General features: G+C 37.2%; 1 protein-coding gene across 4 annotated transcripts; it reads left to right on the forward strand.

Moving 5' to 3' along the window:
* The first annotated feature begins 18,120 nt into the window (after positions 1–18,120).
* Positions 18,121–99,461, forward strand: LOC131071071 (uncharacterized). 4 transcript variants are annotated; one of them, XM_058006771.2, is made up of 4 exons: positions 18,121–19,506; positions 25,118–25,645; positions 25,736–25,861; positions 98,562–99,461. In XM_058006771.2, exons 1-3 carry the CDS (start codon positions 18,562–18,564, stop codon positions 25,838–25,840), a joined length of 1,578 nt encoding a protein of 525 aa, XP_057862754.1. In that variant the 5' UTR covers positions 18,121–18,561; the 3' UTR covers positions 25,841–25,861; positions 98,562–99,461. The 4 variants fall into 4 exon arrangements, with proteins under 4 accessions (XP_057862754.1, XP_057862750.1, XP_057862752.1 ...); XM_058006767.2 differs by having other exon boundaries at positions 98,595–99,461; XM_058006769.2 differs by lacking the exon at positions 98,562–99,461 and adding an exon at positions 36,775–37,129.
* Positions 99,462–144,179: the final 44,718 nt, after the last annotated feature.

Here is a 144,179-nt window from a genome sequence, read left to right on the forward strand (position 1 = left end):
TTTACCCTTCTTTCTATGTGTAGTTTGCAGTACATTTTGACGCATCTAAACTTGAATGATAGGCAGTGACATTTGATGGAGTTTTTTGTGTGAGTATGATTTTGAGGTGAGATACATTCAGGGCAAGGAGAATGTGGTAGTGGATGCTTTGAGTCATAGGAGCCATGAGCTATCAGTGATGATTTTTAGTGTAGATTTGAGGAGCAGGATTCTTAGCGCCCTTCCTTCAAATGTTTAGTATCAGGAGGTCAGAGCAAAGATTGCTTTGGGAAGAGCTTTGGATGGCAGATACATAGGTTACTCTTTGGAGTCCGATGATATTCTTTTACATTTGGGACGTATTTTTATGGATTTTATCATTTGATTTCCTATGTCATCCTGTCGTCATGATGTGATCATGGTCATTGTTGATAGGTTGACCAAGGTGGCACATTTATCTTCGATCAGATATTCATACACAACAACGACAATGGCTTATATTTTCATGGAGGAGATAGTGAGATTGCATGGCATTCCTCGAAGAATTATATCGGATCATGATCTAGTGTTCACTTCAACGTTGTGGACTTCACTTCAACATGATTTAAGAGCATAGCGAAACTTCAGTTCAACATATCATCTCAAGACAGATGGTCAAACTAAGAGGGTTAATTAGGTGTCGGAGGATATGTTGTGGATGTATGTCATGGATCAGTAGTCTAGATGGGAGGATTACATTCATTTGGTGGAGTTTGCCTATAATAATGGCTATCATAGTTTGATTGGCATGTCCTCTTTTCAAGCATTCTATGGTCGACCATGTCGAACACCCTTGAGTTGGGATCATTTGGAGGACAGAGTGCTTCTTGGTTCAGAGATGTTGCAAGAAATGGAGAAACAAGTGGCACACATTAGAGAGCATTTGGTAGCAGCACGGGACAGGTAGAAGAAGTATGCAGATGCTCATCATGTGGATAGGTAGTTTTTAGTAGGAGACAAGGTGTTTTTGAGAGTGTGTCCACGAAAGAGTCATATCTGTTATGGAAAAGGCTCTAAGTTGGCAACTCGACTTGTTGGACCATTTAAAATTTTGGAATGGATTGGTCATGTAGTGTATCACCTTGCCTTGCCACCTAGCTTGTCCCATATCCATGATGTGTTTCATGTGTCTTTTTTGAGATCCTATCACATTGATGTATCACATGTTTTGGATTGGAATACATTGTAGGTAGAGGATGGGCAACATTCTTTGGAGCCCATGCACATTCTTTAGCGTCGAGGGTTGACCACGGGGGCTTCACTGGCTAGGCAATATTATATCATGTGCATTTATATTAGGGAGTTTAATATCCCAAAAATGAGGGTGCAATATACTACTTATTGATGAAAATAGGGGGTTTAATTCCAGCTATGAAAAAATACAATATTTGGTGAAAATAGGGGGGCTTTTAATTCAGGATGTGTATTGGGAGGGAGTGACAAAAAAGGAGTTTAGGGAAATATTTTTTGAAAATAAGGGGATTCTTTAGTATGCCATGAACTCACATGCTATAACCTAGGTTCACTATGTGATGCCCCTATGGGGTTGACCCTCAGGGGTCGGGACATAGAGCAGGTAAGGGTCCAAATGGACCCGAGTGATGATTCTTTGATGACTTGGGAGGATTCTACGCAGATGAGAGAGCTTTACCCCTATTTGTTCTCAAGCTTCCAGGAGTAAGCCTAAGCAAAGGGGGGGAGGATGTAGTGTCCCTCCTAGACTTGCATTTTGATTTATACATCGATGGAATTATTTAGACATGTGGTTGATGTTTTGATGATTACTTATGAATCTATTTCTATCTTAGATGATATTGATGATGCTAGAAACTTTATATGGACATATGCTATTTGATGACTTATGTGGACGATTGATACATCTTGGACTATAATGATGATGGACCTATATTTGATAATTTATATGTGCTCATTATTCATGATGGATTATATTGCTTATGGGATTTTGATGATAGCTTGGTTAATCTAACCCTACTCTATGTTTATGATGACCGAGTTGATGCTATGATTATTGTGATTTTTTTTAGTGTCTTTGTGATAGGGACGATGTCATACCACTCATTGCAAGCACAATATGACGTTGCAATTTTCTATCACTTTCCTGATCATTTGTGATGTATATGTGTTATATATATATATATATATATATATATATATATATATATATATATATATATATATATATAATTATGTTAGTAGTGGATGCAAGATTGCAGGTATGATGTAGAGTGGGCAACTAGAAGGTAAGAAGACCCAAAACCATCCCTCTATGCCTTGTCTAAGGCCTATCACAACCCCACAACTAGGGTTCTACATACACAAACACAACCAGTCACCTACTGCACTTCCTAAGGAACGTTTGGACTGTTCAAAAACTAAGCTCACTCACCCTAGCCTTCCAAACAAGTTTAGAAGTCTCCTTTTTGCACCCGAGTCAAGAAACGACTATCTAGGCCTAATCCTAGTAGCCCTGCCAAACCGGTATTTCCCAAATCATTCAAAATTCTCCCAAAATACTCCAGGAAAAAAAAAATTTGAATAACCTTTTGCGATTTACATCCAATCCCAAGAGATTGAGGTTTGAATCTATTCCACCACCCCTAAGCACCTACTGAGTTTGCAGACCTCATAGGCCTAATTAGGCCTGTTTTCCAGAGCAACTACTTGAAGATGGGGTTGAAGAACCAAAATCACTACTTGGACACATTCCCTAGGCCTCTAACAAACCAAATCCACCATTAGACCGGTCACGAAACACTCCCTAGGTGATTGTTTGTTCATTCCTCCTTGTAGGCGAGACTAAACACATTGTCTTGTTTAGCCTAGGTTTTGGTGGTAACCACACCAACCATCACTCCTAGATTCCACCCTTTCAAAATATCAGTGTACACACCCCTAAATTTCATTTTCCAAGAGTATGTTTAGTTCCACAAAGGAATTTGCAAGTTAGGGCCACATCTTTGGTGAAACCCTATGAACCGGGGTTTTGAATGACAGTTTTTTGGTAAACTAACCATAACTCACTCCAAAATTTGCCAAATGGAGTCAAACCACTTGCATTAAAACCTACACTCATACCACAATCCAACCAATTCAAAATTCCATGCAAGCAAATCCTTTGTTAGATCGTACAGTACGGAAAACAATGGAAATTGGGTAAAATCTGAGTTTTCTTGTTATTCAAACCACCAAATCTTACATGCTTCATCCAACACCAACATGGATGATCTCAGAGGAAAAAATAGACCTTCCCCCAATGGATACAACTATTTTCCAATTGGTTATGGCCGTTGGAACCACTTTTCCCAATCGGTGGAAAATGTTGCTTAGCAACTTTTGCAACTTTTGAGAATTTTGCATTTTTGACACTTTTGACATGCCAATGTCCCTAAAGGAATTTTTTAGACCTATCCTAGGCCTAAAACAACTCAAGAAAAATTATCAACATGTCTCCTACACTACATGAACCCCATGGCCCAATTTGGTCTCTAGGTTTATAGATGACCTTAGAGCCAATTGGCCTTACAAATGGGTTCTTTATTACATCCAAAGGATCCAAACTAATCCAGTACATCATCCTAGGGTCTAAGACCACTTATCCAACACTCAAACAATAAATGAAAACCAAAAACCAAGAGGGTGCCCTGCACCATACTCACGGGGCTAGAAAAAACTCAAGTCTCTTGAGTTGGCGAATCCAGAACCTTGCATCTTCTAAGGGCTTGTCATTCCATTGGACCAAGTACTCATAGTAGGTATGCCTCCTTATTTTCTTACTCACCCTCTTGTCAAGTACATGTTCAACTTCAAGCTTAGGATGCTTAGGTAGGTCTTGTAACATCTCTTCCCTACTGGAATCATCTTGACCTGCATAACACACATCAGTAACAAGACCTTTATACACATATATATCTGAAACATTGAAAGTGTTAGAGAGACCAATATCTGGTGGGAGATTAATCTTGTAGGCATTTCTGCCACACTTTTGAATGATTTTGAAAGGACCTATATTCTTCTTCATCAACTTGGTGTATTTCTCCTTAGGGAGTCTCTCTTTCTTGAGATGAATCATCACCATATCTCCAGCCTTAAACTACAAATCTCTCCTTTTCCTATATGTTGCATGCTTGTACTTGTCTGAGGTTTGTTCTAACCTATCCTTTACTTGTTGGTGTATATCTCTCATCACTTCTGCAAAGTCCCCTGCTTGTGCACTTCTTCTGTGCAAATCCTTCACATCTCTCAACTCCAATACACCTCTAGGGTGTGACCCATACACTATTTCAAAGGGACTGTGACCAGTTCTCTTATTCACTGAGTCATTATAAGCAAATTTTGCTTGAGGAAGTATTGAATCCCATGTGGCTCCTTGATCCTTAGTTAAACACCTTAATAGGTTTCCAAGTGACCTATTGATGACCTTGGTCTCTCCGTCAGATTGGGGATGATAAGCTAAGGTAAATGACAAATTGGTACCCAATGTCCTCCAAAGAGTTCACCAAAAATGGCCAATAAACTTAGAATCTCTATCTGAGATGATTGACAGTGGCAAACCATGTAACCTTACAACCTCCTTATAGAATATACCTACAATGTGAGATGCATCATGTGTGGTTTTACAAGGTAGAAAGTGAGCCTTTTTTAAAAACCTGTCACCAACTACATAGATGTTATCATAACCCTATTTAGTCTTGGGGAGTCATAATACAAAGTCCATGTTGACCGAATCCCATGGCTTGTTTGGTATGGGAAAAGGAGTATACAAACCTGCATTTGAATTTCTACCCTTGGCCTTTTGACAAATCATAGAACCTTCCACATAGTTATTGATCTCAGTCTGCAACTTAGGCCAGAAGTAGAATCTTCTAACCAACTCAAGGGTCTTGTCAATCCTAAAATGATTTGCCAGTCCCCCATAATGCTTCTCTTTCACAATGTTTTCTCTCATGAAGCCTTTAGGGATGCAAAGTTAGCTTCCCTTGAAAAGTGGACCTTCTTGCAAAATAAAGTTTGAGAAATCATTATGGTACTTGTCACCCATTTCCTTACATACTTGGTATGCTTCTTTGAAATCCTCATCTCCTTGGTACATATCCTTCATGGAAGTGATTCCTAGGCTCTCCAACTGAATCTCCTTCATTGTCAAGTTCCTCTTGCTAAGGGCATCAACTACCTTATTTGCTACTCCTTTCTTGTGATTGATGGTGAAAGTGAATGCTTGAAGGTATTCCATCCACTTCATATGCTGGTGATTCAACTTGTCCTGTCTATTCAAGAAACTCAGAGCATGGTTATCAGTATAGCTACAAATTCCTTGGGCAACAAATAATGCCTCCATTTCCTCAAAGATTGAACCATTGCATACATTTCTAAGTCATAGGTTGAGTACTTTTATCTTTCTTCATTCAATTTTTCACTAAAGAAGGTTATTGGTCCACCTTCTTAACTCAAGACTCCTCCCACTACCTTGTTACTTGCATCACATTCTATGGTGAAAACCTTATGGAAATCAGGTAGAACTAATATAGGTTGCTCTGCTACCCTTCTTTTCAAATACTCAAAGAACTTATCTGCTTCACTAGTCCATACAAACTGGAATTTTCTACCTCCCTTTATAGTGTCAATCATAGGTGTGCATAGACCACTAAAATTCTTAATAAAATTCCTATAGAAGCTTGCAAGACCATGAAAACTCTTTACCTCACTTGCATTTCTAGGTGTAGGCCAATTGAGGATTAATTCCACCTTGGATGGATCCATCTTGAGGCTGCTCTTGGAGATTACAAAACCAAGAAATACTAACTCCTCCTGCAAGAAGACACATTTTTCCAAATCGATCTTCAACTGCTCTTCATTCAACCTTTCCAACACCAAATCCAAATGTATTAGATGCTCATCCCTATTCTTGCTAAAAATCAAGATATCATCTAAGTACACAAAAACAAAATGATTGATAAAGGGTTTCAAGACTTCATTCATGAGTCTCATGAATGTACTAGGAGCATTTGAGAAGCAGAATGGCATAACCAACCATTCATAAAGTCCTTCATTTATTTTGAAGGTTGTCTTCCACTCATCTCCCTCTCTTATCCTGGTTTGATGGTATCCGCTCTTTAAATCCACCTTAGAATAGTACTTGGCTCCTGCTAGACAGTCCATCAAGTCTTTTATCTGAGGCATAGGGAACCTATACCTGATTGTGATCTTTTTGATGGCTCTTGAATCCATACATAATCTCCATGTACCTTCCTTCTTTGGATCCAATATTGCAGGGACATCACAAGGGATAATACTCTTCCTTATGAATCCTTTCTCTAACAACTCATCTAATTGCCTTGCAAGTTCTTCATTTTGATCAGGGGTTAATTTATATGCTTCTTTGTTGGGCAATGTAGAGCCTAGTATGAGGTCAATATAGTGACTTACATCTCTGAAAGGTGACAGGGTCTCAGGTTTGATTTATGCAAATATACCCTCATATCTTTCCAACAACTCTTTCACCTCTCTAGGACTTGCAGTCCTCTCTTGCACCTTGTCTTCTTCTTTCTTCCTTACTTCTTCTCTTGGCTTCACCACTATGGCAAAGCATGGGGTATCCTTCTCTTTGATTGTCTGCATAAACCCCTCCCTACCTAATAACATGACACTAGTCACAACATGACTGTCTTTACCATCATCCGGTAGTGGGGTCATAGTGTATTGCACACCATATTTGGTCAACTTGTAGACATTTTTCTTCCCATCATGCCTTGAGTCTACATCATATTGCTATGGTCTCCCTAGGAGTAAATGACAAGCATCCATCTCTACAACATCACACAAAACCTTGTCTCTATATTCACCTATTTGAAAGTCAACCCAAACTTGTTCACTTACCAAAGCTTGTTGCTCTTTCCTCCACCAGGACACTTTGTAGGGTAGGGGTGAGGAAGTTTCTCCAATCCAAGCTTGCTAACCATCTCTGTTGAAGCAAGATTATCAGTTGACCCTGAGTCCACAATGACTCTACATACCTTTCCACTTACCTTGCAAGTAGTTCTAAATAATGACTTCCTCTGTGGTGGCTCCTTGACGGTTGGTACCTTCAAGAGGGTACTTTTGAACATCAGACACTCCCCTTGCTCTGGATCTGCATGTCTTGAAGGTGAGTTCACACTTTGGGGGTCCTCCTCTTGTGCCAAATAAACACTTCTTTCTCCACCTTGACTGTAGTGAACTAATCCACACTGCTTAAAAAGGCACTCCAAGATCTAGTAGAGAAGAATGTAGAACAAGATCCAAAGACTCACATGTCTCCTCGAAAGATAAAGAGACCTCCTCCAATTGTTGTACTTAAGAATCCACAATCATGTCAACCTCGAAAGAATGATCATGTAGAGAGCACAGAAGAGGGTCAGAGTGTTCCCTCACAACAATCAAAGAAGGATCATCTTCATCAAAGAGAAGATGAATATCATCAATTATGTCTCCCAAATCTGCAATGTAGGGCTCCACAAACAAACCTGTAATGTCTATCAAGCATTCATCCCAATGAACTGAAGCTGAAAGACAAGATATATCCTGATGCACTGAATCACAAGAAAGCAAAACTATCACATCATCTACATCATCAAGTGTAATAGGTGATGTGATATCAAAAGAAGAAGATGAAATGCAAGGCTCAGGAACAAGGTCACATGTGAGAATCCCCAAGTTCAAGTGCCCAAAGTTCTTCTCAAAACCTGAATCATCACAAGAAGTGTGATCATCATATGTAAAATCATCATGTGAAGAATCATCATATGTAAAATCATCCTCATCAATAGGAACAAAATCTGAAAAGGAATGTAACCGAGATGCATGATCCACCACCCCAATCGCAATGATAGCTCTACTCTCCAAGTCTCTAATGATAACTGACTCGGGTGTGAACTCAACAATTTTCTTTGTTGCCCCATGTGTGATTTGATAGATGGAAAGAAGATTGTTTGTCAAATGGGGTACACACAACACATCATTGAAGAAGTTATCCCCAATGGCAATAGTTCCTTTCCCAATCACATCCATGTATGTATTATTTCCCATGAAAATCTTTGGCATGGTGCAAGGCTTAAATGTAGAAAACATAGACTACGAAGATGCCATATAATGAGAAGCCCTTGAATATAGAAGCCATCTCCCTGAATCATGACTTGTAGTAGCACAAAGAGATTGTCCTTTCCTTGTCCCAAAAGAGTGAGTCTTCCCACTTATTGAAGCCATGAATTCTTGCCCTTTCTTCTTTGATTGTGAGGAAGTGGAAGGTGGTGAATCCTCATTTTTGTAGGCATTAGGTAAATTAATGTTGTTCTTTTTGAGGATATGCATGATAACCAAAAGCATTGAGAAACGAAGCATTGACATATGATAAAGCATTTGGATGTTTACAAGTTAAATGTTGTTTACTGTTAAGTTGATGTAACAGTCAACCAGTATTATTATGAGTATTGATCTTCACAGTGGTATTTCATTGATAAGTTTACTTTGTATGTTTGAGTTTGAGTTTGGGAAGTTTGTATCAGTTTTTCTATTTGTTGATTCACTCCCCCCCCCCCCCCCCCCCGCTCTCAATAATCTACCAGATACTTATTCTTTCATCATACCATTAATTGGTATCAAAGCATCTCAGGTCCTCTAAGGTCTAAGCCTAACAACTTGAGGAAAATATCTGCTAGATCATGATGAAGAAGGAAGGTTCGAAGTTCAACAGAGAAAACTACATGATATGGAGCGACAGAATGAATATTTATATCAAGATTTTGGGAAGTCAGTATTGGGATCATATAGATACTAAGTATATTGCACCTACTGGAATTATGACTGATGATCAGAAGAAAGAACAACAAGAAAACCATCAAGCATTGGAGGCTATTATCAGTTCCCTGTCTGATGTTGAATATGTAGATGTTCATGGTCTTAAAACTGCATGTGAAGTATGGAAAAACTTGAAGAGATTTATAGCAGTGATGAACATGTTAAGATTGCTAAAGAAGAGAGTCTAAGAGGAAAGTTTGATGACATGAGGATGTCTGAAGGTGATAATATCCACCAGTATGGTCAAAGGATAAAAGAGATAGTCGGTGAAATTAAGAGTGCAGGAGGGAAAGTGGAAGATGCCACAGTAATCAGTAAGGTACTGAGAACCCTGCTACTGGTCTATTCTATTCAAGTTGCAGCTATTCAGGAATTGAAGTCCATTGACAAAACTAAGGTAACTCTTGACTCCATCATTGGCAAGCTTACTGCTTTTGAATTAAATGGTTATGATGGTAGTATATAAAAAACTAAGTCTGCATTTAGAGCTTCTGTTTCTAACCCATCTGTGAGAAAAAGTAGAGATACTAGTCATGGTTATGAATCTAGATCCAATAGAGATGCTGATGATGAAGACAATTTAGTGGAGCTTGAAGCATTATTGGCAAAGCGGTTGCCTAGAGGCACTGGTAAATACAGAGGTAAACTACCTTTAAAATGTTTTGCATGCAACAAGATTGGTCACATAGCGGCTAATTGTCCTAATGGTGAAAATGAACACAAGAGATATAAATTCAAGAATTATAAGGGTAAAGGAAAAAGAGATTGTCTTATTGCTATTGATAGTGGTATATCACTGATGAAGAATCTGATGGTGATGCTAGTGAAGATATTGTGTTTGTAGCTATGAAGGAACAAATATCAGACCAGAAGGCATTAGTATCCAGGATGGATAACTCTAATGATTAGATCATTGATAGTGGTTGTTCACATCATATGACCAGTGATCAGAGTAAATTTCTTTCCTTGAAAGAATTTGATGGCGGTGTTGTTAGTGTCCTAATGGTGAAAATAAACACAAGAGATATAAATTCAAGAAGTATAAGGGTAAAGGCAAAAGAGATTGTCTTATTGCTATTGATAGTGGTATATCACTGATGAAGAATCTGATGGTGATGCTAGTGAAGATATTGTGTTTGTAGCTATGAAGAAACAAATATCAGACCAGAAGGCATTAGTATCCAGGATGGATAACTCTGATGATTAGATCATTGATAGTGGTTGTTCACATCATATGACCAGTGATCGGAGTAAATTTCTTTCCTTGAAAGAATTTGATGGCGGTGTTGTTAGATTTGGCAATGACTCACCCTGCATGGTTAAAGGTAAAGGAGTTATTTCTCTTAATGGGAAGAGAAATGCAGATGATGTCTACTAGGTTGAAGGACTAAAGCACGATCTTTTGAGTGTGGCACAACTCAATGACAAAGGATACCCACTGGAGTTTAAAGATGGTATGTGCAAAATATTTGATAACAAAGGTGAATTGATTGCAACTAGGAAACAAACTAAAGGTAACCTGTTTCATCTTAATTCTAAAGTTAGCAACTATTTTATTGCTAAAATAGATGATAGCTGGCTTTGGCATAGGAGATTTTGTCATATAAACTTTGATAACATTGTTAAAGTGAGTAAGTCCAAGACGGTGAGAGGTTTGCCTCAGTTAGACAAACCAGTTAATGCTCTTTGAAAAGAATGTCAGTTAGGAAAGATGACTTCTTCAACTTTCAAAAGCAAATCCTTTTCAGCGGAGCACTTGTTAGATTTGGTTCATACAGATCTTTGTGGACCAATAAGAACAAAAAACATTCAAGGTGATAGATATTTTATGATTCTCACTAATGATTGCTCAAGGATGATGTGGGTCACATTCTTGAAGGATAAGACTGAAGCTTTTGGTAAGTTCAAGGCATTTAGGGTCTTATATGAGAAAGAGAGAGGTAAGAAGACAAAATGTCTGAGGACAGATCAAGGCGGTAAATTTACTTTTGAGGAATTCACTAGGTATTGTGAAGAGAATGACATCAAACAACAACTTTCTGCACCAAGAACACCACAACAGAATGGTATCGCAAAAAGGAACAACCGGTCAGTTGTTGAAGCTGCTAGGACAATGTTGATACAAGGAGCTGTAGCGAAAACTTTTTGGAGAGAAGCTATCAGCACAACTGTCTATACAATGAACCAGGTTCTGGTAAAGAGAGGTAAGGAAAAGACTCCTTGTGAATATTGGTATGGAAGATCACCTGATGTTAGCTATTTTAAGATATTTGGAAGCAAATGTTTTATTAAGAGAGGTGATTACATTAGAAAATTTGAGGCTAAGAGTGATGAAGGCATATTTCTTGGCTATTCCACCAAGAGTAAGGCCTACAAATGTTTTAACAACTAGACATAGAGAATTGTTGAGAGTGTTGATGTTCGAGTGGATGAATTTCTTGAAGTCTCAGAAGGAACCAGTTCAGAGAAAAATGATGAAGATCCTTGCATTTTATTTTTGGAACCAGAAACTGTGAAATCTAAAACTGGCAAAGCAAATTTTGATGCACCAGTCCAAACAAAACAGATAAATTCAGAAGAAGTTGAACCTGAAGATAATGATCATGTTATTCCTAGATATGTGAGACTGAATCACAATCCTGAGCAGATTATTGGAGATAAGGATACTGGAGTGCTAACCAAAAGAATCAGAGAGAATTCTTGCATGATCTCCACCATTGAACCAAGAACTGCTAAGGAGGCATTTGGTGATGATCATTGGGTTAAAGCTATGGAGGAGGAATTGGATCAAATTGAGAAGAACAACACTTGGACCCTAGTACCCCAACCGGTAAATAAGAATTATATAGGTACTAAATGGGTAGACATGAACAAATTGAATGAAGATAGTGTTGTAGTTCGCAACAAGGCAAGTTTAGTTTGCAAGGGTTATGCGCAAGAAGAAGGAGAAGATTATGGAGAAACTTTTGCACCAGTAGCAAGACTAGAAGGTGTAAGAACTTTACTTGCATTTGCAGCCCATAAATTTTTTAAGGTAAATCAAATGGACGTTAAGTCTGCATTTTTGAATGGGATATTGGAAGAAGAGGTATACATAGAACAAGCAGATGGTTATGCTTTGACTGATGAGAAAGACATGGTATGCAGATTGCATAAGGCTTTATATGGATTAAAGCAGGCACCCAGAGCATGGTATGAAAGGCTTTATATACATCTAATGAAGATAGGCTTTCTGAGAACCAATGATGATAGTAACATATATCTCAAGTCTAAAGGAGATGAAATACTGGTCAGTGAAGTATTCATTGATGATATTATATTTGGAGGTAATGATGTCATGAGCAACAGTTTTGCAGATGAAATGAAAAATGAGTTTGAAATGTCTTTAGTAGGGGAAATAATTTTTTTTATAGGCTTGCAGATACAACAAATGAAGAATGGTATTTTCATTACACAGTCTAAGTATGTGAAAGAGGTTTTGAAGACATTTGGCATGAGTGACTATAAACCAGTTGGGACACCAATGGTTATAGGTTGTAAGTTGTCCAAGGAAGATGAATCTAAGTCTATTGATGAGAAGGAATACAGGTCAATGATTGGCAAATTGTACTATGTTGTTCACAATAGACCGGACATAGCCCATGCAGTTGTCATAGTTGCTAGATTACAGAAGAATCCTAAGGAGACACACCTGATAGAAACCAAGTGAATCTTTAGATACTTGAAAGGTACTATTGACTATGGATTATGGTATCCATATGGAGGAAACTTGATTTGAAGGCATACACAGATGTTGATTGGGCAGGAAATGTTGATGACCGGAAAAGCGCAACCGGTGGAGCATTTTTTCTTGAAGGAAGGCTTGTTTCATGGAGTAGTAAAAGCAGAGTTGTACTTCATAATATATTGTTGAAGCTGAGTATGTTGCACCTTATATGAATTGCACACAGGCTATTTGGATGAGGCACATTTTGGAAGGTTTTAAGATGAAGATTTCAGAACCTATAAAGATTTTATGTGCTAACACAAGTGCCATAAATATTTCCAAGAATCATGTTTTGTACGTATGAACCAATCACATTGAATTGAAGTATCATTTCTTAAGGGAAAAAGTTCAGAGCAAAGATGTTATCTTAGAGCATGTTTCTACCAAGGAGCAGCTTGTAGGTACTTTTACTAAACCTCTGCCTAAGACTACTTTTGAGTATCTTAGAAGTCACTTAGGGGTTGTCCCTCTTCATGAAGTTAGTTGAACATGATGTTGGCTGCATCAGTCCCTCAATCACTTGCAGAATTTTACAAGGGTTGATGTAGAAGTGGATGTATTCCACAAGGGGAGCATCAAGTTGCAGTATGTTGTTGATACATAGTGAATTTAACATTAGATGTTTTACTTTCAATTTGGCATTGCTGTCAAAGGGGGAGAAGAATTATGTGATTATGAGAAGGAAAACTAGTGACAGACTGAAGACAGAGAGAGCATGTGAATACTTGGTAATGTAAACTAGGATTCCTATTCACAATCACAGCAGCAAAGCAATGGTGTTGATATTTGTATTGCCATCAATGCCAAAGGGGGAGATTGTTGGCATTTGCATAAAGATTGCATTAATGATATGTTATGTTGTCATTGATGTCAATTGAAGCGGTAATGATATTGCTGATATTGTTGTTATTGTTGATATTGTCTAATAACTGGTAGGAAGAACTTTGTGAAGGTTATTGTAAATCGGAATGTAAGTTTGTGAGTTGAACCAGTAATCGGAGTAAAAGGTCACACCCTTTCTATGTTATCTAACCGGTAAACCCTACCAGTTGTTTTTGTTAAACCCTAACTGATTAAGGCAAGTTGAATTGGTTATGTTGGTTTATGATCTGATGTTGAGCGGTAATGATGGTGACACGTAAGGTCATTGTATGAAGACAAGTTTAAGATGTTTTGGTGTGATCGTTTGTCTAGGGAATGAGAAAATTGTATTGCATCTAATGCAAAGCGCATGATGAGTTACTGAGCTCGATGAAGTGGTAATCAAGGAGCGGTTGAGGTTTTCTTGATTGATGTGTAGAGATTGCTATGAAATCCAACTGTCATGCTTGTACCGACTTGTTTGTAATCTTGATGATAGGATTAGATTTTTGTTGTGTTACCGACCTAATTGATTTGTATTTAAGGTCGATGACATTTTTTTTTTTAGTATTGGCAAGAATTGACAGAAATCAGTTGAGTGTGTGGTTGTCAAACTGGAGAATGAGTCTGCAGTTTGAATAAAGGTAGATAGAAGCTTAAATGGATTTGATCAAGCAAATGTAGTGCTATTCAGACAGTTCAAGAAACTCCTGTTGTTTTCTAACAATTATAGCAGAATTGAAATCCCCTAACCGGGTAAGCTCTAACAAGCTTGGTTACTTATTAAATCCTTTAACAAGGTGGTCCATTAGATTGGATTTTCAAATCCTCTATTGAGGTTACTCCTTATATGGTATTTTATTCTAACAAGGCATTTGTAGTCAATCCCTTAACTAGGTGATTCCTAACAGGATCAGTTCTTAACAAGACTTTTGCAAAAGCTTTAATAGGCTTGGCTCCTAACAGGGTGAACTTCAGAAGAGTTCAGATATTATCTTGTGAGTCTCATCTCACCATGGTTTTTACCTATTTGGGTTTTCCATGTATAAATACTTGTGTCATGTGGTGAATGTTTTTGTGTTTATGATCTTATTGTTGATTTGATTAACTATTCTGATAAGGCATGATAATCGAAAGCATTGAGAAATGAAGCATTGACATATGATAAAGCATTTGGACGTTTACAAGTTAAATGTTATTTACTGTTAAGTTGTTGTAACAGTCAACCGATATTCTTATGAGTATTGATCTTGACAATGGTATTTCATTGATAAGTTTACTTTGTATGTTTGAGTTTGAGTTTGGGAAGTTTGTATCAGTATTTCTATTTATTGATTCACCCCCCTCTTAGTAATCTATCAGATACTTATTCTTTCATCATACCATCATCGATAGGATGGTTTGTGCCTTACCATTGATGATTGTGCATATGTGTTGCTTAGCTCCAACAAGAGGGAGAATGCCTTGCTGTTGAGGGATGTTTTATGTGAACTCTAGTGAGAGGACTGTGCCTCATTTTTGAGGATGTATTTGGATATGTTGAGTAAGAATAATGCATGCCTTACTCTTTTAAATTGTTATGCTTTGATTGGTGAAGGCTCTTGCTTGTATGATGGCTTTGTGGTACATATATGCTTTAGTATTGTATTGGTTATGTTGTGATTTTGGATTCATCTCTTGTTGAGCCTTCATGCCGTTATTATGATGTTACCGTGATTTATGTTCTATCCTAAGGTCTTGGTCCATTGATAGGGAGAGTAGGATCTTGCATGTGTAGGACCAGGGTCGTGAGCAATAGGCTTTTAAGAGGTTCCTAGAGAGGATGCTTAGGGTCTAGACCTGTCATGGGACCACATGAAGAGTTTATGTTAATTGCAAGTGATAACCAAAATAATTTGATTAGTGGGAATGGGTAATTAGGATTCACTTAATCAAGATATAGTTGTTGTGCCCCACTCATAGCCCTTCAGGAGAGACTCGAGATGGGATTGGGAGGACCGTTGTGATGGTAAGCCAAACTCCCTTGATTGCTTATAGGTTGAGATGGCTCCACATGTCTATCAAGGTGTGGCATGACCGCTTCTTTGTGAGGATAGCATGTGATGACACACTTTCCCTACATGTGTCTATGCCTCTAGGAGTTTATTGATTTGTGATTAGCCTCGTGATGTGATTTGAATCTTTGTTATTGAATGTTATCTAGTGGATGTCATGTTGAGTCCCTTGGGTGTTAGGTGTCATCCTAGGTCTTGCGTGTAAGTTGGAACCCCATGTCATCTCCTAGCATAGGGGGTGGTTCCTATTTTGTTCCACATGGTTGGGTAGTTTGATGCCTTCTTCCATAGGGATGTTCTTCATTGGATGGTAGCGTGCATGGATATGGATTCTATGATTCTTCATTATGTAGATAGTTGTGGAGTTGATTTTCTATGTATTTGAGATAGTATATTGTATCATGATGATATTGTAAATGCAAGAGATTATGTACTCTTATACCTTGTATTCCTATGTAATAGGACATGATGATGCAGAGACTATGATCTTGTAATGGAATAGGATGTTGTAATCATTGTATGGTTCATATTATAAGAATGTTCATTATGTAGAAAAGAGATTGAGATCTATATGGGAATAAGATTTGAAATGGATAGCTATGTGTATCCTTATTGTAGAAAATGGTGTTATGAGATAATCTTGTTATAAGTAATCTTATTTGGAAGATACATTATTAATTGTTGTATAGACTTTACATATGGTTATGTATATGTTTATCTTGATGGAATGTATGATGATTTTGAAAGAAGGAAATGAATTAGACTTGTTATATGGTAGATAGTGCTTTTTAGAATCATATTGTATTAGATGAGTAGTAATGGGGTTAGGAATGCTTGGATTTGGTGTTTTAAAATGAACCTAGGGAGTTAATGGGAATATAATAGGATATGCGTTGAAAATTCATGATTCTCATGATATGAAAGATAGTAATTAATTGGGAAAGAATGTAATTGATGTAATAGATGTTAATGGTTTCATGATATGGATGTGTTATGCGTTAATGATAGTGAGTAATGACGTTGAGATACCCTAGGGGAAGAATGAATGAATGAACATATGTCTCTATTGAGATGATGATTGTTATGACGTTATTTTCACTTGTGTTATATGTTGATATGATGATGGTTATGTTCATGATGTTTTTAATAATTAATGTAGATGTTAATCTATGATCTTGAGTAATGTTTGTTTATTATGTTGCTTTAGTAGATGTTTAAAAAATAAAATCTCCATTTGTTGGTTAGTTTAGTTATTTTCTCCAGGGTATTTTGGTGGGCTTTACATTTATATATAGAATTCTAATTTTTAAATCCATACAAAAAATTAAATATCAATAAATCATTATCAATGAGACAAAAAAGATTAGTAAGTGTCCTTGCTAATAATTTTTTAACATAAAAAGATATATAAAGTTTTGATTAGATAAACACAAAAAAGGGAGTAGACCCATTACATGATATCCATCAAGGCAAAGGAAATGAATCTCACAAGTTGTGAGATTCGGAAAGAAAAAAAGGGGATAGACACTAACAACGTTCTAAGAAGACATGGAACACATAAGATACATGTTCATTGATGAGATGAGCTTCGTAGAGCCAAAGCTACTAATAAAAATAGACACTACACTACATGAAGCATTTCCCCACCAACAACATGTATACTTTGGTGGAGTATTTATAATTTTAATTGGTGACCTCACACAAATACCACCTGTCATGGACAAATCTATCTACACATCGCATTTAAATGCCAAAACGCTATTGGACCAATTTACCATAGTTGACACCCTACAAACACTGTTTCATGAGCAAGACAAAACTCTAACATAAACACACTTTCGTTAAGTGAGGGAGTTTGGAAGATGCACACAAAATGTTTGATGATATGGTAGAAGGAGATGTCTCCTCATGGAACAACATAATTGTAGCTTACAAAAAACAAGGCTATCCTTAAGAGACACTGATAGTGTTCCACCAAATGCAACACACAAGCATCAAACGTGATTAGTTTACCTTTACTATTATTGCTAGTCTATGCTAAAACAAGTACTTTAGAACTTGATATGAACATTAATCTAAGCATAATTGAAGGGGAATTTTTAAGTTAATGACCATACCTTTATCCAAAGGAATGCAAATTAGTTGTGGTTTTGTTTTTTAAAAATTAATTACCATATATTGATTCACTAATAAATTTAATTCTCACATTCTTTGATTTGTACTCTCAAATATATTATTTAACGAACTATGAACATAACTATTGTACCTCTTTTTTGATTCAAATGCTAGTAAATAAATATATTCAAAAAAATTCAATAAAAAATTCTAAATAATTTTTTTTCCTTCCGATTAAAAAAATCTAAAATTATTGATACATCACTCAGTACCTAACTACACAACAAATTAGCAAAACTTATCTACCCTAAAATTATGTAAAAATATCTTTTATTCTCCCTCACAGAAATAAAGCCAAATACTACATTTATTTAAGAGAGATTTCCACTAAAATGATTCCACTAACAACCTGGTTCTTTTATTTATTGAATGCCCACTTCTTTGGACTGATATGTTTATGTTGTATTAAATTTCGTATTTAACTTTTATGTTTTTCGGCGTATTCGCAATGCACACTGTCAAATCATGCAAGACATTCTTAGACCACGTGGAGAGCAAGGAATTCAAGTCACCACGGTCAGCCTATAACTGGCCATTTAGTATCTAAATTACCAAATCTTGCACTTCTGTGAAAGATTGTTTGACCTTAACCAGTGAATCTACTGATGTGCAGAAGTTAGTTAAGGTACAGTTGCAATCTGAACTTTGTGCAATTTGCAATCTCTGAGAAATTTATACCTCTCCTCGGCAGCAAATGGTACATGCAGTACTGGATCCATAGAAACCAGACTACCGGAACACAACTATAAATTTTTGTCTAGTGGATGTGTACAATTTCTGCGTTGAGTATAACCAACTACGGTTTTTTGAATTGAAGAATACCCAAATGGGATTGGAATGCGTTTGATGGCAAAATTGCGGCTGAAGCATAAGCAGAAGATGAGGAGCAACATAACTAATGAGAACTGTTCCACCCCTAGACAGTCCCTGGTTTGGAAGGTGAATTACTGGAAAAGCTTCAAATTTGTGCTTGGATTTTTTTGTACTTGTTGGACTCTCTATATACTGTACTTGATGCTTACAACACATCCTTGTTTGCAATCCTCAAAATGTTTGGCTGCCCTCATGATGGGCAGTGACACTTCTAGTTTCTCTTCTAGTGTTAATACTTCGTTACATCTGCCGACCCAAACAACCCAACCTCAGGCGACCTGCTCTGAGACAAAACCTACCAGCAATTATACCAGCCTTCACAACATTGTTTTTGGGCTAGCATCCTCTGCTAAAAAATGGAATCAGAGAAAGCAGTATGTTGAATTGTGGTGGAAACCGGATGTTACGAGGGGTTTTGTTTGGTTAGATCACGAGTTAGATGGACCCCAGATAACATCAACTTCTTTGCCCTCCTTGAAGGTCTCAGAGGATACTGCTAGGTTTAGGTACACTTTTAAGAAGGGTTTAAGATCTGCAATTAGGATTTCAAGGATTGTTTCTGAGACATTCAGGCTCAATCTCTCAGATGTCCATTGGTTTGTCATGGGTGATGACGACACTGTTTTCTTCCCAGAAAATCTACTGCAGGTTCTGTCGAAATATGACCATAATCAGTATTACTATATTGGGAGCAATTCAGAGAGTGTTGAGCAGAATCTCTTGCATTCATATGGGATGGCTTTTGGTGGCGGAGGCTTTGCAATTAGCTATCCACTAGCAAAGGCTCTGGAAAAAATGCAGGACAACTGCTTGGATCGGTATTCTTATCTCTATGGCAGTGATGCAAGAATACATGCTTGCTTAGCAGATCTTGGAGTCCCTTTAACCAAGGAGCCAGGATTTCATCAGGTATATTTTATTTTCCTGCCTCAAAAAATGCTATTATAACTGGAAGCATAGCCTACATTTTTTTTTATCCCCTTAAAGACCGAATTTCTTTTGTGTTTGAAGTTAAATTTCGCCTATTAAGGACATTACAAATTTTCAAAGCCCAAGAAACCAACTCTTTTTGCCAGTACTATTAAGGAAAACTTTCTTTAGAACATCTAGTTGGAACTAAACCAAATAGTCTTACCTCTGCATACCCAGCAAAAGAGTTTGCTCTATACTGTAGGAAATCAGCTTAAAGTAACTCCAAGCACAGGATGGACGCTGCAGTTTTTAACTTGGTCTTTCTGTTTAACTTCGTGAATGCTTTGGAAGAAATACCATGTCTTCATCTATTTGTTGCATGTTAATGATGCAGACTAGATCAATGAAAAATACTGTCCCATTTTTAGTAGTCCAAATTTGCAATAGAGGTAGGTAAGGAGTTTCATTGCAATATCTCAAAGTGATGGCTAAGTGGGGAATGAGTATGCATCCTAGTCGTCCTGCAAAGGTACTCAATTGACAATATCCAATGACTCCTAGATTGCAGCATGTCGTTCGCACTCACATTGAGCTTTTTCAAGCACTTCCAAGTGTGTTCTGAAATTAGCATCTTAGTTCTTTTTATTTACCCATGAAATTTAATTATCACTTAATTAGTAACTCTTTGCTCGTTCTATCCTAGGATCCCTTTCTCTTTCAACAAATTTCAAGAGGCACTCCTTTCCTAAACCCCATATCTCAAATCCTAAGTTCATCCTGCTAAAATGCCAATTAGCCATGGCATGGATTTCAATGCACAAAATCGGGATAAAAATTCAAACTGTCTCAAAAGACTAGATAAAAAATCACTAATCAAACTTATTTTCCCACATTGAAATTCATTTGAATTCATCCACAATTTGTTTTTTCCAAAATATTTTCCAAAGGAAAACCATAACTTTCCAAAAACCCCATTGTTGAATGCTTGAATTTTCAAAACAGAACTTTCAAAAAAAAAATATACCCTTTTGATCTCCCTTCTGATCCTATTGTGATTAACATCATGCTTTTGAGGTCAGTTTCACATTTCAGAGGTTTTGGAGAAAAATTCCATAGTGAGGACACGAATTGGACATTTTCAAAAGTTCTGACTAACGATTTTAATTCAATTAAAAAATACATGAATTCATTTCAAAGCATGGAGAAATGAGGAAAATTACCTCAAGTACAAACTCACTGAAATCAACAATTTTCCTCCAAATTTGAGGCGCAATCCAAATGCCAATCACTTATATATTTGATCTTGTTCATTGCAATCCAATTTCCAGGTCCAAGTAATCCTAAAGCAAGCAAATCCATCATTTTCCATTTTGAGGGAAAGAGGGTTTTGGGAGAGCAAAATTGCTCCAAATGAAAATAATCCAAATTAAAGAGTAAGTCATTTCTTTTTTCTATTTTCCTTTTCCTTTTATCTTTATTTCTTCATTCCTTGCTCACCAAAAAAATATAATTTGCCAACTTAAAAAAATGCTTAAATCTTTTCTTTTTCAAAGGCAAATAAAATAATACCATTGAATCCTTTTCCGAGCAATTGCAATAACACAATTTAATTGCCTTCTCAAAATTTAAATAACTCAATTTAACTTTCGCACATAAGGAAGTATTTTTCAATCACAATTGATCTAATTGCAATAATTAAATAACATTCTTATTGCATATTAAATAACATTTTTCCCCCTTTTCTTTTCTTTCCCAATTCCCTGAAAAGCATTAGGCATCATTAACATGCAAGATTTACTTTCAAAATACAATTGCATGCATATGGGAAAATAAAATCCCACAATATAAATCATGCATTTGTTGTTTTACCACAACACAGTGTCCAAAATCGCCATTGATTCAGATTTGAAATCATAAGGTAAAATAACACTTATCTTGCACTCAAACGGGGAGTGCAATAGTGGCTACCATACACATTAGTCCACAGTGATATCTCTGATTGGCCACTTTTGGAGAATAACTAAGGCTTACAGAATAATGTGGAGAAATAACCTTGTACTTGCATACTCAAGGCATACTTACCCAATTAATATAATAGCTGAAGCAACATAAAGTCACCCCCCAGCATGGCACAATATTGCAAGCATCATTTAATCATGGAAATACATATTGACCGTCACCTAGAATTCTAACACAATGATAATAACAACCATCTATATAAACATGTGCATATCTATAGAGATGAATTATAGGATGTTGAAATCATTAGAATAATTACTATAAATCCAAACATCCTTATAAAGATGGCAATGGAATAAGACACCATACATGCATCTCAAGGTAGGCATTACCAACAATTGACGTGTAGAGGAACACCTCCTCTAAACATGTGGGTGGTCTAAACACACCATCAATACATAAAAACATCTCACAAGGAAAGCATAACACTCAAGCACAAACAATAATGACAAGAAGGACTATTTCGTGAAGTTCAATCATCAATGAGCACTCAATGCAACAAGCTCAAGCACAACCTATGCATCCCTTGATACATAGTCAAAAAACAATGCTGATCAAGGACATCACAAGGCAAAGAATGGGTGGGCATCACATCCTCCCCCTGTAATATTATGTTTACTCTTGGAAACCTACACAAGCCAAGGATAAGGTACTCTTGGTACTCAATCCTTCAAACATAGTAAATGTCACAAGGTCAACCCTCCATACTCTCACAAAGGCTAGGCCTTAAAAACTCAATACAAATATCTCTAAAGGTGCACAAGCTAGGTGAACATCAGCCACTAGTTGTGCAACCACCTTAGAGATCACAACACTCCATCCTTGGGTTGCCACTATAACTGGAGGCAATATCTAACCACATGGTCCAACTGACCACAAGAAAACAAGGTCCCAAACGAGGACTATTGGTGCTGCTAGGAAACTCCATCTAGGTATTCACTTAGCCAAGGAAAGACACATATAACCTACAACCCCTATTCTCCATGAGAGTTACAAACACAAGGTTGCATTTCCTATGGTCACTCCTAAGACCAAGGCCTTAATCCTCAAAGCTACAAGTCAAAAGTTGGGGTAAACATCTCTCAAGGCCAGAGGCAACACTACTTCACGTCCATGCTCAACAAAAGCATGCCTGACTTGCAGCCATGGGCTCCATGAGGTCATCCCTTATGTTCCACTTTGCAAAAGTGAGGTTTTTATTAACATGCTAGCCTCTAACACAAAACTAGGAATGACTTAGGGGAAGAATCTAGGCAACAACCTCTTAAAAGCATAAGCACCCTAAACAAGTGAAGCTTAGCAACCCCAAAACTCACATCCAAGGAGGCAACTAACACAAAAGATAGGAGAAGAAATTGAATCTACACCACATTGATGCTCAACTATGACCAACCTAAGGGTTAGACAACCCAACACAATCATGAAACCACAACCAACAAGGCAACAAATAACCTCTACAAGGCTTCAACACCAAGTATTCTTAAAATAAAATACATACGATAGCCAATTCTTCATACAAGAACTGCATCCCTTTCAGCACTAAGCTAGGAAAACCTCCAAACTGCCAAGGAGAAACTCTTACCAGGTAACCTCAACTGGCAACACTTCAAGAAATAGATAGAGTGGCATAAATAACTCTTTAGATATTGATAGCCCATATGAGGCATAGTTGTCTTTTTAAGTTTGATACTTTTGAGTTTATGCTTTCAACTTTAAAATTCAATGAAATTGAAATCAGAAATTTTGTTGCTGTTATTAGTTACACAATATACTGCTGTCCATTAACTTATAGAAATTTGAGTCTGTCTGTCTGTCTGTCTCTATATATATTTATATTTATTGTTGGAGTATTGACTCCACTCTAGGACCACAAACAGCTATAAACCTTCACAATAGAGATAATAATATGCACCGGAAAGATAACTGATATTGAGATGGAAAACAATGTACATAAGCTCTGCTTATAAAGGCAAGAGTGGGGATGAGAGCACCAATGAGGTGCGAGGGTAGGTAGAGAGTAGGTAAAGTTCAACTACCTGGCATGAATATTAATGTAACCAAAGAAATAATGATACCTAAGTTAACTCAAGCATAGAGTAAATATTAATTTAGTTTACTCCACACACACATATTGCTGCCCCCCTGCCATCACCCCAAAATGGCCCTCGGACTGCCATCTGAGAAACGCATCCCTACCATTGTGGCATCCCCAGCCCCAAAATGTCATGGAACACAGCAATTTTCTCTTCTACGTATATGTCCTATTGATGGTTTGGTCTTCAACAATTTATAATCTTCTTTCCCTCGTAGGATGATAGAATGACTACCTGCAGCAGCTGCAGGATCAACCAAAAGGGGACAACAGGTGCTGGACAGCAAAACAATCTCCTTTAGTTGCTGCAGTATCAACAAGCAATCTACAAGAGCTGTGCAAGTGAAAGAACCTTATGTAACAGCAAAATAATCTCCTGCTGTAGCAGTTGGAAGTTGTGTTGCTCTCCAGCAGCTGCTGTAGGAAGTTGTTTGCTGTTTTGCAAAGGAAATTGCAAATGCTGTGAGGAAAATGGGAGAGTTGAATGGGCTTTTAAGGGCCAAATTTCAATGTTTTTTTGCATGCCTGGTAAGTTTGACTCAAGTCTATGAGTCACACTAGTGCAAAACTGGTGGTGAATAAATGGTTGATTAACTCGTTTTGCATTCTGATGCGAGTACTTTTAGTTTTTGAACTATGTTTACAACCATGGTCATTGGGAAAGTTGGGCTCAATGATGAGACCCTATTTTCATGTGTACCTATATCTCCTGGTGATTCTATATAATTGTGATTCATGTCTTTGTGTACTGTATTTTGAAGTCTGGTCCCATCCCTGCCCATATACAGACCCCAAGTCTTCAGGTGATTATGATATTTATTTACCCTTACCAGTACAAAAAGTTGTAGGTTAGCCACATTAGAACATGGCTAATAAATAAATTTTAAACATATTCATGTTCTTGTTAAAAAAATGGGAAGCAGAACTTGTTTTAATTGTATCTAGTTTACTCATGTTTAGATTGGCTGAGTGATGATTGTGAATTCAAAGTCTCTTAAAATCAAGTGACTTATTTCCTGCAATGAAGAGACGCTGTGTTAGAAATCTCTTCAATGCAAGTTTTTTGATACTTAAAGCAGGTCCATAGAAATAGACTATACTCAAAATCAGTTCAAACATCCCGTATACTAGACAATTCTAAAAATGTAATTGACAACAGCAAGTAAACCATTTAAAATGTTACTGAATTTGACTTATTAAGTTATTTCTGATAACAATAAGGCTACGAGACTGCAAACATTAAGATGAAATAGACAAAGTTTTATCCAGAAGAAAACATACTTATAGACATATTGAACTGCAGAATTCTCATGTCTTTAGAGTTTAGATAAACTGGCTAGGACTTTGGAAAGTAGACCGAGTGGTAACTCCTATTAATACAGTAGGATTGTGAAAACTGTAAAATTTATCATTTTCTATGTTATTCTAAATTCAGAATTGAATGGACTGAGAAATCTTTTTGGACTTCTATAACACATTTATTTTTGCAATACATAGGTTGATTTTCGTGGAAACTTGTTGGGATGGTTTTCTGCTCATCCTCTGACACCTCTGGTATCACTTCATCACTTAGATGCAATGGCACCTATATTTCCTAAACTAAACCAGACACAGGCCTTTCAACTTCTCTTCAAGGCTGTGAGGGCTGATCCTAGCAGGATCCTTCAACAGACTATGTGTTATGATAATTCAAGGCATGGATCATTTTCTGTTGCTTGGGGCTACACGGTACATGTTTTTGACAGCATTCAACTTCCCCGTGAGCTGGAACATCCACAGCGTACTTTCATGCATTGGAGGAAAAGTATGACAGATCAATTTATGTTTAATACTCGTAATGTTTCCAGGAACCCTTGTCAAAGGCCTGCTGTCTTCTTTTTGGATAGTGTAAGCATAGGTTCTAAAGAAATCAAGACTAGCTATACAAGACAAACTGGAAACAGTTGCGAGTTGGGCAAAAGTGCATTGCAAGCTCTGAAACAGATTACAGTCCAATCAACAGAATCACAGTCTATGTGGAAACAGGTTTGTAAATTTTCTTTTCTGACTTGAATGGTAATTAATATTAGGAATTCCCCGCAGAGCTTGTCTAATTAAGAAAAGGTGTCTGTACAGGCTCCAAGAAGACAGTGCTGTGATATTCTACCATCTTCATCCAACAACAGCTTGGAGGTTCAGATTAGAAGCTGTTTAGATGGGGAGGTCATTTATCCAGGGTGATGCTGCATGGGAAGACAAAAGGTACTTGTTTTTAGGGAATGAAGCTCACTTCTTTTTACTGTAACCTACTAATATGTCATATTTTTAATGTATTGTTGGGAGAAATGGTTTTCTCTACAGAACAAAGAAAATTTGTTGATAAGAATAGCCGACACATAGGATTGCATGTTTAGGGTTCTCTGTAAATGTTATTTATGGAAATCATTCACCCATATATTTTCCCTTTTTACCTTTATTCCGCGTTTGCAATAAAATGCTTTTAATAATTTTAAAATTTAAAATATTTTTTCTCCTGTGAAAGTTTGAGTTCTATTAAAAGTCATTCAAAATACTATGAAATTACACATCTTAACAAACCAGAGAAGCATCTGTCCGTTAAAAAGAAAATACAGTCAACATTGAGTTACCTAATTGAGTGAACATGATAAAGCTTAACAGATTTGTTCTTACACCTGAAAGGCTACAAGAATAGGACTAACCAACACTTAAAAACAGATTTATTCTTTTACCTGGAATATTACAGGAAAGGACTGACCAACACTTCTACTCATTTGTAACAATATTAACCTCTGAACTTTGGAATGTGTCAACCAACTAGAAAGTAAAACCCAATAAATGATATATTTGTAATGCATTCATTCAGTTTTTGGTAGGTATATATATTTATGATTTTTGCATATATTTTGTACAGATAAACCCAAAATGAACCCAACCCACCAAAATTCTTTTGCTGCATCCACTAACCAAATCTGTGAGCCCAAACCAAGATCCAAATTAGAATTGGCAACTTGAATATATATATATATATAAATAAGCAGGAATTAAGAGTAGAATACCACATAGTATTATGTAATCAACAAAACCACCACGAACTATATAGAGAGGAAAACAGGGTTGCGGATGCCCTGGCCAATCTGGGGACTACATGCCAGACCTTAAGATGCTGGAGGAATTACACATACCTTCTAGTGAATGTAAAGATCTCCTTTCTAAGGAGTTGCAGAGCTCCCCACTTTGATGAAAGCTGTAGATTCCTTCCCTAGGTGGGTTCCTATGATCCTTGTGTTCTCTCTAATCCCCCTTCTTATTCTTGACCCTAGTCTCTTGTGGCCAAGTGTGATAAAGATTTTGGATTTGCAAGGTGTTAGAGTGATTGTTATTTGGATTTGGTTTGCTTAGTCCATGTGGAGATTAGCTTCGATGTGGAATTTGAATGTGCAATGTGCCTACATGGCCGTGACTTGAAAGTGGTTTGAAAAGACAGTGTGGAATTTATTCTTGATGTGGACTTTCTATCTGTGGGGTGTCGACGTGGTTGTGAACTGGACTTGGCTTGTTAAGCCAATGTGGGGGTTAACTTGTAATGATGAAGATAGTACTTGGCATATCCCCGAGGGGGTACTTCTTAATAATGACAAATCCCATATTACTACCTAGTTTTTAAGTGATAAATTATTGATGGTGACTAATGGCATGAGGAACTCTGATTTCTTGTGCATGAAAAGTACTCTTTGCATATTGAAAGCAAGATCTGCTACTAATTTTGATGGTGCCGGTTGATATTTCTTATTACCTTTGCATGCATCTTAAATTTAATTGATAATGTTTTGAAGTCCCCACCAAATGATGTTTCATTTGAACACGTTTCTAGCATTTTCCCGTGGTTTTGTTTGAGGCTTACTGTGCTATGTTTGGGTACTAGAAAAAAAACACACAAATTGTTTTCTTTGTTTTTCTCTGTGGCTAGAAAGATGAGGAGAGATAGAGTGAGAATTGAACCAAGGTCATGTGAGGAATTCCATAGCAATGCAACTATTTGGCACATTTGTAGTGAGGGCGGGGTCTCTTTGTTCTTGGGATGCCTCAATGGGCATGACAAGAATCTTTCTTTACAATTTGCAAGTGACTGGGACAATTGCCGGGTGCACGGCGGTGGGATTTCTTTTAAGGTTGCTGAATAAGTGATCTCTCAAGCTATTGGTATGCCCACTAAAGGTCACAAATTGAAGAAACACAATAAAGTTATGGATAATGATAACCTTGCTCTTTTCTTCAAAGATGGTGAAATGTTGGTCAAGCTTTGTGGGGTTTTTATAGGAATGAGCTCCCCAAACCCTGGAATAAGGTATGTCTAGTGCTAATGAAATATTTTACTCTTGAAGGAAGGTTCAAATGCTGCTATTTTTATCATTTTCCCCTACTTAACCACTTCCGTCATAATGCCACTATAAGCTTCCCCTTTTACTCGCTTTCTTCATTTGAAGTTTGCATCAAAGAATCCCTAGGTTCTTTGTCCAAAAACTCATAAAATCCCTTATCCATCTTCACCAAGGGCTCATCCTTCATCTGTATCACTTTCACTTGGCCCTTTTCCCTCCAAAATTGATTAAATCAATGCTCATTGAGAGTACTTGTAGACCAACTCTCCCCTTGCTCCTCCCATGGGAGTTCCTAGCGGTAAAATAAAAAATTTGTATGCTAAGGGTAAAATAAGAAGCTTTCTCTGCCATAGGTTATTCCCTAGATGTCCCATTTGGCCACCAAAGGCAAGCTCAAAATCACCACTCCGCAAACCACCCCTAGCCCCACCCTTTGTGCCTTTGGTAATCGTAGCTCTCATGGCCATGTGCTTTCCAATTCCCTTAAAACTCCCCACTCTAAAAAAATGATAGCTTAGAGTCTTTGCGAACTTAAGCATAGCCCTTTTACTTTGAGTCTTGGTAAAAGAAGCCACACTAGGAAGTCAAAAAATCCCAAATCCCAAAAATACAAAAAATGCCCTGGTCCAATTCTTTGTGGAGGAAGCCCTTTCTGAGGATGATATGGTTTCGGCTAAGAATCTGGAGAATAGGGAGGATGATGTTGTCAATATGGGGAGTACCTGTCCGAGGAGATCTAATGGACTAGCTGGCCATCCCAAGACTGATAGGAATGAAGAGGAGATGATGGATGTGTGAGGCTAAGGAGGATATTGGAAACAAGGAGCTGAAAGACACCGAGGAAATAGAGGACTTTGACGATATAGGTGGTAGACTTTTCCTTGAAATGAATATGCCGGACTGTATTAGCATGGACTCTAGCCCTATTGACCATTCTGCTCATCCGACATATCACAACTATTCTATATGCGGAAAGACGATGAAGGAGATCATTGACCTCAAAGCCAAAGTTTATGACCTAGAAGCTAAGACGGTCAGTCTCTCCAAGTTCAGCTCTAGGGTTATGCATATGTCCACGACAACACTTTGTCTACTATAGGAGAAGGAATTAAAAAAACATGGATATGAAAAAGGCAACCACAGGAGCTGTTTAAATTCTTCACTGAGGACTAGGGCTAGCTATTTGGATAGTTTTCTGCATTTCTGTTTAGCTATTTTTTGATAAAATTAATACTATATACAATGATACTAATATGTTGTTATAAACAAAGTTACTGATGCACTATTAAAGTGCTGTCGATGGCTTGTTGGCCATTTTGTCAGCCTTGCGAGCTTTTTGTTTTATAGGGCTAGCACCCTTGTTATTACTGCTTAATATTATCAAAACAAAACCACCATGAACTTGAATATCATTTAAATTTTAAACAAAAATATTTGTTGTTTGAATTTCAAGTTTAATATCAAAATAATAATATCAAGCTCAACAATCAATTTTCAATGTCATCATTCAAATGAATTTCCTAAATTATCAACATCATGAACACTAACTGATTTAGGAACATTTGAAGGACCACAAGTAGTGCCATTGCCTTTCATAGTAAAAGTGTGCTCACTTTTTGACTTCTCAAGTGCAATACATTGGGAAGAAGGAGCATCCAAGTCATTATGCTTTGGCTTCATATCCCATATATTTGACTTCCCTTCCTTGTAGCCATGTTGTTTGTGTGAAAGGAGGTGCAAGTTGGAATGCACATACACTAAGATTTTTGCCTTATTTTAGTGCAATGAGTTGTGCTTCACCAAGTGGATGAAAGAGTACATGCTTCAATTTCTTTTAGATGTAGATGACAAGCAACTTATGAAGACAAAGTAGAGAGATGGAGTAATAAATTAAAAATATTAAAAATTTAAAGAAATTATAAATGAAACTTTAAAGTCCAAAGATAAGTAAAAAATTGTTAAAATTACTTGCAATAAAACTTCGATTGTGAGACGGTATAGGTGTCGAAATTGTTGGCCATGGAAGTATCATCAATTGTGTCATGTCCCCTCCTTGATTGATATATATGAAGCAATTATTATTTATTAATTACTATAATATAATATAATATAATATAATATTTATCAATGTGATTATTTAAAATTATTAAATATTTATTTATCAATAATAATATTCTTGAAGTATTTAAATCAATATTATATTACATAAATTATAAACAAATTATTAAATTATATACAGCATATTGAAGACTCAGAATACATATACAACAAACTATACATAAAATATACGTATATGTTAATACATATACACCAAACCATTTATACATATACAGAAAACATATATCTATGAAAGAACAGCGAATGTTAGAAATGAGTGTTTAAGACATTAATTGATTCTTAAACGGCAAATTAACAAATTATTAAATTGCTGCAACTCATATGGAAAGACACGAACTATCACAAAGAAATACGATTTACATTTGAAAAGGCAGGATCTATTATGTACATTTAATAGACAATGACTAATGAAACGAAAGGGGTGCGATGGTCTTTGTTTTATTACAAAGATTTGTATTTGTGATGTTTAATAATTGTTTTCTATAAAGTAATACGTTTCACCAAAAAGTGTGATGAACGGTTGCTGTGTGAATAGTGATGACTATTAAATGGAAGGAGATGACCCTTAAAACTAAGAGATAAATATAGAGTCTAAATGAATGATAGAGGGGGAAATATATGTACATCTCTGAGGTTATAATTCAGAATAAGGAAGATAAAAAAAGAATAAGAGCAGATAAGAAAAGAGGAAATAAGGAATACATCAGCAATCACATTGACTGGGGAGAAATACTACCTGTAATAATATGAGGCTGGTAATATTATTAATGCAATTTAATATTACTAATGCAATTTAATATTATTAATACAATTTAATATATTAATACAATTTAATATTATTAAATACAATAGATGGCTATTAATATAATATAGTATTGTTAATAAATAAGCTGCTGTTAATATAATAAAATATTGTTAATACAATATGATGCTGATAATGTAATATAATATTGTTTATTCAATACAAGTGATATGACATAAGAAGAGGAATACAAAAGGAAGCCACGGCAGATCAGAAAGGGAAAAGGGAATAATATAATGGTGATAAATATAGATATTGATATAATAATAGCTATTAATATAATAATTATAATTATTATAATATCTTTTAGAAACTGCTCTGCAGTAATACATAATAATTCATATAACTACTAATTAATATATATGAAAATGAATTATAAATGAATCAGAATAAGATTAATTATCTAGTATGGTAAATTAACAAGTACTTGATAGACTAGAGAAAGATAGAATATCACAGATTTGATTCATGTTAAGATAGACTTGTCTCTTAATCAAGTTAGTTTAAGTTATAAGTACATAGAAATAGGTTAATTATGGTTAAAATGGGTCTAAACCTAGTAGGGGTCATTACAAATTCCAAGCATCTTTTTTGAACTTATCACCAAGATCCTCAATACTTTGAGCATTGGAGTGTACAAAAGCAGTGAACTCATTTTTAACTACATCCTGTAAGTTAGGATTAGGGAAGAGTCTATGAAATGCAACCATTTAGAAATTTTATAATCTCTATATGGGGCAATTCTTGTTGGCACAAAAAAAATCTCAGTACTATAATATTTTGGACTCAATGCATGGTGTTTCTTTTCAGTTTTCAGTTTAGTGCTTACATTTCAATATTCAGTATAAAAGAAAATTTTCAGAGGTTTTAATTGAAAAAGATATAAAGATTTATTTACTACTGATTCACCCCTCCCCCCCTCTCAACAGTAAACCTGTGTTCTACAATCCTGGAGCTGATCCCTCATCATTTGTTGCTTTGAAGTGTTGAGCCCTTGGTATCCCTGCAAGCTGCATCCTCTTTCACTTCAAGCCTTGATCATCATGCTTCCCTTCCTTGTAGCAGACCTGCAAAACAAACAAATATTTAATCAAACACCTATGGGATAAACTTTGTTTCAGCCTTGGTGGGAAATCGATCCTCATATGGACCTTTTGCTCCCAACTTTTGTCCCAGCCTACGATAGGTCATTCGAACAATTATTTCCAGATTTAACTTAGGTTCTGATTTTGAATAATTTTTATACTTGTAAGCTCATTAAAATCAGAAATTCAACATTGCATAACATAAATTCTGAAAATAATGGAGATCTTTGATCAAAAGATGGACATTTCACCCTTAAAAACCTGAATCTCAGACTTAGAATGGGTCTCATATTGATATATAAGTTTGAATACACCCTTCAAAACCTGAGTGTTATTGCAATCAAGTGTTGTTCCAGGTCTGATTTCTGATTTTGATGTCTGAAAGTAGGTCTGAAAATTGTGTTCTATTGGCTGGGATGGTCCTCTTTATAGTGCAACCCCTGTAGTTGATATGATTTGTGTCTGCTGAAGCTGGGAATGATACATTCCAATCTGAGATAATGGCTGGAAGTGACGTCCTCAGCCTGTAATGATGGCCTGAAAACACTGTGATTTTCCTTGATGCAATGGCATTTTTAATCAGCAATGGTGTCGCCCCTGAATGTCCTGTGAAATGCCCCCAAGGATGGTGTTTGATGTCTTCAATGGTGGCACAATCTGATCTCTAATGGTGGCGCAATGCCTTCAACCAGTAATGGCGATTCCTTAATACTCAGAAGATCTCCCAATGGTGGCGCCACCTAGGGCCTTAGACAAAATCGGATCTCTTCCAGCAATGGTGATTCCCAACCTTCTTTCTTCCAGCTAACTTGGAGCTCAATCAGCCACTTAATAATGTAATAATAGTCGCTGGCCTGGGTTCTTTATTCAACTTTTTACCTTTAACCTTCACCACACAATGAATGTGGGATAAAAAGAAACACATTAAACAGCCAAGTGGAAAATCGCACCTTAATTAACTTTATTTTCATCTTTGCTTGTCCACTAAATGGAATGGTGGAAAATCAATCCACATTTGGACTGATTTGTCCCCAAAATTCTCAAGTAAATGTTGATTTTGGCCACTTAGTGGAAAATTGATGGTCATCTGAACATCATTTTCATCATTAATTTGCTTTCCCTTCACACATTTTCTCCAAGTGGAAATTTGCCTTGCATCGGGACTGAATTTTTCAGTGTTCCACGGGCGTTGGGGACGGGGGGACCAAGGGCCTAAGTTTGGGGACGGCAGGGGGACGGCGGCGGGGGGGTGGTGCTCATATAGTTATACATATACATATAGTACTTGAAAAACCGGTTTTGAAAAGATGTATGACAGTATAAGAATTAGATTTCAAATGAAACTATAGGAAATACCAAGATTACTTAGAAGTTAGATTCGTAATTGCTAAATGCTAAATAAAATTTGACAAATGAAATTGTCAAATTGGAGATTTCAGATTTCTATTATATCGAAAAAGGAAAACGAAAATATGAATATCTGATGCCATTGCAAAGTCTATAATAATAAAGATGATTACATGATTCATCATTACAATGAGTAGCCAAATACAAATACGTGTAGCAATAGCATTACAAAAGAGACTAGAGTCAAAGACAAAATGACAAAACTCAAAATGTAGCTAATGGAGGCCTATAATCATCTTCAAACTCCTCCTCACTGGAACTGTTGGACTCCTGAAGATCAAGGTCCCTCAAGCTCACACCAACTAGCCCTGCATTTGAAGTGGAAGGATCATCCTCATCAATCTGTGAAGGCTCCTCTGGCTCTACATCCCATCGTGCCGCTGGACTCTCCTTGTACACAAGTGTCTTGCGATCCATGAGACGCAAAGCACTGTGTACAACCATAAGCTTCTCTGCTCTCTTAGAGGTAAGTTTGTTCCTCTTAAGAGAGTGGATGAAGCTATATGTAGACCAGTTCCTCTCAGCAGCTGAAGAACTGGAAACTTGGGATAGCAGACGGATGGCTAGAGTGGTGGTCAAAGATTTCAGGCCATGACAATTCCACCACAAAAGTGGATCCTCCTGTGCCATAGTGTCTATATCCATCTTTGCCGCATTTGAATAACCTCTAAGAGTGGCAAATCTTCCCCACTCAATGCGCATTGTGCCAGCATCTCTAGAATCAAACATCTTCTCTATGCACCTAAAGAAACCTGCCTTCACCTCATCATCCTGAATCGGTGTCACTCTACCCGGTCTAGCCTTGTACCACTTAGGATTCAAGGCAAAGGCAGCCATATGCAAAGGAGTGTTCAACTTGTCCCATCTACGTTGAATGATAGGCCGGATTTGCTCATTGTAGAATACTAGAGAGGGGTCCTTCACTTGCACAATAGCCCTCATCTGGTCAAGTATAGAGTCAATGCACTCATACACCTCTCCAAGGTTAGGTGCATCCCCATCCCCATATCTGATCACCTGGAATACTGGAGAAATAATGGAGACAATGTATTTCGCATCAGTCCAAAACACATCACTCTTCACTATCTCCTTCACCCTTCTCCCCTGCTCTATCTTGGCCTCAGCCCACCTATTCCACTCATTAGTCATAACCATGAGTTGCAATGCCTCTTGCAACTCAATCATTCTCTCCAAGAGAATGAAATAGGGTGCATATCTAGTCTCAACTGGTTTCAAGAACTCCTTCTTCGTGAAGGTCCTGAAGAGTGCATGTGAAGTGTGGTGGTTGCAGATAAACATTTGCACATCTCTCGCATCGGTGACCACTCCTCTAATCCAGTGAATCTTCCCCATGTCCTTGAGTGCATTGTTCATGGCATGCACACAACATGGGGTCCACCAAATGTGTCTATAGGCTGCCTCAATGAGTCTCCTTGCTGCTCTACACACATGGGCTGCATCTGTCACTTCTTGGACCACATTTTGTGGCCCAACCTCCTCAATAGCCTCCCTGAGGACTTGAAACTGGAAATCAGCATCTTTACGATTGCCTGTACAATCAACTGCTCTAAGGAAGTATGGGCCCTCTGCACATATGACCATGACGTTGATGAGTGGACGATGGCTAATGTCCGTCCACCCATCCATAACTATGCTGCACCCCGATGCCACCCAACATGCCTTCATCTTCTCCATCAAAATATTGATCTTGGAATAGCATTTATCCAAGATCAGTTGTTTGTAATTAGGGATGGCGGATTCCAATTGCCTTAGGCAACATTGGAATCCGCCTAAGGGTTTGGTCCCTCCTCTAGCGTGTAGGGTTGGGCCCTATACTTCATGGCACATCCTTAAGAACCCCCACGCTACTCCACGCCACATGCAAAGGTCCAACCCCATAATCAATGCATTTCGGATTAAAGGAAAACAATGAAAATTAAAGGATAAAGCCGACTCAAGTATAAGCCGACATATATGAACAATGCACCATATAAATAAAGATGCTTCCCACCTCAATCACACACATTGATTATTCATTTTATTCCATGTGAAATATATGTCTGCCATTGCGAGTAAAGGAGGAATATTATATCTGCCATTATAGGGAAATACCTAAGTTATGTCAGCGATCTACTTCTGCCAGTAAAAGTGTGAAATGCATTCATGTGAAGAGCGAACTGATGTTGGAGGAGAGCAAACTGAAGTTGCAGTCCATAAAAGAGCAGACTCCATACATTACCAACCTAGGGTTTGGACTTGATTGCTGTTGGAAGGGATAAAGGTGCAGATGTGACTACTTGATGCTTGTGAAAGTGCAGTTTTGTGGAAGACATTATCAGTCCTAAGTACAAACACCTTCAAGTACTTGAGATAAGTGTTGTAACTCTCATATGAACATAATTCATAATCAGATCTGAGGATCTTTTTTGGCTGGGTTTTTCCTCCTAGGAGGTTTTCCCAGGGTAATTGTGTTTTGTTCTTATTTTGTTCCCTTCTTTGTTATGCTTAAATCTGGAAAACTACAAACCCTTCATTTAATCAATTTAGTTAGTAATTAAATTCTGATTTTCTGAGTTTAGATTAATCTGAAAGTGCTAAAATTAACATGGTATCAGAGCCAAGTTGCAATCAGATCTAGCATCCTGTAGCCTAGATCTTGCACCTTCTTGCTGTCGTATAATGATGATAGGTTCCAAGATTGAGGAAAGATTGAAAAGGTTTTGTGATCAAAGGTTTAGCATGGTCACGTCTTGGTCCAGCATGCTTGAAGATCCGACTCTTCAGCGTCATTCAAGCTAAGTATTTTTGAGTCTTTGCATTCTTGATTGCAAGATATATTATACTCAGCTTATCCAAAGGATTGAAGTATTATCGTTTGGCTGACCTAGTTCTAGGTCGTATTGATTTTATGATTCTAATTGCCTTAGTTGGTAGACTTATCTAATATAGAACATTATTTAGATATCATTATGATTTGCATACTTTTATTTTTTTTTGGAACTTAGAAGGTATTCTAAATTTCTGTTTGAGTATTGCAAGGTATTATAGATCGATTCTTCGTTAATACTTTGATTGGAATCAGGAATGTCTTGGACTCATCATCCACAGTTGTCATCTATATAACTATGATCTAAATACTTGTTATGTTCTCTGCACATGTAATTTAGATATTGTTATTATGTTAAATAAACTGGTTCTATTATTGACTTTTTATCTAAAAGTTCTAAGTATCCTTGTGATGAATACTTATATGCATTCTAAGTGAGTAGCTATGCTTGGTTGAGTTATGTTTTTTTAAAATGATCTTCATTCATGACATTTCTTATTGACTTGAATTCTACTTGACATGAACAACTTATGGAGATGTGTACAGTCATGAGGAGCTAATGATTGTTTGCCTTGGCATCATTGATATAACTATACCGACTGAGGTGTAGGAATTTTATGTTCTATTAATTATGGAGATGAACTCTTAATGAACAGATCGAGATCACTTTGACTCAATATTTTGGCCTATGTGTAATTTTACTAATAGGTGTTCCTGATAGAAAAGTTTAGTTGAAAGATGATCTGCAATCATGTTCGTAGTATGCAAGGGTTAATGCTAGACGAAGAAACTTATTTCTCCTGTCTATTACACAGCCTTGTAGTTTGTATAATATAGATCTTCTTCATGTGCCTTTTTTTTTTGACGTATGAGATTCTTCTACTATCATAAACTACCTTGAGATCTGTTTGGTTTTGATCAAGTATACAATTGTACTTGATGGTTAACAAAGAGTATAACTAATGAGTTTTTTATTCATTTTGCAGAATGATGTTATTGTTAGATCAATTTTATCAATGCTCATTTGTTTTGATTTACTTCTGATTACTTCCTCTGGACTGAACTGCAAATAGATGAACTAATGGATATTATGGCTGCATTCAGTCTTTGGTCTTTTCTATGTTCTTTCTTCTGATTTGAGTGAACTATTGTTACACCAATAAGTTGTTCTAGTATTTTTTTGAGATGTTCTCAACCTTCAAATCTGACCATTGATGTGAAGAATGAGATCTACTATAAATGTTTTATGAAGAAGTTATGTTTTAGGGCAAATCTTTCTTGTTTGGTTTTGTAATACCAAAGATAATGATCAACTAGGGACCTTAATGGAATCTTGAGTTCTGATAATTGTAGATTCATCACTTATCCTATAAAGAGGTTGATGGGGCACGGCTGGATGATTTGTGAGGTTTTTGTGCTTACTCCGTCGTCTATTCCAAGAGATTGAATTTATATCTTGTCTTACTAACGTTGCATAATGTTGCTATTCATTGGCTGAAACTATTTTCTACAAATCTGTGATTCTATTTGTGATTCTTCTTTGAAAGACTTCGCAATTGATTTCTTAGGATTTTCGTTTTCTATTGATGACATTGATTGACAATCTTGTTGTGTAATCTCTTGATGGAATTTATCCTCATCTTATCTCAACAATTGTGCTATGGGTCCACCTTATTGAAAGATAGATGGACAGGATCCTTGAGATTAACATAAAAGATTGATTGTGCAGAAGTTAAGGGGGAGCGCCTCCTTCTGAGTTGGTATACTCTAACTTATGTTGGTTGATTACCTTTTATTATGAGTATTAGCATGTAATTCTTTTCTTGGCCCAAACATTTTCAATTTCATTATGATTGAACTGACTTGATGCTTAAGTGCATGATTTCCTATCCTGGAGTACAGGTAATTGATTGGATCTTTCAGTGGCTTGGAATGCTTCTGAAATAGGGTATACTAATTCTTCAAGGGAAATTATTGGGATGGGCATACACTTGAAGGAAGTTCAAGTGCTTTGGAAGCTTTGATTGGACACAGTTGCTGCTGAGAGGGAGTTCCAACTATTTTGGTATATCTTAAAGGGTTATGAGATTCAAGTGTGCAGATTGAAGAAAGCCCTGTATGGCCTCAAACATGCCTCTCGTGCTTGGTATGAAATAATTGATAAATACTTGTTAAGTTTAGAATTTTGTAAAATGATGTTGACTCTAACATCTACTTTAAGTCATCCAATGATGAAATGCTAATTATAGTTCGATATGTGGATGATTTATTTCTTACTGGTAAAGATGAACTTATCATTAGATGTAAGAAATAACTAGCTTCAGAATTTGAAATGAAGGACTTAGGTTTAATGCATTATTTCCTAGGTCTAAGAAGTATGGCAAAGGTCTAACGAAATTTTTCTTAGTCAAGGAAAGTATACTATTGATATTTGGAAAAGATTTAGAATGATGGATTGTAAACCTATGTCTACTCCTATGGAATCTAACTTAAAGAAGTTAAGTGTCTCTGCAGCTAATTTTGATTTTTCAGATCCATCAGAGTACAAGCAGTTGATTGGATCACTGATGTATCTAGCTAACACTAGACCAGACATATGCTTTGCAGTGAATGCTCTCAGCCAGTTAATGAGCTTGCCCAAACATGTTCATCGTGTTGCAGCCAAGCACATCCTAAGATACTTGCGAGGCACAGTTGATTATGGGCTAAAGCTGCTTAGGTTCAGATTGGTCAAGAAGTGTTACGGACAAGGAAAACACTTCAAGCATTCACCCACTGCGATCTCTTGGACCTACAGGGACAATCCTCAATTGCATTAAGTATTACTGTAGCTAAATACATTGTTGCAAGTGTTGCATCAAGAGAAGCAGTGTGGTTTCTCAAAATTCTTGTTATGCTGTTTTGATTTATTATCAGGGTTGTATAGTGATGCCTGACAATTCAGTGTTTTATGGCAGGACAATCCTGTGTTGTAGATGTTCTCACCAAGTCTCTTGAAGCTTGAGATAGACTTGGAGCTGTGGAGAACACCGCCTTGGTTGAGAGGGAGTCTCAACCTCTGTGATACATTGTGTTGTATCAACCACCCTCTGCGGGCAATGTAAGGTGGTAGTGTAATCTTCTCAGGGAGAAGTGTAATTGTTAACCATCCTCTGCGGGCAATGTAAGATGGTATTGTAATCTTCTCAGGGAGAAGTGTAATTGTTAACCATCCTCTGCGGGCAATGTAAGATGGTATTGTAATCTTCTCAGGGAGAAATGAAATTGTTAACCATCCTCTGCGGGCAATGTAAGATGGTAGAAAATATCCTCTTCACCCTCTGTGGGCAATGTAAGGTGGATCCAGTCTATGCTTGTGTGCGAGATGGAAGACTATGTTATGTAGTTCCATTCTATGCTTGTGTGCAAGATGGAAGACTACAATATTCTGATTATGTCTATTCCATTTCTTGCTTGTGTGCAAGATGGAGGATTATGTTTATTAGACTCCATTCTATACTTGTGTGCAAGATGGAGGACTATGTTTTCATTTTATGCTTATGGAGAGCAATGATTATGTATCTCCACTCTATGCTTGGGTGCAAGATGGAAGATTATGATGTTACATTCTTCTTTGGGAGAAGACTGAGGTAAAGACAATGAATGATGGATTTACGTGATCGATGGCATGGAAAGACTCCATGATGTGCATGAATAATTGTGTATGTATTCATGACTTGCAAGTGTGCATGTTAAAGTTTGAAGTCATCCTCCACAGGCAGTACAAGATGGATACTATGGGATACTTGTTGTGATACTCTCTCAGGAGTATTTGAAGTTGACAGCTAAGTTCGGATTACAATTTAAACATTGTATGTATTACTTAGGGTTGGGCCCTAATCTTGTAACCTGGTTGTAAGATTATCTTTCTCCCTAATTAAGAGGGAGTGTTGTTTGTAATTAGGGATGGTGGATTCCAATTGCCTTAGGCAACATTGGAATCTGCCTAAGGGTCTGGTCCCTCCTCTAGATGTAGGGTTGGGCCCTATACTTCACGACACATCCTTAAGAACCCCCACGCTACACCACACCACATGCAAAGGTCTAACCCCATAATCAATGCATTTCGGATTAAAGGAAAACAATGTAAATTAAAGGATAAAACCGATTCAAGTATAAGCCGACATATATGAACAATGCACCATATAAATAAAGATGCTTCCCACCTCAATCACACACATTGATTATTCATTTTATTCCATACGAAATATATGTCTGCCATTGCGAGTAAAGGAGGAATATTATATCTGCCATTATAGTGAAATACCTAAGTTATGTCAGCGATCTACTTCTGCCAGTAAAAGTGTGAAATGCATTCATGTGAAGAGCGAACTGATGTTGGAGGAGAGCAAACTGAAGTTGCAGTCCATAAAAGAGCAGACTCCATACATTACCAACCTAGGGTTTGGACCTGATTGCTGTTGGAAGGGTTAAAGGTGCAGATGTGACTACTTGATGCTTGTGAAAGTGCAGTTTTGTGGAAGACATTATCAGTCCTAAGTACAAACACCTTCAAGTACTTGAGATAAGTGTTGTAACCCTCATATGAACATAATTCATAATCAGATCTGAGGATCTTTTCTGGTTGGGTTTTTCCTCCTAGGAGGTTTTCCTAGGGTAACCGTGTCTTGTTCTTATTTTGTTCCCTTCTTTGTTATGCTTAAATCTGGAAAACTACAAACCCTTCATTTAATCAATTTAGTTAGTAATTAAATTCTGATTTTCTGAGTTTAGATTAATTTGAAAGTGCTAAAAGTAACAAGATCGAGGTCCTCATTTTCGTTTCCCCTGGTGGCACATAAGATGGTCCTCCCTTGGCCACCATAGCCATCATCTCCCTATAATAAGGAGACCGTGTAACATGAAATGGAATGCCATTGGCAAAGAAGAACTTGCCAATGGATTCATCTATCTCATCTCTTAGCTGCACATTAAACATATCAGCAATGGGGTCGCTCTGTGGTGTCTGCAACCTACGTATCCCAGCCCTGGCGGCAGTAGAAGTGGAAGTGGATGGAGATCCAAACATCATTCCTCTCGTTTGCGAAGCATGAGAAGTATGTGGTGGATTCTGGTTGTACTAAAGGGCTGCCCTAGCAAACAAAGTAGTAGGCATTGAAATATTTGTGTCATCTGGAACCCCCCAAAGCCTGTTAAACTCAATTTTGTACTGTATATTTTTAGCTTCCTCCAAAAACTTACAATGTTTCATGCCTTTTCCTTTCCAAAACAGAAAGTGTGCATTCACCCTACTAATGCTACCAAACCATTCAGTGTCACAAATGTTACACTACTTCCTTGTTCCCCCACTTGAATGTGATGTGCCTTGTATTGATATTCGTGAAGCAAACTGTTTTAGAGGAGACTTAGGATCAAAATGACCCCTAGCATATGGTGCCAACAACTCTGAAGGGCAACCTGTACTAGCTGGTGCACTCGCCATAGAACTAGATTGGGCTCCAGGATCAACCCCATGGTCACCCCCCTCATTTTCAGGTTCATATTCTGAATCATTCTCACTATGAGAATGGATTTCCATGTCATCTTCACTCATGCCTTGGGAGCTCATTGTGAAATTGACACTGCATTTCACAAAATAAAAATAAAAATAAAAATAAAATCAGCCTAGTTTAACAATATATTTTTTAAACATTGTATGTATTACTTAGGGCTAAGTTCCAATTAGGGTTACTCCTTAAGCCCCCCAAAAGTCACATTTTTATAAAAAAATGCTTTTTTTTAATTGCTTTTGATGTGGGGTGACGGGAGACGTCTCCACGTCTCCATGTCTCCCTAGGAGATGCAGAGACGTCTCGGCGGCGATTGGGTGGCGGTGGCGGGACGACGGGGGACGTTGCGTCCCCGTCCCCCCGTCCCGGAGACGTTTCCTCCGGGGAGACGTGGCCAAAAAGGGGGGGGACGCGTCCCTGTGGAACACTGGAATTTTTTTCACAAAACTTAGTCAAATGCTCCTCTAGTGGAGAATCGATGTCCATCAGGACTCATAAACTCAATCAAATCCTTGCAATTTTGTCTCAAGTGGAGAAGCGACCTCTATCAGGACACCTCTTTTATGGAAATTCTCGAGTCATCGGGACTTTCCACAAAATCACTTGCAAACTCAGTCCTGGAGTGGAAATACACACCCCATTGGGACTCCGTCCATTTTCATCATTAAAACTGAGTGGAAAAATGCCTCCCATTGGGACTTTTCACTTTATGCCTTAATTTCTTGGTGGAAAAATGTTTTCCATTGGGACTGCATTGATTTTCACACACCAAAAGTCCAAACTTATCCAATTTTACCATTTTATGCAGTGGAATTTCTATTTCCGTCTAGACTTTTAACATTTTCTCAAAATTTGAAGGGTGGAAAATAGGAATCCATCGGGACTTTGTGCATTTTTAACTTATTTCACCTCCTAGAGTGAAAAAATGACTCTTATAGGGACTTTTAACACCTTAGCACAAAAATTCACTATATTTTCATCATTTTCGCTCACATTTCAAGGCAAAATTGAAACTCAACACTTAGCAAGAATAAATCAAAAGTCTAAGGCAACTTGACACTTAGGATCATTTTGTCATGTCTCCTCCTTGATCGTTATTTATAACCTAAATGAAACAATTATTATTATAAACAAATATAATAATAAATAAATTTAGAAAATATATATAACAAAAAAAATATAAAAACTGCCTTCATTCTCATCAATAACTTGCAAAACAAATAAAGACTAAGTGGACTGCAGGTGTCAGAGTTGTCCCCTAAGCTGTAGACAATGATAATTAGTCATAATTGGTTAAGTCTAATGCTAATCATCAGCAATAATAGGCAGTAGTTTACTAGGTTTCGATGGGAAACAATGACTACATAAGCAAATTAATCACCAATCTTAAATAACCCAAAAGACACGATTTGATTAGCAAACCAATTATTATGAAGAAGGTTAGATGTGTCCTATCAACATATTAATGTTAACAACAGTTACATGGTTGTTATTGAGATAACAAACCTCATCGATTATATTATGAAAAGGCACTTTGGATTAAAGGCAGCGATTCCTAAGAGAATCGAACATGTCTTTTGAATGATTCCTCTCCCACGATATAAGGAGTTTGTGGGAATTATTTCAGGGGATCGGGAAAAAAAACTGGAATGTTTTAGGGGCCATCTTTCATTAGTCAACATCTATGAAGGGAAAAATAAGGCATGGCAACGAACAATCGGGAATATAGACCAGATCAGGACTGTCATTAAGTTTCAGGCGGTAACATCCTTGTCCTTGGTGGTATGCATAAGGTCGTGCTTAATATGTATGCTTAATCTATGAAACCCGCTGATGATCTTATACAGAGTTTAATAATTATAAGAATCTAATAATAATTAATAGAAATTTAATAATTATAAGAATTTAATAATAATTGATGGAAATATAATAATTATAATTATTACAGTGATCTTCTAAGAACTGCTCTGCAGTTGTATTATATAATAATAATAATATCTATAAATGAATAAAAATAAATAAATATTATATATATAATATATATAGAAAATAATATTTTGATCAGACAAATATATATTAGAATATAAATCGGAAGAATTCTTAAGTTAATATCAGATAAATAACAATATTAGTTTGTAAATCAGAAAGAGCTCATAAGGTAATAAACAGTAAGAAGAATATGTTTATATATAACTTTTGCTGCTACTATTAGTATTTAAGAAGATGGGATGAGATGTTTCCAAAGAGGGGCGGTCTAAATCCAATCAATAGGTTAAGTCCCAAGACAGGGTAGGGATCAGCGACCCATAATTCTTGAGGACATGGTCCCAAGATAGGTAAGGGCTTGGATCTGTAAACTTTGAGGGAACCTATTGTATTTGGTCTCTAAGCGCTTTGATAACATACATAAACCCTTCTCCCTAAAAACTAAAGTAGTACTAAAGGTTGACACTTGCATTAAGAATTATGGATGTATGATAGATGAATAATTTACTCATTAATTGACTGATTGAACTATGGAATATCACTGATTTATTTCATAGAACTGCCCCCTAATCAATTTAGTTTAAGTCATAAGTATATTGAAATAGATTAATTATGGTTAAAAAATGCCTAAACCTAGTAGGGGACATTACACATTTTAACAATTTTAATGTCCTTTCAACATTTTGATCGACACCCTCTCATAAGAAAAGGCTAAAACTAAGAGATTATTGCTAAACTAAGACAACCTAAGCAAAACATCTACCCTAAAAAGCGAAAAAGCGGGGGTCCCCATTTGCAATGGGGGGATGTGTGAAAAGTTCACAACACAATCCCAATTAATAGGAATGTTGGATCAGTTATCTAATAACAGCCTGCAGGCTTATTACTTTAATTATGGTGAATGGATCTTATATCTATATCCACAAAAGGTTACCTATTATACTCTGCAATTCCTTTAATTCAAGAAGGTTATATATTTATCATCTTATGGTGAATTGATACTTTATCTTCGTCATAAACTTATCAAATCTCGCAACCAATAAATTTATAAATCCAACATCTTATTTTGTGCTAGAGACTTTGTAAGTTCCAATCTACAATACCATGGCAAGGGTATGCATACAAGAATGCAAATCTTTGAGGTGAAGTAGTTCTTTAACTTATATCACATGCTTGAGCTTTTATGATACGTTTCCATGAATTACTCAAATGCATTCAAACAATAATATACCCAAAAACACACTACAACAGATTTAGAACTAGCATAAAATAGAATATGGAAACAAATATTGATAAGAGGTGGTTTGTGCCTATAAGAAGAGGACTTTGCTTGTTATACTCTTCCAATTAGTGAACAATACTGCACCCTTGCGCTTTTTCAAAATGACAATCCAATGGAACAACGATGCCAAAAATATGCTAATTCTTTTCCATCCCTTAGTGAAAGGACTAAATGCTATGAAACTAATGCAAACAGAATGCGTACACCTCCGCAATCTTTGAACAAGAACTTAGAGACAATGAGTATGAAATGATAGATGATAGTTTTCTCCCATCGAGCAACCTCTCCTCAGAGGAGTAATCCTTGATATCAATACATATTAAGATAAGGTAACGCTATTCAAGAAGGCATTAGGACCGTGAAGTGAGCTAGCAACAACTTGAGACGATCAAGAGATAAATTAACACCTCCTCAACATATTTCATTATATTATACAAGGCTCGGCTTAGCTGAATGATTTTACTTAAAATATTCAAATCTTTACATTTAATATGCAAACATATCCCCATTTAAGAATTATATAATATACATTTATTTGTATATGTATACGTATATTTATACTTACATATTTTTGTTTAATTTTTAATCTATTAAATTGAATGTAAGTATACATATACGCATACATGTTTAGATATCTATATGCTATATACATTCTCCTCTAAGCATATATTTATATATTAGATAAATGAAATCATTTGCTAAAAGAATAATTATGTTCCGATTATTATCAATATTAAAATTATTTAACCCAGAGCAACATCAAACACTTAACTCCAAAAGGATGTCTAAGGATAGACCAACTACCTACTAACTAATAGGATGGAACAACCACCCTAAGTGCGAAGGTGACAACTTAACTACACAATGACCTAACACTAGGTTCAATGTTCGATGGCAAGTTCAATCAATCCCAAAGTTTGCATACCTCTCCTTGATGATACTCTTCCTCCCTTTGAAGGTGTTGCAAATCCTGCATCCACTTGGAAACATAAAAATGGTTAGACTCTCATCTTCTTTGAACTCACAAATATACGAGATTGCATTATCAGTACTAATCATTCATATCAAAACTCAGTTTAATAAAATATTTCACATCCATATATTCATTAATGAAACATGATAGAAAAATCACAATTGCATTTTCCATTAGTAATCTTTATTGAAAAAGAGGGATATAACATACTTTCCCCCTTATGAATCATCGTCCTCGATGATCACTTATTGTTAAATAAGTGTCACAAAAGATTTTACTCAAATTATAAATCACATAAAGTTTTTCAACTATTTTTAAAAAGATAAGGAAACTTCTGAAGGATTTCATCATAATCCTCCCAGGTGGCATTTTCTTTTGAATATTGGTCCCACTTGACCTTACATTGTGTAACTTTGTGGTTATGTACAAGCGGTACTTACATACCTCAAGCACTTTAAGTGGTTTGATTGTAACCACCCTCGGATCCTAGACCTACAAGGAGTTCTAGTCAATCATATGATCAAAATCTGCAATGGACTTTTTTAAGATAGGAAACATGAAAAAGATTGTTTAATTGGGCGAGAGTTGAAGGTAGAGCAATTTTGAAGGCTACTGGGTTGACAACTTTCATTAATTCGAGGGTCCCATTTATCTTGGGGCTAGCTTGAAGGCTCTTCCAAATTTTATAGATCTCTTCTATGGTTTAACTATTAGGAGAACTTTCTTCCACCGCAATATTTTTGGGAACTCGCTTTGCATTTGCATAGATTTTCTGCCGATCGTTACCTTCTGCTAGCCTTTCTTGATCAGCCTAACTTGATCCTCCATTTTCAGGAGCATTTCGGATGGAGGGTTATCCTATCCTCCAGCTTGTCCTAGCTGATAGGAGTTCTACACCTCCCATATAGTGCTTCGAAGGGTGCCATCTTGATGGCTGACTGATATGAATTATTGTAAGAAAATTCCACTAGAGTAAGATATTCTTCCCATCTGTATTGTCGATCCATACAGTAGATTTGTAAGAGTTACTCCAAAACTTGGTTCATTCTTTCTGTTTGTCCATCTATCATGGGATGGTAGGCTGAATTTATGTTTAACTTGGTTCCTAAAGCTGCAACCAAGGTTTGCCAAAACCTGGATGTCATTCTAGCATCCCTGTCAGATATATTTTTTCTCTGGTATCCCATGTAAATGAAAAATGTCTTGAACAAATTTGCGAGCAATTACTGGTGCTCCATCAGACAAATTTCTTGGTATAAAATGTGCTACTTTGGTGAGTCTATCCATCACTACTAAAATTTTATTATGTCTATTCTTTGTCATGGGTAAACTTTGAACAAAATCAATGCTGATGATCTGCCTAAATCAGGAACATCATGTGGTTGTAGCAACCCTATTGGATGTTAGTGTTCTACCTTTACTCTCTGACATTCAAACATCCTACCACAAATTATGTAGCATCCCTTTTCATTCCTTTCCAAAAATATAGAGGCATCTATCGTCATTTTAATTACACTTGGATGTTCGGAATACAATGCCGAATGTACCTCCTTCCAAACTAACTTCCTTAATTCTGAATTGTTTAGAACATACATTCCTCTTTCGTGTCTCAGAATCCCATCTGACTCAATGTTGAACCGTTCAACAAATCTGGGATCTTGAGGATCAACTTGTAATGCCTCTCCGACTTGATTGTAATAATTATCCCCTTTGAGATTCTGCAATACTCATGCTTAAAAGTCTATGTTAACAGTTACCATGTAAGATAGATGTCTTCAAGGACTCAAGGCATCTGCCACTCTATTCTCCTTTTGGTATAACTGATTTCAAAATCATGATTTGAGATTAGCTCCAATCATCTTCTCTGACGAGCATACAAATCGGGTTGGGTAAATATGTATTTCAGTCCTTGGTGATCAGATTGAAGCTCAAATGGTTTCCCCATTAAGTAATGTCACCACATCCTGAGAGAATGCTCAATGGTTGCCAATTCAAGGTCACAAGGTGCGTAGTTTTGTTCGTAGTTCTTCTTTAACCTAGACTCGTAGGCTCTTACTTGCTCATCTTGTATGAGGACCCCTCCTATTCCTTGTCCGGATGCATCTGTACCAACCAAAAAATTACCATCAGGGTCTGGCACCTTTAGAATTGGTGCAAGTGTAAAATTTTCTTTCAAATATTAAAATGCTTTTTGACATTTCTCTATCCACTCAAATCTTTTTTCTTTTCTCTAAAGACTAGTGATAGTATGGCTTATTAAGAAAAATTGACTATAAATTTCCTGTAATACCCTGCCATCCCCGTAAAGCTTTGCTTTTATCTTTGAAGGATCATGACTATTCCCTTAGCGCAGATGACGTACCCTTGATACTGTACAATCTTGAAGAAGGTACACTTAGATAGCTTTCCATTTAATTTGTGGTCTTGTAGTTGTTGTAAAACTATTTGCAGTTGCTGAAGGTGTTCCTCCTCATTTCTAGACTAGATTAGATTGTCTTCTAGAATCATTGGCACAAACTTGTCTAAACAATCCTTAAACACTCTATTCATCAAATTCATAAATGTTGCTGGGCATTGGTGAGCCGAATGGTAAAATAGTGAATTCATAGTGCTCATATCTAGTTCTAAAAACTGTCTTTTGCATATCTTCTTTCAATCATTAATTGATGATAATGAGAAGGCAAATCTATTTTGGAAAATACTATCGCCCCTCTCATTTGTTCGAATAGATCATTGATTCTTTGCAAGGAATACTCATATCTCATTTTAGCCTTATTCAACATACGGTAATCAATGCACAAGCTTAGAGTTCCATCTTTCTTCTTTACAAATATTATAGGGTCTCCTCGTTGATGTGTTTTTCATGCACATGCAAACACAGAATAAAATACCTAAAGGTACCTTATCCTCTCTTGAGCAAAGTTTCTTGGCTGCTGAAGATCTCGCCGAAGGATCAGTCGAGGCAACTCCAAGGTTCTTGTATGTAGGTTCTCTACTCGTGGATAAGCTCTTTGTGGTATGATGTGATTTTGCTGGAATCACAAGGGGACTTACACTTGATGACTTGAACGTCTGATTTGCTTTGAATATTGCTGGAACACAGGATTTCACTAGCCTAGATTTTGAAAAAAAAGAAAAAAGGATGAGGGCAAGGAAAGGATCTAATTCTGACACTAAGAATGTAGGAGCAATGAATGATCTTTGATGAAATTCTAACTAAGTCTTGTTTTGACATCCCAGGACCATCTCCACAAGGTTAGTGCGATCTTTGGAGGAAAGCTTTATGATGTCTGGATCATCGCTACAGGCATAGACACCATCAGGTTGATGCATATCAGTGAAGAAGCGACAATTGAAGTTAGGCTTAAGCTGAATGATTCCAGTTGACTACACAAGGCAAGTCTGCACTCAACAAACTGCTAGTAGTATGGATATACAAATTTCACCATCAATCAAACACATTTCTTCCACTCATCTAATAACTTGAAATCAAATCTGAGAAGTATAGAGACCATGCAAATTGTTGAATCGACCCATAGATTTCACCATTTCTTCAATGAAGTTTTACAAGCCTTTTACAACAACATCTTGGCAACAATCTTTGCCTTCTCTTTCTATTCTACTCTAATTGCTATACTATTTGCTGACTATCCACTATTAGCTAACTATTCACCTTCTAACTACTGACTAACTATCATTAGCCTTTACAAAAGAGGAGCCAGGGCTTATATAGTGCCCTCCATACAATTCGATGGCTCAGATCAACTTGAGATCAATGGTCGAGATTTTACAATGAAAACCCTAATTAGGGTTTGTTACAACAAACTCAATTCTGGCCAATGAAATAATTGCATTATTTGGACACGTCTTCTCTGGAATATTCGACCAATAGAGAACCGGGGTAGGTACATCAAAGTTTGTGCCATCTCCAATGAGTCAGGTACATTGAATTTGGACACGCTAAGGTGGACCAACCCGACTGGAGGAGTGATGACTGGGATGCCACCTTGTCTGACACTTGGTTGATGTTCAATTTGGTGATGCTGAGAAGCTAACTTTAGTTAACTCTTCTGGAACTGTCTACTTCTTCAACGAATCCTTGCTTTAACTTCCTTTGTCTTCGATGTGCAGGATGGATGGTGTACCTTTCCTTCGAATGCTGGACTGGAGAAGGTTGTCATCTGCAAAAAACAAATCAAAAGATGATTAAGGACACATGATAAATTCATTTCAACATAGCATTTTCAACTTAAATCATCAACGAAAAGATATTAACATGAAACTTGCCCAAGATTTTCTCCAGGAACAGACCCTATATGAATTTCGCCCTGGACCCTTTGGAAGGGTCAGGAGCGAATTTCTTGTTTGTAGCTCATTTTTTCATCATTTCTACTTCAATCCACCTCACAAGGCAAGGAAACACTTTTCTTCTCTCATCCAACCCAAGTTTATCTTGATTTTGCAAGGCAAATAAGGTGATTGAAGGATTTTTGCCCTGGACCCTTTGGAAGGGTCAGGAGCGAATTTCCTCCTCTGGCCTAAAATCATCACTTCTGGAGACAACCATCAACTCAAGGGCAATCACAAGGGCATCTTTTACCTTGGTCTAGGCTTGGCTTGGCACAAATTTTGGAGAAAATGATGGGTTTTAGGATTTTCGCTCTGGACCCTTTGGAAGGGTCAGGAGCGAAAATCTTGTTTTAGGCTCATTCCTCCATCATTTCAACTTGAACTCACCTCCAAGACTAAGGACACATTGCCTCACTCCTATCTAGGCTATAAAAATCAAAATGTTAACTTGTCTTGCAAAGAAAGTAGGTGATCCTAGGATTTTCGCTCTGGACCCTTTGGAAGGGTCAGGAGCGAAATCCTTGGTTTGGGCCAATTTCCATCATTTTTTAAAACCAACTAACTTCAAAAGGGCAAGAACATGTCTCCTCGCACCCATCCAAGCCATGAAAACCTAATGCTTGACTAGACTTGCAAGGAAAATAGGTGGTTTTAAGATTTTCGCTTTGGACCCTTTGGGAGGGTCAGGAGCAAAATTCTCATTTTGGCTCAATTCCTTCAAACTTGATAATTATTGACCATTCAAGGACATGCCTAAGGACTTCTTTAATCATGATCCACACTAGATTTGGCATGAAACTAAGGGAAAAGATAGGTTTTACACAATTTCTCCCTGGACCCTTTGGAAGGGTCAGGAGCGATTTTCCTTTTCTAGCCCAAAATCATCATTTTTTCAATCCCAATCTTCTTTGCAAGGTGAAATTTCATCTCTTTTCACCTTAGGAACAAAGTTTTAAGCTCAAGCAAGGTTAAAAAAATATATGCTTGTAAGGAATTTCGCTTTGGACCCTTTGGAAGGGTCATGGGCGAAATTTCCTTCCTTGGCCAAAACACTCATTCCTTAACTCCTTCAAACGTCCTTAAGGGTTTCAATATGCCCATTCTCTCTTTCAACATGCCTTGGACATCAAAACTTGGCCAACTAAGGAAAGAAATGAGGTCTAGGAGGATTTTCGCTCTAGACCCTTTGGAAGGGTCAGGAGCGAAAATCTCATTCTTGACTTGATCCTTCATCTTTTCAACTCCAATCTTCTCTGGAAGGTAACAAAATATCATTCTTCACCCAGGAGACAAGGTTTGTGGTCTAAGCAAGGTCAAAAAAATAGGCTTGCAAGGAATTTCGCTTTGGACCCTTTGGAAGGGTCAGGAGCGAAATTCACCTTCTTGGCTAGAATCCTTCATTTTTTCAAAGCTTTCAAACATCTCCAACGTCCAAACATGTCTACTCTTCCCTTCAAAATGCCTTGCAAATCAAAATTTGGTCAAATAAGGCAAGAAATGAGTCTTAGGTTGATTTTCGCTCTGGACCCTTTGGAAGGGTCAGGAGCGAAAATCTTGATTTAGGCTTTAATTGCTCATTTTTCAAACTTCAATCTTCTCCTGGAGGCAAATATAGATTGTTTTCCACTTGAGGAACCAGGTTTTAAGCCCATTCAAGGTAGCAAATGAGGATTATAGTGAATTTCGCTCTGGACCCTATGGAAGGGTCAGGAGTGAAATTCCTATTCTTGGCTAAAATCTTCATCTCATCCACCTTTACTCACCTCCTAAGGTCAGAACATGTCAAAAATCCCCCAAACATGCCTAAGGAACTATGAAATTGGTCTTGACAAGTGATAAATTGAGGTGCATGAGGATTTTCGCTCTGGACCCTTTGGAAGGGTCAGGAGCGAAATTCCTAATCTTGGCCAAAATCCTTCACATTTCTACGTTCCATCACCTCAAAAGGCAGAGACATGTTATTTCCTTCCCAAATTCGCCCATGGAACAAGGTTGGTATCCAAAACAAGGGAACAAATGAGGCTTATGAAGAATTTCGCTCTGGACCCTTTGGAAGGGTCAGGAGCGAAATTCCTATTTTTGGACAAGATCCTCACTTTTCAAAACACTTCTCAAGGCAAGAACACATCAAGACTCACACAATGCCTAATAAACCAACGCCCATCCAAAACAAGGAAGGAAAATGAGGGTTATAAGGATTTTCGCTCTGGACCCTTTTGAAGGGTCAGGAGCGAAATTCCTCTCCCAGGCTAGAATCCATCATCCCAAAGTCTAAAATCTCCTCTCTAAGGCAAAGTTGCATCAAACCTTCTCAATTATGCCTCAAAAGTCTACAAACTTGGTCAAGCTAAGGAGAAAAATAGAGGAAATATGAATTTCGCTCTGGACCCTTTGGAAGGGTCAGGAGCGAAATTCACCTTAGGCCATGATCCTGACTTCATTTTTTCGCATTTCTTCATTCAAACAAGTGCTTTTGCCTTCATTCAAGCCTAGGGATGCATTAGTTCTAGGTTTTGGTCAAAGTAGAATGTCTTATGGAGAATTTCGCTCTGGACCCTTTGGAAGGGTCAGGAGCGAAATTCGCTTTGGACCCTTTGGAAGGGTCAGGAGCGAAATTTGACTTTTTGAACTCTCCGTCAGGATCATTTTATGGAATATAACATGACATTTCCTTATATCTTTCTTCTTTCTTATACTTTAAGTTATATTCCATATATACTTTCAGGATGTTTGAGAGTGGTTTCGGACCTCCAGGAGTTATATTGCAAAATCTAGTTTTTGGAGGATTCTTCAGTTTTCTAGACTTAGTCAAATTTCAGGATCAGGACATTCCAGACTTAGCCAAATTTCAGGATCAGGGGATTCCAGACTTAGCCAAATTTCAGGGCATTTGAAGATCAGGATGACATTCCAGACTTCATCACTCACCAACTCGACCTAACTCAGACCTTCAAGAATGATACCCACTCACAAAGCAAGACACAATTAGCAACAAGAGCAAAACCAGGCCCTAAAGAAGACTCTCAAAGAAACCCTAATTCTGGGGCCCCAAAGAGTCACCTCGCTCAAGCAAAGCCTACCATCCTATTGATCCCCTGGCGACACTCAAAATGCAAAGGCTAACAGACAAACCCTAAACACCTAGAAAGCGAACCCCAGAAAGCAAAAAAAAAGTAGGGGTCCCCATTTGCAATGGGGCGATGTGTGAATACGTCACAACATCTAGCACCACCTTGAATAAATGTTCCGGACATTTCAGAGATAAAGACTCAATTGACACTTAGAACCTCCGGAAAATTCAACCCAACTTATCAAGAGACTAGAAAATGCACTCAAAGTAGAAGGAAAATCTTTAACCAGATCTAGACACTTAGTCTTTGATTACCCAGGTGTGTGCAAGTGTATTCATTCCTCTCGACAAGACAATTATGACCTTCAGGTTCCCCTGTGATCAGCTACATAGTATATCTGAACTTCATAAGCATCCTAGATAGAGCCTCGCTGCCAGTCAGACGTCCATAGTCCCGACGAGGTTATCACCGCAATCTCACGAACATTGCTCCATTGCCAGCCAGGCGTCCATAGCCCCGATGGAGGTACTCTTATGTTCCCATTAGCCAATTTTGATATCTCATTTCATTTCATTTTTTAAAAATTTTTCTCTTTCATTTTCTCATTTTTTCCTTTTGATATTGCTTTTTCATTCCCTCAATTCCTTTGGCTCGTAAGCAGTGAAGCTTACTAGGGTTTGAGGATTGCGGTGGTGCTGAAGCTAGATTTTAGATTTTTCACCAATCACAGCTTTGCCTGAAAACCATAATGACTCGGAGTCTATTAATTTGTGAAGGTATAGTTATCAACAGATGTCGGCATCAAGATATAGAAAACGATTCCCTTCCAAGTCAAATACAGGTCCTGATCAGATGATAAAGCTGGAGAGGAATAACCTCGGATTCTGAGCACTTCATGAATAGATATCTAAGAAATGAGTCTAACATAAAATCCAAGATATTGCCAGTGTATGAGCAACAACACAAACGCCTTTCTCACGAATGGAGGCTCCTACTCAAGACACCTAAACTAAAGCAAACCGACCGACATACCGACTCAAGGCAAACTAAGCTAAAGCGCACACCAAAGGCAAACTATCTAAAGAAGGCAAACAACTAACTATTTGAGCCACACTAGATCATGAGTCAAATGACTCAAGGGCAAATTAAGAACAAGGCTCAAAAGACCTCTAATCTAAAACACATGAAAAGGAAACCTACTCCAAACCTATATACAAGACTCCCAGACTCAACACGACTCAAAGAAGCAAAATATATACATGACTTCACATGATTTCTCAGGTTGTGCAACAGAAGCATGGCAAACGTGATGGTTCTCAGTCGGGCAAATTCATCCTTAAACACAGAAAAGCAAGCTCTCACCATGCATTTTTCATACTCAAGCAAGTTTTCACTTAAAATAATCAACTGAGGTAATTCGTTAGGGCCATGATCAATCCAGATGCAAGTTGTTTTCCCAAAATCCCCATAATCAAAATCATAATAACTCTCAAGGCTGGGATTAAGGAAAGAGACAACCTGGCACATTTCAGGCTCAGACGGAACTGTATTGTCGGAAGCGAGGTCACCATTGATGATGAATCATTCCACGAGCATTCGCAATATGTTGGTCCTGATTAGGAAGTTCCTCTTGAAACAAGCTCAGCGCCCCTTTGAATAGCTCAAGATTCTCTGTTTTCACTGAGATATCTTGCATAAACCAGGCATCTTCATGAAATTTTGTTAGCACATCTTCAAAAATGAGAGTCTCCTTGATGGATTGAGCTCCAAACATCTCCTCTAGTTGATCAAATATAATTTCTTGTGGCCTTTTTTCTTCAAGCTTAGTCTCAGGAGGTCGGAGCTGATGATGGATCATATCACTTACAACAACTTGCCTATCTTGAAAAAATTTGGGCAGTGATTCCACTTGTGTTTCCTCTACAAGATCTTTCAATGCTTCCTCAAATAGCATAATGGTGATGAAATCTTCAAGCGCCCCTTTGAATTGTTCTTCATACCTGGTCTCACTTATGATGATTTGTATTTCTTTGTTCAATATGTCAACTTGATTGTCTTCTTTAAGAATGCCATTTGAAACCTCCTGCAATTCAATCTCAAGGATCTCCTTTTGTAGCATAAACGAGAATTCTTCAAGGAATGAGTCATCTTCTCCTTTAATTGCTTGTTCAACTCCTGGATCTTCCTTTATTACTGTTTGAGTATTCTCAACTAATTCTTCAACTTTTGTTTCATGGTATTCCTTTTCAGGTGCATGGTATGGCGAGCTATCCGTTGTAATACATTGTTCCTTAGGTGCATTTGTATCATCAACGTACAACTGATCCTTCTCACAATCAAATGCCGGAGCAATTTCTTGTTCATAGGTCCTCCTGAATTCAGCTGCGAGATGTGCACCCCAAGATCTGTTCATAATACATTCTTCCTCGGACAAAGTTGGCATTCCAAACTGGTTTCTGACTTGATTGATAGCCATTTCACATACTGAGCAAGTAAATTCAGAGTGAGGTGAGTTGTGAATTCTACACCGCAATGGTAGCAATATGTTCTCCAAACGCATTTCACCATTCAAAATGAGCTGACTCTCGATCATCCACAAGAAGCTTAGAAGAGGATCCTTGCTTTCTGGGACACTGAAGTTGCCTTCTTCTGTTTCTGGCCTGGGGACATCCCAAAAGAAAATTTTTCCCTGCGCTGCCGATTCCATCCTTGATAAGTACTTCAAGCAATGTATTTCATCATGTTCATCTGTCTCGTGAACTCGACACTGCCCTGGCCTAGCAAACTCGGACAATCTGCGTGGATAAAGCTGTGTATCCAATCTCCACCAAAGTTGAGGAAAATCAACTTGTTGCTCCCCGTGAAACTGTTGCCGCTCCATTGAGAAATCTTTTCTTTTTGATTTTTTGATTTTTGTTTTTTTTGGATTTTCTATTTTCACCTTTTTTGGATTTTCTATTTTTCACTTTTTTTTTTTTGGGATTTTTTGGTTTTTTCTCTTTTTTTGGATTTTCTGGAATAAGAGAGATCTTGAATATCTCAGATTCAACTGGTTCCAGCTTGATTCCTTGTTTTCGACAGTCCAATTGACGACCCAGTGATCACCTTCCTTCCTTGTATCACTTCCGTCAAGTGTTTGAGAAAAGGCTTTCCACTGATCTTCCTTGGATTCAAGAGTTCGTATTCGCTATCAGGCACTGCTAATTTTGTTGAGCGTGGGAGAAGGGTAAAAAGCCTTAAGATGATTCCTTCAAATGTAATGTGACTTGACAAGATCCGACTTTCAAATGCTCAACCCTCCTTCTAGTGCCAATTCTGTTGAGCGCTGGAGGAGGGTAAAAAAAAAAAGTCTTTAAGATTACTCCTTGCAAATTATGAATTGATAGAATCTGGATTTTCAGGTGATCAGGAATTCATTGCGATCATGCCCTCCTTCTAGCGCCAATTCTGTTGAGTGTGGGAGGAGGGTAAAAATTCCTGGATAACTCCTGGATAACTCCTTGCGAATTAGGATCTCGATTTCATCTACTCACAGCATGATAATGCTCAGCCCTCCTTCTAGCGCCAATTCATTTCAAAAGATGATTAAGTGTGCCCTGCGTGGTCAACTGGCATAAAATGAGCTTAATCTCAAGTTGTTACACGTCTATTGTTCATGCATTAACTTGAATGATGATCAGTATCTGATGGTGTCCGATTTGAATATATTTGAAGCATTCCCCAGAAGATTGCACTGAGTTGGTGTTGAATTGTTCATCTTGATGGTGCGACCCAGCCCAGTAGGACTCCACCTAGTCGTTCATCCATCTTCTCGCATTCTAGGTAGTAGAGTAGACTTCCTGAACCCTGCATCTTTTACCATTTGTTTGTCTTCCAGTTAGTTAATAGGACCTATGATTCCAGCAAATCAGATGTTTTGGTCGTCAAGTGTAAGTCCCCTTGAGATTCCAGCAAAATCACATCATACCACAGAGAGCTTATCCACGAGTAGAGAACCTACATACAAGAACCTTGGAGTTACCCCGACTGATCCTTCGGGCGAGATCTTCAGCAGTCGGGAACTTTGTTCAAGAGAGGATAAGATACTTCGGTATTTTATTCTGTGTTTGGTCGTGTACAAAATACACATAAACACTCCCCAAGGTGATACATTGAGTAGAATTAGTCCTTTTTTGATGTGTTCTTGCAACTATACCTTTAATTACGTCAACTCCATGTTGTCATTCGATATGGAACTTTGGATATAGATTCAATTCCGGGCACTAAGTCTATGCTGTAATCAAACACTCTTTTAGGTGGTAATCCCCACGCTTTTTCAAGAAATACATCTTGTTAATTTCAGAAATGAGGTTATTCTTCAGCAAACGATACTTCCTCTTTTTTTTTTTTTTTAAAACTTCTTTAAACTCTTTCCCGTTATGTGAGGTCATCTCATATATCTTCATGTCATTATGATAAGCAATCTCTACGGGTTTCTTGTCTTTTGCATAACCCAACCTTAGTAGTGTCCCCAGATGTGGAGCCATCAAATTAGGTTTTTTAATCTTCTTGATATCATTAGAGAGCTCATTTGCTACTTGTTTTTTCTTATCATTCACGTTTAAGGCTATTGAGAGTTCTCCTAGTTGTTTGCTCAGCCTAGTATGTTCTAGCCTTTTGAATTCCCCCCAAGGATGGATTTCATATTCCTCATCTTTTGTTCCTTGTTTCTTTGCAACTCTTCTTTCTAGGTTGATAAGCCTGGCTTGGGTTTCATTCATGATATTCAAAAACTGGTTCAACTTAGCCATTGGATCATTGGAATCCTCAAAACCTTCATGGTTATTTCTAGAATTATTTGTTTTCTAGTTTTGGTTCAATGTTCGATGGCAAGTTCAATCAATCCCGAAGTTTGCATACCTCTCCTTGATGATACTCTTCCTACCTTCAGAGTTGTTGCAAATCCTGCATCCACTTGGAAACATGAAAATGGTTAGACTATTCTCATCTTCTTTGTATTCACAAATATATGAGATTACATTATCAGTACTAATCATTCATATCGAAACTTAGTTTAATAAAATATTTCACATCCATATATTCATTAATGAAACATGATGAACAATCACAATTGCATTGTCAATTAGTAATCTTTATTGAAAAAGAGGGATGTAACATACTTTCCCCCCTGTGAATTAGCGTCCTCGATGATCACTTACTATTAAATAAGTCTCACAAAAGAGTTTACTCAAATCATTAATCACATAAAGTTTTTAAACTATTTTTGAAAAGATAAGGAATCTTCTAAAGGATTTCATCATAATCCTTGTAAGTGGCATTTTCTTTTGAATATTGGTCGCACTGGACCTTACATAGTGTAACTTTGCAGTTATGTACAAGTGGTACTTACGTACCTCGATCACTTTTAGTAGCTTGATCGTAATCACCCTTGGATCCTACACTTGCAAGGAATTCTAGTCAATCATATGATCAAAATCTGCAATGTACTTTTGAAGATAGGAAACACGAAAAATATTGTTTAATTGGGCGAGAGTTGAGGGTAGAGCAATTCTGAACTCTACTGGGTTGACAACTTTCAAGAATTCAAGGGTCCCACTTAGCTCGGGGCTAGCTTGAAGGCTTTTCCAAATTTTATAGATCTCTTTTATGGTTTAACTATTAGGAGAACTTTCTTCCACTGCAAATTTTTTTGGAACTCGCTTTGCATCTGCATAGCTTTTCTACCGATCGTTAGCTTCGGCTAACCTTGCTTGATTAGCCTAACTTGTTCCTCCATTTGTAGGAGCATCTTGGATCGAGGGTTATCCTATCCTCTAGCTTGTCCTAGCTAATAGGAGTTCTACACCTCCTCCCATATAGTATTTCGAAGGATGCCATCTTGATGGTTGACTAATATGAATTATTGTAAGAAAATTCCACTAGAGGAAAATATTCTTCCCATCTGTATTGTCAGTCCATACAGTACATTCCTAAGAGTTCCTCCAAAATTTGGTTCATTCTTTCTGTTTGTCCATCTATCTCGGGATGGTAGGCTGAATTGATGTTTAACTCAGTTCCTGAAGCTGGAAACAAGGTTTGCCAAAACTTGGATGTCATTCTAGCATCCCTGTGAGATGATTTTTTTCTCTGGGATCCCATGTAAATGTTTAATCTCTAACAAAATTTCGAGCAATTACTGGTGCTCCATCAGTCAAATTTGTTGGTGTAAAATGTGCTACCTTGGTGAGTCTATCCATCACTACTGAAATTGAATTATGTCTATTCTTTGTCATGGGTAAACCCTGAACAAAACCCATTCTAATGATCTGCCTCTCCCAATCTGGAACAGCATGTGGTTGTAGCAACATTATCGGATGTTGGTGTTCTACGTTTATTCTTTGACATTCAAACATTCGGCCACAAATCTTGTAGCATCTGTTTTCCTTCCTTTCCAAAAATATAGTCATCTGTTGTCATTTTAGTTACACTTGGATTTGGAATATGGTGCTGATTGTACCTCCTTCGAAACTAACTTCTTTAATTCCGAATAGTTCAGAACATACATTCTTACTCTGTGTCTCAGAATCCCATCTGACTCAATGTTGAACCGTTCAAATCTGGGATCTCGAGGATCGACTTATAACGCCTCTCGGACTTGATTGTAATAATCATCCCCTTCGAGATTCTGCAATACTCCTGCTTAAAAGTATATGTTAACAGTTACCATGGAAGATAGACGTCTTCGAGGACTCAAGGCATCTGCCGCTCTATTCTCCTTCTTTTGTTATAACTGATTTCAAAATCATGATTTGAGATTAGTTCCAATCATATCTTCTCTGACGGGCATTCAAATCGGGATGGGTAAATATGTATTTCAGTCCTTGGTGATCGAATTGAAGCTCAAAGTGTTTCCCCATTAAGTAATATCACCACATTTTGAGAGCATTCTAAATGGCTGCCAATTCAAGGTCACAAGGTGCATAGTTTTGTTCATAGTTCTTTAGTAACTTGGACTCATAGGCTATTAATTGCTCATCTTGCATGAGGACCCCTCCTATTCCTTCTCCGGATGCATCCGTAACAACCACAAAATGACATTCAGGGTCAGACACCTCCAGAATTGGTTCAATTGTCAGCTTTTCTTTCAAATATTCAAATGCTTTTTGACATTTATCTGTTGACTCAAATCTTTTTCCTTTTCTCTAGAGACTAGTGATAGGATGGGCTATGAAGAAAAATTGACTATAATTTTCCTGTAATAACCTGCCATCCGCATAAAGCTTCACTTTTATCTTTGTCGAATCTATGACTATTCCCACAGCAGAGATGAAGTACCCCTGATACTGTATTTCCTTCAGGAAGAAGGCAAACTTGGATAGTTTTCTATTTAACTTGTGTTGTAGTTGTTGTAAAACTATTTGCAGTTGCTGAAGGTGTTCCTCCTCATTTCTAGAGTAGATTAGATTGTCTTCTAAAATCAGTAGAATAAACATGTTTGAACAATCCCTAAACACTTTGTTCATCAAATTCATAAATGTTGCTGGGCATTGGTGAGCCGAATGGTAAAACAGTGAATTCATAGTGCTCATATCTAGTTCTAAAAATTGTCTTTTTCATATCTTCTTCTTTCAATCTTAATTGATGATAATGGGAATGGAAATCTATTTTGTAAAATACTGTCGCCCCTCTCGTTTGTTTGAATGGATCATTGAATCTTGGCAAGGAGTACTTGTATCTCATTGTAGCCTTATTCAACATACGGTAATCAATGCACAAGCTTAGAGTTCCATCTTTCTTCTTTACAAATATTACAGGGTCTCACCAAGGTGATACATTGGGTCGAATTAGTCCTTTTATGATGTGTTCTTGCAACTATGCTTGTAATTACATCAACTCCATGGTTGTCATTCGATACGAAAATTTGGATATAGATTCAGTTTCTGGCACCAAGTCTATGGAGTAATCAAATACTCTCTTAGGTGGTAATCCCCACACTTTTTTAGGAAATACATCTTGTGAATTTCAGAAATGAGGTTATTCTTCAGCAAAGGATACTTCCTCTCTTTTTAAAAAAAAAACTTCTTTAAACTCTTTCCTGTTATGTGAGGTCATCTCATATATCTTCATGTCATCATGATAAGCAATCTCTCCGGGTTCCTTGTCTTTTGCATAACCCAACCTCAGCAGTGTCTCCAGATGTAGACCCATCAAATTTGGTGGTTTAATCTTCTCATATCATTTGAGAGCTTATTTGCTGACTTCTTTTTCTTATCATTCACTTTTAAGGCTTTTGAGAGTTCTCCTAGCTGTTCACTCAGCCTGGTACGTTCTAGCCTTTTGAATTTTCCCCCTAGGATGGGTTTCATATACCTCATCTTTTGTTCTGTGTTGCTTTGCAAGTCTTCTTTCTAGGTTGATAAGCCTGGCTTGGGTTTCATTCATGATATTCAAAATCTTGTTCAGCTTAGCCATAGGATTATTGGAATCCTCAAAACTTCCATGGTCATTTTTAGAATTATCTGTTCTCTAGTTTTGGTTCAATGTTCGATGTCAAGTTCAATCAATCCGAAAGTCTGCAAACCTCTCCTTGATGATACTCTTCCTCCCTTCAGAGGTGTTGCAAATCCTACATCCACTTGGAAACATAAAATTGGTTAGACTATTCTCATCTTGTCTATATTCACAAATATACGAGATTACATTTTGAAGTACTAATCATTCATATCAAAACTTAGTTTGATAAAATATTTCAAATCTATATGTTCATTATTGAAAAATGATAGAACAATCACAATTGCATTTTCAATTAGTAATCTTTATTGAAAAAGAGGGATGTAACATACTTTCCCCCTTGTGAATTATCGTCCTCGATGATCACTTCTTGTTAAATAAGTCTCACAAAAGAGTTTACTCAAATCATTAATTACAAAGTTTTTCCACTATTTTTTAAAAGATAAGGAAACTTTTGAAGGATTTCATCATAATCCTCCCAAGTGTCATTTTATTTTGAATATTGGTCCCACTGGACCTTACATTGTGTAACTTTGCGGTTATGTACAAGTGGTACTTACATACCTCGAGTACTTTGAGTGGCTTGATCATAACTACCCTTGGATCCTACACCTACAAGGAATTCCATTCAACCATATGATCAAAATTTGCAATGTACTTTTTAAGATAGGAAACATGAAAAAGATTGTTTAATTGAGCGAGAGTTGAAGGTAGAGCAATTGTGAAGGCTACTGGGTTGACAACTTTCAGGAATTCAAGGGTCCCACTTATCTTGGGGCTAGCTTGAAGGTGTTTCCGAATTTTATAGATCTCTTCTATGGTTTAACTATTAGAACTTTCTTCCATCGCAAATTTTCTGGGAACTTTCTTTGCATTTGCATAGCTTTTCTGTCGATCATTAGTTTTTGCAAACCTTGTTTGATCAGCCTAACTTGTTCGTCCATTTCCAAGAGCATTTTGGATCGAGGGTTATCCTATCCTCTAGCTTGTCCTAGCTTAATAGGAGTTCTACACCTCCCATATAGTGCTTCGAAGGGCACCATCTTGATGGTTGATTGATATGAATTATTGTAAGAAAATTCCACTAGAGGAAGATATTCTTCCCATCTGTATTGCCGGTCCATACTGTACATTCCTAAGAGGTCCTCCAAAGTATATTCTGTTTGTCCATCTATCTCGGGTTGGTAGGCTAAATTGAAGTTTAACTTGGTTCCTAAAGTTGCAAACAAGGTTTGCCAAAACTTGGATGTCATTCTAGCATCCCTGTGAGATATGATTTTTCTCTAGTATCTCATGTAAATGAAAAATCTCTAACAAATTTTCGAGCAATTATTGGTGCTCCATAAGACAAATTTCTTGGTATAAAAGGTGCTACCTTGGTGAGTCTATCCATCACTACTAAAATTGCATTATGTCTATTCTTTGTCATGGGTAAAACCTGAACAAAATCCATGTTGATGATCTGCCTCTTCCAATCTGGAACAATGTGTGGTTGTAGCAACCCTATTGGGTGTTGGTGTTCTACCTTTACTCTCTGACATTGAAACATCCTGCTACAAATATTGCAACATCTCTTTTCAATCCTTTTCAAAAATATAGAGGCATCTGTCACCATTTTAGTTACACTTGGATGTTCGGAATACGGTGCCCAGTGTACCTCCTTCCAAACTAACTTCCTTAATTCCGAATAGTTCAGAACATACATTCTTCGTCTCTGTCTGAAAATCCCATCTGACTCAATGTTGAACTGTTCAAATCTAGGATTTTGAGGATCGACTTGTAAAGCCTCTCGGACTTGATTGTAATAATCATCCCCTTCGAGATTCTGCGATACTCATGCTTAAAAGTCTTTGTTAACAGTTACCATGGAAGATAGATATCATTGAGGATTGAAGGCATCTGCCACTCTATTCTCCTTCTTTTGATATAACTGATTTCAAAATCATGATTTGAGATTAGCTTCAATCATCTTATTTGACAAGCATTCAAATCGGGTCGGGTAAATATGTATTTTAGTCCTTGGTGATCGGATCGAAGCTCAAATGGTTTCCCCATTAAGTAATGTCACCACATTCTGAGAGTATGCTCAATTGTTGACAATTGAAGGTCACGAGGTGCATAGTTTTGTTCATAGTTCTTCAGTAACCTGGGATCTGGGATCTTGAGGATCGACTTGTATTGCCTCTTGGACTTGATTGTAATAATCATCCCCTTCAAGATTCTGCAATACTCATGCTTAAAAGTCTTTGTCAATAGTTACCATGGAAGATAGATATCTTTGAGGATTGAAGGCATCTGCCACTCTATTCTCCTTTTGATATAACTGATTTCAAAATCATGATTTGAGATTAGCTCCAATCATCTTCTTTGACAAGCATTCAAATCGGGCTGGGTAAATATGTATTTCAGTCCTTGGTGATCTGATCGAAGCTCAAATGGTTTCCCCATTAAGTAATGTCACCACATCTTGAGAGTATGCTCAATTGTTGCCAATTGAAGGTCACAAGGTGCATAGTTTTGTTCATAGTTCTTCAGTAACCTAGACTCGTAGGCTATTTCTTTCTCATCTTGCATGAGGACCCCTCCTATTCCTTCTCCGGACGCATCCGTAACAACTACAAAATGACCTTCAGGGTCCGACACCTTCAGAATTGGTTCAATTGTCAGCTTTTCTTTCAAATATTCAAATGCTTTTTAACATTTCTCTGTCCACTTAAATCTTTTACCTTTTCTCTAAAGACTAGTGATAGGACGGGCTATTAAGAGAAATTGATTATAAATTTCTTGTAATAACTTGCCATCCCCATAAAGCTTCACTTTTATCTTTATCGGATCTATGACTATTCCCTTAGCATAGATAATGTACCCCTGATACTGTACTTCCTTCTGGAAGAAGGTACACTTGGATAGCTTTCCATTTAACTTGTGTTCTTGTAGTTGTTGTAAAACTATTTGCAGTTGCTGAAGGTGTTCCTCCTCCTTTCTAGAGTAGATTAGATTGTCTTATAGAATCACTAGCACAAACTTGTCTAAACAATCCCTAAACACTATATTCATCAAATTCATAAATGTTGCTGGGCATTGGTGAAACTAATGGTAAAACAATGAATTCATAGTGCTCATATCTAGTTCTAAAAACGGTCTTTTGCCTATCTTCTGTTAATTTTAGGATTAGACTGATAACAGTAAACAGAAAATAACAAATGCAACATACATAACACAGCAGTACCCTGGGAAAACCTCCCTCTTGGAGGTGAAAAACCCAGCAACAAATATCTCAGATTGTATTAGATCAAAAACACAGTAGCAGACTTACAATATTCCCTTGCTAGGGCATAACCAAAACTAGGGCAAACTTATCTGTCATACAATAATCTGATCAATTATCCTTCAAGGGCACATCGCTGTCACTGTGAATTAATTCGGCAGCCCATAATGAAGGTGATCACTGATCTAAATGGAGTTCGCCAATCTGAATACAAGTTCGCTGTCCTTGTCTGATGAATTCGCTGCACTTTGATCAGTCTGCCAGCCCTAGATAATTCACCAATAAGGAGATAGTTCCCAGGTCTAGGATGATTGACATGCAGAAGTAAATTGCTGATTGCAGAGATAGGTAATTCGCTGATTGTAGAATGATCACAAATCATCTTGTATATATATGAATTAATGCCTCCAATAGATCATAGCCGGCCTTGTAGTTTTGGCGCCAAGAATAGGATCAGACCTTTAATTACAAGTTACATATAGGTCGGCCCTAATTACAAGTTACATATGACGCCCAATTAGGGCCAGACCAATGCATGTTGACAAGTTACATTATTGCACAAGGGGTTCGTCCATTTAGGGCCAGACCTAATTGCTTTACAAGTTACACAAGTTACATGCTGCCGCCCATGATTACATGTTAAATTATATCATCATTATGGCTAAGGCCGACAAGCCACTTAGCCATCAAACGTGCTAGGTCGGCCCTTAGAAGGCTCCGACCTAGCTATACATCCACATCTTCTTCTTTCAATCTTAATTGATGATAACTGGAACGCAAATCTATTTTGGAAAATACTGTCACCCCTCTCATTTGTTCAAATAGACCATTGATTCTTGGCAAGTAATACTCGTATCTCAATGTAGCCTTATTCAACAAACGGTAATCAATTCACAAGCATAGAGTTGCATCTTTCTTCTTTACAAATATTACAGGAGCTCCCCAAGGTGATACACTAGGTTGAATTAGTCCTTTTCTGATGTGTTCTTGCAACTATGCCTTTAATTACATCAACTCCATGGTTGTCATTCGATACGGAACTTTGGATATAGATTCAATTCCTAGCATTAAGTCTATGGAGTAATCAAACACTCTCTTAGGTGGTAATCCCCACAATTTTTCAGCAAATACATTTTGTTAATTTTAGAATGAGGTTATTCTTCAGCAAAGGATACTTCCTCTTTTTAAAAAAACAAAAAAACTTCTTTAAACTCTTTCCTGTTATGTGAGGTCATCTCATATATCTTCATGTCATCATGATAAGCAATCTCTCTGGGTTCCTTGTCTTTTGCATAACCCAACCTTAGGGGTGTCTCCAGATGTAGAGCCATCAAATTTGGTGGTTTAATCTTCTTCATATCATTAGAGAGCTCATTTGCTGACTGGTTTTTCTTATCATTCATGTTTAAGGCTTTTGAGAGTTCTCCTAGTTGTTTGCTCAGCTTGGTATGTTCTAGCCTTTTGAATTCCCCCCCAGGATGGGTTTAATATTCCTCATCTTTTGTTCCTTGTTGCTTTGCAACTCTTCTTTCTAGGTTGATAAGCCTGGTTTGGGTTTCATTCATGATATTCAAAAGCTGGTTCAGCTTAGCCATAGGATCATTGGAATCCTCAAAACCTCCATGGTCATTTCTAGAATTATTTGCTCTCTAGTTTTGGTTCACTTGATTTAATTAAGATTGTTCTATTTAATTTTCATTATTTGCATACACAACACATTCTAGCTTATATTGCTCAAGCCTAAGTGTTTACATTCTTATTTGCTAGCTATTACAAAATTATTCTTTTATCTATGAGTTACTATCACCTCCTGTGATAGGATCTTCCATATCATCAAGATCAGAAGGCATGAGATGGCATCTCAAAGTGTGAATCCAAGGGTCTTTCTTATCTTTTGTCTCCTTTCCGTAGTCACTTAGTTGTGTTTTCAGTTGACTCGGTTTTAGGTGCACTTTCATCTGTTTTCTAGTTTGATGGGGCCATGTGCGCCTCTCTTTCCGAAGTTGTCGAATAGCTTCTGCTGAAGTATCATTATCAGATGGAAATGAACATCAAAAGTAATAATATATGATTCTGATCATCCATAGTCAATAGATAGTCGAGTGATGGACCCTTTTCTGTTTAATGGTTCAAATCCGTTTCCCGGATTCTTCAAATGCTTCGTTTTAGGTTTCTACCTTATCTTTTTTTTAGGTGGCGAGCCCGAGGTTCAGTGTCGAACTTGGTAGCCTTGATACCATATGTAACATCCACTAATTCTAACTCGAGAAAATAGTATATTATCATATAAGTTAAACTAGAGCTTTCAACAAACTTAACTACTTCAGCTGAAAAAGAAAGTTAACAAACTAACTATCTAACTGGAATTCAGCATAAAATGAATTCTAACTAATTCATTTGAAGGTAGTTCTTCTTTAAGAAAACAATAAATAAATTTCATTTATCATTTGCTTATCAACATGATAGAGAATATTCTTAGAGCTCACTACCATTTCAAGAAAGAGATAAAAGTTCAGAGATTACAATCAATAAGCTATCCAATTTATCAAGCCTCGACATAGTCTTGGATGAGGAAGAGCATCATCAAGGGCTTTTCCACCCAACCATAGACTTGGCAGTCTCTCATGCCCCGTCCAACTGGAAGTGGCTCGATCCTTCACGAGGGTGTAGACTATGGACTATATCTATTTGCCATCTTGTCATCTGAGCCTGGTGTTTAGAACCTAGACATACCTAGTCGATCATACACTATAGGTACCCCCTAACTAGTATGACCATCTGACTAGTAGGTGTATCTAGTTCATGCGAACTGACGATCGCTTGCATAAAGCAACACCACCTTGGCTAAGGTTTTAACATTGCAAGCACGTTCAACGCGTTGTTAGTATTCACCACCCTTACTCGACTTGTACATATTGGAGTTCAATTGAATCACTGGATACATAACATTTGGGGACAACTGAGCCACTGGTTCTTTAATCACTTAGTCACAACCTTGTCCCATGTCTACTAATATTAACTGTCTATAACAACCTTCTTAGGATAATAACATTCATGCGAGCCCAACTGACACACTAGTTTACTAACCAACTATCCAGCCAACTGCTCAATGTCTACTGACAATAACGGTCATGAACAACCATCATAGGATAATAATATGCACTCAAGCCCAACTGACTCATTGGAAATATATAGAATTAATGTTCAACTGACCCACCGAATCTTTAACCAACTGGTTCCAAAACAGTTACTTGTCAATTGGCAATAACGGTCTTTAGCAACCTTCATGGTAACATGACATTAATGGATAGCCTACTGCTATCTACCGACTCTTAACAAACTCAACTATCACAAGGACACCTTTAACTAAGTTATTCATTACATGCTGCTCTGCTGAACATGGAAATACAATCCCAATTAATAGGAATGTTGGATCAGTTATCTAATAACAGCCTATAGGCTTATCACTTTAATCATGGTGAATGGATCTTATATCTGTATCAACAGAAGGTTACCTATCATACTCTGCGATTCCTTAATTCAAGAAGGTTATTTATTTATCATCTTATGGTGAATTGATACCTTGTCTTCATTATAAACTCATCAAATCTTGTAGCCACTAAATTTGTAAATTCAACATCTTATTTTGTGCCAGAGACTGTAAGTTCCAATCTGCAATACCATGGCAAGGGTATGCAGACGGGAATGCAAATCTCTGAGGTGAAGTAGTTCTTTAACTTATATCGCATGCCCAACCTTTCATGATAAGTTTCCATGAATTACTCAAATGCATTCAAACAATAATATACCCAAAAACACACTACAATAGATTTGGCACTAGCATAAAATAGAATATGGAAACAAATATCTGTAAGAGGTGGTTCTTGCTTGTAAGAAGACGACTTTGTTTTCTATACTCTTCCAAGTAGTGAACAATACCGTGCCCTTGCACTTTCCCAGATGACAATCCGATGGAACATTGATGCTAGAAATATGTTGATTCTTTTCCCTCCCTTTGTGAAAGGACTAAATGCTATGGACTTAATGTAGACAGAGTGCGAATACCTCCGCAATCTTCGAACAAGAACTCAGACATTGAGTATGAAATGATAGATGATAGCTTTCTCCCATCGAGCAACCCCTCCTCTGAGGAGTAATCCTCGATATGAATACATATTAAGACAAGGTAACGCCATTCAAGAAGGCGTTAGGACGGTGAAGTAAGCTAGCAACAACTCGAGGCAATCGAGAGATAAATTAATGCTTCCTCAACATATCCCATTATATTATAAAAGGTTCTGCTTAGCCGAATGATTTTACTTAAAATTTTGAAATCTTTACATTTAATATGCAAACATATCCCCATTTAAGAATTATATAATATACATTTATTTGTATATGTATACGTATATTTGTACGTACATATTTCTATTTAATTGAATGTATGTATACATATACACATACATGTTTAGATATCTGTATGTTATATACATTCTCTTCTGTGCATATATTTATATATTAAATAAATAAAATCATTTGCTAAAAGAATAATTATGCTCCAATTATTATCAATATTAAACTTATTTAACGAAGAGCAACATCAAACACTTAACTCCAAAAGGACGTCTAAGGAAAGACCAATTACCTACTAACTGATAGGACAGAACGACCACCCTAAGTGCCAAGTTAACACCTTAACTACACAATGACCTTACACCAGGTTCTATGTTCGATGGCAAGTTCAATCAATCTCGAAGTCCACATACCTCTCCTTGATGATAGTCTCCCTCCCTTTGGAGGCGTTGCAAATTCTGCATCCACTTGGAAACATAAAAATGGTTAGACTATTCTCATCTTCTTTGTATTCACAAATATACTAGATTACATTGTTAGTACTAACCATTCATATCAAAACTCAGCTTAATAAAAGGTTTCACATCCATATATGCATTAATGAAACATGATATAACAAGCACAATTGCATTTTCCATTAGTAATCTTTATTGAAAAAGAGGGATGAAACAATTATACCCTTATGTATTACCCTTATGAGGGTCATGTGACAACTTGATGGAGCATTGTGGATGTAGTTCAACATGGATTGTTGTCCAATAATTTAGGACATTTTGAGATTGAGGTGATGTTGAGATATTAAGGAATGTCATCTCACATGGTGTGGACAAAGATGGAGAAAACTCAGAAGGCCCAACAACCTTGAAATTTTCGTGTGAGTATAGAGACGTAAATATTTGCCAAGGTACTTCTTGAAGCTGATGTAACCATTGTTGAAGATCATTAGGATGTTAACAATGGCGAAGAGGTTGTACTATATTTAAAGAAGCCAACACTTTGAAAACAAAAAGGAATCCAATGTAGATGAAGAGCTAATAAGGATGACTGTTCAGATAGTTTGGAAGTTTGTGGATCTTAGGAACTATGGCCTTATGAGGGTCATGAGACAACTTGATGTAGCATTGTGGATGTAGCTCAGCATGGATTATTGTCTATTAATTCGGGAGATCCATGATTCAGGAGTTTGAGGAGGTCATAATTTGGAAACTCAAGAATTCAGCTAGGAGCTACACCTTTATGAGGTTTACAAGGCAACTTCATTGAATTCTAATTGGTCTATTTATTGTTTTAAAAAATAAGCTTCTATAGAGTTCATGGATTTTTTTGTTTTAGTTTTTTAGTCATTATGTTTGTATGCTTTGTTTTTAGTGGGTATTAGAGTATAAGGTTTACCTTTGTAATAAAGTCACTATTTTAAGTGGTTCAATTATATTTCTTTTTAGGATCTATGTTGTCTCATGTTTATCTATTACATGTGCCATGTTTATCAGTTTCATCTCGACTCTATATTAGGAGATGAACCTCTTTGTAATTTTTAATTCTAATAAATAGAATAATATTGTGTTCTATTTATTTTTACAACAGGATATTGATTACTGCACATTGCTTTTTCAGCAGAAATTTCATAAATAGATTGCTTCTAGAACAGGTTCTATCAGGGAATAAGTTAAATAATTGAATCATCATATTGCTTGTACATATTTTTTTATATTTTAAACTTTATGATTACCTGTTTCAACAACTACTAGAAAGAAACAGATTCAGATAGACTAACTTTTTGCTGTTTTACTTTTGTTTTTTCACTGACAAAAAATGCTTATTTTCTTTGTGGGAACCTTGGACATACCGGGTATGGCTAAGGTTCCATGGGTCCTAACAAAGTTTGTTTCAGCTGAAACCAAGTTGTAGCTTATTAGGATTTGATGGAAAGATGAATTTGTGGTGAACCTGGACACTTACTGTATTGGGTCCTGTTGATGTGTTTTTTATGCACACGTGAACACAAAATAAAATACCCAAGAGTATCTTATCCTCTCTTGAACAAAATCTCTCAAATGTTGAAGGTTAGCTTAAGGATCACTTGAGAAGACTCCAAGGTTCATGAATGTAGGGTCACTACATGTGGATAAGCTCCGTTGGTTGATGTGATTATGCTGGAATCACAAGGGGACTTACATTTGAATGCCTGAATACTTGATTCGCTGGAACTTAGATCATTTGATGTTACAATATGGTGACACTTTTTGGTCCTGAACTAGCTCGAGTTGAAAAAAAGGCAAAAGATGAGGGGTTGAGAGAGTCTATTCTAACCCTAAGAATGTAGGGAGATGAGTGAATGACTAGATGGAATCCTACTGAGTGAGGTCTCACCATCAAATTGAACAATTTGACACAAGCTCAGTGCACTCTTCTAAGGATGTTTCAAGGATGTTCGAATAAATACCATCAAACATTGATGACCATTCAAGTTAATGCATAAGCAATGAGTGTAGAATGATTCAAAGTTAAGCTCATATCATTCCAGTTGACCACACAAGGCGCACTTACAAGCAACAAGAGGCTAGTGGTATGGATTAGGCAGATTCCACATGAATACATTCAACAAATTCTTCCACAGTCTAATTACATGAAAGCAAATTGAGAAGCAAAGACCATGCGAGTTGTTGAAGTAACGAATCAAATTCACCATAACTTCAATGAAATCAATTGTTTTCTACAACAAGGTTTGGCAACAATCTTTGCCTTCTCCTAATCTAAATTCTATTCTAATTGCTATTATATCTATTCACTATTCTACTCACTATTAGCCAACTATTCTCCAGCTATTAACCTTTACAAATGAAGAGTTTGAGCTTTATATAGAGAGCTCATTTACAATGAACGGACATGATTGATTCTCCATCAATGGCCAAGATTTTACAATGAAACTCTAATTAGGGTTTGTTACAACAAACTCAATTTGGCCAATGAAATGATTACAACACTTTGGCATGACTAATAGATAACAAGGATAAGTGCATCGGAGTTTGTATTAATATTATAGTTTCCTAAGTTATTAATGCTCAATAATGTAATATATTGTAATTTTTGTAATTTTAGTTTCTTATTAGAAACTTTCTAATTTGTATTTCTTTGTAATTCTTTATAATGATATTCATGATCATTCGTAAATACAACAATCATTATTTACCAAATTGCTTTCGTAATATGGTATCAGAGCACTGGTTATTTCGAAATAATTTTTCAATTAAAAATTCATCATGAATGTTTTTTAGTTTTCTGAAAAATTTCTTTGATTCTTCGAAATAGCTCCTGGTTCAGGTTTGGTGAGGGTTTTCGCAGATCTTTTCTTTGCACTCGCAACCCTCCCGACATCTTCCCGTCTCTGCGCGACTTCTGAAAATCGCGACTTAGTTTTCTGTGACCTCGTGCCTGTATTCGACACGATTTATTTTGCATTTTGCAGTCTTATGTGAGGTTTTTCTATGCATTGTTTTTTTTTATGGATTTTTGCAACTCGCGTGACGTTTTTATGTCCTCTTTCTACGCGAACAAGAAGATTTTTTGGGCATTATTTTTCCCGCGCGATCTGCATTTTTCATGATCTGGGCAACGACTCCTTTCAGATTTTCTTCCTCATTTTTGACCTAGGGTTTCTATTTTTCGACTAGGGTTTTATACCCTTTATTTCAAGTCGGAATTTTTTTTCAATTATAGATTCCTTCTGGGTTTTTCGAGATCTCAACTGGGTCGTCGTCAGAATTTTCTGGGTGCATCGTTTTCTCTGTCTCAAATTTCGTGCCAGCGGATTTCAATTCTGATTTCAGATTCCTTTTGGGTTTTTCGAAAGGATTTTTGGGTTGTCTTCGGATTTTTTTGGGTCGGCCGATTTTTTTCTCGAAATCTGTGCCATCTGTATTTCGTCTATTTTTTGAAGTTTGTACCTGTATTCGCCTCTGTTTTTTGCATTGGGATTTGTGCCTTGTATTCTGATCTCTCGCCTCTTCTCTGATTTTCGTTTTCCATGCATTGGGAAACGTGCAAGATGGCGTCATTGACCAACTTGATGTTGGAAGGCAGTCAGCGATTCAACGACAACAATTATAACACCTGGGAGCAATGCATGCTGACAATGTTCGAATATCGCCGCCTAGATGATCTTGTTTTGGGAAAAGAATCTCGTCCTTCTGCAGCCGGAGCTGATCAAGACAAATTTGATGACCGCAATAGGGAAGCTGTCATGCTTCTCAAGCTCTCTGTCATAGATGATCAACTACCTCAGATTCCTTCTGGTCAATCAGCTTCAGAAATTTGGAAGCATCTGAAGGAGTTGCATGAGACATCTGACAAAAGCCGAGCGTTCTTCTTGAAGAACCAGTTGTTCTCCATCATGATGGATGAACGCATGTCCTTACAGGAGCATCTCACGAAGATTAAGGACATTCGAGATCAGCTCGAAGCTATTTGTCGGAAAATGGAGGAAGAGGATATGGTAGTCATAACACTCAAAAGTCTACCAAAATCCTATGAGCACTTCATAGAGACTCTCAACATTACGTCTACGAATGTTGATCTGAAATTTTCAGAGTTATGCACCAAACTTCTGCAGCAGGAGTGCTGGAAACAACAGTTTGGTAGCGGTGTGTTGTGCGTGTTGCACACACATCCCGTCAGTTGACAGGGGACCCCCCCCCAAATTTTGTCTGCCTGTGCGGGAGAAATAAGACCAAGTCTTGTGAAATTCACCAGTAATGGGTAATTTGCAAAGTTTTTTTTAAAGGTCTGCAAAAAGGCCTAAAAGGTCCGAAATTGGCAAAAGGCCTAAAAGGTCCGAAATTGGCAAAAGGCCTAAAAGGTCCGAAATTGGCAAAACACCTAAAAGGTCCTATTGACGTGTTTTTTATGACAGCATCTAACACAGAATAAAGTTGCCAAACGGTCACTTCACTCTCTCTTGATCAAAGTACGATTGCATGCTAAGATTGCAAGAAGTTCAAACAATCGACTCCAAGGTTCCTTTATGCTATGGACGTGACTCAGTTGGCTGATGTGATTGCTGGTAATCCAAGGGGCCTTACGTTTGCATCATTCCTTCACCTCTTTGTTGTGGTTGGAACTCCATCATCGGATATGGCAATTTTGTGATGCTATTGCTTCGAACGGACTAAAATGAACTGAAAGAAAAGGGAAAGGGTTCAGAAGGATCTAAATCTACTCCTAAGGGCAGTGATAACAATGAATAGTGCTCTGGTGGACAAATTTCAAATAAACCAAGCTCTGCTTCGCCAAGTTCAACTACAACAACGCAAGAACCGGTGCAATCTTCTGGGGATGCTAGAGGATTTTCAAATCGAGAAAGTACATTTGAATACCCAAAATGGCGCAATCCAAATGACTATCCACAATCGAACTTAGCACGAATTTAGGGGGCTCAGACTAACTTTACACTGCAACTTACAATCAACAAAATGCAAAAAGTATGAACCATGGAAATTCATCAGACACCATTACATTCTCCATTGAAATCAAAGCACTTTACTATTTCTAATCTAAGCGAGGAAGGTGAAACCATGCAAGCTTTGAAAAAATAATTTAGGTGGACACCATCAGAGAACAATGTTTCACTATTATTTTCTCAAAAACTTATCGCAACAATTTCATACAAAGCTCCCTCCTCTTTACAAATGAGGGGGTCACCCCTTTATATAGGCTTCAAGCCCTGGCTACATGCAAAACCCTAATTAGGGTTTGCCCAAAAGATTCTCCACACATGATGCAACAAGGTGGGAATCTCCAATTAATAACTCATCATGCCCATATACAATTAATTCAAAAGTACCCAAAATAGCATCCATTGCGCATTAAATGCACCACCTCCTTCAAATTCGCCCAACATGCGTTGAACATTCATCCATGCAAAATCACCCCATTATGTCACAAATGATCCGTCATTTCCACATGCGGCGGCTGCATGCAAAAGGAATCTGCTACAAATTCAACATCAATGACCAGGTCGCCATTTGGTCAAATATTCCGGTAATGAATGCGCCACTCTATTGCCATGCGTTCAATAGATCCTCGCCATGCAAATGGACTCTGCCGTCGTATATCCGCTCCTGCACATCTGGAATTGTTGGAGAGGGAAAATTCGATTCAGGAAGAATTTTCTTGAAGTCTCCTCAACTTTCCTTGCTTGAAGAAGGTTTTTTATCAATTCTGCACATTTCCTATTTTTTAGGAAAATTTCCAAATTAGGGTTCCATGGTCCAGGAGAGAGAAAATTCTCCTACGAATCCAAATTTGTAAAACTTTTGAAATTTGGATGTGATTTGATGCCCGAGAATGGATTTTTCAAATTTTTCCCTGGAGGGGAAATTTCTTGTTTAGTTCATCCCTGATTCCTTCCTTGCCTTAGAAATTTTATGTTCAATTCATCCTTGGGTGTATTTCTTCCTTGCTTGGAATTTTGTCCCGAAGGAAGGAATTTCCAATACTTAGCCAAATTTTCATCTTTCCTGGAATTCTGTCTTGAAGGAAGAAATTTCCAACACTTAGCCAAATTTTCACATTTCCAAGAATTCCGTCGTGAAGGAAGGAATTTCCAACACTAAGCCAAATTTTCACCTTTTTCAGGAACTCTGTCGTGAAGGAAGGAATTTCCAACACTTAGTCAATTTTTCATCTTTCCTGGAACTATGTCTTGAAGGAAGGAATTTCCATTACTTTGTGAATTGTCCATGTCTCCTTTTCAACATCCCTATTTTTTAGGGATCCTCCTAAAATTTAGGAGCCAGGTTCATTGGATGAAGAATTTCACCCTGATTCTGAATCTATAAAATTTTCCACATTTGGTCGGGATTTGGTGTCTAAAAATAGGATAATCGAAAATTCGCCCGAGGGGAATTTTGCTTTTTATTCCTCCTTGACTCCTTGGATTCCATGCCTTAGGCAAAATTTCAATTTTTAGCTTGGGTGAAATTTTCACCATGCCAAGGATTCATGGATTTCCCTCCTGTGAATGCCTTCTTGAATTCAGCGCCCCAGCCCTGACTTGGGCGCATTTTGGAGATGTCCATGGAGAGGTGGAATTTTGCACTTGTGAATGCCTTCATCAATTCAGCGCCCCAGCCCAGACCTGGGCGCATTTTGGCCATGTCCATGGAGAGGTGGATTTTTCCACTTGTGAATGCATTTCTCATTTTGGCGCCCCAGCCCTGACCTGGGCGCATTTTGGCCATGTCCATGGACACATGGAATTTTCCATCATTTCAGGCTCTTCGTCAGGATATATATATGAAATATAACATTTAAGTATAAGTGGTATACTTTAAGTTATATTTCATATATATTGTTAGGATGTTTGAGAGTGGTTTCAGGTCCATAGGAATCATAATGCAAATTCTGGATTTTGGAAGATCTTCCAAATTTCCAGACTTAGTCAAATTTCAGGCCATTTTCGGATCAGGATGACATTGGTGGATTGATGTGAATTTCTGGACTTGGATGATTTTGCATGCTTTCCTCTTCTGGAATAGGAGTTCCAAACTTAACCATTTTTGATCCAACTTGTCTGCCTTCTGACTTTTCCGGATTTAGAAATGGTCTTCAGGAACGTTCAGTCTTCAGCGTCTTCGAAGATATTCAGCTTTCAGTGTTTTCCTGTGAAGATCTTGCCAAAAATAGATTTTCCCAAATAGTAAGTGTTTCAAAATGTCAAGGTTTGGGCAAAATAGGTCAGAGAAGCACTTACTAAAAATAGAAACTTACTAAAAATAGAACTTATTGAAAATAGTAAGTTTAATTTTTGGCAAAATTAGACCAATCCGGGACAGTAAAATCCCTAAAAAATAGGAACTTTCTAAAAATAGAAAGTTGCTCCGTTTTGGCTCAAATTTTACTGGGAGGTTCCTTGAAGGGTCCTGATTCCAGTTGTATGTTCATTTTTTTCAAAACCCTAACAGAAACCCCCTAAAATCTAGGACAAAAGACAGAAACCCTAAAAAGGGACAAAACATGCCCTAGACTTCACCAAATTCGCTCAAACGAAAAGCAGACTTGATCAATCTGACCCCCGAACACTTGCAAAGCAGAGAGACTGCAGAGACTGTTAAGAAAAGACCCAAAAAACAAAGCCAAAAGACTGGCAGGGCCTAAAAAGAAGGGGGTCCCCATTTGCAATGGGGCGATGTGTGAAAACGTCACAACAGGTCCGAAATTGGCAAAACACCTAAAAGGTCCGAAATTGGCAAAAGGCCTAAAAAGTCCGAAATTGGCAAAACACCTAAAAGGTCCGAAATTGGCAAAAGGCCTAAAAGGTCCGAAATTGGCAAAAGGCCTAAAAGGGTCCGAAAATGGCAAAATGCCTCAAAGGGCCAAAATTTGGACCTTTAAGTGAAAATGTGAAAAAAGGTAAAGTTGGCAAAATGCCTCAAAGGGCCGAAATTTCGACCTTTAAGTGAAAATGTGAAAAAGTGAAAGTTGGCAAAATGTCTCAAAGGGCCGAAATTTGGACCTTTAAGTGAAAATGTGAAAAAGTGAAAGTTGGCAAAATGCCTCAAAGGGCCGAAATTTGGACCTTTAAGTGAAAACGTGAAAAAGTGAAAGTTGGCAAAATGCCTCAAAGGGCCGAAATTTGGACCTTTAAGTGAAAATGTGAAAAAAGGTAAAGTTTGCAAAAGTGCCCAAAATCCCGAAATTCACCATAAAGGGGTGAAAATGTCAAAGTTTTTAAAACTTTTCAAACGCCCCTCTTGCTCGAAATTGCCAGGAACAACTAAATTCACGGAAGGAGTAAAAGCGTTAAAACTTGGGAAATTTTCAAATGGCCCTCCAGGCGTTAAATTTTAATATTTGTTAAATTAAATTAATTAATTTTTCAAATTGATTTATTGAAATGAAATTGATCGTTCGCAGGTCACAGGACGTCATTAGAGAAACAGGAGAAAGACTTGAAACACAAATCGAAGAAGGATCGTAATCAAGGCCAGGCGTTGAAGACTGGAAAAGAAAAAAGATGTGGGAACGCGCTGCTGGAGCACGAGAGAAACCAAACGTTGGGAACCGTGCCGCTGAACAAAGATGAAGTCCACCACCGGGACCAAAGACCAAAGAACACTCTGAATGCTACAAGTTTATGCCTTCTCGAGAAAAAGCACACAGCTGGATTTAATTCCAGGAATTCAATTTCTAAAAAGCTGAAATTGTTTTATTGTAAAACTGCTTGTAGGTCCCACTCAGATATTTTGAAAGAAAGGGGAAACAAGTCAGTTGTGGACAGTTATGTCCAACTACCGGATAGACTCAAATTGAAGCCAAATAGTGGCAGGTAGTTGAAATTGTGGTTGAATGGATGAGTGAGAATTTAATGGGCATGGGTTAGGGCTGCTAGTTTCTGGAAGGCAAATCAGGTGCCTTGGATGCAGTTAATCCTAGCCTTTGGTTCGTATTGTAAAATCTATAAAAGGCAGAGGCCTTTCTTTTGTAAAGGGTTAGATAGTTAGAGATTGTTAGATAGTTAGACTTTGGTGAGAGAGTTAGATTGTAGAGTTAGAATAGGTTAGATTTTAAGCAGTAGCATAGAGATGCTGCAGAAATTGTTGTAGTAAGCAGCTGAAATCAATATATAGACTTTGATTTGGTGTTTATTGTCTTGTTTTCATCCTGTTTGCATGGTTTCTCTTAGCATTTTAGATAGATCTTTCTATTTTGGGTGTGCAGGTATTTGGTAGATTCAGGCTCATACCACTGAGGATATACTGATTGTGTATCCTTTTGTATGGTTAACCTGAGCCTTTAATTGTGCTTAGTTCAATTGCAGGTGTCCGTCTGAGCTGCACCAGAATTGGGTGCTTAGCCGTGCGTCTCCAGTCTGAAAATTTTCCAAGTCCCTTTGAAGATTGCACTGTTCCTGCAAGGTTGTGAGCTATTCTGGCCAAGCGGGAATTGGTTATGTTGAATCCGTCTACCCGCATACTCGTGTTGTTAGTTTCAGATCTCCTAACCCTTTCCTTTTGCTCTTTATAATGTAATTCAAGAATCGCAACAGACCAGCTTGTTGCAAATCGTAAGTCCCCTTGTGCTCCCAGCAAATCACATCGACCACTGAGTAATCCCGCAGTCAAGACCTAACAATTGAAACCTTGAGGTCGTCCCCATTGATCAAAGAAACAGCATTAAGGATTTCCTTATCTCAAGAGAGGATAGGATACTCAGCGAGTACATTCTATTCTGCGTTGGCCGGATGAAGTTGCAAGTCTAGCGATTTTAGACACGTCAACAAAATTGGCGCTAGAAGGAGGGTGGTATGATGAATGTCTAAACAGCGAAATACAGATCATTTCAGTCTATATTTTCGAGGAATAACTTTATAGCTTTTACCCTCTGCACGCAACAAAATTGGGGAGGGCACCTTAACAGTTCCTTGTAGCAAGTTGAGTCTAATCGACCTTTTAAATGCTATATTTGGGATATGCAAGATCCCTGTTAAACTAGAAAAGCCAAAAAATCAGAAAACCAAAAAATACCAAAAATATTTCTGAGTCAGTATGTCGAGTCAGTTGCTTCATGAAGGCTGTTCACAGTTCAGAATTTTTCAGATCCAGCAGAGGTTGAGTTTGCAGCTATATCCCAAGCGGTTATTCGAATTTGCATCTGCAGCTCACTGCAGAATTCACGACACCACAACGCACGATGAATTGAATTGCTTGACATTTTTGTCAAGGGTTGAGATTGCATTACAGGGGCAGATATTCTTTTGGGATGTCCCCAAACCAGAGGCGATCGTATAGCCGGATATCCCCAGTCCTCCGTCCAGCGTCGAAGAATTTACAAGATTCAAGAATTTGATTGAGAACCAGTTTGGTCTCGAAGAGGAGTTATGCTTGGAGAACGTGTTGTCACGTTAGTGGTGCAAAATTCACCGCACCCCACATTCAGAGTTCACCTGCTCGCTATGCATGGAGGCAGTCAATCAAGTTAAAGCTCGGTTTGGACTGCCAGAAGAACCAGAGGAGAGCATCACCAGCAAAGTGTGGAGTGCCTACCTTGCTGGAGACGAGTATAGAAGATCGTAAAATCAATATAGCACCACACCTTCTGACGATGTTAAGTTGGGGCTATCAAGTGCTGAGCAAGATGAACTAGTCAATCAGACCAAGGTAGCAGATGAATTTATTATCCCTGCAATTGATGAGGACAATGTTCAAGAGGACGATCAAGGGAGCTTTGTGGATCAGCCACAGGTTGAAGAGCAGTTTGCAGCAGCCCCACAAATGGACGATGTAGTCCAAGAGTCCATCGAGGATGTTTTTGAGGGCCAATCAATCAAAGAGTTCCTGCTGTTTGAGGACATACTGATACAAGTGCATAAGGCCGCATTGTTCATACAGCCCAAGGATTCACTGACAGATGATGCACCTCTCTTTCCTGAGTTCGAGTTCGGTTTCAAGACTAATTTTCAGCCTATGCAACCTAATGTGGAATGTGATGCTGATTTGCATACACCAGATGCTATCGAGATGCTGCACCACCAATGGCGACCTCCTGATACAGCTGTTGAAGCCTTCCCGCCGCACAACCCATCGTACAATACTCTGCATGACTCAGAATTGTGCTAGGTTGTTTCTTTCCCTCCTGCTGTTAATTCTGAAAATTTTCCGTTTAATTTTGAATATTCTGGAAAAACAACCTGTAAATGGATTAACCACGGACCTAATGAACTTCCCCAACTAATAATTTTGCCCAATGTCCTGGTTAAATTCGAGTGGCCAACTGAAAATTTTCTTTTCAGAGTATAAAGACAAACCAGCTAAACTGAGAACTATTCCCACTGCCCTGTTACTGCTGCATATACTGAAAAATCATCCTGGGTTGAGAGCGCATGCATGCAGCCCGCATTTTGTGCAATCGGTCTCTTCTTGTACATAGTTAGTTTAGGTTTTTGTTCGTTTTTTGTTCTTTTAGCTTAGATTTCCTGTTTTCTGCTTTAGTTTAGTTTGCTTTCCGTAGTGTAGGTGTCCTTTCGGAAGGGGTTGTTTCCCTGTCAGTTTTTGAAGGGGTCTGTTTGCTTTTCCCAGCACTGGTGTACAAAGTCGGAATTTTTTTTTTCCGGCTCATTTCTTGGATGCCAACTTTGGTAGAGCACCTAATTGACGGTTGCCCCCGTAGTCAACCATTTTGGTTTAAGGCTTAGTCGGTCTAAAAATTTAGTTGCTTACTGCGTCTTGTCGCCAACGTTGTGATCACTGCACTTTTAAATGCTTAAAACGCTTAAGTCTGTCGTTTTATCAAAGGGAGGTCACTGCAAGTGAAAAAATTTGAAGCTCTGCTTCAGCGACCACTGTAACGCTCAATCCCACGTAGGCTTCACTGCTTACCAGCCAAGGTGACAAAGTGAAAATAAAAGAGAAAAATCAAAAGAAAAGAAATTGAAAAGCAAAGAAATATCAAGTTGCTTGGCTTTGGGAATACAGACACCTCTGCCGGTATTCAAAAGAGAATTTATCGAAAACAAAGCAATCTCTGTGAGCTTACAGGCGATAACTCTGCCGAGGCTATAGACGCTTGCTGGCAGCGGGGCTCTATCCAGGTTGCTTTTGGAGTATGAGTCGCTCTATGTAACTTGCATTAACTAAACAGTGATATCTCAACCTTCTTTAATGCCAGAATGAATTTCACTGCACACACTTGATTTCTCAAGGTTGGTGACTTGATTCAGTTTGCGACCTCATTTTTACTTTGAATCTGTCTTCTGTCATTTGGGTTGTTTTGTGGGGTATATACCAGAGATTCTGGGGTTCGATCCGGATAGTCATCCTTGAAATGTTCAGGAACATTTCCCAGCCGAGTCGCCATTTGTTGTGCGTATTGCACACACACCCCGTCAGTTGACAGGGGACCCCTCTAAATTTTGTCTGCCTCTGCGGGAGAAATAAGACCAAGTCTTGTGAAATTCGCCAGTAATGGGTAATTTGCAAAGTTTTTTTTAAAGGTTTGCAAAAAGGCCTAAAAGGTCCGAAATTGGCAAAAGGCCTAAAAGGTCCGAAATTGGCAAAACACCTAAAAGGTTTGAAATTGGCAAAAGGCCTAAAAGGTTCGAAAATGGCAAAACACCTAAAAGGTCCGAAATTGGCAAAATGCCTCAAAGGGCCAAAATTTGGACCTTTAAGTGAAAATGTGAAAAAAGGTAAAGTTTGCAAAAGTGCCCAAAATCCCGAAATTCACCATAAAGGGGTGAAAATGTCAAAGTTTTTAAAACTTTTCGAATGCCCCTCTTGCCCGAAATTGCCAGGAACAACTAAATTCGCGGAAGGAGTAAAAGCGTTAAAGCTTGGGAAATTTTCAAATGGCCCTCCAGGTGTTAAATTTTAATATTTGTTAAATTAAATTAATTAATTTTTCAAATTGATTTATTGAAATGAAATTGATCGTTCGCAGGTCATAGGACGTCATTAGAGAACCAGGAGAAAGACCTGAAACGCAAATCGAAGAAGAATCGCAATCAAGGCCAGGCGCTGAAGACTGGAAAAGAAAAAAGATGTGGGAACGCGCTACTGGAGCGCGAGAGAAACCAAACGTTGGGAACTGTGCCGTTGAACAAAGATGAAGTCCACCACCGGGACCAAAGGCCAAAGAGCACTCTGAATGCTGCAAGTTTATGCCTTCTCGAGAAAAAGCACACAGCTAGATTTAATTCCAGGAATTCAATTTCTAAAAAGCTGAAATTGTTTTATTGTAAAACTGCTTGTAGGTCCCACTCAGATATTTTGAAAGAAAGGGGAAACAAGTCAGTTGTGGACAGTTATGTCCAACTACCGGATAGACTCAAATTGAAGCCAAATAGTGGCAGGTAGTTGAAATTGTGGTTGAATGGATGAGTGAGAATTTAATGGGCATGGGTTAGGGCTGCTAGTTTCTGGAAGGCAGATCAGGACCCTTGGGTGCAGTTAATCCTAGCCTTTGGTTCGTATTGTAAAATCTATAAAAGGCAGAGGCCTTTCTTTTGTAAAGGGTTAGATAGTTAAAGATTGTTAGATAGTTAGATTTTAGAGTTAGAATAGGTTAGATTTTAAGCAGTAGCATAGAGATGCTACAGAAATTGTTGTAATAGGCAGCTGAAATCAATATATAGATATTGATTTGGTGTTTATTGTCTTGTTTTCATCCTATTTGCATGGTTTCTCTCAGCATTTTAGATAGATCTTTCTATTTTGGGTGTGCAGGTATTTGATAGATTCAGGCTCATACCATTGAGGATATACTGATTGTGTATCCTTTTGTATGGTTAACCTGAGCCTTTAATTGTGCTTAGTTCAATTGCAGGTGTCCGTCTGAGCTGCGCCAGAATTGGGTGCTTAGCCGTGCGTCTCTAGTCTGAAAATCTTCCAAGTCCCTTTGAAGATTGCACCGTTCCTGGAAGGTTGTGAGCTATTTTGGCCAAGCGGGAATTGGTTATGTTGAATCCGTCTACCCGCATACCCGTGTTGTTAGTTTTAGATCTCCTAACCCTTTCCTTTTGCTCTTTATTACGTAATTTGAGAATCGCAGCAGACCAGCTTGTTGCAAATCGTAAGTCCCCTTGTGCTCCCAGCAAATCATATCGACCACTGAGTAATCCCGTAGTCAAGACTTGACAATCGAAACCTTGAGGTCGTCCCCATTTATCAAAGAAACAACATTAGGGATTTCCTTATCTCAAGAGAGGATAGGATACTCAGCGAGTACATTCTATTCTGCGTTGGCCGGATGAAGTTGGAAGTCCAGCAATTTTAGACACGTCAACACGGTGCCACTTCATCCTCCTCTGAGAAAGCATTTGCGGCCAAATCCTTTCACAAGGATAAAGGCAAATTTCAGTCATCTCAGTTCTCTTAGTCGAAGGGCTCTAGTTAGTCACAGGAAGGTTCGAAAAAGAAAAAGGTTCAATGCAATTATTGTCACAAATATGGCCATCTGATTAAGGATTGTCGCACTCGGATCATTTCCAAACAGCGAAAGTAGGGAGGGTCTCAGCCTAAAGCCAATGTCGCTGAGCACGCAGAGCAGAAAGAGTTTGCCTTTTACGCCTTAATGGCTAAAAGACCTGCAGACCATGTGAAATCTTCTGCTTGTTATATTGATTCTGGTGCTTCTCGGCATTTCACTCACAGGCGTGATTGGTTTACAGTATTCACTCCCTATACTGATTCAGTTATTTTTGGAGGAGGTGAGGAGTACACCGTTGTTGGCAAGGGCAACCTTTAGATACAATCAGATACAATCTGGTGGGAGGAATCTCATATTCCTCAATGTGTACTATGTTCCTGGCATGGAACTGAACCTTCTCTCTGTGAGTTAGATTATGTGACATTCTCCTTAGCTTGATGTCATCTTCAGTGCACATAAGTGTTCTATTGTTGATCGTGCGACACGCACTATAGTTGCTGTTGGTATTGAGGATCATGGTCTTTATAGACTTGTGTATACAGGTGATTCTCTTGAGCATGCCTTCGCAGCAAAATCCTCCTCTATCTCCCGTCTATGGCATCAATGATATGGTCACCTGAACATTCATTATCTTGCTCAGCTTGTTCGGGAAGATTTAGTACATGGCTTACCTGAAATTCAAACTCAGAATCAGCGAGTTTGTGACGCTTGTCAGGCTGGGAAGCAGCACAGGACATCGTTCAAGGATGGTGACTCATGGCGAGCATCTAATGTACTGCAGTTGGTCCATGCTGATGTATGTGGTCCAATGAATACTACTTCTGTTATTGGGTGCAGGTATTTCTTACTTTTTGTTGATGATTACAGTCGTAAGATGTGGGTGTACTTAGACAGAAATCAGATGTGTTTCTTGTATTTCAAAAATTTAAGGCCTTGGTAGAAAAAGAGTCTGGTTGTTCTATTATTACTCTTAGGTCTGATAATGGGGGGGAGTTTTTTTCTACTGCTTTCTCCACTTTTTGTGATACACATGGCATAAAACGTCAGTTAACCACACCATACACCCCTCAGCAGAACGATGTTGTAGAACGTCGTAACCGCACCGTTATAGAAATGGCTAGGTCTATTTGGGAACACAAAAATGTTCCTAAGAAGTATTGGGTAGAAGCAGTTGTTACTGCAGTCTATCTCCTTAATAGATCTCCCACTCATGCTATTAAAGGGAAGACTCCTGAGGAACCCTGGACTGGTCGCAAACCCAGGATCAGCCATTTGAAAGTTTTTGGCTCTCTTGCATATGTTTGGATTCCAGATGCCAAGCGCTCTAAGTTGGATTCCAAGAGTCAGAAGCTCATGTTTACAGGATACAGTGACAACCATAAGGCCTACTGGTTGATTGATGTAGACATTGATCATCTCATCTTCAGTCGCGATGTTGTTTTTGATGAAGATTGAGGACCATTTAAGCTTTCCTCCTCTGAGCAGAATTCTGAGGATCCGCCTTTGAAGGCTTCTGATTTAGGTGTTCGTCTTCCATTTGGTTCACTTGATGGGAGGGATGATGCAGATTCTGTATTTGATGATGCACTACCGGAATTTCCTCCGGATGATGCTAATCTTCCACCTGTTCCAGATCCTCTTCCACCTCTAGTTCCAGTTATTCCTCCTCCATTTGATGTTGGCACATCTACTCTCCGGCCTAAGTGGTGGGCTAAGACCATCAGTGATGTTCGTCCTGATGACCTCATTGAGGGTAGATCTTCCAGAAATAAGGGAAAGCAACAAAATACAGTTAACTTTGCTCTCATGGCCAACATTCACAGCATTTATGAGCCTCAAACTTATACCGAAGCAAAAGGGATTCCAGAGTGGGAACAGGCAATGGACGCAGAATACCAAAGCCTTTTGAAGAACAACACCTGGGTTCTCTCTGATCTTCCTCCAGGGAAGAAACCCATTAGCTGCAAATGGGTCTATAAGGTCAAGTATCATGCAGATGGTACCTTGGATAAGTACAAGGCTAGATTAGTTGCTCGAGGATTCACACAGTGGGAGGGCATTGATTATGAGGAGACATTTGCTCCTACTGCTAAGATGAGTACCATTCGTCTTCTCGCTATTGCAGCTTAGTTTGGATGGAAAGTCCATCAGATGGATGTTAAGAGTGCCTTCCTCAATGGTCAGTTGCAGGAAGAAGTCTACATGACACAGCCTCCTGGTTTCAAGGCTGCCGGCAAAGAACATCAAGTATGTAGACTTGTTAAAGCACTCTATGGGCTTAAACAGGTTCCTCGAGCGTGGTACATTAAGATTGATCAGTACTCGGTTGCTCATGGTTTTCAGCGTTGCCCTTCTGACAGTAATCTGTATATCAAACACTCTGGTGATGATATTCTCTTTCTTGTTGTCTATGTGGATGACTTGATCATTACTGGCAGTTTAGCACATTTGATTGCAGAAATCAAATAGGATTTGTGCAAGGATTTTGATATGACAGATTAGTGAACTAGCTAAACACTTCAGTGTTTGCCACCAAAAAAAGAGAATAAAGCATATTCCCATCGACCTTCCAAAAGCCGAAGAAAACATCGAAAAGGATGTGTATTCAAAGTAGTGTAATTATCTCATTGGTTAAAGAGGAATTAGTTGTAACTAACCCTAATTAGGGTTTTATTATTCAAATCTTGGCCATTGTTTTAGAATTAATTCTAGCCCTTGAATTGTAATTGGGATGTCTATAAAAGGCTTGGCCTTTTCATTTGTAAGGGTTAATGAGAGTTGTTAGATAGTCATAGCATGAATATATGTTGTGCCTTGCTCACACTCCCCATCTCCAATAGGACCCCTCCCTTTGTTTGCCTTGTCGAGGTCCTACAATAATTTCTATCCATCTGAGAAAAAGAGAGCTTAGGGCTGAAGCATGTTGAGAACCAGGAAAGTGCATGCTTCGGCATTTGAATCTGAGATTGAAGACTCATTGGATGAAGCACAACCTTCAATTGCCAAGCTTGAGCTGCAGCCTAAATTTTGAGGTTCCCCCCCTCCAAATTCTGAAAGCATCCCAAAAGTTAAGTGTATGGAAAAGGACAAAGTTCAGTGTTTTCCATTTGAGAGAAATAGAATGCTTGTTCCCACCAACCTTCCTAGCACCCAAAAATATGTCGATCTTTTTACTAAAGTCCAACTTTAGGTAGCATTTTAAAATGAAATATCTCTAAGTCACACTTGGCAAATAGAAGAAACTTAAGGCTTAAAATCCAAACTTCTTTCCAATAGCCGAACTTTAGAAAGGACGTGTTTCGATAGTAATGAAAGTTCGAGTTAGAAAGGTTGAAAAGGGAGGAAATTTCGGTGTTTACAATGCAAAGTAAAAAAACGTTTATTCCCTAAATGCTTCTAAATGTCCAGAAAAAGAAAAAACCGAGATTTCAAAACTTAAGTGCTGGCGGATTTTAGTGAACTAGCTATACACTTCAGTGTTTGCCACCAAAAGAAGAGAATAAAGCATATTCCCATCGACGTTCCAAAAGCTGAAGAAAACATTGAAAAGGATGCCAAATTTCATTTTAAGTTGCATTTTAAAACGTAAGACTTCTAAAATTCGGTCTTGGCAACAAGTTAGTGAAATGTCTTACTCTCGATTTCATTCCAAGCACCGAAATAGTGTCGAACTTCGCCTTAGAGTGTTAAAAGTCAAAGCTTTAAAACATAAACCAAAGTTGGCCTTTGCTATCAAAAGTGAAATAAGACACTATTCCTAACATCATTCCAAACACTAATATCACACCGAACTTCCTCTTGAAGCATTAAAAGGTCAAAATTTTAAATTGCCCAAGAAAAAGTCGGGCTTTGCAAATAAAAATAGTTCGAGACATTGTTCCTACCATGATTGCCTTCACCGGGGAAAACACCAAAATTCCTCCAAGAACATTTTGAAGTCGTGTTTTAAAAAAAAACGTTGCCCTTCAAAAATGCTAAGTAGATCAAGCTCATTCAAAATGCAATAGGAAGAAAATTGTACCAGAAAGGCGTTGCAAGGAAATCGTGGGAGGAGGTAAAAACATTACGCAAGAAGCCAAATTGCACAGAAGGGAGTTGAGGAAGATCATTCAAAAAAACAATCATTAAGAAGAAAAAACGCTCAATCAAGGCATTAAAAAAATGATTCCGAAATCAAAACGTTGCCATCAAAACATTGCCCTTAAAAGAGAATCACGTTGCCAGAAAGGGACGAGTCTAGCAAAATTGTGCCCTCTAGAAAAACTATTGAAAGGGAGAATTGTTGCCATCAAAGCGCAATAGAGGAAAAAATGTTTCAGCATCGAATCGTTGCAAAAAAGATCACATTTTCAAAGGGGGGAAACAAACAAGCAAAAGCACATCAAAATAATTTCCCCAGGTTCTTTTTTTTCTATCCAATGGCCATCTTAGCAAGTGATTTAAAGTTTGTGTGTGATGTTAATAGCAAAATAATTCATTCAAACCCTAGGTTAAAAGATTTTGCACCCATGGTTTTGTTCTTTTGAGATTTTGTTCAAAATGCTGCCTAAACCAAACCCTAGGTTAACAAGTAAACACAACCTAGGCTGAAAACAAAACTAAAAATCACCTTGCCACTGCAAATTCGGGATTCGCATAGAAACTAGAAATAGGGCTTGTTCCCAAAAACTTTCCCAAGTTCAAACTTTTCCCCAAGTCTTTTTCAAAATCGGTTTTTGCACAGTAAAGCATATTAAATTCTACTTCAGGAAATTTGCCTAAGTCCCAAAAATATGCCCCAAATCTGAAACTGGTAATTGTTGCTTGTGTAAAACGCTTAAAATTGCTTCTTTGCATTCATGTGTTTCAAATTGAAACTTTTTTTGTCATTGTGCTAACACTTGTGTGCTAATGCCATTTTTGGCAAGCTGACCCCCATTTTTTAATCTTGGAAAAATCATCATAATTCGCATCCGTGTGCGCAAGGTAAATGCCTCCTAAGGCAACTAGCTCTTCCAAGGCACCTGAGGCACTAAGTACGTCACAAACATCCAAAGCATAGAATCACCACAAACTAGATAAAATGAAATATGAACACCAAGGAGTGTTGCGGGGGTCCAAAATTCAGAGTAAGTGGGAGAACGTAGGAGATACAGATTTTGGACACATTGATATCCAACAGTTCAAGGAGAGGGTGTACGGCCCGAATCCAACCTGGAAGGTGCAAATGATGGTCCATAGCGAGATAACGCACGCTGCTGGTTCCCCATAGGCTATTCAAAACTATGAGTTGATCGTGGAGTGTGCCAAGCAATATAAACCATCAGCGAGGGTAGTCTTCGTCAATGAGATAGCCATAGCTGATTTTATGCCCCGAGTTATCACAGAGGTCTTTGGCATCCTTGTCCATCAGGGTATGATAGTTGTGCATAAGGATGAAGCCCAAGAATCTTTCGATCAAAACCTAGCCAAATGTAAAAACAAGATGAATGACAACTAGTATAGGGAAAGGAGATCTCACCACATCGAGATCCTTAGAAAGATCTACAAAAGTGAGTTTAATGAAGAATATGGGGATATGGTCACCCTCCTCACCCGAGTCATAAGACTACCACACTCGAACATGTTCGAGGAATGGATGTTTTACTATGCAAAAGAAGTCTTTGGGGGCAAAATCATGATAGATTGGGCCCAGATAATCAGCGATAACATCCATGAGTAGCTAGCGAACTTGGTGGAGAAGAACCTATTCACCATGTCCTCTTATGTGGTGTACATGTTGTCTCAACATTCGAGGCTTATGGGGCTGATATGTCTTGGCGAGATTGGGAATGGGGAAAGGCAAATGAAGGTCCATGAATGCTACCTCCAATTGCACTATCATAACATTGGCCAAAGGGAGAGGAATAACGTAGCCTATGCAATAGGCTAGTATGAGAGGGTGAATGATGCCTTCACCATGCGAATGGTCTGAATAATGCAGGAAGGATTGCAACAAAGGTTATCCATATAGGCAATAGCATTGGTGAAGCAATATAGAGATTGGTTTATATAGTTCCCTAGATTCTCCTACTTGAGAATTTCTAGATTTGAGGGCTCTCTGTATAGACTCCCCAAGTACCCTACAGACAAATTGGTCCTCCTGGAGGTAACCAGACAGGCAAGCGCAACATGAAAGATACTAAGAGAGAAGAAGGTCATAGGGGTGTCATTTTCGATGGCAATTGGGGATAGAGATGTCTATATGAAACCGCTGCCCAAGTCGATCAATCAATAGAGGAACTGGCGACGTACGGTTTATAGGAGCACACGAGTAGGAAAAGCTTTGATCCTACTAGACTAGGACGAAAAGCCTGCGAGAGGCATTATGGACACAAGGAAAACATAGAAGATTATTAGGCTTGTTGTAGCAATGATTGAGGTTCGGAGCAGGGAATGTTCTTGGTTGGGCCTGAACCAAATAAGGATATATGAGTGTGTCCGAGTCCTTGATCAGATGGAGAATGATGGAGATTACTTGCAGCATCATTATATGATTTTGTTAAGGATCGACCATTGGCCTAAATTAATTGGTCGCAAGATCTAATCACTAGTTTGGAGGTGATAATGAGGGAGCCAAAAGGATAGACTGATGCTTGGATACATCAGCAAAATGAAGAACTAATGTGTGAGGGTGTGAAGATTACATATAACTTGATGGGAGGCCTTGTATCGCAATCCTCCGAGAGCGAATAGGAAACATAGATTGCAGCTCAAGGGGATGAAGAGAATGAAGATGGCGAAGAAGAGCCCCAAAGGAAAATGAAGAAGAAAAAGGCCAGCAAAGAGCCAAAGGCATCTAGGAGGTCTAGAAGGAAGAAGAACTCATCACCCGAGGCTCCTACCCGCAAGAAGCTAAAAATAAGGTGACCCTTGATTGCAACCACCTCTCAAGAGGATTCTACTATTGCAAGAGATGGGACTGATATAGAGAGCTTGCCCACTCCTCCTATGCTGCAAATTGAAGAAATTTTTTGTAGAGGAGCCGGATTTTCAGCAATAAGAAATATAAATCATTGACTTAGAGGACCTTGCCAATGAAACCAAAGAAGGAGAAATCCCACCTGTGGGGTCAGATGATAAAGAAGAGGACATAGACAAAGGCACATAATAGCAAGAAACAAAGAAGAGGACATAGACAGAGGCACATAATAGCAAAAAACAAAGGTATATCAGCAGCCATTGAGTGAAATTGGATAAAGCTCGATTGGAGGGAAAGAGCAAGGTACTGTTGAAGACCAACCTCTTTCTATGGATAATCATGAGAATGTAACATTGAGTGAGTTGTAGCTTTTGGAGAGGAGGGGAAAGAGATCATGGTCACTTCCAGTCAACCCGTACCTCCCATATGGTTATAGACCAGAATAGAAAAGAAAACATCAGCAAGAGCATCTTTAAGCCTTGACGACCTGTTCGCCAGAGTAGGACAGGCTAAAACCAAGGAAAGAAAGAAGCCTAGGACGTACTCACAAAAAACTAGAGATGCAGACCAAAACAAGGTTGTCCATGTTGTTGTTCCACCATCGGATGAATCAATTGAAGAAGTGACCCTTGCTGATTACAAAATTTTATTAGTGGAAATGTGGAAAGTGACAAAGGAGCAAGAGGTTGAAGATTTTTGGGACTCTTTCGAGGCAATATTGAGAAGATTGAAGAAAGAAATGGAGGAGAAAGAGATGTATAAAGCTTAGGCTAAACAGGTAGAAAGGTACATTAACCATATGCTTAGACCACTTCTAGAAGGTGTCTCATGACGGGTTGTGGAAAATTTAAATAGAAGAGGGTAATTGAAGGAAAGAGACTTGGAATTGATATTGTTGAGTTGAGTTGGTTTTGTAGGACCAAGTGGTGTCCGCAGACTAAGAGTCTTTGGGAACGGAAACTCCCATTGATCGCATAACTGAGAGGGTGAAAGATATCTCGAGGGGTTGCATAGAGGAGGTGACATTTCAGTTATCTCACTTGAGCTCATTGGAGTTTATATCAGATTTGGGTGATTGTGCTTCAGAATTTCAGACTTGGAGAAGATCACCTTTTTGAATGCATTTTCTTGGGGAAAACTTGACAGCGGTATTCCTTTGGCACCATGGCGATACCTATGGGAGATTTGTAGAGGAGTTTTGAAGGAGTTTGGAGGCAAATCGAACCCCAATATAGCTGCTGTCATTCAAGTTGCAGACTTCTCTTACCACATAATTTGATCATTCATCTCCATCAATTCGGCATTGGAAGACAGCATTGGCACATAGGAGACAAGGCGATCTTCTAGGAATATAATGGTGGTGATTTCATGACAGTTTGGCCCAAATCAGACTTAGATCAGAATTGCACCTGGCTATCATAAACCCACGATTTCTCTCATTCCTTCCCAAAGGTGCATCGATTTTCACAAGTAAAGACTCCAAAATGCATTAGAGGCTGAGGTGATAATGTTGAGATAATTTATTGAAAGTTTGGAGGTTCATTTTATTTATTTTGAGGAGCCAAACTTCTCCAGGTCCATCCCATTCATACTCCATCAAATTCATCATATGATGCCCTTGTTGTTCAAGTTCGCCTAGGATGATAGGTGCTGTCATACAGTTTGGAGATCGGCACTTGGAAGGAGGAATTTTTGGGTTGTTTGAAACAGATTGCATTTGTGTTCTCAGACTTCAGACTTGCAGCAGTAATGGCGGCCTTGTATAAGGGACGACTTGGCACTCGGGAGGCTTAATGACAGTCATATACTGCACACTACATCACCACAGATTTCCAGGTTCTCCATTGTCCTATTTCCATTGCATTTTCAGTCGGTGGTAATAGTTTATGACAGTCATATGTCTTCAGACAAATCTGAAAAGTGTCCATGTCTACCTAGTCTATTGGTGAATGCTTTTGATGTAATTCGGCTAGTAAAAGTAGCCTATTTTGATTTATGAATGAAAGATCAATAAAGCTGTCCCTCTTATTTGATGAATGTTAAATGTTTGACAAATTGACACTTGGCTGTAAGTGCATATGTACTCATTGTAAACTCATGTATATGTGCGGTTAAAGGCTTAGAATGTCCTAGATGGTGAATTATGCATGATAGTGTTGACTATTCTAGTTCAGGAAGTCATTATATAAGGTTATATCAGTCTGATTTTATAAGACCAGCAAGTTGGAGGATTGTCCGGCAAGTGTTTGACAATATTCCTTGTGTCTCATAAAGCAATTTTTAGACCTATAAGATCAGGGGATATTACAATGTCCCTCCCACAACACTTGCACAAAAGACAACAACTGAGTTTGAAGAAATGAGGGCCAATGCTAGAATTGCAAGGGAATGGTACAAGGAGTTAACCGAAAGAGGGAACAATGTGCTTAAGGAGTTGACGACCCTTCAACAGGGATGGGATTGGAATATCCAATACATAGAGAGCCTCAAGGATCGATTTGATAAGTCCTACAAATCATCTTGTGCTACACTTCCCCTCTTGAATGCCTTAGTGTGGACCTTTACTAAGATTCCTGTTATCACAAAAGCTCACACCCTTGCTGAGCTATCAACTCAGCAACCTTGTGAAACATGGAAACAACCCCAAAGTGTGGGATCTTGCACAAGGGGGTTGAATCTCCAAAGAAGACCAGCTTCCTTCTCAATCCAGGTGCAAGTGTTGAACCAACTCAACACTTCAAAACTAACTCCTAGGCCTATCCTAACAAATTGCAGAGGTAAAGGGAAGAGAGAAATGCTTGAAATAAAAGGAGGTGATGCACCAAGAAGAGATTGTTCCTCTCCCTACCCGAAATGACACAAAGAATCAACTAAAAACCCAGGAGATGCACAAACTTCAGTTGTATGAGTGACCCCAATGCATGTATGGAGGTTAGAATTCACTGAATGCCAAGAGGGGAGAAGGTTTCCCACAAGTCACACTCAGAAATAAGTTAACATAGCATAAATGAGAGAAGAGCCACAAAACATACACCTATGATGAAGGTAAGAAAACATACACAGCATACATAAGTTGAAAGAAGGCAAGAATGGTGATTTCAATTAATTACAAGGCCAATGGCCAACTTACAGTTGCAAAATACAAAATAATACAAGAGAAGTGAGAGAGCATAGAATAGCTCAAGCCAGCAGGGAGAGAACCCTTTACAATGAGGCTTAATGGCTTTTATATAGAAAAATGGTTACAAGAGTGATCATGACCCCTGTATGTCAGTCTAAGAGTGCAGGGAAGTGCATGCACTTGACTTCTGTACATGCAAGCAACCTAGCCATACCCTTAAAAGGCAACCCTGAGAAGGGTGGATTGACTGACCTTCCAAAGTCAGAGTATGCAAACATGACATAAGTCACTACAACAAGCATGGCCCCATACCTCCCTAGATGGAAATCCTGCCAAAAACATTAAATGCACCCCTGTGGCTCCACAAAAGAAGGTACAAAAGTTGTCGGAGCATTTAAATCTTCGAGTGTCGATCACGCCATTCAGAAGTGTTGCAAGCCAGAAGGAGTTTGGAAGACTTCAGAGACCTGGGTCACCGAAGTTGGGAAGACTTAGGAACTTGGGAACCTAGGGGTTTCGGAGTTTCGGGGTTGAGGAATAAGGAACTTGTGAACCCGGGGGTTTCAGAGTTCTGGAGTTCCGGGGTAGAAGACTTGGGAACTTGGGAACCTGGGGGTTTTGGAGTTCCGGGGTTGAGGAATAAGGAACTTGGGAACCTGGGGGTTTCGGAGTTCCGGGGTTGAAGACTAAGGAACTTGGGAACCTGGGGGTTCCGGAGTTCCGGGGTAGATGACTTAGGAACTTGGGAACCTGGGGGTTTCAGAGTTTCGGGGTAGAAGACTAAGGAACTTGGGAACCTGGGAGTTCTGGGGTAGAAGACTTAGGAACTTGGAAACCTGGGGGTTCCGGAGTTCCGGGGTAGAAGACTTAGGAACTTGGGAACCTAGGGGTTTCGGAATTCTAGGGTTGAAGACTAAGGAACTTGGGAACCGGGGGGTTTCAGGGTTGAGGAATAAGGAACTTGGGAACTTGGGGGTTCCGGAGTTTCGGGGTTGAAGACTTAGGAACTTGGGAACCTGGGGGTTCCGGAGTTCCGAGGTTGAGGAATAAGGAACTTGGGAACCTGGGGGTTCCGGAGTTCTGGGGTTGAAGACTTAGGAACTTGGGAACTTGGGGGTTTCAGAGTTCCGGGGTTGAAGACTAAGGATCTTGGGAACTTGGGGGTTCTGGAGTTCTGGGGTAGAAGACTTAGGAACTTGGGAACCTGGGGGTTGCGGAGTTGAAGACTTAGGAACTTGCTTTTGACAAGACAACACTTCACACTTCATGATTCCATTGTTTTCTCTTTGATCGTTTGGGGCAGCTCTGGTCCATGGAACATATCTCTAATCGGTTCTCACTGATGGACCAAGGGTGTCATAAAATGACAACAATTCCCACTGCTCATTTGATTATAGAGCCACATGACTTCAAAACCATTGAGGGATGGTATCAGGCTTTAACATTCAAAAGAGACACTATGGTCACTATTGATGAAGGGTGGGAAGATTGTGAAGATACCCTTCAACATCTTAGAGAAAGGTGTGCTGACCTTTTGCAGAATATGATCGACAATAGGAATCTCGAGAACACTGAGACACTGAGGATTCTCTGGAAAAGCCAGCTAAGGAATGACATGACCCCATTCTCTAAAGGTGATACGGAAATTGCCAGTCGACTATGTGCTGTAATGCGCACACACGACATCACGAAAGGGGCCTAGAGCCAACATATAAGATTGATAGACAATCAAATTGAGACCAATCAGTACAGGTTTAGTTGCACTCCCGTACCTACTGATGAAGAGGTAAGGCTAGTCATCCTGAAATTTCAAGATTATGTGTGGGTAGAGCTAGCAGCAGGCCGAGACATGGAAAAAATATTTAAATGATGAGCAAGAATTTATATTGTAAAAAGAAATTAATTGCTAGTAGTTGCATATTGGTTGGGATGTGATATGTATCCTTAAACAGGTATGGTGCATACTTTTGGGGATGAATCTAGGCCATTGAATGAAGTAAATCTTGGCCATTCATCCAACCCTTAGAATCTATAAAAGGAAGCAAGCTCTTTCCCATTTTTGTAAGAAGTTTCAGGATTGTTACAGAAACTCTGTCGGAATTAATACAAAAATTATTTGCAGAATGATCTATGTATGATTTCATGTGAGTGTATGGTCCTTCTTCCATTTGTTTATTTTTATTTATGCATGTTAATGTGAAATGGTGTCTGGGTTATTATCCGATAAAGTCTCTGTTCATACCATTACGAACTAGCTGAATGTTAATTCCTGTGCATGGTTAGGCTGAACTTATATAGCTTTAGTTCGATCATTGAATGTTGTATTGGAATGCTATATGTCTTCCTAGAGTTCAATATATGTATTTTAGTGGTTTGAAAATCTGTTTTAATCCGCTTGAATATTGCACCAGCCCTTGCTAAGTTGTGTTAGAATGGCAAAGCAGGGCTTGGTTTTTAAAGGCTTCGTCTACTATCTTGAAAACTATTTCACTTAGGATAGATTAGCTTCCTTAAACCTTCCTTTTGATATTTCTTTTAAAATCTGTTGTAAAAGCATTTCATAAAGCATCATGGACTTTGAAAATCTGATGATAGTAAGGCCTGTGAAGTTATAAAGTTGTCTATAGTATTTGTCCTAAAAATCTATCCATAAAGTAGGCATAAGTCCCCTTTATGATTACCAATAAATCACATTGATCTTGAGTTATCCTAAGCAAGTCAAGACCTAATGATATGAACCTTGAGGTTATCTCCTATGATCAATCCAAATAGCATTAGAGATTTCCTTATTCAAGAGAGGATAGGATACATGTAGTATTATTCTACATTGACAAAAAGTGCAAGCTTTCACCATCAACAATATAGAGTAGAAGTAGAGTAGGAGGAAGCTAGAGATTGTTGCCAAGGCTATGTCTAAATAAATAATTGATTTCATTGAAGATATGGTGGATCTTTGTATTGTGTTTTTACATTTTGCATGGTTTCTGGTTATTTCTCAAAGTTAATTAACGTTCATTGATTGTAATGGAGAAATGTGAAGATGTTTGATGGAATTTCGGTTCATACCATTTGGAATTTATTGATTGCAAATTGCAGTGTATAGTTAATCTGAACTTGATTTAGCATTAGAAATCCTTTGTTTCCTTTGGAGATTGCATCAGTTTTGTGTAGTTGTTTACTCATGGTGAAGCAAGGCTTGATTATGGAATCCATCTATCTAAGCACGATCCTTTATCATCATTGTCCTTAGTTTTAGAATAGATTTCCTTAACCTTCATTCTTTTTGTCATTTATTTTCTAAGTTAGTTAAGTGTTCCATGCTCCAGCAAAATGTAAGTCCCTTTGTGTTACCAAGTACCAACAAAACACATCATATCACTGAGTCTATCCAACATCATAAAGTTGATTGTTCGCATTGTAAACCTTGGGGTTGCCTTGTTTGATCACAAAGTTTAGCATTCGAGGTTTGCTTTTTCAAGAGAGGATAAAATACTTAAAATTATTGTGTTTGATGTGTCATAAAAAACACATCAACAGGATGGTAAAACCCAATCCATATAGAAAAGATGACATGGGAATACATCTTAAACAGATTCACATGGAAGAATTTACCCCTCAGACTTTGGCTTCTTATTGAAAGGAATTATTGTTACTCATGTAGCCCCACAAAACTACTTCCCATCTTAAAGAAGAAAAATTGATCGACAGAAATGCTACTGAATTAAAATAATATCCATAGAGGAACAAACAAATTTATATTCCGTTCACAGACCTCTAAGGAAAACTCAGTATTTTCTTTAATTGTGTAGGAGTTCCCCAAGACATTTAATACCTATTCAAATGACAAGGTGCATCCATATATGGCCAAACTACAAAATTAAATCCCCATTAACATGCTTTAAGAAAACACATTGCTCATTTCAAAAGTTGTTGTAAGAACATGTGCCATTATGATAACAATGATTTTACAGTTTTATTGCTATTCCCTTAAATGTGAATGACAGATCATTTATATCAGGTAGTAATAACAGGCAGTTTGATTGGTATACAGTGGTGCTGCATTCTAGAAGATATCTATACAGCACAGGTCTTTGTCAGCTGTGCATCCTTGAAGCGTGGTGGAGTATTATACTCCTGTTTGAAATGTTTGTTCAAGGATTTCGAAAGAATCATTTGGTAGCCAATTGTTGATTATTTTCTCTTCACGGATCCTCTGTTTGCAGTTTATTCTAGCTATGTTTTTTCTATTTAGCAGCTGTCTGTGCTGCTTATGGAGGACAATTTTAACCTTCAACCTTTGGATGCTACTTCTGCTGTTTCATGCTGTATTTGTTGCATCTTTTTGTACCTCTGTCTTCTACAAAGATGGTGGCAACTTTATCATGTTTCATACTCCTTATACGTTGGTCTATTCACAGTTGTCATTACTGTCGGTGACTGTTTGTTTGCTGTAAGTCTATTTGTGCGGCAGAGAATCGGTCACTTCTATGGTTGCAGCAATGATGGGGAAGGATTTTGGAGTGATAGGCATGTCTCAAGTGACAGCTTCCTCCATACATTCTATTTGTTTTTTCAGATGTGTTTGGATGAGTTTAAGTCCTATTTTGTTCTGCTATATTTGGTTTAGCCTCTAAGGCTTGTTTCAGAAGAGTTATGTCTCAGTTTTGTTCTATCACTACAATCCTCCTTTGCAGTCAGTGCATTATCTCTGCTATAGACCTTGTATCTCTAGTTTGTTAGCTGTTATGCTCCTCTACAGCCAGTATTTATTATGATTGTAGGACCCTTAGCTATGCCAGATTCCTACTGGTCTGCTGTGTTCTGTTTCCTATTGGTACTTTTTAAAGACTTTAATTAGAAAAAAAGAAAAAAAGAAAAACAAAGAAAAGATATACGCATGTATATCTTTTGAGCTTGATTAGTTTTAGTTGAGATTTGCATATATTTATGAAATGGAATGCGTGCTTTTGTTAATATAATTGGACTTTTAATAGTAAAGTGACTTGGCACATTTTATTTAACCTCTTTTAAAGAGCCTTAATCATTTAAAAAATATATATTAGAGAGGGTTTCAGGTAAGAAACTGAAAGACTAATATAGACCATAACAAAAGTAAAGGCAGGAATAAATAGACCCAAATTCATGCAGGGTTGGTTGAAAACGAGAAGAAATTCAAAAGAAAACCTACAACAAACTGAACAACATTAGCTCACCATAATAAATAAAAAACAATGTACCATTGAGTAGCACTTGAGAGAGTAGAAAGACACCACATCCACTTACACCAAGAGCATCCACACCCACTTCCTCACTATTCATCATATCATCCCACCTGTCACGAACAACCACAACATGCCTAGGCACCACCTCCCTACCACCACTAGAATTGGCGAGAGCTTCATATTTTATACCATGGATAATCTCATTTCTTTCCACATCCCTAGTCAACATACCTTCAGCCAGGGACACCAAAGTGTAATTACCACTAGAATTGGCGAGAGCTTCATTATAGGATGCTAGCAGATAATTGATAACGAGGTGTAAATCCTGGCAAAAGTATCAACGTAGACTGCTCCCAGCTCTTTCAAAGTGCCAACTTTAGATTCTATCTCCATGGGAATGCTTGGAGCTGAAACATCAATGCTCTCCCTGCTATCCTCTGATTTAGACAACCTTCCACCTTTGCTTGTTGTGGAAGGAGAATTTGTACCCTATTATTAACATCAATATAATTTTGTAATTGCATATGGATTTTCTTGTGGGGATAAAAACACACCTGCAGTTAGATCTAAATGTGTTAAATAAATGAACTAATCAATGAAACATTATTAATGACTCTATATATGAGTAGAGTCTAATAAATTGAGTGAAGTAAAGAAGCTAATATTGCATATGGATATTCTTGTAGAGATAAAAACACCCCTGTAGATCTAATTGTGTTAAATAAATGAACTAATCAATTAAGCATCAATTAACACTCTAGATATATGAGTTGAGTCTAATAAATTAACTGAAGTAAAGAAGCTGAAAATGAAATTGAATATGTACAAGAATGGAAATAAGATGGATTAAGGTTGCGTAGCTTGAAACTAATGGAAAGTGAACTTTACTTGATGTCATACTATGAGACACTCGTGATTGAGAGTTTGATATTGAATTTTTGATTAGAGAGTAAATATGATTGACTTTTTCTTTGTAATTTGACTTTTTTTCTTTTTCATGACTCATAGTTGTTAGCATTGCATTATGTGCTGTCATTGATTGTCAAATCCTTTGGGTCCGGATTGTCCAGATGTGGTATGATAAGGAGTGTTTGATTTAGGTATATTGTGTACTTGAAGGTTTCCTGGTTTCATCGGATGCATTTGGTATCTCAGAAGATGTTTTTTTGTATTATTTTTGGGTTCAACATGATTCAGAGCTTGATGCCTTAGACTGGATATTGAGATTGCGTAGTGTGTGGATGTGTTCTAGGTTTGACCTTGGTGATGTATGTAGCATGTTGATGTGTTCGAGGAGGAACATTGTGATATGGTTCACTTTTCATTCTTTGCCACCACCAAAATGTTTAGTGGAGACCTATTTTAGATCCATGTCTTAGTTGACATTGAAAATTATAATTTTTGGAGACAGTATATATTGGAGTTTGATTTGATGATTCAACATATGGCTTTTTGTGTTGAAGACATGTGAGATTGAAGGAATCCGGTGACTGTGTGTGATATTTACCGGAAGTAGTTCTGACAGTATAGACTGTGTTTTTCTTGTGGTGGATTCTCTTTGTCTTTCTTTCTTCTTTGGTAGTGAGCCCATCTGTAGTGAGAATATTGGCAGTGAGCCTTTCAAGGTAGTAAGCCCACATGAGTTGAGTACATTGGCAATGAGCCACCCATTGTAAAAATCACCTTAACCAGTGTCACCTTAATTGGTGTTTATATATTAAGAATTAACATTTTTCATGGTTTTTCTTGGGTTTTCCACGTAAATTCTGGTGTTTCTTGTGTCTAATCTGAATTTTGCATGTGTTTCCTTAATTCTGTTAATTCTGCTTAATATTTCGGGATCTATGCATAAAGGTTGAAATTGTTAAATTTGCTGTCAACTGATTCACCCCCCCTCTCAGTTGCCTGGATATTGAACATTTGGTATCAGAGCTATGGTTCCTTGACATAGAGCTTAACCGCTTGAGGTAGATCCTGATCCAATGGCACACAAGTTATGCATTCCTATATTTGAAGGATCTGATTATAGTTTTTGGAAAGTGAAGATGAGAGGTCATTTGGTTTCTTTGGGTTACAATACTTGGAAGGTTGTGGAGACTAAGTATTTTCTTCTGGCAAATTGACTTAATACTCCAAATGAGATTCAAGATTATGAAGAAAATGGAAAAGCAAGGTATGCTATATTCAGTGCATTACCGAAAACTGAATTGACTAAGGTTATCTCTTTGAATACTACTTATGAAGTTTGGCAAAAGTTAAAAGACATCTATGAAGGGAATGAGAGAGTCAAGATGACAAAGATATTAACTACTAAGAGAAGATATTGAAACTTGAGGATGGAAGAAGGAGATGATATTGTGAGCTATTTTGAGAAGGTTGATACCATAGTGAACAAGATCAGAGAGCTCAGAGGCACTTTGAGCGATGAAGATGTGATTGACAAGATTCTGATTACATTACCAGTAAGCTACAGTGACAAGATTTGTGCAATTGAAGAAACTTATGACCCAAAGAAGTTCACCAGAGAGCAACTGTTTGGTACCCTAACTACATTTGAAGTAAGAAAATTCGGAAAGGACAAAAACAAGTTAGAAACCGCATTCAAGGCATCTGAAGACAGTCTGGATGATGAGGTGAGCCGAGATGAGGTAGAAACAAACTTTGTAAGGAAGTTGAAGAAAGGCATTGACAAATACAAAGTTATGTTACCCTTTAAATTCTTTAGATGTGGTAAGATTGGTCATATTGCAACTAGATGTCTGGAAAAGGAAAATAGATAAAAGTTTAAAGAAAAAAAAGGAAAGTTCAATAAGAAGGCATAATATGTTATGGATGATGCTGGTATCTCAGATGATGAACCAGACTATGAGGATGGTGATTGTTTGTTTTTAGTAGAAAATGATGTTTCTAAGTATGATATCTTTAAGACTATTACTAAGACATTTCATGCTAAAAACACGACATCTGGACATCAACTGCAACACGCTACACTACCATAAATACCGCATAACACGAAAATCATCACCAGTTAATGAAATCCACCAAAACCCACACAACGATCAATGTAGATTGCTAAAACAAATAGGATACGACTAGGAAACATCAGAAAGTACATCAGAATCATCTAAAACAGTTGCACCACCACTTTTCAAATCTTCATTTGTCAATGTGTAGAAGCTCAAGAACACAACCAATCAACAACTGTCATGTAGAAAGATAACTTGTGGAGCACAAAATCACAAACCATCTGAAATGAAGATACACAAGACCATCCAAGACAATATCCCAAAGTCTCAGCGCAAGATCTGATCACACCAAAATATATCGAAGGAAATATCGCTTTCTATAAAACGACGATCAACAAAACCAAACAACAAAACCAGATCAGAAAATCTTCCCAAACTCACTGGAATAAATCATAGGAATACATTGACATCAATGACAACAACATATTCTAGCAGCAACAATGAACAACCAAATTTAACAATCTCCCCAACAATCCAACAACCTCTTCCTCCATCTTTGGAATGCTCCTCACTTGTAGATGATTGCACTACCACAAAGCGCGCACCCTCTAGAGTGCTCTGGTTTCCCACCACCGCTTGCATGAAGGACTTGCTTTGCCCTTCAACCGCAATGAAGACACATGATTAGAAGCCCTAGGGGAGTCATTACCTATAAAATCACCCTACCCACCACTAAAACCAACAGTTAATGCTCCAAAGTACCAAGCCTTGAAGGCCGCCTATGCCCAGGCCTTCGCTCATGCAAAGTTGACCTTTGTAGGATGAGGGACACCCTGGTTGCAAAGCCAATTTCCCAAGATTGGATCCTTCATTTGTTCTAGTAATAAGAGATACACCAAGATTATAGTGAAAGTTTCTTCTCAAGATATTTTATTAATCACTATTGAAGATTAAAATTCATACAAGGAATGCAAAATCAAACATTTTGCAATCCAAAAAAAATTAAAATTGTATTAATATTTATGAAATGTAACCTAGTAAAATAAGATTTAATCCTCATACAAGTCTAATATCACAACCAATTTTACTAAATTATAAACAAGGCTAAACATTTCATAATTCACAACTAAATCAACACATACAACCACAAATAATCTTGGATTAAAATAATTGTGATAGCCAAATTATTTAAGCCTTCTCATTATATATCTAATTCTAAAAAGTGGATGCAACAACAAACTAAATGTGCTGATCAACAAAGCTTTCATGTTATTTAATTAGCAACCAATATGATCTTTTTATTGATCTTATTATTTTACATGAAAGTGAAAGATCAAATCCACCAAACGCATCAAGGAAGTTGACACTAAGTATGAAATGATTGAAAATAATATCATCATAGCCGATCAAAGGGGTGGAATAATACAACAAGGCATCAAAATAACTATATATGAAGAGAATAACGATGACATGCTTAATGTTGAACTTTAAAATATTATAATAGTAATAAGGAATTTCATTGTTGATATTCAAACTACATATTCAAACGGTGATTAACAAGTTAAACTATATTCCAATCCTTGGATCTCTAAATACTTTTTAATAAATTAGTTTACAAGACCAATTCTAATTCCATGGCACATTTGAGCATGAATAAATACCTATCCTAAATTTATTATGGGACTATATATGTCTCTTAAAGGAATGATAATTTTTTAAGTTAATAAAAATGTCATAACCCTTTTTTTAGACCTTAATAAAACCTACTATATATGTATGTATGTATACATGTAAGTTATTAAACAAAATACGATAAAATAAAGTCTAATAAACACATTTCTTAAAAAAAAAGAATAAACGAATTTAAATATATATTTTTTTGATAGGTAATAGGCTGTGGCCGCAATATTTTGAATTATTATTATTATTATTATTGATTGGATTGACCCAAGACCTTCCCCATCTTATGGAAGACCAAGAGTCACAACTTAGAATTCCACTTTAGATGTCCCTATTGGGAATTGAACTTGGGTCTCTACAGTGAGAACCCAGTGTTTTAACCAGTTAAGGTCAACCCCTTGGACATTTGTTTTTTTAAATAATTTTTTATTTTTTGATAGGTAATAGACCGTAGCCGCAATATTCTGAATTATTATTATTATTATTATTATTATGTTTGATTAGATTGACCCAAGACCTTCCCCATCCTATGGAAGGCAACTTAGAATTTAAATGCATGTAACAAAGTTAAAAATAATTAAAAAATATTTTAAATAAAGAAAATCAAATTAAAAATAATAAATAAAAATACTAAGTAAATTTAGTTTTAAAAAATAATAATAAATAAATAAATTTATTAAAAAAAAAATGGTAATTTTTTTCTTAAAAGAGTGCAGGAAGGGGTGCGTAAACCAACCCCATACCCTCCCCTCTCTTCCCGCTCCCACTCCCACCCTTTTGCGGACTTGTGCATGCATAGGCCGTAGGGCAAATATATTTTTAAATTTTATTTTAAATTTATTTAAATTAGTATGTTTAAATAATTAAATTTAAATTAATATTTTGAAGTTGTTTAAATAATTAAAATTTATTAAAATTATTTATATTTTAAGTTGTTAAATCAATTCAAAATTTATTAATTTTATTAAATTATATTTTATAATTAATTTATATTTTAAGTTTATAAAATTTATTTTATTTATACTATAAATTCAATCTATATTTTAAGGTTGCTTTAAATAATCAATTTTATTATTTCTAAGTTTGTTTTATAAACAAGTGAGACAATTAAAAATAGGGGAATTTATATACATTGCAGATTAAGTGGTTTCATAAATTAAAATCTAAAATCCAACCTATAATTTAAGTTTATGAAAGGATTTATTTTGATTTTGATTATCAGTAATTAATTAAATCTAAACTCCTTTTTAACTCGATGGAGTGGAAATTTAAGTTTTATTTTCAAACAGATGCTTTTTCTTAAGAATATATTATCTCTTCAATGATGGAAAATGATTCCTTTTAAATACAAGGGACAAAATGATCAATACACCTAAGGTTCAAATGGTTAATCAACAAAGTAATTATTGCTTGATTAAGTGATTTTTACCTTAAATTAAAATATTAGTTGAATCCCCTTATAAAATAAGTCACTGAATAATAATTTGAGATTAAATGGATCAACATTATTTGTTTATATTAAAAATAAAAATAAAAAAATAATTTTTTTTATACATTATAAAAAGGGTTTAAAATTTAATTATATTGAGTAATATAAATTTAGAATTTAAATTCTTTTGATTTTTCATTTGAGACAACTAATAAAATTTATCCTCAATGAAAAATTGGAAGTTGATGAACACATGACAGATAATACTATCTAAGGGATATAGTATATTCTTCTTTAAAGACAACTCTTTAATATTTATTCAAATAAATCGTGTATTTTAAAGAACAAAAGGTTTATATGATAAGTTATTCTCTCAATCTATTAATAGTTAAAATTTGTATAGTTATATCTTCTATCTTTAAAGGCATATAAGACTAGTAAAAAGGAGAAGTTACATTTATATTGTAAAGTAATAAGTATAGATGAATTCAGTTAACATTTAAAATTGGAGATAAATTGCATGGCATAATCTATTTTGTAAGAACATTAGTATTAATTAGGATGCAAAGAAAGATTATTGGAAACCAAATAATTGACAATTGATGAGAAATACAAATATCTTGAATTCCAATCCATTAAAACACAAAATAGTTTTAGCAAATGGAAGTGAAAACAAAAAACGAGATTATTAAACTTGATTTATCCCTACGGATCTCAATTTAAGTACTCATCTTTTTCTTGTAAATCTCTAAGAAACTTAGTTTGGAAGTTGAATCAAATTGGAATTCATCGTTTTAGATTATTGGATTCTTATCTTAATCAAGCAAATGAGTTTTGAGAAGCCTATCCCATGATTACTTAGTTAGAAAATTAAATAATGATTTTAACTGAATTAAATTTTTGGAGCAAGCATTAGCTCACTACTAAGAATTTGAAATTGAGAAGGTTATCATATGTAGGAAATATCTAAAGATAAAGTTAACATTACTTCAAGTGGAATAATTAGTTAGTTTATCTCTTTATAATTTTATTAAAAGGATTTGACATTAGTCCAAGAACAAGTATGAGTATATTGAATAATTTTTTTTTTTAAAAGATGAAATAGATGAGTGTTGAGCATATACATATTTAGACGTTAAGTATTAGTTTGGAGCCTTCCCAAAAGTACTTAGATTCTTAACAAACCTAAACAATTAGAGGTTTTAAAAGTATATAGATTCACCTTTCAAGTGATTAATTAATATTTCTTTTCAAGCAATCTCATTTTTAGTACTAGTTAGTTTTTCTTTTAAGAAAATATAATATTATATTTCACGCAAAGTTACCTTTCAAGAAGTGATTTGACATTAGGCCAAGAACAAGTATGGGTATATTGAATAGAAAATAATTTTAAAAGATGAAATAGATGATTGTTTAGCATATACATATTTAGACGTTAAGTATTAGCTTGAAGCCTTCCCAAAAGTACTTAGATTCTTTACAAACCTAAACATTTAGAGGTTTTAAAAGTATATAGATTCACCTTTCAAGTGATTAATTAATATTTTTTTTCAAGCAATCTCATTCTTAGCACTAGTTAGTTTTTCTTTTAAGAAAATATAATATTATATTTTACGCAAAGTTACCTTTCAAGAAGTTAGATTTAATAGTTCTTCCTTTTCAAGAAATAATAATTTCCAAAGTAGTTGATTTGTTTATTTCCATTCTCATCAAATGTTCTTTTCAAATATGTAAAATTTAAATCTTAGTTTTTTATTTCAAGCAATAATTCTTTGCATGTAATAATTTCATTTTCATAGTTGTTTTAGTGTAATGTTTATTTAAGCTTTCATGAATTCATAGTTGATTTCTTAGTTAGACAACTAAACAAGAGTTGAAACCAAAAATTTAGCAGTGTTCAATATCTATGGTGCCTCTGGGTCACACTTACAGGGAATGCCATTGTATTGAACTACTGCACTTAATGCCTAATAAATTTGCAACAATGGGGTTTGTGGCACCATCATTATAAACCTTTGAGAAGAAATAAGGGTAATTTAGAAGTTAAAATCCAAGGGGCGAGTAATCCCCCTTGGATCGGTAACCTAAAATGAAATTTTTTAAATGAACTAACTTTTGTTCAATGAAACTATAGAAACACCCATTAGGGTTTGGTCATGTGTGATAATTTAGGAAATTTATTTATCTTGATGAAAATTCAACAGATGATAACAGGTCAAGGGTGATGTATATCATAGGAAATAGGACTTAGTTGTTTTAGGTCATAAGAAGAAGGCCACCTTGAGCCCTTTTTCTATAGAGCTACCTATTGGCAGTGGGCTAACGTCCCTCACGGGGATTTACAATATGCTTTAACAGCCTCCTGTGGATTCTATAAGTCTAGTGGTTGTATCAAGCATTGACAGGTCCATCTTTTGGTGCAACGACAACCCTAGCTTGTAACAAGTGGTATTAGAGCTCGGTCACAGGTTTGAATCATGCAGGCTGCGACGAGTGACGCTGGGAGGGGGATTGTTGGCAGCGGGCTAGCATCCCTCGCGAGGATTCGTGACATGATTTAACAACCTCTTGTGGATTCTATAAGTCTAGTGGTTGTACTGGGCATTGACAGGTCGATCTTTTGTTGCAACAACAACCCTAGCTTGTAACACTACCATCATGGGTAGCAATCACAAAGAAACTGTCTGGGACATTGACCCTAGAAAACTTGGGTTGCATAACACCAAATATTTTACATTAAACATATATATAAACTAGAACTACATATTGTTGGAATTAAGGAACACTGAGAGGGGGCGTGAATTAGTGTTCTACTGGTAAATAAACTTTCAAACTTATTCTCAGACCACTTGAAGCAAATGCAAGAAAGTAAAATGCAGAAACACAAGATAATCAACCACAAAATCATAACACTAGGATTTTTACATGGAAACCCAGAAAGGCAAAATGCACGATGGAATTGGAACCAATTGGAACCTAGAATATTCATATACTGTGATCAGGAGTACATAAATATTACATAAGGGGAATGCACTTGTACTTAGACACACTACCTAGACCCAAAGGTTCAATTACAATATGGAAGTCTCACTGACTTCAAATCAATTACAATGATGACTACAATGTTTGAACTCCAAAATAGCATCAAACAATGTTTGGATGAGTTTTGGTTAAGTGCAAAAAATCTGACTATAACACCTCTGCGACTTTGCTGTGTTTTGCTTCTCAATCAACTACAGGATCAAGAATGCGCACATGAAATTGCACCAAAAAGGTTTCTCGATCACACCTTGCTCATATCATCACCCAAAAGATCTTCTACATCGGTCATATATATCTGCAATAAAAAATAAGACATAGAGCAAGTTGGCCAAGCACAATATGTAATGTAACATGTAACTGCTGGCAATTTGGAGGAATTGACTATATGTTGCATTGATGTTTTATCATTGATGGCAACACCGGTTGTTTTGGTTGTTTACCAGTTTCCAATTGGTTCCGGTAGAGTGGTTGATTATGTTATTGATCCGGTAGAATCTAGTATGCTTTGGTTTGTAGAATTGGTTTGGATCTGTCATTCATGCTATTCAGATGTGTATCATGATTAGTTGGCTTGGTATTTGATGACTCAGGAGCTATCATTTGTTCTAGTAAGCCTTTTGGTCATCGGTAAGAGTTTTACCGACAGAGCTTTGTTGAAGATCTTTTGATGCACGTGATAAGTGGTGTTGGTGCGACTTCTAGATGGATTTTAGGATGTTGTTGGTTATCTTTCTCATGTTCCAGTTCATCGGTGGTGTTGGATTTGGTTTATGGCGACCTATTTTGGGTCCGGTGTTATCTAGGTTATGGACCAGTTTCCGTAACATGTTGGAGGATGTTCCCGATGCGTTATCAATGAGATTTAATGATTGGTTTACATTGTTTTTGGCCTAAGACGACTTGGTTGATTATTGGTTTATGGGTTTATGTTATGAATTTATTGTATCATCTTTTAGGCGGCCGACCTAATTGTTTAGGTCTCGGGTTGGTATAAATATGATGTAAGATCTCTTTGTAGATCATGGGTTGATAGGAAAAGGTTATGGGATGATCTGTGTGCGAATAACGTTGTAATCATATGCAGAAGGTTTGGTCGATTATAGGTGATCGAATTGGGTTTGTAACAGAGGTTAAGGCCTCTGGTATTGAACTTAACAAGAACTGTACTCAGGCATAGGAGATGTTATACTTGCAGTTCACTCTTTTTTCTGTTAGATATTTGGTTAGTCCCAAAGACACTGAGAGGGGGGGGGGGGGTGAATCAGTGTTTGACCGGTAGATGAAGTATTTAAACTTATTTGCAACTTTACAATCCAAACTAATATACCGGTAAGCAAATAATAATGTAGGAAAGAGAAACAAAAGAATAAGCATCAATGCACACCATAACACATATATTTTTGGCGAGGAAACCCGGTAAGGGAAAAACCTTGGTGGGATTTGTGACCCACAATATTTACTCACTGGACAATATGAATAAATATTAATTAGTACAATAGGAGCATGCACATGCAGGAAGGCCAACTGTGTAGAGCTCACTGCTCAACAACAAAATGGAGTCCCATTGCCTACAATTGGATGGTTAAATCCAATAACAATGTATTGCTCAAAATAACATTTGCAATGCTGGATTCAGTACCACTTTAAGCTCTGTTTGATACCTCTCCCAAAAACTTGCTTCGCCCTGCTCTTCTCTTATTCGCTCTCAAGATAAATACATCAAAGTGCATGAACAATTATTCGCTATCATAACCTATCACATATTACCGCTTGCTTACATTACCTATCATATTATATTCCTTGCTTACAAAATGACTTACAAGATCTCATACATATATGAGTCTTTACAATACATCATGTCGGCCATACAAATAATATTACATTACAATACATTTTGCATAAACAATATTATTTCCAAGTCGGCTTGGACTGTCGATATAATTTGTTGCCGGTGTAAATGGATGCCGGTGTGAATAGACCTTGTCGTGACTGCTGGTCCCTATAGGTGAAGTTTGTTGCCGGAGAACCTTTGAACCTTGTTACCAGTTGTTTGCCATCAATGACAACATCAACCATTTTCATATGAGTGTATAATGCCAACAATCTCCCCCTTTGGCATTGATGGCAACACTCATGAGAAAAATCAAAACTGATATCAAAATTTGAACTCCAAAAACTGAGAGTGCTCCCCCTGAGCAAGCGATCTCCTTCTGTATATTTTTCTCATTACACTACTCCCCTTTTGACATCAATGACTAAGGATGTCAAAAGAATCAAAAATTCAAAATTTTACCTAGAAACTTGTAGCCGATTATGTACAATCTGAAAAATGTCTGCCAAAACCAAGTTAAGACCTTGCAAAAACTTTGTGCTATCAGAAATTATTGTCTTTGTTTGTTGGATCATCCCGGTGAGATAATGCATTTGCTGCTTTGGTGATCTTTCTCCTTGAATAGTTGCCTTAGATAGCTCATTTCGATGTGTTAACAAATTATCCAATTTAGGACCAAGCTTGTTCTTTAACTCCCAGGTTTTCACCTTCAACCTTGATTTTTCTCTTTCCAGTTTCTCAATCTTTTCTTCATAAGTAGCCATCTCTTGATCCAAAATGGATGTGAGTTCTGAATAACCAATCATATTGTCAGCAATGTCATCAATTTCTTTCTGTGTTTTCTTTATTTGCTCATCAATATCTTGTGTTAAGTGGCGAGGTTTGCATGCTTCCTTGTATTCTGGTGGAATTCAATGCCGATAACAATGAGTCAATTTGTCTTGTACAGTTCTTTATTATTTTATCAAAGAGTTCATCCTTCTCCTTATTAACTCTTTCCTTAATGGTCCCCTCATTAATCTTATCTACAGTTTGAATGTTAGAAGAAATGAATTTGGACAATGTGTCCAATTTACCTATAGACCCAACAATGTGATCAACCTTGCACGTCGGTGCAATCATCTACAAAATTGGTAAAGAATCATCAATAGCCTTAAATGCTAAGGCATTGCATTCTGTTATCTTCTTAATGGAATCTAATAATACATCAGTAACATTTTTTGGGTCTGTAGTCCATAGTAGAAGTACTGGGAGGAGTTCTAGGTTTCGCAATAACTTTCTTCTCTTCTCCGGATACCTTAACCTCTTCTTTATCCACTTTCTCTTCCTTATTTTTACTCTTATCCTCATTCTTATTTACTGCCGGTTCTGATTGTGTCTGTTCTTGTTCCTTTTCTGTTCCTGCCGGTATCTCAATATTCTGTTGAGTGTCAACAATCTTGACCGGTGATTCAGGTTTCTTAATATTAATAGCTTCAGATTTCTTTTCCTCTGCAGTTTCCTTATCTATTACAATGTTGATATCCTGAGTGTCAACATTCATTGTGAATAGAATGTTTGACTCGGGATCAATGTTATCTTCTTTCACTTCCTCTTACTTCTTTTCAGGCTCATTTTCCATTTTTGTCGGTGCATCTGATACTACCGGTGGGGTGTCCTATGTTGGTGGAGGTAAGTTGTCCTTAACTATGATGTTAGGTACACTACCAACCTTACTTTTACCCTTGTCTATTTTCTGATATACTTTAGTAAAGGGTTTATCAATTTTCTGTCTATCTTTCTCTTCCCTTTTCTCCTTCTCAACATAGAATATATCCCATTTATCAGCTGTTTCATCTACAATCTCTTTTACTCTGCCGACCATAAGACTAACTTGTCGGTGACCACTCACAAAAACAGTCTTGTTAGCTTCAGATATTAAATCATCTATTTCTTGTTTAGAATTAATAGGATGAACGACTAACAGTGCTTCAACCTCCAGTTTCTTATCTAATTCCATAATAGACATTCTCTTTGCTTCAAGTCTCAAGTATAAATCATTAGGAAGAACATCTATGACCTCAATAAGAACCTTCTTATATATATCTAGATACAAAATTATACTTTCCTCAATAGTATCCTTATCTGAATCCTTAAAAGAATGATAGAATTTATTAACATTACTAAGATTTCCTTCTTGAGTTATTTCATTTATTAGCTCTGCCGGTGAAAGAGTGTCCGGTTCCTTTTGTTCTGGTTGCTTCTTTGGTGTGACTTTCTTCTTCTGACCATTGGGCTCTCTCACAACCTATTGTTTCTTTCTGAGTGTTCTAGATTTATTTGGCGATGGAGTAGGTGCCGGTGAGAGTTTTCTCTTCTTTCTGTCCACCCTTTTGAATTCAGTAGCCTTACCACTATCTGAATCAGATGAGGTAGCCACAAGAGAAATATGTGCTACCGGTTGTCGTTCTGATTTTCTTTCTTGTTCAGCAACATCTTTCATCAGATCAAGTTTAAGTAATCCCTTCTTAATAGTTTCAACAAACTTAGAAGCATCTTTTATTTCTTTTTCTCTTTTCTTCCTCTACTTCAGCATAATAACACCACTTTCTATAGTTTCAGCATTACCAAAGATCTTTTCAGTGGGTTTCGGTGGAGCATCTAGGAGTATCTTGGCATAAGATTCCAAGATGTGTGAGTCCACTTCATAACCCATCTCGGTTATCCAGATAGTTCTAGGTCTAACTGCCTCCATCCATACTTCATCTCTTTTCACAACAAAGCATGTATGTTTGTCATTTTGTCTACAATGCTTTGGGGAATCCTTTCCCTTTGTCTCATTTTTGCTTGAAAAACTTTGAATTACTCTTTTACCAGTTTGTCACCATCTGAGCCTATGTCGATAATTGCCTCCTTTATATGTTTTTCAATAGAAATATCATAGGCAAAGTCCCTGTGTTCAATACCAGGAATCTCCTTTCAGAAATATAGCATTAAGTACACAATCAAATTCCCAAACTTGAAGGTTCCCTTCTTATCACCTTTGATCTTGCTCAAATTTTCTAACAGTTCATCTTTGAGCCTTTCACGGATTTCAATTTTAGCATTATTCATAATCATCTCATAGGCACTATGAATGCATAAACTTGAAACCGAATTCAACCTATTAGTATGAGCAACTTTGTATCCAATAACCATACTAGCATATTTAACATTGTTGTCAGTTATATCACTAACCCTAAGTGATCTGTTGTCAAATGTAGTGCTAGTTAAGTTCATAACCTCTTTGTTTGGAATTTTCTTTTTCTTATCAAGCCTAGTGTCGGTAGAAGGTAAACCAGTAACAGCCTTAATTGCTTCCTTAGTGATTTTGAAAACTGAATCTAACCACAAAAATTCACCGTGAACTCTGGTAAGAACATAACTGACAATCTCATCTGAGAATTCAGGCATGTGAAGCATGTCAGTGAATCCTAAATCTTCAACAATCTTGTGTTCCGGTTTGACTATACCTTGGTTGTCAATAATAACATTCATGAACATGTTCCTTAAATCCTCGGACCCTAAATTTTTGAGGTTACAATGAATGTATTCCCTAGGGTCTTCAAAAAACGCAACTCCCTTCGGGATTTTTGAAAAGGCACCAATGGAGTCATCTAACTTAGCTATCTTAGGGATGATTTTGAAGACTGGTCTAAGACGCTTGACATTTTCCACAATAGTAGGGTTTGCAATGAATTCGGGAACAGAAGATGAAGAAGCCATGCCGTAAGATAAATACCTTTTAACGGAAAACCTTGGATGCCCTAATAATCTTGCTGCTTTGCTTCTTGAATGCCTGTGCTCAACTCCGCGCTCTTCGAATGCTTGAATGCTTGGGTAAGTTGAAATGAGAAATTCAAGTTCTTTATAACAAAAAAAGTTAACTTACAAGCACGTTAAATGCTTCCCCGGTGAATTGAATTTCCAACATATGTGCCAGTAAAGAAGAAATGTGACTTCTTACCACCAACTGAGGGTAAATGCATGATCTTCAATTAGTTGCCTTACACCTAAGGATTATTCCTTAGTTAGATGAAGAATCTCCTGCCGGTGCAGGATTACTTTGTTCTACTGGTGCAGAGACAGATTCATCATTTCTCTGATCTCTCTTCCTAATCCATTGTTTAGTGAATTTTTGCTTGATTTCATTCACCTTTTCTTTGCCTTTGTCATTAGATCCTTTGTTGTTTGTCGGTATATTCTTGCTTCTACAAAATCTTGCAATATGTCCAATCTTGTTACATGCATAACAGGTTATATTGTTTCTTTGAATAACTTTTCCATAACCTTGACCGGTTTGAGTTCTACATTGATTAGATAGATGTCCAAATCTACCACAAACATAGCATTTTACATTCATTCTACAATTGTCTGAGTTATGACCATTTTTATTGCATTTGGAACATTGACCGATGGGTAAGTTTGTATTCTGATTATTTCTAAATCTGCACTGATTTGTTCTATGACCAAATTTGTTGCAATTAAAACATTTGCCATTGAATTTATAAGCATTAGGTTGCCTTACTGGTTTGTTGTGATTATGATTGTTTGTAGTTCCAAAACTTTCTCCATGTTCAAACCCAAGTCCAATTGTTTCTCCATCAGGTTTTTGACTTTTTAGCATATCATCAAACTTATCTGAACTTTTTTTGAATTTGTCTTTGTATTCATTTTCAGTGACCAACTCACTTGTCTCATAAGTTCTTCTTTGTCATGTTGCATGTGAATCAAATCTGTTTTAAGCATATCATTTTCATAACTAAGCCTTAGAGATTCATCTGATCTATCATTAAGTCTTCTGGCCATATCTTCTTCATTCCTTTTTCTATCTTCAATATCCTTACATAGTCTCATGGTTAAATCTTGCATCTCATTTCTTATGTTACTGTTCTCTTGTCTCAGTTTCTCTACAATATCTTTGAGAGTCTCCTTTTCTTCATCATCTTGGTTTTGCAGTTGCACATGTAACTCTTTTCTTTTATTCTTTGCTATAACTAGGTTATCTTGAAGTGCTTTGATAAATTCCCGAGCAGATCTGAGTTCATCTTCCAGTTTGATATTCTTCAATTTTTCTGCATCAAAATCTTCAAGAGCTCCTTCCAATTGTTGTCTCAAACTTTTCATCGGTACCAGTTTCAAAATCTTCCTCAAGTTGTTAGGCTTCTGCAAATAGAGGACTAGGTTTTGATACCAATTGTTAGATATTTGGTTAGTCCCAAAGACACTGAGAGGGGGGGGGGGGGCGTGAATCAGTGTCTAACTGATAGATGAAGTATTTAAACTTATTTGCAACTTTACAATCCAAACTAATTTACCGATAAGCAAATAATAATGTAGTAAAGAGAAACAAAAGAATAAGCATCAGTGCACGCCATAACAAAAATATTTTTGACGAGGAAACCCGGTAAGGAAAAAACCTCGGTGGGATTTGTGACCCACAATATTTACTCACTGGCCAATATGAATAAATATTACTCAGTACAATAGGGGCCCTCACATGCAGGAAGGCCAACTTCCTAAAGCTCACTGACAACAAAATGGAGTCCCACTGACTACAATTGGATGGTTAAATCCAATAACAATATACTGCTCAAAATAGCATCTGCAATGTTGGATTCAATACCGGTTTAAGCTCTGTCTGATACCTCTACCAAAACCTTGCTTCGCTCTGCTATGCTCTTATTCGCTCTCAAGATAAATACATCAAAGTGCATGAACAATTATTCGCTATCATGACCTATCACATATTACCGCTTCCTTACATTACCTATCATATTATATTCCTTGCTTACAAAATGACTTACAAAATCTCATACATATATGAGTCTTTACAATACATCATGTCGGCAATACAAATAATATTACATTACAATACATTTTGCATAAACAATATTATTTCCAAGTCGGCTTGGACTGCCGGTATAATCTGCTACCGGTGTAAATGGATGTCGGTGTGAATAGACCTTGTAGTGACTGCCAGTGCTGATAGGTGAAGTCTATTGTCGGTAGAACCTTTGAACCCTGTTACTAGTTGGTTGCCATCAATGACAACATCAACCATTCTCTTCTAAGTGTATAATGCCAACACTTTCTGGATTGTAGTCCGATGTTTATGTAGTTAATGAGGCTCCTTTTTGTGATGAGAAGTGTGCTCTAGGCTATTGGCCTTCCTGTATGTGCAGGCCCCTCATATTGTAATCACATACTTGCTACAAAAGTATTATTTGACTGTGGGTGGGCTTCCCACCGTAGTTTTTCCCTTTACCGAGTTTTCCACGTACAAATCTTGGTGTCATGTGTTATGGATGGATGGTAACTGTTATGTGATTTTTGTTTATGTTTAAATGCTTTATCAGTCATTCCAGTATTTGGTTTATGCATTCTGGTATTAAGTTTATGTGTTCCAGAAATAAGGATTTGAATGCTTAAAGTTCTATAATCTGGTGACAACTGACTCACCCCCCTCTCTCAGTTGTCCTCTTGTTATCTGAACTGTCTAACAATTGGTATCAGAGCTTGGTTCTCTCTATAGAAGCTTAACTGCTTGAGGAAGATCCTATGACATCTAGCAGTTCAAGGTCATCTAGTTCATCTGCTGCTGTTTTCCGAAGAGAAATTCCTAGTCTTGATAGAACAAATTACAGGGTATGGAAGATTCAGATGGAGACTCATCTGAGATGTCTTGGAAAGGAGATTTGGGAGATCATTTAGAATGGTGTTACATCATTTAATCCGGCATCTGGCAATCCTCCTCCGGCTAGTTTGGATAAAGAGCTTGAGAATGATTGTAGAGATAGAGAAGCCCTTTTGTGTGCACTTTCTGATCAACAAATTATGGGACTAACTGACAAATCAACTGCAAAGGCTATATGGGACAAATTGGAGACTCTAAATGAAGGTGACCCTACTGTTAAAATTGTTGAACTTGATGGTTATTGGGTAAGGTATGAAAATCTGAAGATGGAAGAAGATGAAAGGATTATTGCTTTTATGGAGAGAGTTAATGACATTGTTTTGGGAATTCAATGTTGTGGTGGATCTTTGAGCGAAGATGATATAGTTTCTAAAGTAATGAGACATTTGCCATCAACTTATAAGATGAAGGCTACTGCAATTAATGAGTTGATAACTATGGGAAACACCTTTGTTAATAGGGATACCTTGGTTGGGAAATTATCTTCTTTTGAGCTTGAGGAACTTGGACCTTCTGGAGCTATTAAATCTAAACCTTCTTTTCATGCATCTACATCATCTATCGACAAGAGTGATTGGAAAGCTTTATATGCGAAGGAAATAGAGGATATGAAGAAAGAAGATGAAGAGTTTGAGAAAATTGAAGCCTTATTTGCTAGAAAAGTACCTAAAGGACCGGCAAGAAGTAAGTATGAAGGAAAATCACCTTTTAAATGCTTTGGATGTAATAAGATAGGTCTTTTTGCATCTAGATGTCCTGAAAGGAATTCAAGATTTGAAGAAAGAGCTAGAAGATCTTTTAGGCCTAACCATGATTATCAGAACAAGCATAAGTACAGGAAAAACAAAGACAAATCATGCTACTATGTGGATGAGGAAGGTGTGACTGATTTTGATGATGAACCGACACACGATTCAACTAGTGGATATGGCAATGGAAAGGAATGGGTATTTTTGGCTATCAAGGAAGATAATTCGGTACCTAAAGAGAAGGCCCTTGCTGCTAAAATTGAAGACAATGATGAATGGTTAATTGATAGTGGATGTTCACATCATATGACTGGAGATAAAAGGAAGTTCTTATCTATGCAAGAATTTGATGGTGGTCTGGTTAGATTTGGAGATGACAAAGCATGTATGATCAAGAGAAAAGGAACAATATCATTGGACGGTAAGCATAACACTGATAATGTTTATTATGCTGAAGGTTTAAGGCATAATCTTTTGAGTGTAGGAAAATTGGTGGATAAGAGATTTCAGTTACAGTTCAAGGATGGAAAATGCAAGATTATCGACAGATCTGGTTTGGAAATTGCAACCGGTACACAGACTAAAGGTAATATCTTTCATTTGAATTCCGGTGAAAAGACATGTTTGATTGCACAAATTGATGAGATTTGGCTATGTCATAAGAGGTTGTGTCATGTGAATTTTGTTTGCATTGTGAAGATCGGTTATACTAAGGTAGTTAGAGATATACCTAAGATTGTAAAGCCCTATAATCCGGTATGTAAGGAATGTCAAATGGGAAAGCAAGTCGGGATTTCTTTTAAGAGTATACAAGACAAATCTAATGATGTTCTTGATCTTATTCATATTGATTTGTGTGGTCCTGCTAGAATCAAAAGTTTTCAGGGTGATAGACATTTCATGCTAATCATTGATGATTATTCTAGAATGATGTGGGTTACTTTTCTAAGGGAGAAGTTTGAAACATTTGCAAAGTTTAAAATCTTTAAAGCTAAAGTTGAGATAGAGACATGATTGAAGATTAAATGTTTAAGGTCAGATCAGGGTGGAGAATTTACATCCGGTGAATTTAACAGTTATTGTGAGAAGAATGGGATAAGGAGACAGTAGTCTGCACCTCAGACACCTCAGCAGAATGGAGTTGTGGAAAGGAAGAACAAAACTATCTTGGATGCAGCTAGAACCTTGATGATGGAAGCTAATCTGCCTCATATCTACTAGAGAGAAGTTGTAAGCATGACGATATACACATTCAATAGAGTTCATATCAAGGGAGATATCGGTATGACACCTTATGAGTTATGGTTTGGTCATACACCAATAGTTAAGTATTTCAGAATCTTTGGTAGTAAATGCTATATCAAAAGAGATGAATCCATTGGAAAGTTTGATCCTAGATGTGATGAAGGAATATTTCTTGGTTATTCTAATGAAAGCAATGCATATAGATGTTATAACAAAAGATTGTAGAGATTGTGGAAAGCACAAATGTCAAAGTAGACGAGCAGAACAAAAATCAAATCAGAATTTATGAGAGAGAACCAACAGTGGAATTGATCATAACGGAACCGATAGAACCTATACCGGAACAGAATGTTGAACCAGTTACTTCGACAGTATCAAAAAATTCAACAGTAACTGAAGATTAGGACAAAGGAACATAAAATTAGAAGACTCCTAGGTATGTAAGGTTGAATCATTCTGAAGATTAGATCATTGGAGTCAAAAGCAAAGGAGTGATGACAAGAAGAAGGTTGACAGCTGATTAGGTATGTTTTATTTCTCAAGTTGAACCGACATCAGTAATTGAAGCTTGTAAAGATGAATATTGGATGAAAGCTATGGAAGAAGAATTAGATCATATAGAAAAGAATAACACATGGACTTTAGTTCCCTAGCCTATAAATAAGAATGTTATTGGAACTAAATATGTTTTCAACAATAAATTAAACGAGGATGGACAAGTTTTGAGGAATAAAGCTAGATTGGTTTGTAAAGGATATTCTCAGAAGGAAGGAATTGATTATAGTGAAACCTTTGCACCGGTAGCTAGGATTGAAGCTGTGAGATTATTTCTTGCTTATGCTGCTCATAAGAATTACAAGATTTATCAGATGGATGTTAAGTGTGCATTTATGAATGGAGATCTTGAAGAGGAAGTTTATATTGAGCAACCTGATGGATTTTCACTTTCAGATGACAAAAACATGGTTTGCACGTTAAGGAAGGCCTTATATGGATTAAAACAAGCCCCTAGAGCTTGGTATGCAAGACTAGATAAATATCTTTTGAAGCTTGATTTCAATAAAGGTAATGCTGACAGTAATTTATATTACAAGATCACTGATGATGACATATTGACTATTGAGGTCTTTGTTGATGATATCAATTTTGGAGGTGAAGATAAGTTGTGTATGGAATTCTATGAAGAATGAATTTGAGATGTCTATGATTGGGGAAATGAGATTTTTCTTAGGTTTGTAGAGTACTCAAACTGATAAAGGTATTTTCATCTATCAAACTAAGTATGCTAGAGAGCTGTTGAAGAAATTTGGTTTGGAAAATTGTAAACCGGTTAGTACTCCTATGGTTACAAGTGAGAAATTGACAAAGGAAGATGCATCTACATCGATAAATCCTACTAGGTACAAATCTATGATTGGTGGTTTGTTATATCTGACTCAGACTAGACCGGATATAATGAATGCAGTTTGTATTGTATCAAGATATCAGAGTGATCCTAGAGAAAATCACGAGAGTGCGGTGAAAAGGATTTTCAGGTATTTGCAGGGAACAACTGAATATGGTTTGTGGTATCCTAAAAATCATGACTTTACATTATGTGCATATACAGATGCAGATTGGGTTGGAGATGTTGATGACTAGAAGAGCACATCTAATGGAGCTTTCTTTCTTGGAAAGAAACATTTCATGGATCAGCAAGAAGCAGTCATGCACTTCTTTATCTACTACTGAAGCTAAGTATGTTGCTGTTGCTACTAACTGTACACAAGTTCTATGGATGAAGCAAATGTTGAAGGATATAAAGGTGGATTGTAATTAACCGAAAGTTACTCACTGTGATAACTCTGCTTCTATTGATATATCAAAGAATCCAATATTTCATTCTAAGACAAAGCACATATCTATCAAGTATAACTTTTTGAAGGAGAATGTGGAAGCAAATGAAGTCAGAATGGCTTATGTGAACACTAAAGAGCAGATTGAAAACATTTTCACTAAACCTTTGCCTAAAAAATCATTTGAGGAGAGAGTTTTTTAGTGGCGAATCTTCGCCAATTGGCGAATTTCGCATATTGTTTTTTGAGGAAATGACGAATAGTCTGAGGCAACATAGTGGTCAAATCGCTCGAAATTTTGGGGTTAACGGTACACTATATTTTGGCTTCGCCATTGACCACACACCGTTTGATGTGCATGCCTGTAATATTCGCCTGGAATCACTGAAACGTGGGTATTAGATCATCTCCATTATTCACCAGAAATAGTAAAATGACCACATACCCAGGACCTAATTCGCCAACGGTAAATTAAATGTTCATTGCACGCATCGGCCAAATTCGCCAATATCAATTAAAACATTATAAGCATTCGAGGACCCATTTCACCCCGCTTAAATCAAGATGCGTTTTGAAACGCCCACGCAATTCGCCAAAAATGCAATCATAGATTGATATAAATATACTCTTTCTTACAATTTGTTCGTGTCTGATTAGTAAATTTGGGAGCTCTCGATTCACATTCCGCAATTTGAGTTGGAACGTCGAAGTTCATTGTAGGGCGGAGGGCCAGAGTTACAATTGTTAGGATTCCCACAGATACTGAGAGAGGGGGGGTGAATCATTATCTAACCGGTTAAAAGATTTTCTTAACTTAAAACATGTAAAGCATATCAATACTGTATACCGGTAAACAAGAAATAATGCAATAAATAGAGATAACAACAACCACATGAAAAACACACCATAACACAGTAGTTTAATGAGGAAACCCGGTGTGGAAAAAACCTCGGTGGGATTTGTGACTCACAATATTCACTTACTGGCCAATAAGAGAATATTACTGCTACAATAGGGGCCTGCACATGCAGGAAGGCCAAGTGCCTAGAGCTCACTGCTCAATTGCAAAATGGGAAGTCTCACTGACTTACAAAATGGATTATATAAATCCAATGTCTTGTACTGCTTCAAAATAACATCTACTATGCCAGATCCAGTACCGGTTTATAGCTCTACTTCATAGATAAACCCTTAACCTATAATTCGCATAATAGGTCTGCCTTATTTCGCCTATATATTTTCTTCCTTCTATTTCAAAATGTTCTATAATGATCTCTTATATATATGAGTCATTTACAACTTGCCAAGTCGGCTTACAATGATTTTAAAATAATTAACAAAATATATTACAAACAAAATTCCTGTTGGCTTCTGTGCCGGTATGCTTCCTTTTACTGCCGGTGTAGAGTCTGTCTTTGCCGGTGCTGATAAATTGTCTTGCCGGTGTCATAGGATAGTAAGGTTGCCATCAATGACAAAACCTTCATTCACCTACAATATCTCATTGGAGTGTGCATTTGCCAACAATCTCCCCCTTTGGCATTGATGGCAACACTCATGAGAAAAATCCAAAAATTGTTATCCAAAAGAGTCTGTCGGATTTGTCTTACCAAAAATTTATGTACCAAAAGAATATGTGCTCCCCTTGAGCTGATGAGTCATTTGCTGGTTATTTTTCTCATTCCACTACTCCCCCTTTGGCATCAATGACAAAGGTTGTCAAAGTGTCAATTGAGTGTGGTTTCCTGTTTCATCCTTGTAACTGGTTGGTTACAATCTGAAAAAGATCTACCAAAACCAGATTGAAGCTCTCAATGAACTTTTTGCTGTCTTTTATTGTGGCCTCAGTCCTCTGAGCTGTACCGATGAGGTGTTGCATTTGCTCTGCCGGTGTTTTCTGTCCTTGAATCAAAGCATCAGTTATTTCTTTTCTCAAGGAGGCGAGGTAATCCAATTTTGGACTAAGTCTCCATTGTAGATCTTTAGCCTTTCCTTTTATTCTTTCCTTCTCTCTTTCCAACTTTAGTAGTTCTTCCTCAAAACCTGTTATTTTCTGCTCAAAAACTGATAATGAATCAGATGAATTAATGAAGTTATCAACTATTTGATTTATTTCCTCCTGTATCTTGCTGATTTTCTTGTCTATATCAACTGTTAAAAAGTTAGTTTTACATGTATCCCTGTACAAGGTTTTAAATTCCTTCAGTGTACTATATAGTTCCTGTAAAAGTGTGTCAAATTGCCTTGTACACTTCTTTATTTCCTCCTCAAAGAATTTCTGTTTTTCTTTCTCTAGTCTCTCCTTGAATGCTTCCTCTTTTATTTGTTCAACTGTCACAGTGTTGTCAGTAATATACTTAGACAAAGTGTCAAGTTGACTCAAGGAATCTTTATTATCTACATTACATTTAGGTGCTATCATTTTCAAAATTGGAATGGTATCATCTATTTCCTTGTATGCTTGTGAGCTACAATCTGTTATCTTCTTAATGGGATCCAAAAGAACTTCTGTTACGTTTGTTGATTTGAATTCTGCATTTGAAGAGCCAACACTTTGTATCCCGCCGGTGGGAGCAATTTCCTTGCTTGTGGTGACCTTTGGTAGGTCAGTTTGTGTTTCCATTTCTTTAAGCAAAGGTTTGGATTGCTCAACTGTTGCTAGTGGCACTGTCTCTGTATGAACCTGTTGTTGTGATGGAGCCTATTGCTCTGTGTTGTCATCTATCGGTTTACCTTCTGTACCATTTGTTACCGGTGGCTCATTAGCCATATCTGTTTTCTCAGTTGTATCCTTATCTACCATAATATTAACTTTTTGTGTGTCAATGTCCACTATATATAACACCTCAGAATGGGGATTGGTGTCCTCTTGTGGTATGTCCATACTCTCACTAGTCGGTTGATTGTCAGTGGTAACTACCGGTGGAGTATCCAGAGGTGGTGGGGATAAGTTATCTTTTATTTTTATGCTAGGTGGTCCACCAACCTTGCCTTTTCCCTTATCCTTATCCTTTTGATATAATTTGATGGGTTTAGGGTTTCTATATTCTTCCTGCTTTTCCTTCTCTACATGGAATATGTCCCATGCATTAGTAGTTTCCTTTGCTACCTCATTCACTCTACCAACCATAAGTGCTACATGCCGGTGTGCAGTTGAAAATACTGACCGGTTAGCCTCAGAGATCAGATCATCTGTCTCTTTTGGTGAGTTGACTGGATAAACAACAAGTAGTTTTTCAATTTTCATTTTCTTATCAAGTTCTACAACAACTTGCCTTCTAGCTTCAATTCTTCTAAACAGTTTTGCCGGTAATTCATCTACAACTTGCATTAGAAATTTCTTGTAAATGTCCAAGTGTAGAATTACACGGTTTTCAACTTTCTCCTTGTCATCAACTGATAATGAATCATATAATTTATTGATGTTTTTCAGCTTTCCATCCTCTGTAATTTTATTTAGAAGTTTGTCAATTGGAGCAATGGTTTGTTGAGTCTTCTTCTTGGGTGTTAACTTCTTCTTTGGAGTTACTTTTCTAGTCGGGGGCCTTATTGCCTGTTGTTTCTGTCTGGTTCTTCTAGGAGAAGGTGTAGATACCAGTGAAGGTTCCCTTTTTCTCACAACTCTTTTAAATTCATCTGACATATCACTTTCCGAAGAGGTTGCAACTGGTGAAAGGTGAGTTTTTGGCTGAAGTGTTTTTAACTCATCTTCAGTAATACCAGTTTGTTTGAGTACATCTTCTTTGATAGCTTTAGCTTGTCTAGATCCTCTTCTAACTGTTGCTTCCACCTTCTTTACCCTTTTCTTTGATTGGATTTGATTTTCAATAGTCTCAGCACTGCCAAATACCTCTTCTTTAGGTTCCTTGGGTGCTTCCAGGAGTGCTTTTGCATACGTTTCAATTATGTGGTCATTAGTTTCATAACCCATTTCAGTAACCCAAATGGTTCTTGGGATAACTGCCTCCATCCAAATCTCATCCTTCTTAATAACAAAGCATAATTCATCCTTATACTTATTTACAATTGTTTGTGATAGTTTGACTCTGGTATTCATTCGGGCCTTTAATGCCTGAAAATACTCATCTATGTTCTTTTCTCTATTTTCACCCATGTTATTTAGTAAATTAGACAATTGTTTGCCTACCGGTATATCAAAACCAAGATTTTTATTACCGATACTGGGCACTTGTTTTGTTATGTGTAACATTAAATACAAGTAGGTTTCCAAATCTGAATGTCCGCTTTTTGTCATCTTTCAACCATTCACACACATCTATTTTTGCATTATCTTTAATCATATCATAGGCACTCTTTATGCATAGGCTAGAGATTGAGTTTAACCTATTTGCATGTGTGGTTTTGTAGCCTAAAATCATGCTAATGCATCTGACATTGATGTCGGTTACATCATTTACTCTTAAGGATCTCTTATCAGATGTTGCACCTGTTAGGTTAGTCACTAGGTCATTTGAGACCTTCTTTATCTTATCCGGTCGGTTACCGGTGGAAGGTAACCCTGTTACAACTTTTACTGCCTCTTTTGTGATTTTGTGAACTGAGTCCAACCAGAAGAATTCACCATGAACCCTGCTTAGAACTATCCTTATAACATCCTTAGGGAAATCCAGAATACTGAGAATTTCAGTGAATCCTAGGGTTTCAACTATTTTGTGTTCAGGTTTCACATTACCGGAATTGTCACAAATTACAGTCTTATACATGCTCTTGATTTCCTCATCACCTAATTCTTCTATGTGACAATGAATGTACATTCTAGGGTCTTCTGCAAAAACTACTCCTTTGGGGATTTGAGAAAATGCACCAACATTATCATCCTTCTTAGCAATTTCGGGAACTAACTAAAATACGGGTCTAAGGTGTTTGATCACTTCAACTATAGTAGGGTTTTCTATGAATTCAGGAACAGATGAAGAAGCCATGATTATAAATACCTTTATCTGCCTTAGGAAAGATTGCTTGCTGAATTGCTTCACTTCTTTGCTCGAAATGTCTTTGCTCTGGAATTTTCGCGCTCTTCGAATGTTTGAATGCTTGGTGAAATGAAATTGGAGCCAAAACACTTGATTTATAATGTTAATTTTGCCAACCACCACATTTAATGCTTGCCGGTTAAGTAATGACTTAACTTATCTACCGGTATAGAAGTAATTTCAATTTCTCACCATCAACCGAGGGAATAATAGCATGTTTCACATTTGATTGCTAAACCCTCAAGGAAATTTTCTTCAGTTAGATGAAGAGTCTCCTGCCAGTGGAGTGTTACTCTCTTTTGCCAGTGGAGTGTTCCTCTGTTCTGCCGGTGGAGGAGTGTTCCTATCACCATTTAGATTTGATTTCTTGATCCATTGTTTTGAGAATTCCTGCTTTACTTCTTCAACCTTTTCTTTACCTTTCAAACTAGGACCTTTGTTATTTACCGGTGAGGACTTGCTTCTACAAAATTTTGCAATATGTCCAATCTTGTTACAGGCATAACAAGTCACATTATTTTTCTGAATAGTTTTTCTATAACCTATGCCGGTTTGTGTTCTACATTGATTAGATAAGTGTCCAAATCTTCTACAAACATAACATCTTACATTCATTCTACAATTCTCTGAATTGTGACCAATTTTATTGCATTTTGAACATTGACCGATGGGTGTATTGGTATTCTGATAATTTCTAGATCTACATTGATTTTCTCTATGACCATACTTGTTACAGTTAAAACATTTGCCATTAAATTTATAAGCAGTAGGTTGTCTTATCGGTTTGCCTTGATCCTATGTGTTTGCAGTACCGGAGCTTTCACCAGCTTCAAAGCCAAGACCATTAGTGTCACCATTAGGTTTCTGATTCTTCAACAAGTCACCAAGTTCTTTTGAGTTTTTCTTGAATTTTTCTTTATGTTGATTTGCAGCAGCCAGTTCTCCTTCCAAGATACCTTTTTGTCTCATGAGTTCATTTGAGTCATTCTTTGCATGCATCAGATCTATCTTCAACATATCATTTTCATAACTAAGTCTTGTGTTTTCATTTGCAACATCATTCAGTCTTCTAGTGAAGTCTTCTTCATTCTTCTTTCTATCTTCAATTTCTTTACAAAATCTCATAGTCATATCCTGCATCTCATTTTTTGTTGTCATGTTTTCTTGTTTCAGCTTATTCATCAGATCACTAAGAGTTTCCTTTTCATCATTCTCATTTTGCATCTTTTCACAAAGTTCTCTTCTCTTGTTTATTGTAATGGTAATATTTTCTTGAAGTGCTTGAATAATATCCTATGCAGCTTTTAGATCATCTTCAAGTTTGATATTTTTCAATTTTTCTGCATCATAGTCTGAGAGAGCTGCTTCTAATTGCTTCATCAAGTTTTCCATCTCTACTGGTGTCAAGATCTTCCTCAAGCTGTTAGGCTTCTGAAAATAGAGGACCAAGCTCTGATACCAATTGTTAGGATTCCCACAGATATTGAGGGGGGGAGGGGGGTGAATCAGTATCTAACTGGTTAAAAGATTTTCTTAACTTAAAACATGTAAAGCATATCAATACTGTATACCGGTAAACAAGAAATAAAACAATAAATAGAGATAACAACAACCACATGAAAAACACACCATAACACAGTAGTTTAACGAGGAAACCCGGTGTGGGAAAAATCTCGGTGGGATTTGTGACCCACAATATTCACTTACTGGCCAATAAGAGAATATTACTGCTACAATAGGGGCCTACCAGGAAGGCCAAGTGCCTAGAGCTCACTGCTCAATTACAAAATGGGAAGTCTCACTGACTTACAAAATAGATTATATAAATCCAATGTCTTGTACTGCTTCAAAATAACATCTACTATGCCAGATCCAGTACCGTTTTATAGCTCTGCTTCATACATAAACCCTTAACCTATAATTTGCATAATAGGTCTGCCTTATTTCGCCTGTATATTTTCTTCCTTCTAATAAAAAATGTTCTACAATGATCTCTTATATATATGAGTCATTTTACAACTTGCCAAGTCGACTTACAATGATTTTACAATAATTAACAAAATATATTACAAACAAAATTCCTGTCGGCTTCTGTGCCGGTATGCTTCCTTTTACTGTCAGTGGTCTCTGTGCCGGTGTAGAGTCTGTCTTTGCTGGTGCTGGTAAATTGTCTTGCCGGTGTCATAGGATTGTAAGGTTGCCATCAATGACACAACCTTCAATCACCTACAATATCTCATTGGAGTGTGCATTTGCCAATAAGAATCCTGCAACACAGGCCTAGACATTCCTGATTCCTGATTCAGAGAATTGAAAAGGCATAAAGGTGAGCAATCATTTCTTCATACTTGATACTATTAGTTTTAACTTTTAATTCGTAGTGAGAGGTCAAGACTCAAGATGTCACAGTCAGACATGGGTGAGACTCCTCAGGGTGGTGAAGGGATTGAGATGTCAGACAAGGGTGACACTGAGACTCCTCAGGGTGGTGAAGGGATTGGGATGTCAGAAAAGGGTAAGACTCCTCAGGGCGGTGAAACTGAAGGGATTGGGAGGCCATCAAAATGTCCAAAACTTAAACTTAAAGATACTACCATAAAGTCTTTCTTTGGAATTGGCAAAGTTTTTGGTCCATCAACTTCTACGGTTGTAGAAGCCATTCATTGTAGCTCATCACCACCACAAGGTGGGATTGTCATTGAGTTAAATGCATCAAATGAGGATGACAATACCGACACAACAAAAGATGTTCTAAGGGATACACACAATGAGATAATTCACTCGGATGCAAATGCTAGTACTGAAGATGATGTTGGTAGGAAGAAAAGAAAAAGGAAAGTAAAACTGGGGCGAGAGTGGGAGATAAGAAGGAGTTTTAAGATTGATTGGGTAGAAAATTACCCATTCATTGAACCAACTCCAAACAATGATGAACAACCAACAGAATGCAGGTGTAAGATTTGTAGCTGAAAAACTATAAGAGAGAAGAAGATGCAGCTAAAGCTTGACACCATAGAAAAGCATATTGGTAAGGTTTATGAGAAACAAATCATAGATGGAAAGGAAACACCAGTAGTAAGATGGAAATCAAAGAAAGAATGTCTTCATGTTAAGTATGCCGCGGAATATGAAGAGCATAACCACAAAATGACACTGATTGGTAATAGTGGATTTGGAAATACAATCAAGGTTGGGCTTGAACATGTAATGAAAGATGCAAACCTGGCAAAGACTGTTCAGATGAGTGTTATTTTTCATATTCTGTCGAGAGGGCGTCCTATGAAATATTTCCCAGAATTTAGTAATTTATTATCTTTTTTGAATGTTCCTCACTATCCTATGTCACATTGGTCAATAAACGCTGGATGGGAAATGGCAAACTGTCTCGCTGAGGTGGAAAAGCAAAATTTACAAGAGAGTGTAAAAGAGTCAAAATTCATTTCATTATCCATAGATGAAGTTACTGCGGTAGATAACACTGCTTGGGTTATGCATGTGTATATTGTAAAAGAACACGTCCGCCGAGCTCATCTACTCTGTGTTCGTAAAATGAGGGGCAATTCAACAACAAAAAATTTATATTTGGAAGTTAAGAAAGCTTTGAATGAAATTGCTGGTATGGATGACTTGACAATTGCCAAGAAGTTGGTGTGTGTTGGAGTTGATGGAACTGCAGTAATGCAAGGTCAAAGGACCGGTCTTTGTGCAAGATTACAAACTAGTATTGCACCATACATGGTTGGCATTCATTGCATGGCCCATCGAATGAATTTAGCATATAGAATTGTAAGCAATTTCCCTACAGTGTCAAAAAGTTGAAGATCTAGTCCACGAGCTCCACTCATACTTCTGCCAAAGTCCTAAACGTTTTGCAGAATTTCAGATTTTTGCTAAGAGAGTAACATCAGGAAACAAACTTTTCAGGGATGTTGAGACCAGATGGATATCCTTGCATGGACTGGCAGAACGAGTTTTAACAGAATATCAATCTTTGATCGGACTAATGTATGAGCAATGCCTCACAGTAGACAAAACTCCTGATCTCTTACATAAGTTAAGTGATATAGAGACTCTGTTAACTTTAGCTAGTCTTCTCTCCATGCTGGATTCAATGAAAAAACTTGTTAAGAAAGCCTAAGACAGAACTATGTATATCAATGAAAATAGCACTCTAGGTAAAATGACATGCTTGAGCCTGGATGGTCTATATTTAGATCTAATAGGGCGAAGCCCAAATTTTTTTAGGGGGCAGATAATTACAGATTTGAATCATGCTGAAATGTTTTCACATTTCAATACAAAAAATGAGTTATGTGTCTTTGTAAAAGGATTTCGGATACCAATGCACCAATCTAAGACGGGCAAGCGAGACAGAGCACTACCAGTTAAAAAGGAAGATTTTGACAGGATTGTTAAATCTATTAGTGATAATTTGAAGTCTATTGCATATGAACTTTCAACTAAGACTCGTGAAAGATTCCATTGAGAAGAAATACTTGAAGCCATGGGTTGTGTGTATCCTCAATTTTGGCATTCAATTGGAGATAATCCAAAAGACGCGAAGATGTTTCATAAAAAACTAGAGGAATTGATATTGATATTTTTAAAAGATGCATATTGCAATGGACAACCCATAGAAGGAATTTTAAATTCAGATCATCTTAAAAAATAATGTAAACACTTTGCATTGTTTATGAAACATCAGTTGGTTGACTTGGAGAATCCATTTGAACCCGGATCAATCACAAGGCTTTGGAAAAGGACAGATCAAAGTGAAGCATTGCGTATTGCAATACCAGAATATTTGAAACTTGCTGATTTATGTCAAACAATGATATTGGGGTCGGTGGAAGATGAGAGAGTTTTCAGTGCATTAGGGCTTTTGAAATCAAAGATCATAAACAAATTAGACAAAAAATTGGAAACTTGCTTGAGGTTGTTTGTAACTCAGTATAATGTTAGAGATTTTCCATATGATAAGGCACTGACAATCTGGAATTCCATGCATGAAAGACAAGGGCTATGCAACACTTTAAAAGTTGGTGGTGCTACTGCTAGTGCTAGTGCTGAGACAAATGATGGATCACAGACTCAGAGTCAGCATGAAGACGCAATTTTTTTTGAATACCCGACTCAGAATGAAGATGAACCTGTTAGTACTAGTCAGTTTCTGGATCTTGAGTCCATTTAGGATATAGAAGTCTCGGACTGAGTCATTGAAGTGAATTAGCAGGCAGTTTATAGGTATTTATAATTATACTACAATTTTTGAGTCGTATTACAATTTCAATTTGCAATACTATAGTTGTCATTGATTATTTTTTATATTGTATTCCTTGAATTTGTCAATCAGAACAGATACTTATTTCATATTTTTAATTGTGAATTTGAATTATTAGTAAACAATTAGAATTTATTTTCTGAATTATTAGTAAATTGGTTCCACATTATGTTGAACATGAAATTCAACAATTTGTGTCACAAGATCCATAAAATTATTCATATTTCATAACTGTTAGAACCTTTCTATTGTTCTACATTAAATGCTTAACATGATGTTCATGGCGATTAGGGTTTTGTGTTTGTTTTTTTGTCTTAGTTGGCTAGTAAACCGAAGTTGTCGTGCATTGAAAATCTGAGTTGTCCTCTCTTTATTTGTCCATGTCAACGTCAAGTGTGGTCAAACGATTGGTCAGACAATGAGACATGTTTAATGTTCCATCTCTAACTCGCAAATAAATTTAATGTTTAACAATTTAAGTGGTGAGTTAGCAAGTGTTGGTTTGGGTTTAAATCACGAGGTCTCTAGTTTTTTGGGTGTTAGCATTTTATGTTAGCGAGCTGGATATTGTTAATGAAATTGCTTTGGTCGCGAGGTCTCGAATTGGTTTGATGCCATGCATTATAGCCGCGAGAGTTAGCGAGTAAGTCATTAATGGTCTGTATGCCACTGCTCGTGCCTGTTTATGAAGGTAATTAACATAAAACATCTATTTTTTGTTGGTACTTGCTGGGTCGTTGCGGTCAAGAGATAAATAGTTTTGAGATCTTGTGGTTATCGCTAGCTCGCAGGTCCTTTATCATCAAGTCAGTTTAAGTCATGAGCTTGCGAGTACTGGGAGATTTTAGTTGTCGCTACCTCGCAAGATGTTTTGCACTTGACCATTTTATGTTGCGAGGTTGCGACTGGGTGTGATTTTATGTTATCGCAAGGTCACAAGGTGTTCGTGGTTAAGTCATTTTAATTTGCGATCATGCGATGTGGTTGGTATCATAGCTTAGTTGGTTTCGTCGCTTGCTCGCAGGTTTTGAAGTTGTTTAGCATTTTATGTTGCGATTTGGCGACAGGTAAGTTTTGGTCTGATTTTGTGGTCATCGCATGCTTGTAGGTTTGTATGTCTTAAGTCAAAAAGTGTTGCGAGCATGAGATGGTGGTTAATTGTCTTGTTATCGCGATATCGCAAGGGTTTAAGTCAAGTTAAGTTTCAAGTTGCGAGCTTGTGATGAAATAAGTTGTTTTGTTAGATTTGCAGTGGTCGCCAGCTCGCAGATAAAAAAAGAATATTACAAATGTTGTTGCGAGGTTGCGACTAAAGGGCTTGATGAAGATCAACGACTATCACTCACTTGCGAGATTCTTTGAGGATTCGTAAAAGAGGTTGCGAGTGTGCGATTAAGAGGATTTGGTAGCATTTTTTGCGAACTCGCCGGTTACTTTCCAAATTGTTATAACCGGTTGCGAGTGTGCGATTAAAGATGGGGATCGACATGTGGACTTGTTTACCGGGTTCTGTAAAAGTTTTGAATGGCAATCGCCAATCAAATAGAAGGGCATGAATTCAAATTTCACTTGAGTACTTCAGCTTTGAATTAACACCACAGTAGCTAGTTCATGCAAGTGTGGCAATTAATGAGACTTGAGAGAAGTGACGGCGCCCAAATACCATAAATTGCATGATTGAGCCGAGATTTTGTATAATTGCATTAATGCATTCTATCTTCGAGGTAATCTAGTGAATTGAGCTCTGCAACAATGTTGGAGAATTCAGAGTGTTGGGTGTGGGAAAATTTCAAAAAATTGGTTAAGTTTTTCTCCTGCAGCTAAAATGAGCAAGACGACGAGTGGAACTAGAGGTTCCAAGCCCAAGGCCACGACAATTGGAGGACCTGGAGGTTCCAAGCTCAAGGCCACTGAGGAAAAGAAGGATAAGAAATACAAAGAAGAATTTGTAGATTTGCTGCCAGAGACTTCCGTTGCTTTGAATACAAATGATTTGGCATGGAAAGATTTATGGAGCCAATGCAGAAACCCGACCACGCTTCATATGACTGGTTCTTCTCTGTTTCATTATTAATGGAATAATAGGGTTAAGGGTGTCCCAATGTCAAACCCTTAGGATTTAAATATGGCAAGTTAATTGTGCCAGATGTGTATGTTGATGTGGATTTGATCAAAGAGTTGGCCAAACACTATTGCCCAGTATCTAGGGTAATCAGAAGAAAGAACCAGTCTGCCCTAGTTTCAATTAACAGAGCTAGATTTGTTGAAGCTTTCCAGATTACTGGTGCTGCATGTACATATATAGATTTGGAGCGGATTGCAGAGGATTATGACAAATACAAAGGTGTTATCAAGAAGCATGCAATGCCCAAATACCTACCTAGGGTGAATATGAAACCGGTTATAATTCTAGATAGTATCGAACCACCGTTTGACATCACACCTTTCCACCATTATATGCATTGTACAATCTATGGATTATGCAGAGTGTTGGGTTTTGATGGAGATTCAACAGTGTCATCTGAATTACTGATTATGTCTATGGACATTCAACACATAGATTTTAACAAAGATTACGATTATGTGGGCTATGTGGTGGAACACATTCATAATGCTCTAGTTGAAATTTAAAGTGGTGCACCCAGCCCTACATTCAAGCATTATTCATTGCTGATACATTTAATCTTGTTCTATAATCTTGAGTTCATGGATAAAGAATTGGAGATTTTCAAAGAAGAATTGAGTGTCTTAATGCCAATACAAAGATGGACCCAAGTTTGGGACAATAGTTCTCCCCATTCTTCTTTCCTTCTTTGAAAATTGGATTGTTTTGCCAATTATGGAAATGCTAGGAATAAATAGGGAACAATTGTCAATTAATGTTAGGAGAGTTTTGAGACCTTACCAGTATGTTCCAAACTGGTCTATTTCACATAACTGGGAGGACTTTTTCTTTTTTGATAACTTTACTGTGATCAGAGTCTATGGGTGTCCTCAGCCTCCCCATATTTTACCAAAACTTGTTCCAATTAGGATTTCTTTTATGGAGTTTATTTGTCAATTGACCCTAGTTGAAAAAGAATACCTTGACAAACACAGGAAGGGTTCTCTTATTCCTAGGCTTTGGGTTGTGTTTGATTTTACCATTGGCAGGAGTTCCTTTGATGAAGTAAATAATTTCCTTAAACAATATAGGTTGGTTAATGCTGTGTCTAGATTCTATGATCTTGAACAATTTATTAAATGTGCATTGCCAAAAATGACACCTTGGGCCACAATAAAGGACCATGAACCATTGGATGATGAAGATGTGGTTAGAAATTTGTTGAGAAATGAGGAAGTACAAGAAAGGAGAATAAAATGGAAAAAATTGATGAGAGTTGAAGAAAAATTGAAATTTGTTGACCCTAGTTTCTCAGGTTTTTGCCCTGATAACCTGTACCTGGAGAGGATTAACAGAATGCTGAGTTTATATGAAACTCTGATGGAACAAATGCCTCAAATTCCAGAAGTGGCTGCTCAGCAACAAGACCCCCAAGATGGACATTCTTCACATGGCAAGAGGCCACTTAGTGTGTCTACTGATGATGTAGAGAGGGGATGAAGTTCAATGTACCCGAGTGCCAACTGCAAAGAAACAAAAAACCAAAGAGGTCGGTACAATTGTGAGGAGAGATCTTGCTAGAGAAATTGTTATAGAACAAGGAAACTACTTTCATCAAATAAGGACACATTTCAGAGAAGCAGGGCAGAATGAAGAACAAGGAGAAACAAACGAAGTCCTTTCTCAAGGCTTTGATGAGCGTGTGATGTTGTCAAATGAATTCATGAAAGATGATGACTTTATTAAGTCAAATGGATTTAAAAGTTTTTTGACAAGGTTGAAACAAAATCAATTAAGACAAAATCTGATCATAGAGGAAGGAAATGTAGAAAATAAAGAGGAGATCATCAAGGCACTGCAGGAATATGATCCTGATAGGGAGCAAATATCTATGGAACAGGCAAGACAATTGATTAAGAGTACTGATATGATTATGATGCTTGACTGGGATACCTAGTCTATTTTTATTATTGATCAGATTAGGAAGCAAGATGACCCAATGTTTAAAACTAAATTTGAAATTAGAGATGTAATAAGAGGATCAAGATTTAATCCTAAGTCAAAGACACTTGCTGCTTGGTCTTTGGCCCCTTCCACTCAAAAACCCCACCTTCTAAATATCCAAGTAGAAAAGAAAGCTGACAAAATGATTTGGAATTTGCAGAACACAACTGACACAGAGATTGCCTCATTTTTTACTCAAGTTTCTTTCATGAATTTATCAAAAGCAGAGGATTTGTCAAAAAGATACACATAAACATATAGCCAATTGATTGCATCATCTAAAACAATATGAAGAGACACTGATGAAGAAGGGCGCTATGGAGGAAGAGTTAGTGGAGTTGAAAGAAACAATTGCAAATGAGCCCCCTCCAATACATATTACAGAACAAGTACAAGAAATACCAGTTGATGTGACATAAAAAATGGAGGAATACATAGAGAAAATTGAAAAGCTTGAAAATGAACAAAATGTCAAGGCTATCTCTTTTGTGTCAGGAATTGTGAAACACAGGATTAATATATTGAAAGGAAAATTGATGGTAGTGCATGATTTGCACATTTCTTTGAAAGAGGCAAGTAAAACATCCTTTGAGGCTGTCGCTTTTCTTGGACCTTTGTTCAATGTTTGGTTAAGAAGAAGCAGATTAATGGATAAGATAGATACTGCAATGATGTATAGTGACAAGTTCCCTCCGAAGATCAGTGACACTAAAGACATGGTGGAGGTAATGAATGCAGCTTATGCATTTTTCACAGGGAAGGATGTGCTTATAAATGAAAAATTGCAGACATTTGGGGAAGGTTATAGTAAATTGGTGCCTTCAATTTATGGTAGTAATGGAGATTTGAAATCAGTTTCTGATTGGACCAACGAATTTGATTTGATTCTGGAGGAAGAAGAAATAATCAAGCATATAGATGAACAGGTTGATGCTGATTTCCTTAACGGTATGCTTGATTCACTGTTCAAGGTTGAGGTTGACCATGCAAAGACTATTGTTGAAGCCAGGGCAGTTACAGATGCTAGATGGATAGATTTAGTTGCAAAGTTGGAAGAGGTAAAGGCATTCAGTTGGCCAACAGACAAAGAGGTGGACATGTGGCAAGCCATGCTAAAGCAAAAGAAGAAATGTCAGGTTGCTACCCAAGATTCCTCACAGTAATTCTAAGCTTGTTGAATCCTCATCTTATAAAAGGATTCCAAGATTAATTTGAGAGGGATGGCCACTTTTTCTTTTTGATCGATAGAGAGGGATGGCTAGTTGGCCACTTTTATTGATGTTGAAAACTCTAATATAGTTATAATAGTTCAACTGTTCAAGAACTTGATAAGTGCATAGCTGAATCGCATTTTGAATTTACTTTCTGATATCATTATGAATATAATATCAATATCATTTGCATTTTGAGATCTTCACATAATTGTCTTTGTGTTGAATTTATGTTTTCACTATGAATTGAATGGTCAAGGGTTTTTCAGTTTACGTATGAATCTGGGTTGTGTATGTAATGGCATATTCATTCCTATTTATCTGCAAATGAATCTTATTGAAGTTTATTATCAGGTTGTCTTTGAATTGTAAGTGACTCTATGCCATACGATAAGGCACTGGTCTGTTGTCTTGATGTTGACTTGGTGAAGCGACCTTCCAATTATAATAGTTGATTCATTGTGGGTGAATATGTTTTCTTGTTTGCCTTTGATTATGAAATTATGATTTGTTTATAACATCTATCATGGAATTGGATCCTCAAAAGATATTCCCTTTAATTGAGTTGCATGCATGTTTTACTAATTATGTTGTATTCCTATCTATTGTGGTGTTTGATACTTTCATTCTTAATACTCTTATGATTTTATATGCTATGGATGTTTATGTAATATATATGGAGGTGTTCTATGACTATCATGTACATGTTTTCCCTCCTCCATAAAGTTGGCATTTACTCATACCTATAATCCGCCCACCAATTACAATGAGGTGAATCCTTAATATGATTCCAGACTAACATAAATTTTGCATTCCTGGGCATAATAGGAAGCATTAAATGAAAAATTACATACACCATAACAATGCAACAAATGAAAAAAGTTAAAACTCATGATTTTGATCATTTGAAAGAGATAGAATTATACAACGGAGAGAAATAGATCAGAATTTAATTTCTATTGAATAAAATTACTACTTCCGTCGATTGTCACAAAATAAATTTATATATAACTCCTTCAAGAACCTGCACAAAGCTTGACACTAAATGCTTTTCATTTGCTTTGTAAATCACTATACAACTTGCTCCCTTCACCTAGAGTCTAGAATCACTACTGGAACCAGAAAAGGAACCCCAATGACTATACAACTTGCAAAACTTCTTGAGCCATGCCATTATCACCCTGATGCCTTCAGATGGAATGTAAGATGTTAGGTTCTGTCCAACATATCGTTTCCAAATAGAGGAGGAAGCCTTCATGCCCAGGAACAGAGAAAATGGGAAGAGGAGCTCGAGCCTTCATGCCCACGATCAGGGAAAGTGGAAAGAGGAGCTTTAGGGTAAATGTAATATGTTGGGGAGTGGTTGCAGCTTCCATGTCGTCATAAAGATGACTGGCTACCACTCCCCACCCAAACAAATCCTTCTTTCATTCCTCTGCGGGATCCTTCAAACCCCCTGCCATCCCGTGGCAGAGTAGAAGCAGAGGATGTGCCATGCTTGGGATTTCTTGATAAGAAAAGGATTTCACACCCCCTCTGGCAATCCTTCTCACTTTCACAACCCCTTTGACAATAAACAAACTCACATAGGAGAAAACAAAAAAACACCCATCCGGTATCACAGTTTACACAACAACTCCATGCATGATCTTGCTCAAACATCATCTTCCTTTCTGAGGAAAAAACCACTCTCAAAAAATGAAAAAGGTTTCTTTTCTGTTCTACCAATTAAGCCACCACTCCATTGTATTTATAACCTTTTAACACTTCATTTGGTGATGCTCATTCACATGAAAAATCATCATTTTGGTGTTTTTTAACATGACTGTAGACTCTAGAAGTCATGCCTATCAAATCCACTACATCTTGCTAAGGCTCATCTATTGTGAATAATTTTGTTTTGATTTTATTCCTCCTTGATTGGACAAATTCTGCTTCAGAATCCCTGACAACAAGCAACCTGAGCTTTGATTTCTCAGAGAAATCCGTGATCTCCCATCTCTAACTCAAAAGCTATCCAATCCTTTTATGCCTTTGAAACCGTCGTCCTTGCTTGTCTAATCAACCTCGACTCAGGAGAAACCTTCAAACTAGTCCCTTAGGAATGAGTCGACATCCAAGCCTTAAAAATTCCTCGTACATATTAGCTTGCCACCACAGTTGTCGCTAGCTCTCATGTTTGTTTAATGTTAGCATATTTAGGTTGCGAGCTAGCGACCAGATAGTTTGTGGTTAAGTTTTATGGTTATTGCCAGCTTGCGAGGTAAAATGTCTGAAGACGTGATCAAGCCGCGAGCTGGCGACAAGTTGGTTTGGGTTTAAATTGCGAGGTCTCTAGCTTTTTGGGTGTTAGCGTTTTATGTTACCGAGTTGGAGATTGTTAATGAAATTGCTTTGGTCGTGAGGTCTCAAGTTGGTCTGATGTCATACATTATAGCTACGAGAGTTAGCGAGTAACTCATTTCATACAGTTGTTGCTAGCTCTCATGTTTGTTTAATGTTAGCATTTTTAGGTCGCGAGCTAGCGAGTAGATAGTTTGTGGTTAAGTTTTATGGTTATCGCCAGCTTGCGAAGTTAAATGTCTGAAGACCTAATCAAGCCACGAGCTTGCGAGTGAAGTGCTAGCAGTTAAGAGATAAACAGTTTTATGTTGGCAAGTATAAGACAAGGTTTAAAAATACCACTATCTCCAAGTCGCTGCGGTGACGAGGACTTAACATTTTGTGGTCGAGAATTGGCGAGTGGCAATTCCCTCAGTCGCTAGATCTTGAGGTTATGAAGGCTTAGCATTTTCAGCTTGCGAGTTGGAGATAGAGTCGTAAGGGCTTGTCGCTAGGTCGCGAGATTTTCTAATGGGTAGTCTTTCAGGCAGAGAGTTGATGACTATGTGCCACATGTTTTAATGACTTAATATCTTGAAATCACCAATATATTTTTTTATGGTTTGAAAATAGCTTGAAATCGCCAATATTTTATTTTTATGGTTTAAAAATAGGTTGAAATCACCAATATTTTTTTTTAATGATTTGAAAATAGGTTGAAATCGCCAATGCAAATATTTTTCTGGTTTTAAAAACATTACAATTCGCCCATGCAAATTTTTTTTTGGTTTTAAAAACATTACAATTCGCTAGGATTTTTCACAAACTTTGAGCAATCATGGCTAATTCGCCAATGGAGATTATTATTTTTTCTCCGTAAACCGCAAAAATTTGCTAGTAAAATTAAAATTTTCCTCGGGGATTATGCAGCTTTCGCCAAGTTTTTACACCTTGTCCAAGGGGGGGGGGGGGTTTCTTAAAGTTTTCCCTGCATTTGAGTACTTCAGAGACAGATTGGGGGTTTCTGCCCCTCCTGTAGAGACCTGAGTGATGTTGATTGGCATCAATCTGGTATGCATTATCCAATTTATTAATCATTCTAGATTGATGTGGTGGTGCTACTACTTAGGGGGAGTAGTCAACTATATGTTTCAGAGGATTTATGATTTTTCTTTGCTGTTTTATGCCAAATCTTTGGCATTGATGTCAAAGGGGGAGATATATATGTGAAAAACAGAGCTTAACAAAATATCAGTCATAAGTGAGTTTGGTTCAGAACTTCATTTCTATATCATTTTGTGGGAGATTGTTGACTGTCTTCCATTGGGGGAGACCTGTTTGGCATTTCTTGGCACTTGGATGTTTTTTCACATCTAGTGTTGCTATCACTACCAAAGGAGTAGATTGTTGGAAATTTGGAGGAATTGATTATGTGTTGCATTGATGTTCTGTCATTGATGAAAACACCGGTTGTTTTGGTTGTTTACCAGTTTCTGATTGGTTCCGAGAGAGTTGTTGATTATGTTATTGATCTGGTAGGATCCAGTATGCTTTGGTTTGTGGAATTGGTTTGGATATGTCATTCATGCTATTCAGATATGTATCACAATCAGTTGGTTCGAGATTTGATGACTCAAAAGCTATCATTTGTTCTAGTAAGCCTTTTGGTCACTGGTAAGGGTTTTACCAATAGAGCTTTGTTGAAGATCTTTTTATACACGTGATAAGTGGTGTTGGTGCAGTTTCTAGATGGTTCGTAGGATGCTGTTGGTTATCTTGCTCGTGTTCCAGTTCATTGGTGGTGTTGGATTTGGTTTATGGCAACCTATTTTGGGTCCGGTGTTATCTAGGTTATGGACCGGTTTCCGTAATGTGTTGGAGGATGTTCCTGATGTGTTATCGGTGGGATTTAATGATTGGTTTATATTGTTTTCGGCCTAAGACGACTTTGTTTTTTATTGGTTTATGGGTTTATGTTATGAATTTATTGTATCATCTTTTAGGTGGCCGACCTAATTGTTTAGGTCCCGGGTTGGTATAAATATGATGTAAGATCTCTTTGTAGATCATGGGTTGATAGGAAAAGGTTATGGGATGATCTGTGTACAAATAATGTTGTAATCATATGCAAAAGGTTTGGTCGATCATAGGTGATCGAATTGAGTTTTTAAAAGAGGTTTAAGGCCTTCAATATTGAGCTTAACCAAAACTGTACTCAGGCATATGAGATGTTATACTTGCAATTCACTCTTCTTTCTGGATTGTAGTCCGATGTTTATGTAGTCAGTGAGGCTCCTTTTTGTGATGAGGAGTGCACTCTAAGCTGTTGGCCTTCTTGCATGTGTAGGCCCCTCATATTGTAATCACATACTTGTAGCAAAAGTATTATCTGACTGTGGGTAGGCTTCCCACCGTGGTTTTTCCCTTTACCGGGTTTTCCAAGTACAAATCTTGGTGTCATGTGTTATGGATGGATGGTAAATGTTCTGTGATTTATGTTTATGTTTAAATGATTTATCAATCATTCTGGTATTGGGTTTATGTATTCCGGTACTAAGTTTATGTGTTCCGGTAATAAGGATTTGAATGCTTAAAGTTCTATAATCCGGTGACAACTAATTCACCCCCCTCTCAGTTGTCCTCTGGTTATTTAAACTGTCTAATAGTAATCGGGTGTCGGCTTAGATCGGATCACCAAAACATATGCAGATCAGCCAAATAATGTCTAAATTATTTCTACATGTCGGCCTTATCATCTCATGCACAAATCTGACCACAACAATCGCTGCAAAGATTCTAGACCAAAAGTGCTTTGCTAACCTGATATACCGGGGATAGATTACCGGACCACTTCCTCCATCGGTTACCAAAAACCATGACTACCAGATACAATTTTCAATGAGAGTTTCCATCAATGACAACCCTAATCTATTATCCATGCACTAGATTTTACCGTATGAGTGTCAATTGCCAACAATCTCTCCCTTTGGCATTGATGGTAACACTTGTGAAAAATGATTAAGTGTTGAAACTTGTATACTGGATCAAAATCAAAATTTCTAAGGCTCCCCCTTAGACCAAAAACTCAAAAACTTGTATCATTATGTACATTTTTCATTCTACTCTACCCCTTTGACAGTAATGCCAAAGATGTGGTGCTGCTCAAAAACTTATATACAAGGCTATATACTAGATATTCTATACATACTTGAAGATATCTACAAAAATGGTCTTCAAATATCTTAAGTGGGTATCCCATCCATTCTTCAAGTTGTCCAAAACTAAGATGAAGGCACTGAAAACATAAGCATATATCTCTACATCTTTCAATTCAGATGGAACGGGTTGAGCCATTGTCTTCAAGCAATCAACTTTGTTGCTCAACATGGTGTCCATCCAGGGAGCAACAAGGTTTTGGAATTCGCCAACCCGCCTCAGTATCTTTTCCTTTTTGAGTTTAGGCTCAAGACTTGATCAGTTAGAGCCATCACTTGACCTTCTATGCTACTGTCAAGAGCTACATTATAATCAAATGACTAAGATATATTGTCAAGCTTGCCCCAGTAAACACTAATATGCTTATCTATATCTGAGGTGAATTTGGGTAGTATAAGGCATGACTTGTATATCTTCCCTCCTTTACTAAATGCCTCAGAGATAGTCTGTAGTCCTTTGTTCAATCTAGCTCTATCATCTTCAACCATTTTCTAAAATGTCTACAAACGCACCTCCTTGAATATATCCAATACTTTCTTGGTGGTTTCTTTTTCCAATGATTCAAAATTGGTATTGATGTTATTGATTAACTATAAGAGCTTTCCGGAAGGGTTAGAGTTCGGATCTAGTTTTAATTCTGGTACCACCTTTTGTAAAACACCTACATACATCTCAATCAAAATTTTGTCCTCAGTCTTAGATTTCACCAAGTCCTGACTAGCTTGAGCTTGGACTTATGTAGCTACCATTAGCCTTTCTGTCAGAGACATCTGTCCAATATCAAGAGGTTTATCAAAATTAATGTAGATATGCGGGAGAATTCTTTTCCCTTTGTCTTTAGGAGTGTCAATTTCCACGACTATCGAGACATTGTCAGTTTCTTTCTTTCCCTTATCGATCTCTTCTTCCTTATCCTGTACCTTATCCTTATTCGCCTCTCCTCTTTTTGCATCCTTTACTGACTGAGTAAGAACTTATTCTTTATCCTTTACCTGTGTACCGATGTCACCACTTAATGCAGTATCACCTTTAGGTGTCTCTTGGGCCTCTCCACCTTTCATTTCCAGTATCTCCGAGTGATCAACCAGAGGATTATGATTGTTTGTTGCATCAAGAGTTGAATGGGTTTGGTCTACCGGATGAGAGATATCTTCCTCTTGAGGTTCATCATCATACTTAGGGTTGATTTGCAATCGATTGTCCTTCAAGAACCTTTTCCATATTTCTTTAGTTACTTTCCATACTTCCTCAACCCTACCAACCATAAGCCTATTTACTCTGTTTTTGCTTCAAAATTCCTTCTTGTTGGCCTGCTCCATAATTTTATCAAATTCTTCTTGAGAAATACAAGCACTGATGTTTATCAATTTATTCTCTTTCATTTCCTCATCTAATCTTCTTGTAGTTAGCTTCCTAACATCAATAATATTATGCAAATCTTTTGGAATACTGCGTTCTAACTCAATTAATGACTTGTCGAGGTTATGCAAATGCAACACAATGGCTTCCTCAACTTCCCTTTGCTCATTCTCATCAAAATTATCATAATATGCACTTACATTCTTGAGATTTCCATCATTAACTATTTCATCAGTCAATTCTTTAGCAGTTAATGGGGGGATAAAGCTATATTTACCTTCCACCTTGCCGGATTCAAGGTCCTTATAAAACCCTGTCCTAACCCTTCTTCCTCTTTTAGGCCTGCTGGTTAGAGAGGGTTCAGATTTTGTCTTCTTTCTTTTCTCACAACCGAACTGAGGTTTCCTAATTACTCAGACAAATTCACCTTT

Source organism: Cryptomeria japonica, chromosome 4 (genome assembly GCF_030272615.1).
Source record: "Cryptomeria japonica chromosome 4, Sugi_1.0, whole genome shotgun sequence".
NCBI classification, from domain to species: domain Eukaryota; kingdom Viridiplantae; phylum Streptophyta; class Pinopsida; order Cupressales; family Cupressaceae; genus Cryptomeria; species Cryptomeria japonica.

Coding starts and splice junctions, on each gene's coding strand:
- LOC131071071 (XM_058006771.2), top strand. CDS start 18,562: ATGCGTTTGATGGCAAAATTGCGGCTGAAGCATAAGCAGAAGATGAGG. Junction 19,507..25,117: donor AGGAGCCAGGATTTCATCAG/GTATATTTTATT, acceptor TGCAATACATAG/GTTGATTTTCGTGGAAACTT. Junction 25,646..25,735: donor CACAGTCTATGTGGAAACAG/GTTTGTAAATTT, acceptor GTGTCTGTACAG/GCTCCAAGAAGACAGTGCTG.